Source organism: Scyliorhinus torazame, chromosome 5 (genome assembly GCF_047496885.1).
Source record: "Scyliorhinus torazame isolate Kashiwa2021f chromosome 5, sScyTor2.1, whole genome shotgun sequence".
In the NCBI taxonomy this organism is placed as follows: domain Eukaryota; kingdom Metazoa; phylum Chordata; class Chondrichthyes; order Carcharhiniformes; family Scyliorhinidae; genus Scyliorhinus; species Scyliorhinus torazame.
Genome location: NC_092711.1, coordinates 108,112,361 through 108,256,539, shown reverse-complemented (window position 1 = coordinate 108,256,539; position 144,179 = coordinate 108,112,361). Strand labels below are relative to the sequence as shown.

The window sequence follows — 144,179 nt, the reverse complement described above, 5'->3', positions numbered from 1 at the left end:
TCAGTTTCTTCCACCCTCGAGATCAACGACCTTCCCAAAACAAAAAAATCTATCCGGGAGTACACCTTGTGAACATGGGAGAAGAAGGAGAACTCCTTGGCCTTCGGTCTAACAAATCGCCATGGATCCACTCCCCCCATTTGGTCCATAAACCCCTTAAGCACCTTGGCCGCTGCCGGCCTTCTTCCGGTCTTAGATCTAGATCTATCTAACCCTGGGTCCAGCACGGTGTTGATGTCTCCCCCCATTATCAAGTTTCCTACCTCCAGGTCCGGGATACGTCCCAGCATCCGCTTCATGAATCCCGCATCATCCCAATTCGGGGCATATACGTTAACCAACATGACCTCCGTTCCCTCCAGTCTGCCACTCACCATCACATATCTGCCTCCACTATCTGCTACAATGCTCCTAGCTTCGAATGATACCCGTTTCCCCACCAGTATGGCCACCCCTCTATTCTTTGCATCCAGCCCTGAATGGAACACCTGTCCCACCCATCCTTTCCTTAACCTAACTTGGTCCGCCACCTTCAGCATAGCCACATCTGCCCTCAGTCCTTTCAAGTGTGCGAACACTCGGGCCCTTTTAATCGGTCCATTTAGGCCTCTCACGTTCCACGTGATCAGCCGCACTGGGGGGCTACCTGCCCCCTTCCCGTGTCGACTAGCCATCACCCTCTCTCGGCCGGTCCCACGTCCCGGTTCCGCTCTCCCACCCGTTCCCCAGGTGGCGCATTCCAGCCCCGACCACCCTTTCTTTAACCAGTTCCTCTTTGATTTCTGCAGCAGCAAACCAGTTATTCCACCCCCCCCCTCCCCCCCCCCCCCCGCTAGATCCCCATCTAGCGTGATTGCTCCCCCCATATTCATTCTGGATATGAGCGAAAGTAACAGGGTAGTTATTATGGGAGACTTTAACTTTCCAAATATTGACTGGAAAAGATATAGTTCGAGTACAATAGATGGGTCGTTTTTTGTACAGTGTGTGCAGGAGGGTTTCCTGAAACAATATGTTGACAGGCCAACAAGAGGCGAGGCCACGTTGGATTTGGTTTTGGGTAATGAACCAGGCCAGGTGTTGGATTTGGAGGTAGGAGAGCACTTTGGGGACAGTGACCACAATTCGGTGACGTTCACGTTAATGATGGAAAGGGATAAGTATACACCGCAGGGCAAGAGTTATAGCTGGGGGAAGGGCAATTATGATGCCATTAGACGTGATTTGGGGGGGATAAGGTGGAGAAGTAGGCTGCAAGTGTTGGGCACACTGGATAAGTGGGGCTTGTTCAAGGATCAGCTACTGCGTGTTCTTGATAAGTATGTACCGGTCAGACAGGGAGGAAGGCGTCGAGCGAGGGAACCGTGGTTTACCAAGGAAGTGGAATCTCTTGTTAAGAGGAAGAAGGAGGCCTATGTGAAGATGAAGTGTGAAGTTTCGGTTGGGGCGATGGATAGTTACAAGGTAGCGAGGAAGGATCTAGAGAGAGAGCTAAGACGAGCAAGGAGGGGACATGAGAAGTATTTGGCAGGAAGGATCAAGGAAAACCCAAAAGCTTTCTATAAGTATGTCAGGAATAAGCGAATGACTAGGGAAAGAGTAGGACCAGTCAAGGACAGGGATGGGAAATTGTGTGTGGAGTCTGAAGAGGTAGGCGAGATACTCAATGAATATTTTTCGTCAGTATTCACTCAGGAAAAAGATAATGTTGTGGAGGAGAATGCTGAGCCCCAGGCTAATAGAATAGATGGCATTGAGGTACGTAGGGAAGAGGTGTTGGCAATTCTGGACAGGCTGAAAATAGATAAGTCCCTGGGACCTGATGGGATTTATCCTAGGATTCTCTGGGAGGCCAGGGAAGAGATTGTTGGACCTTTGGCTTTGATTTTTATGTCATCCTTGGCTACAGGAATAGTGCCAGAGGACTAGAGGACAGCAAATGTGGTCCCTTTGTTTAAAAAGGGGAGCAGAGACAACCCCGGCAACTATAGACCGGTGAGCCTCACGTCTGTAGTGGGTAAAGTCTTGGAGGGGATTATAAGAGACAAGATTTATAATCATCTAGATAGGAATAATATGATCAGGGATAGTCAGCATGGCTTTGTGAAGGGCAGGTCATGCCTCACAAACCTTATTGAGTTCTTTGAGAAGGTGACTGAACAGGTAGACGAGGGTAGAGCAGTTGATGTGGTGTATATGGATTTCAGCAAAGCGTTTGATAAGATTCCCCACGATAGGCTATTGCAAAAAATACGGAGGCTGGGGATTGAGGGTGATTTAGAGATGTGGATCAGAAATTGGCTAGCTGAAAGAAGACAGAGGGTGGTGGTTGATGGGAAATGTTCAGAATGGAGTACAGTCACAAGTGGAGTACCACAAGGATCTGTTCTGGGGCCGTTGCTGTTTGTCATTTTTATCAATGACCTAGAGGAAGGCGCAGAAGGGTGGGTGAGTAAATTTGCAGACGATACTATTGTTGTCGATAGTGTGGAAGGATGTAGCAGGTTACAGAGGGATATAGATAAGCTGCAGAGCTGGGCTGAGAGGTGGCAAATGGAGTTTAATGTAGAGAAGTGTGAGGTGATTCACTTTGGAAGGAATAACAGGAATGCGGAATATTTGGCTAATGGTAAAGTTCTTGAAAGTGTGGATGAGCAGAGGGATCTAGGTGTCCATGTACATAGATCCCTGAAAGTTGCCACCCAGGTTGATAGGGTTGTGAAGAAGGCCTATGGAGTGTTGGCCTTTATTGGTAGAGGGATTGAGTTCCAGAGTCGGGAGGTCATGTTGCAGCTGTACAGAACTCTGGTACGGCCGCATTTGGAGTATTGCGTACAGTTCTGGTCACCGCATTATAGGAAGGACGTGGAGGCTTTGGAGCGGGTGCAGAGGAGATTTACCAGGATGTTGCCTGATATGGAGGGAAAATCTCATGAGGAAAGGCTGATGGACTTGAGGTTGTTTTCGTTGGAGAGAAGAAGATTAAGAGGAGACTTAATAGAGGCATACAAAATGATCAGGGCGTTGGATAGGGTGGACAGTGAGAGCCTTCTCCCGCGGATGGAAATGGCTGGCACGAGGGGACATAACTTTAAACTGAGGGGTAATAGATATAGGACAGAGGTCAGAGGTAGGTTCTTTACGCAAAGAGTAGTGAGGCCGTGGAATGCCCTACCTGCTACAGTAGTGAACTCGCCAACATTGAGGGCATTTAAAAGTTTATTGGATAAACATATGGATGATAATGGCATGGTGTAGGTTAGATGGCTTTTGTTTTGGTGCAACATCGTGGGCCGAAGGGCCTGTACTGCGCTGTATTGTTCTATGTTCTATATTACTTCCGAAAGTCAGCTGACTTCAACTGACCCCGGCTTCTCCCGCTCACTCCTTGACCCCCCCGTGTGGGGAACTCCCATATACCTTGCGCCTATCTTCCCGCCATCACCTTTCTGGCGCGGGAACAAGGACAGTAGGCCCCATATTCTCTGTAGTTGTCCCGCCCCTTGTGGCGCAGCTCCCTCTACCGCCCCACTCTCATTCCTCATCCCCCGCCTATGTCTCTTCTTTCCCCCCACCGGCACCCACATTTCTTAGTGTCCCCCCTTCTCAATTTACATCCCTATATACATCGACAGTGTCATTTCCCCTCTAAGATCAGTCCCTCAGTTCCGATCCAGTTTCTCGTCTTTAATAAAGGTCCATGCTTCTTCCGCCGTTTCGAAGTAGTGATGTCTCTCCTGGTACGTGACCCATAGTCGCGCCGGCTGCAGCATCCCGAACTTCACCTTCTTCTTGTGTAGCACCTCCTTGGCTCGATTAAAACTCGCCCTCCTTCTCACCACCTCCGCACTCCAATCCTGGTACACCTGTACCACCGCATTCTCCCATCTACTACTCCGTACCTTTTTGGCCCATCTCAGAACCACTTCTCTATCATTGAAGCGATGAAATCGCACGATTGTCGTCCTAGGTGGTTCTCCCGCCTTTGGTCTCCTCGCAGGGACCCGATAAGCCCCTTCCACTTCCAAGGGGCCCGAAGGGGCCTCAGCTCCCATCAGCGAGCTTAGCATTGTGCTCACGTAAGCCCCGCAGTCCGCTCCTTCCACTCCTCTGGGAGACCCAGAATCCGAAGGTTCTTCCTTCGTGCTCTGTTTTCTAGGGCCTCAATCCTTTCAATGCACTTTTTGTGGAGCGCCTCGTGCGTCTGTGTTTTGACCGCCAGGCCCAGGATCTCGTCTTCATTATCCGTCACTTTCTGCTCCACCACGCGGAGCTCCATCTCCTGGGTCTTTTGTGCCTCCTTAAGCCCCTCAATTGCCTGTAGCATCGGGGTCAGCACCTCCTTCTTAAGTAGCTCCACACACCGTCTTAAAAATTCGTCTTGATCGGGCCTCCATGTCGCCTGGGCTTTCTCCGCCGCCAGCTTGCTTCTTTTTTCCTCCTGTCCCTATCCTCGAGGATTCTTCGCGATGTAGCCGCCGCCGATATTTTTCTCTTGGGTTGGGGGGGACTCCCTGTTAACTCACCCCACACCGGGTTTCGTCCTGAAAAAATTCCCCGTTGGGGCTCTTAAAAGAGCCCGAAGGTCCGTTTGAGCTGGAGTCGCCGAAACGTGCGGTTTAGCTGGGCATCGCTGCAACCGGAACTCAGAAGCTGGCGGAGTTGATGGGGGAGGGTGAGAACCCCTCCCGGTACGAGCTGGACCGAGCTCATCAGTCATTAAGGCCGAAGCCCAAAGTGAATGAGCCGCCAAGAGCAGTAATTATCTGCTTTCATAAGTACTGCATGAAGGAGAAGGTGTTAAGCTGGGCGAAGGAGAAGCGCAAGGTGCAGTGGGATGCTGCTGGAGTTTGGATCTACCAGGACTTGACGGTGGAGTTGGCAAAAAGACGAGGTTCGTTCTGGCGAGTGAAAGCGGCACTGTACAAAAAGGGGGTGCGATTTGGTATGGTATACCCGGCGAAGCTGAGGGTGACGTATGATGCCAAAGACTTTTATTTTGAGACAGAGGAGGCGGCTGATGCGTTCGTGAGGGCAGAAGGCTTGGGACAGACGTGAGGAGTGGAGCTGGAAGAGAGACTGGGCTGTTATTGGGGAGCTGGAAAATGTATAAATGTTATAACTTTCTTTTTACTGACGTGTATTGTAATTTAATTCTCTTTACATTGTTGCAGAGTTCAGGTTATTGGTTGGGTTGATTGGCATTCTGTGTTGCGACGGTTATATCTTAGTTTAGTGAATTGTATGGGTTTAGAACAATACAGCGCAGTACAGGCCCTTCGGCCCACGATGTTGCACCGAAACAAAAGCCATCTAACCTACACTATACCATTATCATCCATATGTTTATCCGATAAACTTTTAAATGCCCCCAATGTTGGCGAGTTCACTACTGTAGCAGGTAGGGCATTCCACGGCCTCACTACTCTTTGCGTAAAGAACCTACCTCTGACCTCTGTCCTATATCTATTTCCCCTCAGTTTAAAGTTATGTCCCCTCGTGCCAGCCATTTCCATCCGCGGGAGAAGGCTCTCACTGTCCACCCTATCCAACCCCCTAGTTTGATTATTGTTTTTTCTTTCTCTGGGACTGTGTGGGAGGGGACGGTATTTCTTGGCGAAGGGAGCTACCCACGCTAGCTAACTAAAGTCGGACAGTGAACGGATGTGAGGTGAGAGGAGGGCTGCGGACATTGGAGCCTGGTTAGCAGGTTTTGATGGGCCTACGAGGCGAACGAGGGGGGATTGATGCTGGAGATGTTTTTTCGAGAGGAAATGTAAGCGGTGGGGGGGGGAAGGGGTTCAATGCTAATAATGGATAGGGGCGGGTCAGGCTCATGGGGTAGGGCCCGGTGGTATGATGATGGTGGATAAGAAGGGTGGGGAGGTGAGAGACCCCCAGTTAGGATAGTCACGTGGAACGTGAGGGGGTTAGGAGGTCTGGTCATGGGTGCATCTTAAAAGTTTGAAAGCTGATGTAGCAATGCTGCACGAGACTCACTTGAGGGTGAAGGATCAGGTGAGACTTAAAAAGAGCTGGGTGAGTCAGGTGTTTTCACTCTGGATTTGACGGAAGGTCTTGAGGGGTAGCGGTGCTGGTCAGCAAAAGAGTACGCTTCCAGATGGAGAAGGTGGTGGCAGATCAGGGGGGTAGATATGTGATTCTGACAGGGCCGCTGGAGGGGAGGTTTGTGGTGCTGTTAAGTGTATGAGGTCCGAATTGGGACGATGTGGGATTCGCAAAGAAGGTGTTTGGGGCCATCCCCGACTTGGACACACACAAACTGTTAGTAGGAGGGGGGGGGGAGGACTGGAACTTGGCGCAGGAGCCAAGGTGGGCAGGTCATGGCCGTGCTCACTGACACCATCAGGGGGGGCGAAGGCGTTGGCTGGGCTAATTGTGGGAATGGGAGGGGTGGACCCTTGGAGGTTCCTGCACCCAAGGGAACGGGAGTACTCGTTTTGCTCAGCAGTCCATAAGGAATACTCGCGGATCGCCTTTTTCGTGGTGGGGAAGGCTTTGCTGGCTGGGGTTAAGGGGTCGGAATACTCGGCAATTGCAGTGTCAGATCATGCTCCGCATTGGGTGGCTATGGTGCTGGAGAAGGGGGCAGCGCAGAGGCCGGGGTGGAAATTAGATGTGGAAATTTTGGGGGACCAAGTGTTCTGTGACAAAATTGAAAAAAGGTAATTGAGGAATATGTAGGTTTCAACTGCACGGATGAGGTGTCGAAGGCAGTTGTCTGGGAGGCTCTAAAGGTGGTGGTGAGAGGGGAGGTGATTTTGTTTAAGGCCAGTGTGGACAAAGAGGAGAGGTTGGAGTGGCAGAGGGTAATAGATGAGATGTTGGAGGTAGATAGGAGTTATGCAGAAGGTGGGGACCCAGTAAAGCTGGAAAAGAGGAAGGAACTCCAGGCAAGCTTTGACCGACTATCCACCAGGAAGGTGGTGCGCCAACTGAGATGAGCATGGGTGCAATTTACGAACATGGAGATAAGGATATGTTAGCAGGTCAGCTCCGGAGGGATGCAGCAGCAAGGGAAATTATTTAGGTGAGGGATAGGGCAGAGAAGTTGGTGGTGGCTCTGGATCTGATTAACAAGGTTTTTGAGGAATTTTATGAGAGGTTGTACAGGTCAGAGCCACCTGGGAGAGACTGTGAGATGCAGGAATTTCTAGATGGGTTGGAGTACCCGAGGTTAGGGGAGGGGGACAGGGCTACATTAGAAGGAGCGATAGTGGAGCAGGAGATAAAGGAAGGTGGCAGCGCCGGATGGGTTTCCGGTGGAATATTATGAAAACTTCAATGATAAGCTGGCACTCCTGATGGTGGGGATGTTTGAAGAGGCGATAGGGAAGGGGGTGTTGCCACAAACTTTGGGGCAGGCGTCGATTTCCCTGTTGCTAAAAAAAGAAAAGCATCCAACGGGGTGTGGGTCGTATAGACCCATATCGCTTCTGAATGTGGACGCAAAAGTATTGGCAAAGTTACTGGCGGGTAGGCTGTAGGAGTGCCTCCCGAAGGTGATAGGTGAAGATCAGACGGGGTTCGTGAGAGGGAGGCAGCTCTTTTCAAACATTAGAAGGGTATTGAACGTTGTTATGGTACCGGCAGAGGGGAAGGAAACAGAGGTGGTTGTGGCATTGGACGCTGAGAAGGCGTTTGACCGGGTAAAATGGGGGTACTTGATGGCAGTTCTGGAGCGGTTTGGGATTGGACCAAGATTTGTGAACTGGGTAAAGCTACTATATAAGGAGCCGAGGGCGAGTGTCCGCACAAACAACTTCAGCTCGAGATACTTTTCTCTCCACCGTGGGACTAGGCAGGGATGTCCTATGTCCCCCCTGCTGTTCACACTTGCGATTCTGCCGTTGGCCATCGCATTAAGAGGTTTGAGGGTATAGAAAGGAATAGTGCGGGGGGGGGTGGATAGAGCATAGGGTGTCCTTATATGCCGATGGCTTGCTGTTATACGTGTCGGATCCGAGTGTGTCGATAGGGAGAATATTGGAGCTGCTTCGAGTGTTTGGGTCTTTCTCGGGGTACAAACTAAATCTAGATAAGAGTGAGTATTTTGTGGTGTCTCAGCCGGGGGTGGGGGAGCTGCCATTCCGTAGGGCAGGGACTCACTTTAGGTACCTGGGGGTGCAGGTTGCCCGGGAGTGGTGGGGAGAGTGAAAGCTGATCTGGCAAGTTGGGATGGTCTCCCTCTGTCGCTGGCGGGTCGGGTACAGGCGGTTAAAATGAACGTGTTGCCACGATTTCTGTTTATTTTTCAATGCCTGCCGATTTTCCTGTTAAAGGCTTTTTTCAGAGAGATTGAGGGAAGGATTACGTCGTTCATATGGGGAGGGAAGGTGGCCAGAGTTAGAAAGGTGCTGCTACAGAGGGGAAGGCAGGCAGGGGGTTTGGGTCTTCCAAACCTGATGTATTACTACTGGGTGGCGAATGTGGAGAAGGTGCAGAGCTGGGTGAGAGGGTTTGATTCCCAGTGGGTCAGAATGGAGGAGAGTTTGTGCAGGGGGTCGGGATTGAAAGCACTGGCAACAGCGCCACTCCCGATGGCCCTGGGGAAATACTCAGGGAGTCCGGTAATAATAGCTTCATTGAGAATTTGGAGACAGTTTCGCCAACACTTCGGGTTGGGGGCAGGGTCAAGGGAGATGCTGATTTGGGGGAACCTGAGATTTGAGCCAGGGAAGTGGGATGGAAATTTTCGGAAATGGGAGGAGAAGGGGATTAAGACACTAAAAGATTTGTTTCTTAGGGGTCGGTTTGCAGGATTGAAGGAGCTGGAAGCGAAGTATGGGCTGCAGCAGGGGGAAATGTTTAAATACATGCAGGTTCGAGATTTTGCCAGAAAGGAGATACAGAGTTTCCCGGTGGAGCCGGCCTCCACATTGCTGGAGGAGGTGCTGACGACAGGGGGACTGGAGAAGGGGGTAGTGTCGGCAGTTTACGGAGCTATTTTGGACGAGGAAAAGGCAGCACTGGAAGGGATCAAAGCAAAGTGGGAGGAAGAGTTGGGAGAGGATATGGAGGAGGGGTTCTGGTGTGAGGTGCTCCGGAGAGTGAATGCCTCCATTTCGTGCGCGAGGTTGGGGCTGATGCAGCTGAAGGTGGTATACAGAGCACACCTCACGAGGCTGAGGATGAGCCGATTCTTTGAAGGAGTAGAAGATGTGTGTGAACGTTGCGGGTGGGTGGGGGGGGGGGGGGGGGGGGTGGCACTAATGACGTTCATATGTTTTGGTCCTGTCCAAAGCTAGAGGATTACTGGAAGGAAGTTTTTAGGATAATTTCTAAAGTGGTGCACGTGAAACTGGACCCGGGCCCCCGGGAGGCCATATTCGGGGTGTTGGACCAGCCAGGGTTGGAAACGGGTGCGGAGGCAGATGCTGTAGCCTTCACCTCGTTGATCGCCTGAAGACGGATCCTGATAGGTTGGAGAGCAACCTCCCCACCCTGTGCCCTGGCATGGCGGGGGGACCTGTTGGAATTCTTGACTCTTCAGAAGGTTACATTTGAACTGAGGGGAAGGATGGAGGGGTTCTACAATTCATGGGCATTATTCATTATGCACTTTCAAGAACTGGATAACATCAAACATTAGTTGGGGAGGGTGGGTGGGAGGGTTGGGGGAGGGGGGCTGTGTGGGATAATGGTGACTATGGGCGATCCCTAATTCCTTTTTGTCATTTGTTTGTGTGAACATGCGGGCTTTGGTGGTTTGGGGTTTGGTGGGAGGATGGGATCCTTGTTATTGATATGGGGATTGACATATTTGTTACTGATTATTGTTTATTGTTGGTGGGTGTAAATTTGGGAGAAAATGTGAAAAAGGAGAATAAAAAATATATATATTTTTTTAAACTGCCAGTTACTGTGAAAAGCCCCTAATTGCCACATTCCGGTGCCTGTTTGGGTACACAGAGGGAGAATTCAGAATGTCCATATTACCTAACAGCACGTTTCAGGAATTGTGGGAGGAAACTGGAGCACCCGGAGGAAACTCACGCAGACACGGGGAGAACGTGCAGACTCCACACTGACAGGGACCCAAGCTGGGAATCAAACCTGGGACGCTGGAGCTGTGAAGCAACAGTGCTACCCACTGTGCTACCGTGCCACCTATCCCACCCAGCTACAATGCACTGTTTTATCCAGACCCAAGAGTAGATTCAAGATGTCACGTTCGGCAGAAGGATACTATAGACTGTAAGATCCACAAACTCTGCCAAACTGATTGCAACTTAACAGGTTATTATGGACATTAAACTGTGGGTAATATTCAATTCTGTGACCAATATTTAGTTAAACACGGATCTGAATAAGGAAACGTTGCAGCCACCTGTGAAGTTTAAATGTCTCGTTGTGTCAGGATGAACCAGCACTTGAGGAATATGAAATCTCTGGACTGTTGATCTCCAAGTGTCATATTGAACACAGGAGAATCACTGGAGAATGAGCTCGAATTGAGGCAGAGTGAGCATCGTAAACTGCTATTGTATCTGGGTGTTCTGGGTCTGAGTTTTAACCCTGCAGTTAATTGTCAGGGATGCAGTATAATAAACCCTGAACAAAGCAAATGTGTGTGTGAGAAGCATCTGGAGCACCAGGAACCAGCTGAACGAGCAAAGCTGAATGTCTCCCAGTGCAGCCACAGTACTGAACGTATTCCAGCTTCCAAGGCCACCTGAGAACCAACCTCCTGGCTATTCATCTACAAGAAGCTTCAGAGCCTCATGAGAATTATCTGTTTCTAAAAACCCTTCACTCCAACTAAAGGATCAGCTCAACAAGAAGACAACAGACCTGCAGAGATATAAAGATTGCAGTCTACATTCCATTTTCATCATTACAGCTTCAACTTGACCTGTACCTAATTTCTGTGTATGTGTCAGTGAGTGTGAAAGAGACGAGAGACTGAGATGTTCAAACATCCAGGGAAATAGTGTGATAATAAATAACCTTTCCTTTAAAAATCACCAGTAAGCCTGATGCTGAAATGTATTTTAAATAAAGAAAGATCACCCAGAGGTTAAGAAAATATCACACAAACATTCTGATAATGGACTGGAAAGGACCACGAATTGTAATCAAAGCTGTCTCACTCTCTTCAGGTTGCTATATAGAGGCTGCAACCTCTCACACTGAATGTCTACGTAATCAAGAGACACCTCCAGGCCACAAACATCAGCTTCAGCCCAGGCGTGGGTGGAACCTTTTAAAAACCTGTTGCCCGCCAAATGTGAAGACCGGCACTAGGACCCGGCTGGGAACAGAAACCTTCAGGTCCCGCCCACTAGCTGTTGCGTCACCAAGACGCCAGCGCATGCGCTCTGCTTTCCCAAGATGGCGGCTGTGAACCAGGGTCTGGTCCCGGGAGAGAGCTGACCGGCGGTGATGTGACCTGAGGATCACCGCACCTCAGGCAAGGGGCCAGGTTGGGAAGGCGGTGTTTTCAGGAATAACTGGGAAGGTGATGTTTGGTCAGTTGCTGCAGTCTGTGTAGTGAAGGTGCTGTCACAGTGGTGTGAGGTGAGGAAGTACAGGATTATCACCCAGCAATGATCAATTAAGGGGAATGTAAATCCAGCTCAGGCTGCTTTCAGATTGGAAAGGGAGCTAAGGTGTGTCCTCAGAGCTGGTGAATGTTGTGGCTTTGGCAGTTTCTCTATAAAGTCCCTCTCATTTATTCCCTCCCTCTGCCACCTCTATCTTTAGAATCATAGAGTTTTACAGCACGGAAAGAGACCCTTCGGCCCATTCATAATAATCTTTATTATTGTCATAAGTACGCTTACATAAACACTGCCAGTTATTGTGAAAATCCTGTAGTCGCCACATTCCGGCGCCTGTTCGGGTACTCGGGGAGAATTTAGAATGTCCAATTCACGAACAAGCTCGTCTTTCGGGACTTGTGGGAGGAAACCGGCGCAGCCAGAAGAAACCCATGCAGACACAGGGAGAACGTGCAGACTCCGCACAGACAGTGACCTAAGCTGGGAATCGAACCTAGGTCCTTGCTGCTGTGAAGCAGCAGTGCTAACCACTGTGCTACCGTGCCGCCCATAAGATTATTAGATTACTAGATCTGGATGAATTGTTTCCCAGAATGCTGTGGGAGGTGAGGGAGGAGATTGCAGGGGCTCTGACCGAAAGTTTTAATTCCTCTCTGGCCACGAGGGGAGTTGCCAGGGGACTCAAGAACAGCTAATGTGGTCCCACTGTTTAAGAAGGTTGTAGAGATAAGCCAGGGAACTGCAGACCAGTGAGTCTCAAGTCACTGGTACGGAAACTATTGGAGAAAATTCTGATGGACTCTATCTCCACTTGGAGAGGTTTGATCAGGAATAGTCAGCATGACTTTGTCAGAGGGAGGTCATGCCTAACAAATTTGATTGACTTTTTTGAGCATGTGACCAGGTGTGTCGATGGGGGTAGTGCAGTTGATATAGTTTCCATGGATTTCAGCAAAGCCTTTGACACAATCCCACATGAGAGACTTGAAATTGATCAGGTGGATTCAAAATTGACTTAGATGTAGGAGACAGAGGGTGATGACTGTTTTAGTGACTGGAAGCCAGTGACCAGTGGCATACCACAGGGATCTGTGCTGGGTCCCCTATTATTCAGCATTGATACAAACAACATGGATGACTATGTGGGGGGTAGGATCATTGCTTTGTGGATGACACAAAGATTAGCCGGGTGGTTAACAGTGAGGTTGAGTGTCTTAGGTTACAGGAAGATGTTGATGGGTTGGTCAAATGGGCGGATAAGTGGCAAATGAAATTTAACCCTAAAAAGTGTGAGGTGACACATTTTGGAACGGATAATGTGAGAACAAAATATTCAATGGACAGCGTGACACTGGGATGTTCTGAGGAACAAAGGGACCTTGATGTGTTTGTCCAAAGATCTGTGAATGTGGAAGGGCAGGTTAATAGGGTGGAGAAAATGATATATGGGGCATTACTGTGAGCAGTTCTGGTCACCACATTAGAGGAAGGATATGATTGAACTGGTGGTGCAGAGGAGATTCACCAGGATGTTGCCTGGGATGGAACATTTTGAGTTATGAAGAGAGGTTGGATAGAACAAACAAAGTACAAAGAAATGTACAGCACAGGAACAGGCCCTTCGGCCTTCCCACACCTGTGCTGAAAATGCAGCCCATCTAACTTAAAACCTTCTACTCTTCCGGGGTCCATATTACTTTATTCCCATCCTATTCATGTATTTATCGAGATGCCCCTTAAACGTTACTATCATACCTGCTTTCACCACCACCTCCGGCAGCGAGTTCCAGGCACCCACTACCCTCTGTGTCAAAAAGCTTCCCTTGCACATCTCCTCTAAACTTTGTCCCTCGCAACTTAAAGGTCTGCTTCCTAGTAATTGACTCTTCCACCCCTGGGAAAAAGCTTCTGACTGTCTATGCCCCTCATAATTTTGTAGACATCTATCAGGTCGCCCCTCAACCTCTGTCGTTCCAGTGAGAACAAACTGAGTTTATCCAACCCCTCCTCATAGTTAATGTACTCCATAAAAGGCTAATAGGCAACATCCTGGTAAACCTCTTCTGTACCCTCTCCAAAGCCTCCACATCCTTCTGAAAGTATGTGTGGCGACCAGAATTGAACACTATATTCCAAGTGTGGCCTAACTAAGGTTCTATGCAGCTGCTACATGACTTGGCAATTTTTATACTCAATGCCCCGGCCGATGAAGGCAAGCATGCCATATGGCTTCTTGACTACCTTCTCCACCTGTGTTGTCACTTTCAATGACCTGTGGACCTGTAGACCCAGATCTCTCTGCCTGTCAATACTCAAAAGGGTTCTGTCATTTGTTGTATATTTCCACCTGCATTAGACCTTCCAAAATGCATTACCTCACATTGTCTGGTTTAAACTCAATCTGCCATCTCTCCGCCCAAGTCTCCAACCAATCTATGTCCTGCAGTATCCTCTGACAGTCCTCATCGCTATCCGCAATTCCACCAACAATTGTGTGATCGCAAACTTACTAATCAGACCGGTTCCATTTATGATACGATGCACCCTTTCTAATTTGAAACACCTAGGCTTCACATCCAGCTTGAGAAAACGTGGCAGTCGGTCCTCGAAGAACCTAGCAGGAGCCTTACCCTCCACACCTTCTGACAGGCCGACGACTCGGATGTTCTTTCTCTGACCCTCGGTTCTCCAGGACCTCCGCCAGCCACTCTGCTGGTTTTCAAAGGATTGAATTTCGACGGAAGCATCTTGCTGAATGTTCAGGATTCTCTCCTCCGGATCATCGAGCCTCTTCATGGAGTTTTGCAGCTGGTCCTCAGGAGCTCACAGATATTGAGTCAGCACACTCCGCCTTTGGTTGATAACACCGATATTGTCGGCATCATTTTCGCTGCCCCCAGGGCCCAGAGAGCGCGGGGTCGAGAGACCTCCTGAGGGTCAGGCCGCCATGTTGAAAAGGCGGCTCAACCCCCGCTGAATCCCCCTGCGCTGTTTTATCGACAGATTTCTTGACTTTTTTCGGCATAATCCTACCAATCCGAATCCTGAAGTCTTCCAGGGACGTGATAACAAATATTAATTCAAGGATTAGGTAGGTGAGTGCCGGGCAATCAGGATAAGTGACAGATTATAGGTGAGTGGCACCAGAACCTACGGAAAAGCAGCTCCCGCACCCGTAACAAATATCAGACAGCTCAGCCACAGGCAGATTTTGATGAGGGTGTCGAGGGTTATGGGGAACTGGCAGGTAAATGGAGAGAAAGGAGGGATTTATTTACTCAAAGATGTGGTGAAGCTTTGGAATTCTCTCTCCTAGAGGATTCTAGAGATTCAGTCATCAAGTAGTTTCAAGACACAGATTGATAGGTTTCTAGAGATTGAAGATATCGAGGGATATGGGGGATAGTGTGGGAAAACGGTGCTGAGGTAGATCAGCCAATGATCCCATTGAATGGTTCAGCCTCAATGGGCCGAATGGCCAATTGCAGCTCATATTTGCTGTGATCTCCTGGACAGGAAGCTGTGAGCATGGATCTGTCAATCAGCCTGAATCAGCACCTTCAGGAGAATAGAGAGGGTGAATATTAGACACAGCAGAGTGAGAATGGAGGGAGAGTATTTACAACTTTTGGGGAATGAGAGAGGAAAAAATGTGCCACCAAAACGAGAATTGTCTGTTCTGAGTTTCTATCCTGTACTGACAGTGATGAATTTTGTAAATTGTTTTTACAGGATATTAGACGAAGAGGAATTACAGACAGAAATCTCGATCAAATCTGACAAAGTCACTCGATTCCTTGGAACCTGAATATAATTGACCTTTGAATCTAGAAGAAGAAACATTTACCCGAACTGTCTTCTTCTTAAGATTTGGAACATCAGTTTCACTGGAAAAGCACCGAGACCCACACAAGCCGAGTGAGTGTGTTCCGGTGAACTGACTGTGGAAAGAGCTTCAACCAGACACACAGCCTGAAAAATATAACAACATTCACAGCGGGTAGAGACTGTACACATGTTGTCTGTGTAGACAAGGGTTCAACTGAGCATCCGACCTGAGAGACAAGAGGAGACCCAAAACATGAAGAAACCGTGGAAATGTGGAGACTGTGCGAAGGGATTCAGAGCCCCATCTGAGCTGGAGACTCATCGACGCATTCACACTGGGGAGAGGCCATTCACCTGCTCTGTGTGTGGGAAGGGATTCACTCAGTTATCTCACCTGCAGACACACCAGCGAGTTCACACTGGGGAGAAACCATTCACCTGCTCTCAGTGTGGTAAAAGATTCAGTGATTCATCCACCCTGCGGAACCACCAGCGAGTTCACACTGGGGAGAGGCCATTCACCTGCTCTCACTGTTGGAAGGGATTCACTCAGTTATCTCACCTACAGTCACACCAGCGAGTTCACACTGGGGAGAAGCCATTCACCTGCCTTCAGTGTGGTAAAAGATTCAATGATTCATCCACCCTGCGGAACCACCAGCGAGTTCACACAGGGGAGAGGCCATTCACCTGCCTTCAGTGTGGTAAAAGATTCAGTGATTCATCCACCCTGCGAAAACACCAACGAGTTCACACTGGGGAGAGGCATTTCACCTGCTCTAAGTGTGGGAAAGGATTCAGTGATTCTTCCCGCTTATTGAGACACGTGCAAATTCACACTGGAGAAAGGCCATTCACCTGCTCTCAGTGTGGGAAGGGATTTACTCAGTTATCTCACCTGCGGACACACCAGCGAGTTCACACTGGGGAGACGCCGTCCACCCCTCAATGTGAGACGGGATTGCATGTTTAATCACACCTGCTGTGACCAACAATTTCACAATTGATTACAGGGGTTGGATTCTGCTGTTATTGTTTCTGCTCTACACCCAGGACTGCGTTTTGTTCATTCTGACAAGTGGTCAGTGGGGATGGTTGGAGGGTTTCTTTCTGCTGGACTGGCAGGTCTCATCATTTTGCCTCCAGTGGGCTGATGCTCTTTGAGCCTTGTTGCTAATCCCTGGCTTCAAATTGCACAAGGATCACAGAGTGAAAGGGTGTTTGGAAGTTTGAAGATATTTAGTTTCTGTTTCTGTTTGAACCCCCCCCCCCCCCACAAAACAAAAATATGCCACATTGCCATGGAGATGGGCCCTGGTGGTTACAAGGTTATTTTGTTTAATTTATCTGGGTGTTCCTCACATTAGAAAACTATGAGGGGCAAGTTGTCTAAGGTGGACTGGGAAACTGATTAGTACAGGGAATACCGAATATTTAAGGAATTATTACATATTTATCAGGGTCGGTTAGCGCAGTTGGCTGGACGACTGGCTTGTGGTGCAGAGCAAAACCAACAGTGAGGATTCAACTCCCGTATAGGCTGAGTTTATTTATGAAGGCCCCGCTTTCTCAACTAGGCCCCTCGCCTGAGGTGTGCTGACCCTCAGGTTAAATCATCACCAGTCAGCTCTCTCTCTGTCAAAGGGCAGAGCAGCCTATGGTCCTCTGGGATTTTAGGACTTTTATTACACATATATACAACAAATATAGATTCCTTTAAGGAACAAAATTCATTCCAACAGGAAAAGTAATGTAACCGTGACTAACAAGAAAAGTTAAAGATCCCATTAGATCAATGGAAGAGGCTCATAACATGTCACAATAGTGGTAAACCTGCTGATTAGGAACTTACATAGATACATAGAAGATAGGAGCAGTAGGAGGCCTATTGGCCCTTCGAGCCTGCTCCGCCATTCATCACGATCATGGCTGATCATCCAATTCAATAGCCTAATCCTGCTTTCTCCCCATAGCCTTTGATCCCATTCTCCCCAAGTGCTGTATCCAGCCGCTTCTTGAATGTATTCAAAGTTTTAGCATCAACTACTTCCTGTGGTAGTGAATTCCACAAGCTCACCACTCTTTGTGTGAAAAAATGTACATAAATGTTTATGTATTTGCTGGTTCACATTCATATTCTGTTCTCCCTCGCTTTCTCAATGTCTTGGTCCTTTGCTGTATTATAAAATCCTCCCAATCAGGCCGATGTCGTGGCCTTTGCGTCCCTCGTAGCCCGGCGCAAGATCCTACTCATGTGGAAGGAGGCGAAACCCCCCGGACTGGAGACCTGGGTAAACGATATGGCGGGGTTTATTAAACTGGAGCAGATAAAGTTTGCCCTGAGAGGATCGGCTCAAGGGTTCACCAGGCGGTGGCAGCCATTTCTCGACTACCTAGGGGAACGTTAGAGGGAAGACGGATGACCAGCAGCAGCAACCCAGGGGGGAGGGGAGGGGGGTGGGGGGAGGCTCAATTGAGTATAGGTCAATAGAGTATGAGGTTTTGTTACTTGTATATTATTATTATTGTTAAAAAGTTTTAAAATTTCTGTTTTGTTACTGTTATCGTTTCGCTTGTTTTGTAAGCGGGAAAAATGTTGCTCGGGGAAAAAAATTTCAATAAAATATATTAAAAAAAAAAAAAAAAAAAAATCCTCCCAATCCTCAGGTTTATTCCTACTTCTGATAACTTTATCGGCCTTTTCTTTCAATCTTATCCAATACTTCACTTCCTCTGGTAGTCACGGTTCTCTGGCCTTTTGGGGTTCTTGTGCCTTGAAGGAATGTAAACTGTGTAATAATGATTGAAAGTCTATCCATTGCCTGTGGACTGTCACACCTTTTAATGTATTTACCCACCAATCCACCTCAGCTAATTTGTCCCTTCTACCATCAAAATTTCCTTCAAACTTAATACCCTGGCTTCAGATTGGAATACCTCATATTCAATATTCTGGTCACTCATCCCTAAAGGTTGTTTTCAGCTGATTATCAATTAGCCCTTTATCGTTGCAAAATATTAGATCTACAAGAGCCTGTTCTCTAGTCGGTTCCTCAACTTACTGCTGTAGATAACTGTCCCTAACACACTCCAGAAACTTGTCCTCCACAGCATCAGTGCCCATTAGGTTTACCCAGTCTATATGCAGATTGAAGTCACCCATTACTGTTTTACCCATGCTACGTGTTTCTCTAAACTCTGATTAATACCATGTCCCACACAACCCCTGCTGTTTGGTGACCTGTAACAGCTCTTACCAAAGTTTCCTGCCCCATGCTGTTTCTTGGCTTCACCCAAACATATTCCATGTTTTGTATTCCTGATCTGAGATCCACTTTTACTAATGTTCTGATGCCGTCCCCTATTATCCGAGCAACACACCTCCTTTTCCGTTTCGCCTGCAACATCAGCAAACTAAGTGACCATATCTTTGGTCCCATCATCAAAGTCATTGATCTGAATTGTGAAATGTTGATGCTCCAGCACTGATCCCTGTGACACACCGCTCATTACATCTTGCCTACCAGAAAATGGCCTGTTTGTGCCTACACTCGGTTTTCTGGCAGCTGGCTAATCTTTCCCTGTGAAAGACAGTTCTGGGATTAAAGGCTGCCAGACGGCGAAATGAAAAGAACGGAAGTAAATCCTCGGGAATGAATCATCACTTTGGACTGGTTCTGAGATAATTCAGTATCGACTTCCAGGGCAGAGTAACTATAATCGTGGAGTGTGACTTTAGATTGTGTAACTTTGGTACGGTAGCACAGTGGTTAGCACTGCTGCTTCACAGCGTCTGGGTCCCAGGTTTTATTCCCATTTGGGTCACTTGTGCAGAGTCTGCACGTTCTCCCCATGTCTGCGTGGGTTTCCTCTGGGTGTTCCGGTTGCCTCCCATAAAGGTGTGCTCGTTAGGTGAATTAGACATCCTGAATTCTCCCTCCGGGTACCCGAAGAGGCGCCGGAGTGTGGCGATTAGGGGATTTTCACAGTAACTTCATTGCAATGTTAATGCCAGCCCAGTTGTGACAATAATAAAGATTATTATTATAAAAGAGCAAAGTTCTATGTGTAGGTTAAAGTAGCTTCTAGTTTGTTTGTTTGTTGCATTCAAAGTCATAAAACTTGGAAGTCCCGCCATGTGATTCTTTCATTTGTTGACTGGGAATTCGATTTTTTTTCCAAGAAGTTGCTGATCTTTATGGAGGTCCTAATCCACAAATTTTGACTTCCCATTTGAGCCTCGGGCACCTTTCTGTCTCTATTGCTCGTGTCAATGACAGCCAGGTGATGGAGCGGAGGGTTGAATTTAGCTGAGAATCAAGGAGCCTGTGCACGAATAGAGACAGGAAGGTGCTGGAGGCCTGCCTGGGAAATGGACCTCCAACTAATCAGGGGTGGGGGGGGTGGGTGACAGGGGCTGATGGTGATGTGACCCCAGGGTTCAGTGCCCCTGTGTCCAAAGCGGGGAGTCACGGCAACAGGGTACAGAGAAGCCAAGGGAAACTATTTGGGACCAGAACATTGTGAACATCCTGTTACTCTGGTTATCTTTGATCCTCAAGTAATTTTCTGTTAGTTTTTTGAACCATGATCTGTTCCGTCAATAAACTTTTAACCAGAATTTTTTTTAATTTGGTGGACTTTTCCTGATTAAATTTGTTCACTTTCCGGAAAGTGGGTGAGAGGGGTTGCCGAGCTCTTTCACAGAAAGTGAGTCCCTCTAAGGTAACTGGTAAAGGAGCCAGAGGGGTAGAGGAGATTTGATTTTTCTTTTGATACATTGTTTAAAAATGAAAATGAGGTTCAGGGAATCAATCATGACTAATTTATCAAGATTCTTTGAGGAAGTAACAAGGGATGTCAATAAAGGGGAACCTGTGGATGTGCTTTATCTGGATTTCCAGAATGTATTTCCCAAGGTGTCACATCAAAGGTTATTACACAAAATAAGAGCTCATGGTGTAGGGGCAACATATCAGCATGGAAAGAGGATTGGTTAGCGAGGAGGAAGCAGCCAGTAGGTATAAATGGGTAATTTCTGGTTTGGTAAGATGTGACAAGTGGAATGTCACCAGGATCAGTGCTGGGCTCTCACCCATTTACAATCTGTATGAATGTGTTGGATGACGGGATTGAATGTATGGCGGCTACATTTTCTGATGCCTCAGATAGGTCGGACAGTAATTTGTGAGGTGGATTTCAGGACTCTGCAAAGGCTACAAATAGGTTAAGTGAGTGGCAAAAACCTGACAGATGGAGCATAGCTTTGGAAAATGTGAATTGTCCACTTTGTCAGGGAGTATTAAATAAAACAATATTTTTTAAATGGAGAGAGATTGCAGAACAGGGATCGGCGTGCCCTGGAATCGCAAGTTAGTCTGCAGGTACAGCAAGTGATTAGGAAGGTCCATGGAATATTGTTGTTTATTGCAAAGGAAATGGAATATAAAATTAGGGATGTTTTGCTGCAGTTTTACAGGGCCTTCGTGAGACCATATATCGAGCACTGTGTACAGCTTGGGTCTCCTTATTTCAGAAATGAGATAAGTGCATTAGCAGCAGTAGAAATGAAAATGAAAATTGCTTATTGTCACAAGTAGGTTTCAATGAAGTTACTGTGAAAAGCCCCTAGTCGCCACATTCCGGCGCCTGTTCGGGGAGGCTGGTATGGTAATTGAACCCGCGCTGCTGGCCTGCCTCGGTCTGCTTTAAAAGCCAGCGATTTAGCCCTGTGCTCAACCAGCCCCTGGTTTGGAAAGAAGGTTGACTGCCCGGATTCCTGGAATGAGGGGGGTTAGCCTTTGAGGAAAGGTTTCACAGGTTGGGCCTGGATCCATTGCAATTTAGAAGAACGAGTGATGATCTTATTTAAACACATGAGACCCTGGAAGGAATTGACAGAGAGAATGCTGAGAGGATGTTTCCCCTTGTGGCAGAGACTAGAACTAGGGGACACCATTTACAAATAAGGGGTCTCCCATTTAAGATGCTGATAATTTTGCCCCCTGATGGCTGTGGGTCTGTGAACCTTTCTTCCCCACAGAGGGCGGGAGGCAGGGCATTGAATCTGCTTTGAGGCTGAATTTGATAGATTTTTGATTGACAAGGGAGTGAAAGGGTGGAGGAAGGAAAGGAGTTGAGACCACAATCCGATTAGCCCTGATTTAATTGAATGGAGGAGCAGGATCGAGGGGCCGAATGGCCGACTCCTGCTCCTAATTTGTATTGACCCTTAACACCCCCACTTTCCCAAACTCTGAAATGATTCACAGTTAGAACCCTTATTGGTGGCAGTGGTCAGATTTTATTCAGTATAAATACGAGCTGACACAGTCTAATGTCTGAGCAGTAGTATCAAAGTGCAGCAGCATTACCATTGCATTCTGGGTAGAAGCACCATCTCCATTGATTGTTTTAAAGTCAGTTTCTCTCTGGAGTGTGTCACTGCCTTGATGATGTCACAATGTTGTCTCAATCCCTTGGACACATTAACCATTTCATCTCCTGCTGTGTCTGAAGTAGCTGTGTGTGTTTGGGACCCGGTCCTCAGTCCGTTTCAACATGAATTTACACTTGCTGTTCTTCACATGTAACAAATCACATCTGCACTCTCACACCGGTATCCCAAAATCATGTCACACATTCTTAACTCTCAGATGTGCTGATGAAAAGACCAAAGTAAGTCTGTCTTTCTGATCTCCCCCTGTTACGGTGCTGATATTTTATGTAGTGGCTGGACTTCTATAAAACAAAGTTCATGGGCAAGGATTTGGGCAGCACGATAGCATTGTGGCTAGCACAACTGCTTCACAGCTCCAGGGTCCCAGGTTCGATTCCAGCTTGGGTCACTGTCTGTGCGGAGTCTGCACATCCTCCCCGTGTGTGCGTGGGTTTACTCCGGATGCTCCGGTTTCCTCCCACAGTCCAAAGATGTGCAGGTTAGGTGGATTGGCCATGATAAATTGCCCTTAGTGTCCAAAATTGCCCTTAGTGTTGGGTGGGGTTACTGGGTTATGGGGATAGGGTGGGGGTGTTGACCTTGGGTAGGCTGCTCTTTCCAAGAGCCGGTGCAGACTCGATGGGCCAAATAGCCTCCTTCTGCACTGTAAATTCTATGATCTATATGTAAATATTTCCAAGAGAAAGTGATCAACTCATTCATCCCATCTACACATTCCAGACTTTCACTGGAATTTAGGTGGATACCAGATTCAAATATTCCATTCAGACACACCCAAGGGAAAGTATTCCAATTCATTTATTGTCCAGGACAATATATTCACAAGATTTTTAAAACAGAAATTAAACATTCCAAATTGATTTCAGATATTAACATATTCTGTTTGTTCTTTATGGTCGATGTCAGACTGGGGTTGTTCACCTTGTAGCAAAGGAGGTTGAGGGGGAGTTGATAGAGGTGGACAAGATTACAACAGGTTTCGATAAGGTGGATAAAGAAAAGCTGTTCCCATTAGCTGAAGGGACGAGGACGAGGGGGGACACAGATTTTAGGTTTTGGGTAAGAGATGCAGGGGGAATGTGAGGGAGAATATTTTGATGCAGCGAATGGTAATGACTTGGAACTCACTGCCTGTGAGGAGGGTGGAAATTAAGACAATGTGAGATTTCAAACAGAAACCGAATGGGCATTTAGGGATCTAAACTTGCAGGGCTACAGGGATAGAACAGGGCAATGGAACTGACTGATTTGCAACAGGGAATCGATGCGCTGAATAGCCTCCTTCTCTGACCTCATGACCATAAGACATAGGAGCAGAATTAGGCTGCTCGGCCCATCGAGTCTGCTCTGCCATTCAATCATGGCTGATATTTTTCTCAACCCCATTTTCCTGCCTTTTCCCCATAACCCTTGATCCCCTTATTAATCAAGAACCTATCTATCTCTGCCTTAAAGGTATTCAGTGACTTGACCTCCACAGCCTTCTGCAGCAGAGTTCCACAGATTCACCACCCTCTGGCTTAGGAAATTCCTCCTCATCTCTGTTTTAAAGGATCGTCCCTTTAGTCTGACGCTGTGCCCTTGGGTTCTAGTTATTCCTCCCAGTGGAACCATCCTCTCCACGTACTCTGATCTAAAAAGTACAATTTCAGCAGCTCCAGTCTCTCCAATTCACTGAAGTCTCATCCCTGCTCCCATTCTCGTAAATCTCCTCTGCATCCTCTCCGAGAACTTCACATCTTTCCTAACATGTGGGGCCCATTTATAGGGTTGCTTTCTCGAGGGATAGAATCGAAAAGCAGGGAGGTTATGTTCAACTTGTTTGGAACCAGGGTTAGACTACACTGGGAGCTCTGTCAACATTCTGATCTCCATTGAGAAAAAGGAAATAGAGACACTGGAGAAGGAGCAACAAAGATTCACAAAAATAATACCAGGCCCAAGATCATTTAACCCTCAGGAAAGGCTGGGATTGCTTTTCTCTATAAAAGAGAAGACTGAAGGGTGACCTGATGGGAGTCTAAGATTATGCAGTGGTTCAATAATCCAATAGGAATTTCAATGGGAAACCTCTTACCCAGCGAGTGGTGAGAACGTGGAACTCACGACCACAGCAAGTGGTTGAGGTGAACAGCATGAATACATTGAAGGGGAAGCTAGATACAGACATGAGGGAGAAAGGAATAGAAGGAAATGCTGATGGCAGAGATGTAGAGGGGCGGGTGGAGGATCATGTGGAGCATAAATACTGACACAGACCAATTGGTCCGACTGGCCTGGCCCTGTGCTGTAGGCTCAATGGAACAGAGACAAATATATTTATGAGAGATTTACCTGCAGTTGTAGAAATAACAGTATTCACTACTCAGGATAAAATAAGTGTCCTTCATCAGTTTGTGGATCATTCCAGTGGAAATGTGCTCTGGAAGCAAAGTCAGGAGACCGGCTAGTCCAGCAGAAAGAAACCCTCCGACCCTCCCACTTCACTAACTGTCAGAATGTCAGTCCTGGATGTGATTAACAGCAGCAACAACAGCAGAATCCAACCCTTGTAATTGCTTGTGAACTCGCTGATGTGTCTGCAGGTTGGCTGACTGTGTGAATCCCTTCCCACAAACAGAACAGGTGAATGGTCTCTCCCCGGTGTGAACTCTCTGATGTGTCAGCAGGCTAGATGACTGAGTGAATCCTTTCCCATACTGAGAGCAGAGGAATGGCCTCTCCCCAATGTGAATTCGCTGGTGAGAGAGCAGGGTGGAGGACTGTGTGAGTGAATCCCTTCCCACATTCGGAGCAAGTGAACGGCCTCTCCCCAGTGTGAAAACGCTGGTGTATCAGCAGCTTGGATAACTGAATGAATCCCCTCCCACATTCAGAGCAGGTGAACGGCCTCTCACCTGTGTGAACCCACTGGTGTTTCTGTAGATTGGATGAATTAGTAAATCCTTTGTCACACTGGAAGCAGGTGAATGGCTTCTCCCCGGTGTGAACTCTCTGCTGTGTCTGCAAATGGGACAACAGAGTGAACGCCTTCCCACATTCAGAGCAGGTGAATGGCTTCTCCCCGGTGTGAACTCGCTGGTGTGACTGCAGGTTGGATGATCGACTGAATCCCTTCCCACAATCACAGCAGGTGTATGGCCTCTCCCCGGTGTGAACTCGCTGGTGCATCAGAAGGTTGGATGAATCACAGTCAAAGCAGGTGAACGGCCTCTCTCCAGTGTGGGTGCATCGATGGATTTCCACCTCAGACGGAGCTTTGAATCCCTTCCCACAGTCCCCACATTTCCACGGTTTCTCCATTGTGCGGGTCACCTTGTGTCTCTCCAGGTTCGTTGATCAGTTGAAGCCTCGTCCACACAGAGCACGGGTGCAGTCTCTCCTTGCTGTGAATGGTGTGATGTTTTTCAGGCTGTGTAACTGGTGAAAGATCTTTCCACAGTCAGTTCACATGGAACATTCTCACTCGAGTGTGTGTTGTGTGGGTCTCGGTGCTTTTCCAGTCACACTGATGTTTCCACAGTCAGTTCACATGGAACACTCTCACTCGGGTGTGTGTTGTGTGGGTCTCGGTGCTTTTCCAGTCACACTGATGTTTCCACAGTCAGTTCACATGGAACACTCTCACTTGGGTGTGCTGTGTGGGTCTCGGTGCTTTTCCAGTCACACTGATGTTTGAAACCTGTAGCTGACAGTTCGGGCAAACATTTCTCCTTCTAGATTCAAAGCCCGATGACATTCAGGTTCCAAGGAATCGAGTGACTGTCAGATCGAGACGTGACGTTTGAGACTTCTGTTTGTAATTCCTCCTCATCTAATATACTGTAAAAACAATTTACAAAATTCATCACTGTCAGTACAGGATAGAAACTCAGAACAGACAATTCTAGTTTCTATGTCACATTTTTTCCTCTCTCTTATTCCCCGAAAGCTGCAAATCTCCATCCCACACACGCTCCCTCCATTCTTACTCTGCTGGATCCCTGTGGTGTGCCACTCGACACTGACTTCCAGTCACTAAAGCAGCCATCTGTCATCACCCTCTGTCCCCTACAGCTGAGCTGATTTTGAATCCACCTTATCATGTTACGTGTATCCCATGTGCTTTTGCCTTCTTTATAAAGTCTCCCCTGTGGGATCTTGTCAAAGGCTTTGCTGAAATCCATGTAAACCACATCAACTGCCCTATCCTCATCTACACAGCTGGTCACATAAAAAATCAATTCAGATTTGTTAGGCATAACCTCCCTCTAACAATGCCATGTGGACTATTCCTGATCAAATATTGCCTCTTCAAGTGAAGGTAAGTCTCGCTCCTTCTGAATTTTCTCCAATATTTTCCCTACCACTGACATGAAATGAATTGAAAATGAGACTCATTAGTCTGTAGTTCTCTAATTTATCTCTACAACCTTTCTGAAATAGTGGGACCACATTAGGTGTTCACCAGTCCTCTGGCGCCTCTCTGTGGGCAGAGAAGAATTAGAAATTTGGTTCAGAGCCCCTGCAATCTCCTCCCTCGTCTCTCAGCATCCTGGGACACAGTTCATTCAGACTTGGAGATTCGTCCACTTTTAAGCCAGCCAATACCTCCAATACCATGTCACTCCCTATCTCAATTTGCTCGTAAACGTCAGTCTCTCTGTCTGAGTTCCATGTCTACCTTCTCATTCTCTTGGGTGAAGACAGATGTGAAGTATTTGTTCAACGTCCAACCAATGCCCTCTGGCTCCACCCACAGATTTCCCCCTTTGTCCCTAATGGGAACACTGTTCTTGATCTGTTGAAAGATCATGCTGACCTGAAACATTAACTCTGTTTCCCTCCCCAGACGCTGCCTGGTATGCTGAAGCTTTCCAGCTTTTGTGTTTTTTTTTTGTGAAATCACAGCAGTCCAGATGGTGTCTAACGAGGATTTTATATATCTCAGTGCTTCTCCAGTCACACAGATATTGGAAATCTTTACCTACAAACAGAACAGACCAGAAGAAACAGGAACACGAGTCAACCGTTCAGCCCTATGAGCTGCTCCACCATTTAATAAGATCATGGCTGATCTAATACTCACTATGTCCTTCCTACCTTCCCTCAGTAACCCTTAATTCCCCTACTGATTAAAAACAGATCGATCTCAGCCTTGCAACTGATCAAGGACTCGGCCTCCACATTTCCTGGGGTAAATAATTCCAAGATTTACCATTTTGGGAGAAGAAATTCTTTCCACATTTGGCAGTCCCTCATCTTTCCTTGAAGAAGGTGATCAAGACTGTACAGTGTTCTAAATGTGGCCTCACTGGCTGCTTGTGCAGTTGCAGCAACACCACTTTGCTATTAGACTCCACCCTCCTTGAAATAAATATAATAATAATCTTTATTAGTGGCAGAAGTAGGTTTTACACTGCAATAATAAAAACTTGGACAGCCAGCACAGGGATCAACCCTGTAACCCTGGCATTATTAGCACCACACTCTAACCATTCTTGATTCACTGAATTGTCCACCCTGCGGAATGGCCACCATCAGTGTTAGAAATCTTTCTATATTCCTGATTACCATCTCATTTTGTCTTACATCCCTTTCGCCATTTAATCTCTCCTGCATTTCATAGACCTCTTATATTCTACTTGTGACAATAATAATGATGATTATTATTATTACACAATCGAGTTCTGGTCAGATTCGTAACTCAGGAGCATTAAAAGACCCCTGGATAGAAAGAACCGCTGACTTATGCACAATAACAGGAATCTTTATTATTGTCACAAGTAGGCTTACTGCTCAAGGCAGTTATGAATAGCAATAAATACTGGCCCAGCCAGCCACTCCAGTATAAAATTAATGAATTTTTAAAAAGCAAAAACATTGCAGATGTTGGAATATCAAAATATGACACACTAATGAGGTTAGACCGCATCTGTAGAGAGAAAGGAACAGAATTATAGGTTGAGGTTTGAGCTGCGGTTAGTCGCCAGTAAAACACTGACTTCCTGCAGCTCATGAATGGTGGCTAAGGTTCCCACAATCCTCCGCGGCCCAGAAACCTCTCATCCAACTCTCTCATTGCGCAGGCGCTGAGTGCGCATGCTCCAGGGCCAGCCGCGGGGCATTCTGGGTGGCTTCCTCTTCCGATTCGGAGGGAACCGGGAAGTGGTGGCGCGGAGAGGCTGCAATAAACTGGTAAGGATATGGAACCCGGGGGGGAGAGATGATGGATGGAGCCAGCTGTGGAGAGGAGAGTGTCTCAACTCCCGAGTGAAGGCCGCAAACCCTCAATAAGACCCTGAGGTAGCGAGATTTTGGCTCTGGGTCCTGTGTCTGGGACCAGGCCCAGGCGAGCGGCCGCCATGTTGGTTCACCGAGGAGAAGAGCGCTGGCGGCTGGCCGAGGTCAGACAATGGGCAGGACTTTAGGGTCTCTTTTCCAACTGGGTCCTAATGCCGGGCGATCGTTTAAATTGTTAATAAGCGGCATTGTGGTTGGCACTGCTGCCTCACAGCGACAGAGACCTGGATTCGAATCCGAGCTTGGGTGGTTGTCGTTGTGAAGTTTGCAGTCTCCCTGTGTCTGTGGATTTCTTCCGGTGCTCTGCTGTCCTCCCTCAACCCAAAGATCTACAGGTTAGGGGGGGGGGGGGGGTTATGGGGATAGGGTGGGGGAGTGGGCTCAGGCAGGATGCTCTTTTAGAAAGTCAGCTTTGCTACACGGAGGGGTCTGGGCTAGTCGGAGCGGAAATTCTGCTCCTAGTCTGCTTAAAATACCAATTTGTACATCTGGATGGGTGAGCCCTATGGGGGATGCTGCTGGCCTCTCTTTTGTGCTCTTGTCCATGTTCAGATGGCCCTGGAGCGGGACCATGAGGTGTCCACGCTTGATACCTTCCACAGCTGTTGTTACCTCGGGTGCAGAGTGCTTCTGAGACACTGAAAGCATCATTCTTGTTCAGTTAAAAAGCTTTCCTTTTTTTCCTAAATTTTTAGTCCCCAATTTTTTTTTCCAATTAAGGGGCAATTTAGCATGGCCAATTCACCTACCCTGCACATCTTTTTTGGGTTGTGGGGATGAGACCCACGCAGACAGGCGGAGAATGTACAACTCCACATGGGCAGTGACCCGGCGCCGTATCGAATCCAGGTCCTCAGCGCCATGAGGCAGCATTGCTAACCACAATGCTACCCTAGCTTACCATTGTTCATGTTGGGATTTTTCCTCCTTTTACTTTAATTGGGCAACATATTTGGGGAAACCAGAGAGGGAAGAATATTCCATAGAAATTAGAATGATTTGTTCTGAATTTCTATCCTGGAATGAAAGTGATACTGACACTGTCAACTCCTTTTACAGGGGATTGGAAGGAGAGGATTTGACACATTCACCAGGATCTGAATATCACCAACTTTTGAATGTGGATGGAGAAATGTTTGTCTGTTCTGTTTGTGGGAAAGGATCGGAAACATCATTGTGACTGGACAAGCACCGAGACCCACACACACCTGAGTGAGAGTGTTCCAGTGAACTGACTGAAAAGCCTGAAAAAACATTGCACCGTTCACAGTGGGGAGAAACCGTACACGTGTTGTGTGTGTGGAAGAGGCTTCAACTGATTATCCAGGCCTGTTTTTTTTTTCATTTGTTCATGGGATGTGGGCATTGCTGGTTGTGGAAGCATTTATTGCCCATCCCTGAGGGCATTTAAGAATCAACCACATTGCTATGGATCTGGAGTCGTATGTAGGCCAGACCTGAAGGACATCAGTGAACGAGATGGGTTTTTACAAAAATTGACAATGGTTTCATGGTCATCATTAGAATTTGAATTCCAGATCTTTATTGAATTCAATTTACCATCTGCCGTGGTGGGATTTGAACCTGGGTCCCGAGAGCTTTACCCTGGGTCTCTAGATTGTTAGTCCAGTGACAATACCACTACGTCACTGCCTTGGTAACACAAGGAGGCCGGCAGCATGGGAAAACCGTGGAAATGTGGGGACTGTGGGAAGGGACTCAGATCCCCATCAGAGCTGGAAAATCATCGATGGAGTCACACCAGGGAGAGGACTTTCAACTGCTCTGACTGTGGGAAAAGCTATAAGAATGCTGGGAGTCTAATTATTCATCAACGTGTTCACACGAGAGAGAAGCTGTTTACCTGCTCCACCTGTGAAAAGGAATTCACTTCAGCATCCAGCCTAACGTCGCACCAGCGAGTTCACACTGGAGAGAAACTGTACGATTGCTGTCAGTGTGGGAAGAGCTTCCGGTCTTCATCCAACCTCACAGAGCATCTACGGGTTCACACTGGGGAGAGACCATTCCACTGCTCTGAGTGTGGGCAGAGATTCACTTGTTCTTCCCACCTCACTGATCACAAGCGTGTCCACACTGGTGAGAGGCCGTTCATCTGCTCCGTGTGTGGGAAGGGATTTATTAAATCAGCACACGTTCTTAGACACCAGCGTATTCACACTGATGAGAGACCATTCACCTGCTCTGAGTGTGGGAAGAGTTACACTAATCCATATAATCTCCGGGATCACCAGCGAGTTCACACTGGGGAGAAACCCTTTTCCTGCGCTGAATGTGGGAAGGGGTTCACTTTGAAATCGCAGCTTAAGAAACATAAACTTGTTCACACTGATGAGAGACCATTTCAATGCTCTGTCTGTGAGAAGAGCTTTAAAAGCGGAAGTGATTTGACAAAACACCAGCGAATCCATTCTGGGGAGAAGCCGTTCACCTGCCCCGTGTGTGGCAGAGGATTCACTCGGCCATCCAATCGTCTGAAACACCAGAGAGTTCACATGTGATTACAGGGATTGGATTCCTACACCCAGAAATGAACCATGTCCATTTTGACAGTTGAGATTTATTTCCCTAATGTTAAACTCGAGCCCTGTTAAAGGGATTAATAGAATGGACATGAATTGCATTAAATGGACAGTGTTGGAATCCTTCATTTCTCTTAGAAAGTGCTTTACACACAAAGAAGTTCTTTTGAAATGTAGTGACTGTTGTAATGTAGGAAATAAAGCAGCCAGATTGTGTACAACAGGCTCCAACAAACACAAATAAGATGCTGGAAATACTCAGCAGGTCAGGCAGCATCTGTGAAGCAAGAAAGTGAGTTCAAAACTATGATTATGACCAGATTATCTGTTCAGTGCTCATCACTGAGGGCTTTATAGTGAGCAGTTCACCCGAGAGAACTTCCTCCTTCGAAATATCATCAGCAGAACCTTTTAAGTCCAGCTGCAAGAGCAGATGGGGTTATATTGGAAGGTTTCCTCTGAAAGACAGTGCTGTATTCCCTCGGTACAGCATCGGAATATCAGCTGGATTTTATGGTCCGGTTCCTGGAGGTGAAGTTGAACCCACATCCTCCTGACTCAGAGATGGGACTGTAACCACTGAACAATAACACCTCATCATGAACTCCAGATTATTTCCACTCTCACATCTTTGTTGTTCTCCTGAACAAATTAGCCCATTGAATCATGCAGGGGGATGAACAAAAGTCTTTACAGACACCTATAAGTGGGACTAGGTAGTAAATTTCAGTAGAAATTATTCATTTTTAGACAAGTTACATTTAATATTTATTGAATAAGCAAACAAGATCAAGGAAACCATTTTGAGACTAATATTTACATGTAAAGGGCATTTTGTATCCAGCTATTAAGCAATGAAGTGTATTCATCATTCACCAGCCAGAAACAAATAGCGTCAATTAAATTTAATTGAAGATTTAATAATCAGTTAGTATGTGTTTAAAGACATACCTAAAACTATATCAGTCTGTTTTAAATTATGTACTACAGCTTCTGTAAGAAGGAATGTATGATCTGATAAGATGGTTAGCAGTGAGGTTTCATACACTTGGTAATCTTATTTGGAACTGGAAGGTCATACAATGAATTGAAGAGTTGTGCAGGATCAGACAGGAGGGATACATTAAACATTCCCATTGTATCCTGATCTGAAACATTTACCCAAATGGTTAAAACCCAATCAAATCGATTCAGTAATGAAACTGACCAACCATTGAGTTCTAATCTGTTTATTCAAACTGAGGGAGGAGCTACTTAGGTATTTAAACCCCGAGGAGAAGGTCTGTTGCCAGCCAAGAACTGGAATCCCCAAAGCAAGATTCCCATCAGAATTGTTGTCAAAGAAGGGGTACAAGAGGGATTATGTTTTTACAGCCATCAACCAAAAGAAATGGTAAAGGTCTGTTTTGTGTTGATAAGTTTCCCCTTTTCCTTCTATATCGATCAGTTTCCCCTTTTCCTTCTATATCGATCAGTTTCCCCTTTTCCTTCTGTATCGATCAGTTTACCCTTTTCCTTCTGTATCGATCAGTTTACCCTTTTCCTTCTGTATCGATCAGTTTACCCGTTTCCTTCAGTATCGATCAGTTTACCCTTTCCCTTCTGTGTCGATCAGTTTACCCTTTTCCTTCTGTGTCGATCAGTTTACCCTTTTCCTTCTGTGTCGATCAGTTTACCCTTTTCCTTCTGTGTCGATCAGTTTCCCCTTTTCCTTCTGTATCGATCAGTTTACCCTTTTCCTTCTGTGTCGATCAGTTTACCCTTTTCCTTCTGTATCGATCAGTTTACCCTTTTCTTTCTGTATCGATCAGTTTACCCTTTTCCTTCTGTATCGATATGCACCTATATTCTCGTTTTTTAAAATAAATTGAGAGTACCCAATTCGTTTTTCCAATTGAGGGGCAATTTAGCATGTCCAATCCACCTACCTTGCACATCTTTGGATTGTGGGGCAAAACCCATGCAGACACAGGGAGAATGCAAACGCCACACTGACAGTGACCCAGAGCCGGGATCGAACCTGGGACCTCGGTGCCGTGAAGCAGCAGTGCTAGCCGCCGTGCTGCCCATGTATCTTTATTTTAACTACATTTCTTTCAATTTACCATCTGAAATTCCTGTCCTTCCTAATCGTTAAAAGTCTTGTTCAGACTTCTGGTTGTGGCGATGCGGAGCTAAGCCGCACATTTCGGCAGCTCCCGCTATAACGGACTTTTAGGCTCTCCGGAGGAGCCACAACGGGAATTTGTTTTGATTGAATCCCGTGTGGGAAGGTGAAGTAAGGTCCCCCTACGTCGTATGGCGGGGATTAGCAGTGGAGCGACGGAAAAAGAGGCTTTGGAGCAGTGGCAGAAACGAGGGGGAAAAAACAAGATGGCGGAGGGCAGAGATCGAGCAGCATGGGGGCCGGACCAGCAGGAGTTCCTTAGGCGCTGCGTGGAGGAGCTTAGAAAGGAGGTGCTGGCGCCAATGCTGATGGCGATCGAGGGGCTGAAGGAGACCCAGAAGGCCCAGGCGGTGGAGCTCCGTGAGGTGAGGGATAAAACTAACGAGGACGGGATCCTGGGCCTGGCGGTAAAGATGGAGGCGCACGAGGCGGTGCACAAGAGGTGGGCCGAGAGATTCGAGGTCCTGGAGAACAGGTCGAGGAGGAAGAATCTCCGGATTCTGGGTCTGCCCGAAGGAGTGGAGGGGGCTGATGCCGGGGCGTATGTGAGCACGATGCTCCATTCGCTGATGGGTGCGGAGGTCTCTCCGAGCCCCCTGGAGCTAGAAGGGGCTCACCGGGTCCTGGCGAGGAGACCCAAGGCTGGCGAGCCGCCAAGAGCGATAGTGGCGAGGTTCCATCGCTTTGCGGACAAAGAGAGTGTTCTGAGATGGGCCAAGAAGGTGCGGAGCAGTAGACGGGAGAATGCGGTGATCCGAGTCTACCAGGACTGGAGTGCGGAGGTGCCAATTTGGGTGGAGGAGCTGGTTAAAGGACTGGGGAGCATGCAGGCAGGGAAGGCCCCGGGACCGGATGGGTTCCCGGTGGAGTTTTATGGGAAGTATGTAGACCTGTTAGCCCTACTGCTGGTAAGGACCTTCAATGAAGCCAGGGAGGGGGGACCCTGCCCCCGACAATGTCGGAGGCGAAGATCTCTTTGATCCTGAAGCGGGATAAGGACCCACTGCAATGCGGGTCGTATAGGCCGATCTCGCTCCTCAATGTAGATGCTAAGTTGCTGGCAGAAATGTTGGCTACGAGGATTGAGGACTGTGTCCCGGGGGTGAGGACCAGACGGGATTCGTAAGGGGTAGGCAGCTAAATAACAATGTGCGAAGGCTCCTAAACGTGATAATGATGCCATCGGTGGAGGGAGAGGCGGAGATAGTGGCAACAATGGACGCGGAGAAGGCCTTTGACCGAGTAGAGTGGGAATATCTCTGGGAAGTGTTGCGGAGGTTTGGAGAGGGGTTTATCAGTTGGGTTAAACTATATAGAGTCCCGGTGGCGAGTGTGGTTACGAATCGGCGGAGGTCGGACTATTTTCGGCTGTATCGAGGGACAAGGCAGGGGTGCCCCCTGTCCCCCTTGTTGTTTGCACTAGCAATTGAACCTTTGGCCATGGCATTAAGAGAGTCTGGGAAATGGAGGGGGTGGTCCGAAGGGGAGAGGAGCATCGAGTGTTGCTGTCTGCAGACGACCTGTTGCTGTATGTGGCGGACCCAGTGGAGGGGGTGGTGGAGGTCATGCAGATCCTAAGGGAGTTTGGGGACTTCTCGGGCTATAAGCTCAATGCAGGGAAGAGCGAGCTCTTTGTGGTGCATCCGGGGGATCAGGGAAGAGGGATAGACGACCTACCATTGAGGAGGGCGGAAAGGAGCTTTCGGTACTTGGGGATCCAGGTAGCTAGGCGCTGGGGGGCCCTGCACAAACTTAACTTGACGAGGCTGGTGGAGCAGATGGAGGAGGACTTTAAACAGTGGGACATGTTGCCACTCTCGCTCGCGGGCAGGGTGCAGTCGATTAAAATGGTGGTCCTCCCGAGGTTTCTTTTTGTATTCCAATGCCTTCCAATTGTGATCACCAAGGCCTTTTTTAAGAGGGCAGGCAGGAGCATTATGGGCTTTGTGTGGGCGAGTAAGACCCCGAGGGTAAGAAGGGGGTTCCTTGAGCGTAGTAGGGATAGAGGAGGGCTGGCGTTGCCGAATCTGGGTGGCTACTATTGGGCAGCCAACATGGTGATGATCCATAAGTGGGTGATGGAGAGAGAGGGGGCAGCATGGAAGAGGTGGAGATGGTGTCCTGCAGAGGAACGAGCCTGGGGGCGCTGGTGACGGCACCGCTGCCGCTCTCGCCGACAAGGTACACCACGAGCCCGATGGTGGCGGCAACGGTAAAGATCTGGGGGCAGTGGAGACGGCACAGGGGTGCGACGGGAGCCTCGGTGTGGTCCCCAATCAGAGACAACCATAGGTTTGTCCCGGGAAGGATGGACGGAGGGTTTCAGAGCTGGCATCGGGCAGGGATTAGAAGAATGGGGGACCTGTTCATTGACGGGACGTTTGCAAGCTTAGGGGCGCTGGAGGAGAGGTTTGGGCTACCCCCGGGAAACGCTTTCAGGTACATGCAAGTGAGGGCGTTTGTGAGGCGGCAGGTGAGGGAATTCCTGCTGCTCCCGGCACAGGGGATTCAAGACAGGGTGATCTCGGGTGTATGGGTCGGAGAGGGCAAGGTGTCGGCGATATACCAGGAGATGAAAGAAGAGGGGGAGGCTTTGGTAGAGGAGCTGAAGGGTAAATGGGAAGAGGAGGGGCTGTGGGCCGATGCCCTAAGTAGGGTTAATTCCTCTTCCTCGTGTGCCAGGCTTAGCCTGATACAGTTTAAGGTAGTTCACAGAGCGCATATGACGGGGGCGAGGTTGAGTAGGTTCTTTGGGGTGGAGGACAGATGTGGGAGGTGCTCAGGAAGCCCAGCGAACCATGTCCAAATGTTTTGGTCATGCCCGGCTCTGGAGGGGAGTTGCGAGAACATCTAAGGTAGTGAAAGTCAGGGTCAAGCCAAGCTGGGGGCTAGCACTATTTGGAGTAGCGGACGAGCCGGGAGTGCAGGAGGCGAAAGAGGCCAGCATTCTGGCCTTTGCGTCCCTAGTAGCCCGGCGAAGGATCTTGTTAATGTGGAAAGAGGCGAAGACCCCCAGCGTGGAAGCCTAGATAAATGATATGGCAGGGTTTATCAAATTGGAGAGGATAAAGTTTGCCTTGAGAGGGTCTGCGCAGGGGCTCTACAGGCGGTGGCAACCGTTCCTAGACTATCTCGCGGAGCGTTAGATGAAGGTCGGACAGCAGCAGCAACCCGGGGGGGGAAAGAGGGGGAAGGTTTTTTTTCCTGGGGGACATTTGAGCAAGAAAATACATGAATGATCCGGAAAACTGATATGTATGGGAGGAATCCAATGTCCAAAGTTCTGTACCATATTGACTTGCCATGTTCATGTCTTGCTATGTGCGCTTTCTTTCTTTTTGTTACGGGGGGCGGGGTTTGTTTGTATGGTTGAAAATTTTGTTAAAAAATTCTTAATAAACATATTTAAAAAAACGTCTTGTTCAAACTATAACAATTGAGTGAACTGTTTACAAACACTAGTGGATTGGTTGAAAATAATTCCAAGTTCTAATATGAGATCACCTGAAAGTCTATGAATTGTCTGCATTGGGTGGAGCCCATGTCGCCTCATGTGAGGATATCGGTGCGAGTGTGCAGATGTGATTTGGCAAATGTAAAATATCAAGAAATGTTTTGTGAAATTCACTTTGTAGGTAATCTGCGACTCCCGAAACCAAATTTAAACAGTCCCAGCTCCCCATACCTTCCATGCTGTCTCCCCTAGCCTTGCCATCCAGGGATGGTTTTGCAAACCTGCCTGTGTATCTGCCCCAGCAGTGTTTGATTATACTAACCCTGTGCTGTACCTGCCCTGAGAATGTTTGATGATATCGTGTAACTGGAGCTTTACACTGTATCTAGCCCTGTGTTGTACTTGCCCGGGAGTGTTTGATGGGGACAGTGTATAAGGGGATTTCTTCTGTATCTAACCCCGTGCTGTACCTGGCCTAGGGGCTTTTGATGGGGATAGTGCAGGGGAAGATTTACGTTGTATCCAACCTTGTGGAGTGTTTGATGGGAACAGAATCGAGGGAGATTTATTCTGTATCTAACACCATTTTGTATCAGCCTTGGGAGTGTTTAATGGGGCAATGTAGAGGGAGCTGTGCTGTAAGTTTGGAGAATGGTTCAAGCTGGCACTTGGTACTCAGATTTTCCAGTACAGACACCCTTCACTTTAAAAATAACATTTCATTCAGAGATAAGAGAAACCATCACCGGTCCCCCCCCCCCCTTACCACACACACACACCCCGCAGGCCCAGAGGGACAGTGAGTCCTGAACATTGTTGTACAGTCCTGCTTGATATTTTATATGAGCCCTTTTTCCATTTCATAAAATCCCTATTGTGCAGATGGAGGCCATTCAACCCATCGAGTCTGCACCGACCCTCCAATACGGCACCCCACTCCTCCACCCTATCCCCAGAACCCCACCTAACCTTTGGACACTCAGGGGAAATCTTTTAGAATGGCCAATCCACCTAACATGTGCGTCTTTGGACTGTGGGAGGAAACCGGAGCACCCGGAAGAAACCCACGCAGACAAGGGGAGAAATTGCAAACTCTACACAGTCACCCAAGGCCAGAATCAAATCCCCTCCCTCTGATCTCCAGTCAGCCTCTGTACGAATGTAAAGAGCCCCAGTTTCTCTAATCTCTCCTGGAAACTGAAGCCTCTCTTCCCTGGGATCATCTCAGTGAATCTCTTCTCCACCCTCTCCATGGCCTTGACATCCTTCCTGGTGTAAGATCCCCAAAACCTGATCTAATATTCTAACTGCAGCCTAACCAATGATTTGTAGAGGTTTACATGACCTCTGTCCTTTTGTGCTCCACACCCAGAATTATAAAACCTTGGATCCCATGTGTTTTTGAAACACTTTATCAACTTGTCCTCCCACATTTCAAAGTTTGTGGTATCTGAACTTGTTTTCGGATTTTGGAGACATTAATATAACATGGCTGAAATACATTGACATCCAATGTCTGATATAATGTGTTCATGATGTGGAGATGCCGGCGTTGTACTGGGGTGAGCACAGTAAGAAGTCCAACAGTGACTTTGTCTACATATATATATATATATATATATATATATATATATAATATATATATATATATGTTTCTGGAACATACCTCTTCATTCACCTGAGGAAGGAGCAGCGCTCCGAAAGCTAGTGTTTGAAACAAACCTGTTGAACTTTAACCTGGTGTTGTAAGGCTTCTTACTGTGATATAATGGGATGTTATGGGAGATAGAAGTTTAGTCTGAGTTAGAAACTCAAGCAGGCGCTTCACTGCAGACAGGTCACCGTGGAAACGCTGATAAGACATACCTTCACTGCAGACAGGTCACCGTGGAAACGCTGATAAGACATTCCTTCACTGCAGAAAGGTCACCATGGAAACACTGATAAGACATTCCATTCCACAGAATCGACTCATTGGAAACTTTAGTGGATCGGGGAGAGGACAGAGTTTGTCTGTTATTAACCTAAACTTAAACCAGAGTGAGCAACAGAATAGATTAAATTCTGATGCATAATGTTTCTAGCTACAATAATGGAACTATCAGAAATAATAGAATTAACAGGCAGGGTAGTTTAGGGAGAATGAGGATGTTACTGAAGAAAAGTAACTGCTGGGAACATACATACATAGAAGATAGGAGGACGCCTTTTGGCCCTTCGAGCCTGCTCCGCCATTCATCATGATCATGGCTGATCATCCAACTCAATAGCCCAATCCTGCTTTCTCCCCATTGCCTTTGATCCCATTCTCCCTGAGTGCTATATCCAGCCGCCTCTTGAACATATTCAAATTTTTATCCTCAACTACTTCCTGTGGTAATGAATTGCACAGGCTCACCACTCTTGTCTCCTTATCTCTGTCCGAAATGGTTTACCCTGAATCTTCAGATTGTGACCCTTGGTTCTGGACACACCCATCATTGGTAACATCTTCCCTTCATCTACCCTGTCTAGTCCTGTTAGAATTTTATAAGTCTCTATGAGATTCCCCCCTCATTCTTCTGAACTCCAGTGAGAACAATCCCAACCTAGTCAATCTCTCCTCATATGACAGTCCCGCCATCCCTGGGATCAGTCTGGTAACACACCCTCGGGAGCAAGAACATGCTTCCTCAGAGAAGGAGACCAAAACTGCACACAATACTCCGTGTGGCCTCACAAAGGCCCTGTACAATTGCAGCAGCACATGCCTGCTTCTATACTCGAAACCTCTTGCAATGAAGTCCAACATACCGTTCGCCTTCTTTACTGCCTGTTGTATCTGCATGCTTACCTTCAGAGAATGGTGCACAAGGACACCCAGGTCCCAAAGCACACTTCCCTCTCCCAATTTACAACCATTCAGGTAGTAATCTGCCTTCCTGTTTTTGCTTCCAAAATGAATAACCTCACACTTATCCAAATTATACTGCATCTGCCATTGATTTGCCCACTCGCCCAACCTGTCCAGATCAGACTGTAGGATCCCTGCATCCTCGTCACAATTCGCCCTCCCATCTAATTTGGTATAATCTGCAAACTTTCAGGATGTTACATTTGTTCCCTCATCCAAATCATTAATATATATTGTGAATAGCTGGGATCCCAGCACCGATCCCTGTGGTTCCCCACTAGTTACTGCCTGATAATTTGAAAAGGACCCATTAATCCCTACTCTTTGTTTCCTCTCTGCCAACCAGTTTTCTATCCACCTCAATACATTTCCCCCAATCCCATGCGCTTTAATTTTGCGCAATAATCTCTTATGCAGGACTTTGTCAAACGCCCTCTGAAAGTCCAAATATATCATATCGACTCGCTCCCCCTTATTGCCTGTACTGGTTACCTCTTCAAAGAATTCCAACAATAATAAATCAAATCATCGTTCAGAAAAGCACAGACGATAAATGAGGAACTGATCTTAAAGACAATCTCTTGTAGTTTGTCTGGAGGGGGATGTAATGAGTCAGTTTTAATTGGGTTTTTACATTTGTTCATGGGATGTGCACATTACTGGATAGACCAGCATTCATTGGCCACCCCAAATTGTCCTTGAGATGGGGGCTGCCTTCTTGAAGTGAAAATTTGAGGTTACTATCAGATCAGTTGTGATCTTATTGAATGACGGGCAGGGTTGAGGGGCTGAATGACCTACTTCTGCTCCTATGTTTGTATGTTCATTGCAGTCCATGTAGCAGGGGGACACCCAAAGTGCTGTTAGGAAGGGAGCTCCAGGACTTTTATCCAATGGTCTAATTCCAAATCAGGATTGTTTGTGACTAGGAGAACTTGCAGGCGGACGTGGTCCCATGTACCTGCTGCCCTTGTCCTTTAGGTGGTAGAGTTTATGCTAAATTGCCCCTTACTGTCCAAAGATGTGCTGGTTAGGTGGGGTAATGGGAGTTACAAGTATGGGATGGGGCAGTGGGAGGAGGGTGCTCTTCAGAATGTTGGTGCACACACGATGGGCTGAATGGCCTCCTCCTGCACTGTAGGAATTCTATGGTTCTGTGGAAGTTAGAGGTCGTGGGGTTGGAAGATGCTGTTGAAGGTTAAATGATATACGTTTTCTATGTGAACAAATAATCATATTAAACAGTGGAACTCACGTGAGGATATGGATTACTGACATCTAGATCAATGTATTGCTTGCAGAATCCTTAAAATCAGAGAGGTAGTATTTTAGAAACAATCCCGGTGATAGCAGATATCCCATTGCTGTTGGCAAGACCAATGTAAATATTTAAAATGGAGGCCATAGGTGGCTGGAGGATGATGCACATGTGGAATTTGTTAGCTATCTGAGATAATAGTGAGGGGAAAGGAAGAGGCCTGGAAAGCAGCAGACATGTTGTTCCAGGAAAAGTGGGGTCTGGTTGTGCAGATGTCAGGTTTGACACAGTACACGGTCACCCTGTGGATGGATTTGTTTATTGTCACGTGTACCGAGTTACAGTGAAAAGTATTTTCCTCCAAACAGATCATTTCGAACATGAAAATAAAATAAAATACATAATAGGGTGACACAAGGTACACTATGTAAATACATAGACACCGGCATCGGGTGAAGCATACAGGAGTGTTGTACTAATCAGGTCAGTCCATAAGAGGGTCATTTAGGAGTCTGGTGACAGTGGGGAAGAAGCTGTTTTTGAATCTGTTGGTGCGTGTTCTCAGACTTCTGTATCTCCTGCCCGATGGAAGAAGTTGGAAGAGTGAGTAAGCCGGGTGGCAGGGGTCTTTGATTATACTGCCCACTTTCCCCAGGCAGAGGGAGGTGTAGATGGAGTCAATGGATGGGAGGCAGGTTCGTGTAATGGACTGGGCTGTGTTCACGACTCTCTGACGTTCCTTGCGGTCTTGGGCTGAGCAACGCCCTGTACAATTGTGGCAAGACATCCCTGTCCCTGTACATAAATCCTCTCACTAAGAGGTCCAACAGACCATTTGCTACTTTACTGCCTGCTGTATCTGCAATGCTTACCGTCAGTGACTGGTGTATGAGGATACCCAGGTCTCATTGCACATTCTTCTCTCTTAATTTATAGCCACACAGATAATATTCTACCTTACTGTTTTTCCTACCAAACCTCACAATTATCCAAATTATACGAACCTGCCATTCATTTACCCACTCATCCAAATCACATTGAAGGATCTCTGCTTCCTCCTGATCACTCATCCTCCCACCCAGCTTTGTGTCATCTGCAAATTTGGAGATATTACATTTTGTTCCCTCATCTAAATCATTAAATGTACATTGTGAATAGCTGGTGTCCTAGCACCGATCCCTGCGGTATCCCACTGGGCACTGCCTGCCACTCAGTAAAAGACCTTTTTAGACATAGAATTTACAGGGCAGAAGGAGGCCATTTGGCCCATCGAGTCCTCATCGGAAAGACCAACCCACCTAAGCCCATACCATCCACACCTAACCTTTTTTGAACACTATGGGCAATTTAGTATGGCCAATCCACCTAACCTGTACATCTTTGGACTGTGGGGGGAAACCGGAGCACCCGGAGGAAACCCACGCAGACACGGGGAGAACGTGCAGACTCCGCACAGCTAGTGACCCAAGCCAGGAATCGAACCTGGGACCCTGGAGCTGTGAAGCAACTATGCTAACCACTGTGTTATTTCCTGACTGCCAACCAGTTTTCTATCCATCTCAATACACTACCCAATCCAATGCGTTTTAATCTTGCACGCTAATCTCTTATATGAACTTTGTTGAAAGCCTTCTGAAAGTCCAAATAAGCAACATATACTGGCTCCCCCTTAATCAGCTCTACTAGTTGCATCCTCCAAGAATTCCAGATTTCTCAAGCATGAATTCCCTTTTGTAAACCCATGCTGACTGTCTGATGCTGTCACAGACTGTGAATCACTTTGGGATGTTCAGAGGGTGTGAAAGCTGTGAAATAAATACAAGAACTTTCACCTCCACATATATCCACAGGGGAGTTCTCCTGGTGCAGTATGACCAACATTTGTGTTTCAACTAACACCCAAAGAAACACTGGATTAATCAGTCACTGGTCTGCTTGCTGTTTGTGGAATCTTAGTTTGCACAAACTGGCTGTGGTGAAACAATAACAACCTGTATTTATATAACACAATTAATGTAATAAAACATCCCAGGGTGTTTCAGCTAACTTGGAGAAAGTAGGCGGTCAGCAGTTTAGTCAGAGTGGGATCGAGGGAGAAGGCAGGTCTCATGGACAAGAGAATATAGAAGGAGCTAAAAGAGAGGAGAGAAACTGGACGATGATGCGAGTTCAGGGCTTGCACAAGCCGGACCTTTAGGATGCAATTTGGCCCTGTGGGAAGGGAGAGAATCAGCAGAGGCAGCTGATTGACTGTCTCAATCTTAGTGACAAAGAAGCTCTCGGAGCGCCTCCCACTTGTTGGAGGTGAGCATGGAGGAGACAGGGCAGAGGGAGAGCACCTATTTCACAAGTTCATAAGATATAGGAGCAGAATTGAGCCATTTGGCCCATTGGGTCTGCTCCGCCATTCGATCATGGCCGATCTTATCCTGGCCGTAACTCCACCGTGCTGCCCATTCTCCAAAACCCATCACCAATTAAAAATCTGTCTAACTCCTCCTTCAATTTCCTCACTGTCCCAGCATCCACCACACTCTGAGGTAACGGATTCCAATTCACCACCCTTTGAGAAAAGTAGTTTCTCCTCAAATCTGTTTTAAATTTGCTACCTCTTATCCTAAGAGTCTGACCTCCCATTCTAGAATGCCCCACAAGTGGAAGCATCAGCTAAAAAAGGAACAAACTTGTATGAGAGTTATTAAAATATTCAGCACACTGTGTATTGAAAATAAAACTGATCTATTCTTCATAGAGAAATATTATTTTAATATAAATTTAGTGTACCCAATTATTTTTTCCAATTAAGAGGCAATTTAGCATGACCAATTCACCTACCCTGCACAGCTTTGGGTTGTGGTGGGGGGAGATGCACACAGACATGGGGAGAATGTGCAAACTCCACACGGACAGTGACCCAGAGCCAGGATCTAACCTGGGACCTCAGCGCCGTGAGGCAGCAGTGCTAACCGCTGCACCACAGTGTTGCCCCTTTATACAGAAAATTAATCATTCTAACCGGGTTGGCCTTTAACATTAGCAGAAACAGATTCAATGAACATGGTTCAATCCTGGATGTGATTAACAACAAAATCCAGTCACTGCGGCTACTTGTGAATTTGCTGGTGACTCAGCAGGGTGGACGGCTGGGTGAATCCCTTCCCACCCTGGGAGCAGGTGAATGGCCTCTCCCCAGTGTGGACTCTCCTATGTTTCTGCAGGGTGGATGAATCAATAAATCCCTTCCCCCACACAGTGCAGGTGAATGGCCTCTCCCCAGTGTGAATACGCTGGTGAACAGTAAGTTGAGAAGCTCGTCTGAACTCAGTTCCACAGTCAGAGCACCTGAATGGCCTCTCGTCGGTGTGAGAACGCTGATGGAGCATCAGGTTCCCAGCACTTTTATAGCATTTGCTGCAGTCTGGACATTTAAAAGGTCTCTCGCCTGTGAACTCGTTGGTGTGTCAGCAGCATGAATGAGTGTTTGAATTTCTTCCCACACTTGGAGCAGGTGAACGGCTTCTCCCCAGTGTGAACGCACTGGTGTGCAGTGAGTTCAGAAGATCGCCTGAACCCAGTCCCACTGTCAGAGCACCTGAACGGTCTCTCGTCAGTGTGTACACGTTGATGGGATATCAGTTCCCAGGAACTTTTAAAGCACTTCCCACAGTCTGAACATTTAAAAGGTCTCTCCCCAGTATGAACACGTTGATGGCGTATTAGCTCCAGGGAACCTTTATAACACTTCTCACAGTCTGGGCATTTGAATGATTTTGTGTCTGTGTGAACCTGCTGGTGTCTCTGCAGGTGCTGAGACCGAGTAAATCCTTTCCCACATTCAGAGCAGGCGAATGGCCTCTCCCCTGTGTGAACTCGCCGGTGTCGCAGCAGTCCTGATGATTCAGTGAATTCCTTCCCACACTCTGAGCAGGAGAAAGGCCTCTCCCCAGTGTGAACTCGCTGGTGTGTCTGCAGACTGGATAACCGAGTGAATCTCTTCCCACATTTTGAGCAATTGAACGGTCTCTCTCCAGTGTGAACTCGCTGATGTACAGTGAGGTCAGACGATCGCCTGAACCCAGTCCCGCAGTGAGAGCACCTGAACGGTCTCTCGTCAGTGTGAACACGTTGATGGGACATCAGTTCCCAGGAACTTTTGACACAGTTTTATGGTTTCTCCACTGTGTGAACTTGCTGGTGTGCAGTGAGATCTGGTGATGAATTGAACCTCTTTCCACAGGATTTGCAGTTGGGGCATCTGAAAAGTCTCTCTCCAGTGTGAACTCGCAGGGTGAATGACCGAGTGAATTCCTTCCCACAGGATGAGAAGTGGCCTCTCCCTTCTGTTACTGCACCGATGAGTTTCCAGCAGAGACAGGGACCCGAATCCCTCCACACAGTCCCCACATTTCTCAAAACATCTGATGATATTCAGATCCTGATGTGATGTTTGGTTTGAGTTTTCCACCCACAAATCCTCTTCTTCTAATCCTCTGTGAAATTGACTTAAAACAGAAAATAGGGAGTGAGAGAGAGCCCACAAAAATTCAAAGGCAGGTTGTGAAATTGAGTTGAATCAATCTGGTCATTTGTGGGGCCAGCACTACCTAAAAATGACCATGAAAATGGCTGGATTATTGTAAAAACCGAACTGGTTCATTAAGATCCTTCAGGGAAGGGAACCTGCCTCCCAGTCTGGACCTACACAAAACTCGGACCCCTATTGGATCATAAGAAATAGGAACAGCAGTAACATATTCGGCCCATCGGGTCTGCTCTGTTAATTACTCTGATCGTAGATGGCTTTGGTCTATTAACTCCACTTTTCTGCATCTCCCCAACTCCCCTTACCCCCTGAGAGATCAAAACTCTCCATCTCAGCCTGAAGTATATTCAATGATGGAGCATCCACAAACCTCTGGGATAGACAATTCTACGTGACGAGAGAGAAAAAATGTGAGAGAAGTGGGAGAGAAAAAGATTGAGAGGTGGGAGAGAGACAAGTGGTTGGGAAAGACAGGGTATAATGGAGAGATATTTTATAGATGTTAAACTGAACCACCATTTGACAATCTCCCAACCCCTCAACATCCACCACATAGAAGGGTCAGTCTAGCAAGCGAATATGAACAACATCATCTCCAAGATCCCGATCAGGTCAAACACCATCCGATCTGTCTGATGTCCAATACTGCATGAGCACACATTTCCTCCAGTTTAATATTGGGAAGACCAAAGCTGTTGTCTTTAGTTCCCAGTATAAACCACACTCCCGAGCCAATGACCCCATTATTCTCCCTGGGAACTTTCTAAGGCCAAACTAAACTATTCACAACAATTCCCAAACTGAGATTCTGACCAGATATTCAAATCATCACCAAGACCAACTATTTCTGCTTCAGTTAAATCGCTCAATTCCACTCTGCTGCTGAAACCATCACACATTCTTTTATTACCTCTAGATTTAACAATCCTAAAGCACTCCCAGTCGGCCTCCCACATTCAACCTCCCTGTATTCTGGAGGTCATCAAAATCTTTGCTGCCTATGTGCTTAGTCACACCAAGTCGTGTTCCGCCCCTGTGCTCGCTGACCTACAAAGGCTCCAGTTTAAGAAATCACTCCATCCTTGGTGTCCATTCCCCAGTTTCCAAGCCTATAAATGCTGGAATTTCCTCCCTAATCCTCTCCCCTCTATCTTCCTTTCCTACTTTAAAATATTCCGTAAATTCTATATCCTTGGCCAAACCTTTGACAATCAGTCCTCAAGTGTCCCTACATACTTCTGTGCCAAATGTTGCTTTATAAAATTCCCATGAAACACCTTGGAATGTTCCATGACATGAATGATACGATATAAACACACATTGTATGAGACAAATATTGCTGTTCCTTCAACATTGTTGCATGAATAACCTGCAACTACCTATCGAACAACACTGTGGGAGCAACTTCTGCAGCAGTTCAAGAAGATCAGTCATCAACTTCTCCACAGGTAACGGGATGGGGAATATTTGCAGCTGGTCCTGTGAGTGAAAGCACAGGGGAGTGGGACTAACTGCTTTGTTCTGGCAGAGAACTGGCACTAACAGGAAGGCTAAGCAGTCTTCTTCTGTAATAGTAAGAAGTCTTACAACACCAGGTTAAAGTCTAACAGGTTTGTTTCGATATCACTAGATTTCGGAGCGCTGCACCTTCCTCAGGTGAATCTTCTGTAATGTAATCATTCAATGATTCTACGACTTAACGAACAAGAGACAAACATTGGAAGCCAGGTACTAACTTCTGGAATTCATGCCAAATGCCCCAAATAAAGATGGCGCAGCACATGCGCCATGCTGCCCATTGCCCCCTACAAAGATGGCGGCCGCACTGCTCGCTGTTATCTAAAGATGGCGGCTGCAACATCGGTCCCAACAAAGGGCCTCGATGTTTTTATTTGCGGATGAGGCCTTCGTCCGGTGTTTATGAAACCTTCTATTCCTGCACCAGGTATTCATGAAGCCTCCCTCCTCACACGCCGGCTGCATTTAACCTCACTCGCCCGCTATCTTAATTAGTTCATCTCTGCCTGCAGCTCCTGCACATCCCATCCGAACACTTCCAACACCCGCACTGCGCATACTCCAGTAAGAGAGACACTGCGCATACGCCAGTAAGAGAGACACTGCGCCTGCGCAATGGTCTTCTGGACTGAAGCTGGGGCATAGCCACCCTCTCGGTGAATGCTGGGTAACCGCATCGCCATGGGCAAGCCCCATTGTCCAATATAAAATCATCCATCGCCGATTACGATTTCAGAGATAGATATAAAACAATTAAGTCAGCTGATACAGCATCCGAGCGAATGGGATCTGCTCCATAGTTCTAGCCTAGATTTGATTAAAAGCAGAGTTGGTCAGATGCCAACTCATTTGAACCTCAGCAGACAATGTGAACAGGTGTCTCTTTTCTCACAAAGAGAATATTAAAACATCACCTTCGCACTAAGAAGCAGTGACTGTATATTAATTGCTTTGGACTTTCAAAGCTCAAGTGTTAACAGGTAGAAAAATTGAATAAATCTATTTGCATATATGAAGTTCCATGGTTAAAGAAAAGCAAAATACTGCGGATACAATAAATATGAAATAAAAATAGAAAATGATGCCAATACTCAGAATTTGTACAACTTCCAGGTCAAACCTTAAATTGAAGTGATGTGTCACAGCTTTGAAGAAACTGGTGGGCATCAATATGATTCACAGCAATGGCATCTGCAGTAAATGCAGCACCAGGAATATCAGCTCAGAGTTGTTGAGCTGTCGCCTGAACTATAGAAATTAGACTGGGGAAGGAGAAAGTTTCCTGGATAATTTGATCCAGAAAGTCGTAAATTACATAATTTATGATTTAATCTATGGTCAGGGTTAGGAGGATCATAGAATCCTACAGGAGGCCATTCGGCCCATCGAGTCTACACCACCCCTCTGAAAGAGAATCACACCTCGACCCAAATCCCACACTATCCCCGTAATCCCACCTAGGGCCAATTTAGCATAGCCAATCCACCTAACATGCACATCTGGGACTGGTTTAGTACAGTGGGCAACCCGCTGGCTTGTAATGCAGAACAAGGCAGCAGCATGGATAAAACAGAAATCAAACATTCCCATTTGGTTCCAGGCATTCGCAGATTTTATTAGTTTCTTCTCCATTTTGACCCATTATAAAGTGCCTGATGTTTTCTCATTTCAAAATGATCCCAAATCCAAATAACAGTGTTTGCTCCTTAGTTTTATAGAACAGTACAGCACAGAACAGGCCCTTCGGCCCTCGATGTTGTGCTCAGCAATGAAAACTAAAAATCCCTACAATTGGTTTGTCCAGTCCTTGAAGATGCACTGAAAACCTTCAAGGACCAAGGTTCATTAAATTGCCGTCTAAACAGTTTTTGGCGACGTCTCGCAACACCACACACACGACCACTCAGAGTTCCCCAGCTTTACTACTACTGAAGAGGAAGCTGAGAACGACATGTGATCAACATTTGCCCCGAGACGTCTGAGATAGTGGAACACAATCAGCAGTCACAAACCTGAAGAGAAGGTAATCCCAAAAAGCACTCGATTGTACAAGGAGAGCAAGTATTTGTGCACAGCTGTACTACCAGCGAGAAGTGGGTTCCTGCAATTGTATTGGCAATACCATAATAATCATGGGGGACTTCAACATGCAGGTGGACTGGGAAAATCAGGTTGTTAGCAGATCCCAAGAAAGGGAATTTTTGGAGCAACTTGTGGTAGAGCCCACTGGGGAACAAGCAATTCTGGATTTGGTGATGTGTAATGAGGCAGACCTGATTAGGGAACTTAAGGTGAAGGAACCCTTAGGGGGCAGTGACCACAATATGATAGAATTTACCCTGCAGTTTGAGAGGGAGAAGCTGGAATCAGGTGTAACGGTACTACAATTGAATAAAGGTAACTACAAAGACATGAGAGAGGAGCTGGCCAGAGTTGATTGGAAGGGTAGCCTAGCACGGAAGACAGTGGAACAGTAATGGCAAGAGTTTGGGGGGATTATTCGGGAGGCACAACTGAAATTTTGTTCATGTTTAGTTTATTTCTCGACAGCTCGTGTGGTCGAAACCCAGGGACCACCCTGACTGTTTTATAGCTCGCTTTTTAAAATGAACATTTGATTATCCTCCAAAGCTTCAAATACATTTGCTTGAAATTTCCCAAAACATGACCATGGGCCTGTGGATTACTGGTCTAGTTGGAGGACAATATCACTACGCTATCACCTCCCCATATAAAACCTTTCGTCCATGTTGTCACCAGAGTGTTGTTGGGTTGAAATTAGAATCAATCACTTCAAAATCACTTTCCTGTCTAAAATTATTATTTCTCTCTCAAAGGCCTGGTGCAACATTTACTCAGACAAACCAACGACAATTGGTTTACGTATCCAACTGAATCAGGGTTATAAATGTTTTGTTTTAAAACCCGTGCTGGAGTCTTGTTCTGAGCAGAGATCACAGGCCTGTCCTATAATTGTCAGCCAGCAAGCTGTTGTGAAAGCTTTATTCAAGATAGATTGAGTGTGAGCTTTTGCCATAACATATAATGACTTTCTTGAGATTTAAAAGATTAATACATGGTTATTTCTTGAGGTCGATTCCATTCCCGTGCTGAGGAGATTTCTGTACGAAGTCTTACAACACCAGGTTAAAGTCCAACAGGTTTGTTTCGATGTCACTAGCTTTCGGAGCGCTGCTCCTTCCTCAGGTGAATGAAGAGGTCTGTTCCAGAAACACATATATAGACAAATTCAAAGATGCCAAACAATGCTAGGAATGCAAGCATTAGCAGGTGATTAAATCTTTACAGATCCAGAGATGGGGTAACCCCAGGTTAAAGAGGTGTGAATTGTCTCAAGCCAGGACAGTTGGTAGGATTTCGCAGGCCAGATGGTGGGGGGTGAATGTAATGTGACATGAATCCCAGGTCCCGGTTGAGGCCGCACTCATGTGTGCGGAACTTGGCTATATGTTTCTGCTCGGCGATTCTGCGTTGTCGCGGGTCCTGAAGGCCGCCTTGGAGAATGCTTACCCGGAGATCAGAGGCTGAATGCCCTTGACTGCTGAAGTGTTCCCCGACTGGAAGGGAACATTCCTGCCTGGTGATTGTTGCGCGATGTCCGTTCATTCGTTGTCGCAGCGTCTGCATGGTCTCGCCAATGTACCACGCTTCGGGACATCCTTTCCTGCAGCATATGAGGTAGACCACGTTGGCTGAGTCGCACGAGTATGTACCGCGTACCTGGTGGGTGGTGTTCTCACGTGTAATAGTGGTATCCATGTCGATGATCTGGCACGTCTTGCAGAGTTTGCCATGACAGGGTTGTGTGGTGTCGTGGTCACTGTTCTGAAGACTATTTGTCTATATATGTGTTTCTGGAACAGACCTCTTCATTCACCTGAGGAAGGAGCAGCGCTCCGAAAGCTAGTGACGTCGAAACAAACCTGTTGGACTTTAACCTGGTGTTGTAAAACTTCTTACTGTGCTCACCCCAGTCCAACGCCGGCTTCTCCACATCAGGAGATTTCTGTACCTGACAGGAGGGATAGCATTTGGAGACTCTCGATTCTCGACCAATTCCCATTCACTGTTGGATAATGGAGGTGTCACTGTGTGTAATGTACAACTTAGTAAGAATTGTCAGCAAGGTTAATCAGCACTTTCTAATTGAAGATGCTAATCAGTGGCACATTTCAGTGGCACATTTCAGACACTGAAATGTAGAGTTCTTACCAAAAGTCAATTCAGGAATTACCTGATCAGCGTTTCTGAATTCTGGGGAAAGATCAGACAGCAGTTGTGAAAGGGGCACCACAGCCCCGTGTACGCAATCGGCTGTAGATCCCCAATATTAAACTCTGGTCCAGTTATTAACTTTTATTTCTTTATTCTTTAAGGGGATGTGGGCATCACTGGCAAGGCCAGCATTTGTTGCCCATTCCTAATTCCCCTTGAACTGAGTGACCTCGAGGCCCATTTCAGAGGGAAGTTAAGTGGCAACCACATTGCTGTTGATCTGGAGTTGCATGTTGGCCAGATCAGATAAGGATGGCAGCTTTCCTGAAAGGACATTAGCGAACCAAATTTGTTTTAAAAAAAAATCGATGCTGGGTTCATTGTCATCATTAACTGAGACTAGCTTTCCAGATTTTGTAACTGAATTTATATTATCTCAGCTACTGCTGAATTCAGTCTTAGAATCAGTCTTAGAGATTCAGTCTTAGAATCAGAATGGTGACGCCACAGAAGGGGGCCATTTGGCCCATCGAGTCCATGCAAGAGCATGTGTGGGAATTTGAACCTATGTCCTCAGAGAATTAACCTGGGCCTCTGGATTACTAATCTAGTGACATTACAACAACACCACCATCTCCCCTGAATAACCTTGAACATCAGCAGAAACAAACTCGAACTGTCGGAATGAACATTGTTCAGTGTGATTAACAGCAGCATTAACAACAGAATCCAACTTCACTTGTGAACTCGCTCATGTGTCAGCAGGTTGGATAACTGAGTGAACCCCTTCCCACACTCAAGGCAACCAAATGCCCTCTTCCCAGTGTGAACCCTCTGGTGTGTCAGCAGGGCAGATGACTGAGCAAATCTCTTCTCGCACACAGAACAGGTGAATGGCCTTCCGCCAGTGTGGATTCGCTGGTGTATCAGCAGCTGAGATGACTGAGTGAATCCATTCCCACACAGGGAGCAGATGAATGGTTTCTCCCTGGTGTGACCTCGCTGGTGCAGTGAGGGCGAATGACTGCCTGAAATTCGTTCCACAGAATGAGCAGCTGAACCGCTTTTCCAGTGTGTGAATTCTCTGGTGTGACTGGAAGATGAATAATGCAGTGAATCCCCCCACCCCCCAACACACACTGAGCAGGTGAATGGCCTCTCTCCAGTGTGACTGTGGCGATGAGTTTCCAGCTCCGATGGGTAATTGAATTCCTTCTCACAGTCCCCACATTTCCACGGTTTCCCCATGGTGTGGCTGCGCTTGTGTCTCGACAGGCCGGATGAATGGCTGAAGCCTCGTCCACGCACTGAACATGTGTAGGGTTTCTCACTCTGGTGAACGGTGCATTTTCGCTCCATGTTCAAATTCCGATGATAGGTGTCAATAAATGGAGCAGCTGTCAGATCTTGAAATGATGTTTCTGATGTCTGACTGCAAATCCTCTCCTAATATCCTGTGGAATTGATTTTATAAAGAAAACAAGGATGATAGAACTGTAAAGAGGCCTGTAAATCCCCGTCCCACACACTCTCCCTCCTCCTTGGGCTGAAATCCAAACCCATCTCACCATCTGCACTCTTTCCTCCACTCCCAGTTTTCTCCCTCCCTCTCCTCTGCCTGGGTTCAGTTCTCCAGCTCCTGTCCGCAAACTGACAATAAAATCAGTGGGTCTTATTGGGGGTTTGGGGCCTCCAGCGGGTGTTTCTGAATCTTCCCCGCCCACCTGCCAAGGTTTCCGTCCTTACCAGAGATCAGAGTCCTCATTGATTTGAGTGCAAGGTGTAAGCTCTTATTTATTGTCCCCCCTCCCCCATCCTCTGATGTGAACCATCCTCCAGTGGCTGAAGCAGGATGGTGACCGTTAACCGCTTCCACTGGGCAGAAGATACGAAACTCTGAGAACACACACCAACAGATTCAAAAACAGCTTCTTCCCCATTGTTACCAGCCTCCTGAATGGCCCTCTTATGGACTGAACTAATCTCTCTATGCATCTTCTCTATTCTTGTAGCACTGTACTCCATGTGCTTCACCCATTGTCCAGGTTTATGTATATACGTTGTGTATTTATTGTATGCCCTATGTTTTCCATGTATAGAAAGATCTGCCTGGACTATACGCATGACAATACTTTTCACTGTACCTCGGTACATGTGACAATAAATCTAAATCTACACAGTGTCAAAGACTGTTTTCCAAAGTCACCGATTTACTTTGGCAAAACTTGAACTTTCTTCTTTTATTGCACAGAAATTATTGCAGTGTTTTGGGGAAGATGTTGAAGGCACAAGCATGATATGTTGGAATGATTCCCTTAATATGGAGAGTATTAATGCTTCTGTGAATTGCTTCAAATTTTTATAAACATAGTGAATGTGCTCTATAAATGCAAGTAGTTACTGTTGATTATGGATGATCCTTGTTTGCCATTCCAGGCAGAAAACGCAAGGATACACTCACTCTGCAAAAAGACTATTCGCCAGCTAATTGTGGATTCACGGGGTCGTCCATTTACTGACACAATAACACAGAAACATTGGAGAGGGACCATTCAGATATTACACATGTCCAAAGGGGTTCACTCACCATTTCCAATTGTTAACACTCCAATTTTCAAAGACGAAAGGATTTGATTCATGATTCGCTGTGCAAATATTTTGCACAGGGAAAAGCTTCATTCGTTAACCCCCGTTTACTGACCATTAATGAGTTTACATCTGTTCATCGTCGTTGGTTCTGATATTGTTGCTGTTACAATAACCAGGATGGAATTATGGTGTAGATCCCTTGAGATTCTGTACTAATTCATTCATTTTATATCCTGGCCCACTGGCTCTCAGTAAGATCATTAACTTGTTTTTTAATCTCTCCATTCAGCATAAAAAATCACTATAAACTAATGGAGACATTCAATGACGGGACTATTACACAGCATTCCCCGCTGTGGCGAATATCCCCGATCCACAGCACAGGACACCAGAGCGCAGGAGGAGAGAATATTCTGAATTATACTGGAATTTGAGGAACATAAAGACCAGGATTGAACGGCGGAGCAGACTCGATGGGCCGAATGGCCCAATTCTGCTCCTATTTCTTATGTTCTTTTGATCTCTATTCTTCACTGATCCTCAATCCCCTTCTTTCCTGTAAATATGATGTGGAGATGCCGGCGTTGGACTGGGGTGAGCACAGTACGAAGTCTTACAACACCAGGTTAAAGTCCAACAGGTTTGTTTCGATGTCACTATTTTTTTTCTCAAGCTTTCTGTTCTTGGTCCTCTTGGTCTGTTCTCTCCTGTAAATAATGGAAGGAACGTGCACTTCGTTTTATCTACAGTTTTGGTTATTGACACTCATGCCCACGTCTCCATCTCAATACAATAAAATATCAGTGTAAACGAATGGAGACTGCCAATGGCGATATATATACCCAACATGCCCCGCGATGGAGAATATCCCCCATCCATACAGAAGAGACCAATGCGCAGGCGCAGTGCCAGTGATGGCGATGACCAGAATCTTGTTTGTTTCGGCCTGCGCCAGGTCAGAGGCGGCGAAAGTGCGGAGGGAGCGACGGAGCCGGTGGGTAGAGGAGGACTACATTGTAAATACTTTGCGAATTACCTAATACCCGAATAGGAAGCTCCTGGTGCTGCCTTTGTACCGGCCTGTTCAACCTCTCAGTGACCGGCCCGGGTTACCAAGGACAATGTGCAACAGAGCGCATGCGCGGTGATCTCTGTCCTGTCAGCGGGAGGAGAGGATGTTGTGAATTTCTCTCCTGGACTGACAGGGATGGATTCTGGAAACTTCTTTTACAGGGGTTTAGAAAGGGAGGATTTACACACAGAAATCTCAAACCAAGAGACATGTTTGTCTCATTTGAATTTCTATCCTGGACCAACAGTGACGGTTTGCTTAAGCATAGAGATTGAAACGATTAGAGAAGATTGGCTAGTTGGGGTTTTTCATTTAGAAAAAGGAAAATTTGCAATCCCCTGATGAAGGTCTTCAAAATTTATGAATGAATTGCAGGAATAGATGTGGGGAGACTGTTTCAATTTGTGGGAGGTTCCTAAACTAGAGACATGAATACAAGATAGGTACTGACAAATCCACAGGGAAATAAGCAGAAATGTGTTTCCTCAGAGTGGTTAGAATGTGGAACTGTGTCAAAAAGCTGAAGATTCTTTCAAATGGAAACTACATGAGAAAATTAGAGCGATGAAGATAAACGGATAAACTGATGAGATTGGATGAGGCAGGTGGAATTGGATGAAGATAGGAGAAGCTTAATCACTAGGAGAAGCTCATTGAGCCAAATAACCTATTTATGTTTCATTTTCCAGGGTATTTGAACGGGAGGATTTGTAGACAGGAAATCTTATCATAGAATCATAGAATTTACAGTGCAGAAGGAGGCCATTCAGCCCATCGAGTCTGCACCGGCCCTTGGAAAGAGCACCCCACTTAAGCCCACACATCGAACCTATCCCCGTTACCCAGTAACACCACCTAACTTTTTTTGGACACCAAGGGCTATTTAGCATAGCCAATCCACCTAACCTGCACATCTTTGTACTGTGGGAGGAAACCGGAGCACCCAGAGGAAATCCACGCAGACATGGGGAGAACGTGCAGACTCCACACAGGCAGTGACCCAAGCCGGGAATCGAACCTGGGACCCTGGAGCTGTGAAGCAACTGTGCTAACCACTGTGCTACCGTGCTGCCTGAGGACCAGAATATCATCAGCCTTTGAATGTGGAAGGAGAATGTTATTTCTGTCTGTGGGAAAGGATTTGAAAGAATGGAGTGACTGCAAAAGCACTGAGATACACTCACACTGAGCGAGAGTGTCCCAGTGAGCTGACTGTGGAAAGAGCTTTAACCAGTTATACAGCCTGAAACAAACATCACACCATTTACAGTGGGGGTAAACTATACAAGTGATCTGTGTGTAAACAAGACACAAAGTGATCATCCAACCTGGAGAGACAACGGCAGCATGGATAAACCGTGGAAATGTAGGGACTGTGGGAAGGGATTCACTTATCCATCCACACTGCAAATTCATCAATGCAATCACACTGGAGAAAGACTCTTCATCTGCTCTGTGTGTGGGAAGGGATTCATTAATTCATCTGACTTTCTGACACACCAGTGGGGTTACACAGGGGAGAGACCATTTATCTGATCCGAATGTTGTAACGGATATGCTCGCTCATCCCACCTTCTGATACACAAGCGATTTCACATTGGGGAAAGACCGTACACTTGCTCTGTTTGTGAGAAAGGTTTCACAAATTCATCTGATCTTCGAACACACAAGCAAGCTCATGCTGGGGAGAGGCCATTCACCTGTTCCATCTGTGGTAAGAAATTCACTCGGTCATCACTCCTCACTGCGCACCAACGTGTTCATACTAACAATAGACCATTTAAATGTTCTGACTGTGAGAAGAGCTTTAAAAGCAGATGTGAAATGCTGACACACCAATGTGCACACACTGGTGAGAGACCGTTCACCTGCTCTGAATGTGGGAAGGGATTCGCCTGTTCATCCAACTTTCTGAGACACCAGCGAGTTCACACTGGTGAGAGGTTGTTTACCTGCTGTAAGTGTGGGAAGGGATTTGCTCAGTTAAACAACCTGGTTAGACACCAGCGAGTTCACGAGTGACTGCAGGAGTTGAATTCTGCTGTTATTGCTGCTGTTAACCACGTCCCGGACTAAACCATGTTCATTTTGACTTTTGGTGTTTCTGCTGATGTTAATAATTATAAGTGCTTAGTACTCTTGTTATTCCTCAAATAAATCAGCTTTGTGTTAAACCCATTGTTGTAGATTTTTGTCTTTGCTACCTTAGTGTTTAACATCACCTGGCAGGAACTCAGAAAGGACGATCTGGGGGAGGTTTGTACAGCAGGAAGAGAATTTAAGTCTGGGCACAATCCAGGAGATGATGGTCATCTACAACTTGTTTCTAATGGAAAAACCTAACACAGTATTTATATGAGCAGCACAGTAGCACAGTGGTTAGCACTGTGGCTTCACAACTCCAGGGTCCCAGGTTCGATTCTGGCTTGGGTATCTGTGCGGAGTCTGCATGTTCTCCCTGTGTCTGTGTGGGTTTCGGCCGGTGCTCCGGTTTACTCCCACAAGTCCCGAAAGATGTGCTGTAAGGTAATTTGGACATTCTCAATTCTCCCTCTGTGTACCCAAACAACGCCCGAATATGGCGACTAGGGGCTTTCCACAGTAACTTTTTGCAGTGTTATTGTAAGCCTACCTGTGACAATAATAAAGATTATTATTATATTCAATCTAGTTTTTGGATTTTTCATTTTGTACAGTTTACACGGTCTCCGTGATAGCACTTAGCTCCTCGGGGGCCTCTGCATATCTCCTGCCTACCCTTAGGATCTCCCCCACTAACCTCTCCCTTTCCCTGCCCTCTCTCTTCTCCCTGTCAGCCCTGATGGAGATTAACTTTCCCCTGACCACCACCTTCAGCGCCTCCCATACTACCCCCACCTGCACCTCCCCATTGTCGTTGGCCTCCAAATACCTTTCAATGCACCCCCGCACCCCTCCTAATCCGCCAGTAATCCCACATCCAGACGCCACAGCGGGCGTTGGTCCCTCTCCTCTCCCAACTCCAGCTCCACCCAGTGTGGGGTGTGGTCTGAGATAGCTATGGCTGAGTACTCCGTTCCCTCCACTTTCGGGATCAGCGCCTTGCTCAAAACAAAAAAATCTATCTGGGAGTAGGCTCTGTGTACGTGGGAGAAAAAAGAAAATTCCCTGGACAGGGGCCTAGCAAATCTCCACGGGTCTACTCCCCCCATCTGGTCCATAAACCCCCTAAGCACCTTGGCCGCAGCCGGCCTCTTCCCCGTCCTAGATCTGGAGCGATCTAATGTTGGGTCCAACGCCGTGTTGAAATCCCCCCCCCCCATTATAGAACATCGAACATAGAACAATACAGCGCAGTACAGGCCCTTCGGCCCACGATGTTGCACCGAAACAAAAGCCATCTAACCTACACTATGCCATTATCATCCATATGTTTATCCAATAAACTTTTAAATGCCCTCAATGTTGGCGAGTTCACTACTGTAGCAGGTAGGGCATTCCATGGCCTCACTACTCTTTGCGTAAAGAACCTAACTCTGACCCCTGTCCTATATCTATTACCCCTCAGTTTAAAGCTATGTCCCCTCGTGCCAGCCATTTCCATCCGCGGAAGAAGGCTCTCACTGTCCACCCTATCTAACCCCCTGATCATTTTGTATGCCTCTATTAAGTCTCCTCTTAACCTTCTTCTCTCCAACGAAAACAACCTCAAGTCCATCAGCCTTTCCTCATAAGATTTTCCCTCCATACCAGGCAACATCCTGGTAAATCTCCTCTGCACCCGCTTCAAAGCCTCCACGTCCTTCCTATAATGCGGTGACCAGAACTGTACGCAATACTCCAAATGCGGCCGAACCAGAGTTCTGTACAGCTGCAACATGACCTCCCGACTCCGGAACTCAATCCCTCTACCAATAAAGGCCAACACTCCATAGGCCTTCTTCACAACCCTATCAACCTGGGTGGCAACTTTCAGGGATCTATGTACATGGACACCTAGATCCCTCTGCTCATCCACACTTTCAAGAACTTTACCATTAGCCAAATATTCCGCATTCCTGTTACTCCTTCCAAAGTGAATCACCTCACACTTCTCTACATTAAACTCCATTTGCCACCTCTCAGCCCAGCTCTGCAGCTTATCTATATCCCTCTGTAACCTGCTACATCCTTATCAAGCTTCCTGCCTCCCGATCCGGAATCCGCCCCAACATGCGCTTCATAAATCCAGCATCATCCCACTTCGGGGCGTATACGTTTACCAATACCACCCACGCCCCCTGCAACTTACCGCTCACCATCACGTATCGACCTCCATTGTCCACTACAATATTCTTGGCTTCAAACGACACCCGCCTCCCCACCAGTATTGCCACCCCTCTGTTCTTCGCATCCAGCCTCGAATGGAATACCTGTCCTACCCATCCCTTTCTTAACCTGACCTGGTCTGCCACCTTCAAATGTGTCTCCTGAAGCATGACTGTGTCTGCTTTCAGTCCCTTTAAGTGCGCGAACACTCGGGCCCTCTTAACCAGCCCATTCAGGCCCCTCACATTCCAAGTTATCAGCTGGATCCCCCCCCCCCCCCCCCCCCCCCGCCGACTAGCCATCTTCTTTTCTAGGCCAGTCCCGTGCCCGCGCCTCCCGCACTCTCCAGTCTCCCAGCCGGGGGCCCCCGCCCCGACCACCTCTTCTGTTTCCAGTTCCCCATCGGCCAATGCAGCAGCAACCCTTTTTCCTCCCCCCTCCCCCGCTAGATCTGTATCTAGCTCTTTTGCTCCCCCCATAACACTCCCGTAAGTCAGCTGACTCCTGCTGACCCCGGCCTCCCCCGCTGTCCCATTGACCCCTCCCGTGTGGGAATCCCTCCTCCCCAGCAATCAGTGTGCGCTCCTCCACCCCCTTCCGTCCTTCACTAGCGCGGGAAAAAGCCAGCGCTTTCCTGAGCCGGCCCCGCCCCCTCTGGCGCCGCTCCTGTTGTGGCCTTATCTCAATTCCCCCATCCCCGTGCCTCCTCTCCCTCCAGCACCGGCGCCCACATTCTCTCACAGTCTCCCCATCAGATCTCTTCCCCCATCCCCATCCATCACCCAACTCGTGGAACATTCCTTGCGCATAGTTAAAACCCTGTATACAACTGACATCCCCCCCACAACCACAAACCCTCAGTTTGAGTCCAACTTTTCAGTTTGTATAAAGGTCCAAGCCTCCTCAGGCATTTCGAAGTAGTGGTGTCGATCCTGAAACGTGACCCACAATCGCGCTGGCTGCAGCATTCCGAACCTCACCTTCTTCCGATGGAGCACCGCCTTGGCCCGATTAAAACCAGCTCTCTTCTTTGCCACCTCTACACTCCAGTCCTGATAGATTCGGATCTCCATATTCTCCCACCTGCTGCTCCGCTCTTTCTTGGCCCATCTCAAGACACATTCTCTATCCACGAAATGGTGAAATCTCACCACTACTGCCCTTGGCGGCTCGTTGGCCTTGGGTCTCCTCGCCAGGACCCGATGAGCCCCTTCTAGCTCCAGGGGACTCGTAAAGGCCCCCGTACCCATCAGCGAGTTGAGCATCGTGCTCACATATGCCCCAGCATCAGCCACGTCCACTCCTTCAGGGAGACCCAGAATCCGAAGATTCTTCCTCCTTGACCTGTTCTCCAGGTCCTCAAATCTTTCCGCCCACCTCTTGTGCAGCGCCTCGTGTGCCTCCATCTTCACCGCCAGGCCCAAGATCTCATCCTCGTTCTCCGTGTTTTTTCCCGCACCTCCCTGATCGCCGCCTTCTGGGTCTCCGCTAACCCCTCTTTCGCCGTCAGCATTGGCGCCAGCACCTCTTTCTTCAGCTCCTCAAATCAGCGCTTGAGAAACTCCTGCTGCTCCTGCACCCATGCCGCTTGATCTCTGCCCGCCGCCATCTTGTTTTTTCTCCCTTGCATTTTTCGCTGCTCCAAAAACGCTTTTTTGACTGCTCCGCTCCTGGTCCAATCCATATACTATGGGGGTGAACCTTGCTATCACCTTTCCACACTGGAAGTCGTCGAAAAATTTCCGTTGGGGCTCCTCTGGAGAGCCCAAAAGTCCGTTTTAGCGGGAACCGCCGAATGTGCGGCTTAGCTCCGCATAGCCACAACCGGAAGTCAGCACTGCTTCTCACGGTTCCGAGAACCTGTGTTCAATCCGGCCGCGGGTCACACCCATGTCTGCATGGGTTTTACCCCCTACATCCCGGGCAGCACGGTAGCATTGTGGATAGCCCAATTGCTTCACAGCTCCAGGGTCCCAGGTTCGATTCTGGCTTGGGTCACTGTCTGTGCGGAGTCTGCACATCTTCCTCGTGTGTGCATGGGTTTCCTCCGGGTGCTCCGGTTTCCTCCCACAGTCCAAAGATGTGCAGGTTAGGTGGATTGGCCATGATAAAATTGCCCTTAGTGTCCAAAATTGCCCTTAGTGTTGGGTGGAGTTACTGGGTTATAGGGATAGGGTGGAGGTGTTGACCTTGGTTAGGGTGCTCTTTCCAAGAGCCGGTGCAGACTCGATGGGCCGAATGGCCACCTTCTGCACTGTAAATTCTATGATAATCCCAAGAAAATGTGTAGGGTAGGTGAATTGGACACTCTAAATTGCCCCTTAATTAGAAACATTCAAAAATATATCTAAGCGATCATCTATTCACAACAATGAGTCTGAAATTTTTGAAAAGCAATTCATCTCAGTTGGGTAAAAATTTATTTTCTCTGCAGTTTCACGGTTCAATGGCGCTGACATACCCAGCATTCACTTCGGGTGTGCAAGTACTCTATTCACTCCACAGGAGCGAACTGCCCAGGCGCAATGCTGGGCTGTATGTGGAGCATGCGCAGTGTCACTTTGCTCGGGGCCCTGTGCGTGCGGGAGACGGTTTTCTGAACGGGTGAGAGTCGGTGGGCCGGAGGGAGGAATGGAGCCGGGAGTGGGGTTGGAGAGGGAGCGGAGGCTTCATAAACACCCAGTGCAGGTCTCACAACCTCAATAAGAACCGGAGGCCCCGGGTTTGGAACGCCGAGGCTTTTCCCCATGAACAGGCCCAGGTAACTGGCCGCCACTAATCAGTCGGGAGTGAAGCGCATGCGCCGTATGTGACGCAATAGTGTGGGCGGGGCCTCGATCCCGGTGGCCAGGGGAGAGTCTCCTTTGGGACCTTTCTGTTCTCAAGAGCTGGATTCATGTGGACGCAGAGGCGACACTGGTTCAGGTGGCGATGGACATCCTGGTGCACCCTCAGCCACCAAGAGTAATTATGCAACATGTCGAGGATTTGAAAGAGAGAAACATGCTTCAATTTGATCCATTTTTTTTTCTAAGGCATCGAGGTGTCGCCCAATTCAAAGCAACATTTGACACTGAGCCACACAGGGAGATATCAGAGCAGGTGGACAAAGCTTGTACAAGGTAGGTTTTAAAATAGGCAAGTAAAGGAGTGAGCAGCGGAGGTTGAAGGAAGAATTTCCAGAGCTTGGCTATCAGGCAACTGAAAGAACAGCCACCATTCATAGAGTGATTAATATTGCAAATGCTCATGACCATAAGATGTAAGATGCAGAGCAGAAGTAGGCCATTCGGCCCATCGAGTCTGCCCTGCCATTCCATGAAATCGTGGCTGATCTGATCTCCTCAACTCCACTTTCCCGTCTTATCCCCATAACCTTGATTCCCTTCCTGATTAACAATTGTCTATCTCAGTCTGCGTCCAGAATTAGATGAGAGCAAACATCTCGGCGGCTGCATGGGATGACAGAGATAGGGAGACACAACCCTGGAGGAAAAGGTGCTTCTTTAACGGGAAATTTTATAGGTCAGTGAGCCAGGGGTGATGGGTGACCACGTCTTGGTGTGAATAAGCAAGAGTTTTGGATTCACTCAATATTACAGGGAGGTTGAATGTGGGAGGTCATCCGAGGGTGCGTTAGGTTAGTTGGGTCTAGAGGAAATAAAAGAATGGATTGGGCAACACAGCAGCACCAAGTGGCCAGCACTGTGGCTTCACAGCGCCAGGGTCCCAGGTTCGATTCCCCGCTGGGTCACTGTGTGTACGGAGTCTGCACATCCTCCCCGTGTTACTGGGTTATGGGGATAGGGTGTAGGTGTTGACCTTGGGTAGGGTGCTCTTTCTAAGAGCCGGTGCAGACTCGACGGGCCGAATGGCCTCCTTCTGCACTGTAAATTCTATGATAATCTATGCTAAATTGCCCTTAGTGTCCAAAAAGGTTAGGAGGGGTTATTGGGTTACGGGGATAGGGTAGAAGTGAGGGCTTAAGTGGGTCGGTGCAGACCCGATGGGCCGAATGGCCTCCTTCTGCACTCTATGTTCATGTCGGCCAGACCAGGTAAGGATGGCAGATTTTCTTTTCTATTCATTCACGGGATGTGGGTGTCGCTGGCTGGGCCAGCATTCACTGCCCAACACTAATTGCCCTTGAACTGAGTGCATCTCAGAGAGCATTTTAAGAGTCAGCCAGTTAACTGTGGATCTGGAATCACACGTAGGCCAGACCAGGTAAGGATAGAAGATTTCCTTCACTGAAGGACATGAGTGAACCAGATGGGTCTTTATAACAATCGACAATTGGCCGAGCAAGCCACTCATTTCTAGGGAAATTAGGGATGGGCAATAAATGTTGGCCCAGCCAGTGACTCCCACAAATGAATAAAATCAAATCCTGGAGACTCCAGTCAGTCAATCCGGGAGAGTTGGCATCCTGTCCAGGCTCGCAGTGCCATCATGGTCAGCAGTAGACTTTCAATTAATTAAAATTTTACCTTCAGCCTTGCTGAGATTCATGCCTGGATCTCTGGAAAATCATTAGGACAGTAAAAACAATTTTTGGGTCTCTGAAAAAAATAGTTGGCCCCTCGAGCCTGCTCCTTACATACAAACTAGGAGTCGGCGCCTCGAGATTGCTCGTTACATACATACTAGGAGTCGGCTGCTCGAGCCTGCTCCTTACACACAACCCAGGAGTCAGCCCCTCAAGCCTGCTCCTTACACACAAACTAGGAGTCGGCCCCTCGAGCCTGCTCCTTACACACAAACTAGGAGTCGGCCCTCGAGCCTGCTCCTTACACACAAACTAGGAGTCGGCCCCTCGAGATTGCTCGTTACATACAAACCAGGAGTCGGCCGCTCGAGCCTGCTCCTTACACACAAACCAGGAGTCGGCCCCTCGAGATTGCTCGTTACATACAAACCAGGAGTCGGCCCCTCGAGCCCACACACAAACTAGGAGCCGGCCCCTCACGTCTGCTCCTTACATACAAACTAGGAGTCGGCCCCTCGGGCCTGCTCCTTGCACACAAACTAGGAGTCGGCCGCTCGAGCCTGCTCCTTACACACAACTAGGAGCCGGCCCCTCGAGCCTGCTCCTTACACACAACCTAGGAGTCGGACCCTCGAGCCTGCTCCTTACACACAAACTAGGAGTCGGCCCCTTGAGCCTGCTCCTTACACACAAACTGGGAGTCGGCCCCTCGAGCCTGCTCCTTACACACAAATTAGGAGTCGGCTGCTCGAGCCTGCTCCTTACATACAAACCCGGAGTCGGCCCCTTGAGCCTGCTCCATCATTCAAAAATGTTAACCTCCCTCCACATTCCTGCCGACCCCGATACCTTTCACCCTCTTGCTTATCAAGAATCTATCCATCTCTGCCTTAAAAATATTCAAAGACCGAGCAGCACGGTGGTGCAGTGGTTAGCACTGCTGCCTCACGGCGCCGAGGTCCAAGGTTCGATCAAGGCTCTGGGTCTCTGTCTGTGTGGAGTTTGCACATTCTCCCCTTGTTTGAATGGGTTTCACCCCCACAACCCAAAGATGTGCAGGTTGGGTGGATTGGTCACGCCAAATTGCCCAATAATTGGAAAAAATGAATTGGGCACTTCAATTTATTTTTAAAAAAATGTTCAAGGACACTACTTCCACTGCATTTGAAGGACGGAAGTTCCAAAGTCATAGAATCCCTACAGTGCAGAAGGAGCCCATTCGGCCCATCAGGTCTGCACCAACCCTCTGAAAGAGCACTCCACCCAGGCCACCCCCCATCCCACCCACTCCATCCTCATAACCCCACCCAACGTGCACATCCTTGGAGACGAAGGGGCAATTTAGCATGGCCGATCCACCGAGCTTGCACATCTTTGAACTGTGTGAGGAAACTGGAGCACCCAGAGGAAACCCACACAGACATGGGGAGAACGTGCAAACTCCACACAGTCACCCAGGGTCGGTATTGAATCTGAGTCCCTGGTGCTGTGAGGCAGCAGTGCTAACCACTGTGCCAATCCCTGTCTTGCAACCCTCAAGAGAAAAAAAAATCCTTATCCCCATCTGAAATAGGTGACCCCTTATTTTGCAACAGTGACCCCCTTGTTCCAGATTCTACATCCTCTACTCTCCACATCCACCCTGTCAAGACCCCTCAGGATCTTATATTGTTCAATCCAGGCTTTACCCAAAACTTTAAATCTGTGTCCCGACTGCTTGTACGATCAGTGACTGGAAACAGAGTTTCTTAGTCCACCTGATGGAAACCTGGCATAATGTTGTGGACCTGAATCAAATCTCCCCTCAACCTCCTTTATTGGAACCATTCTGGTGAATCTCCTCTGCACCTTCTCAAGAACCTTCACATTCTTCCTGAAGATGAACACGCTTGAACATTGTCGAAAACAGCTTCTTCCCCGCCGTTACCAGACTCCTAAACGACCCTCTTATGAACTGACCTGATTAACGCTACACCCCCGTGTGCTTCACCCGATGCCGGTGTCGATGTAGTTACATTGTATACCTTGAGTTGCCTGTTATGTATTTTGTTTTCTTTTCCTGTACTTAATGATCTGTAGAGCTGCTCGCAGAAAAATACTTTTCACCTTGGTACACGTTACAATAAACAAATCCAATCCAATGAAGAGTGGTGACCAGAGCTTTATAAAGATTCATAATATATAATTAGAACCATAACATTCCTACAGTGCAGAAGGGGGCCATTCGGCCCATCGACCCTGCACCTATCCTCTGAAAGGGCACCCTGCCTAGGCCCACACCCCTGCACTGTCCCTGTAACCCCATAGCCCCACCTTATCTGCACATCCCTGGACACTAAGGGACAATTTATCAAGGCCAATCCACCTACCTTCTCTTCTTTGGACTGTTGGAGGAAACCTGAGCACTGGGTGGAAACCCACGCAGACACAGGGAGAAAGTGCAAACTCCACACAGACAGTCACCAAGGCCGGAATCGAACCCGCGTCCCTGGTGCTGTGAGGCAGCAGTGCTAATCACTGTGCCACCAGAAGCTTAGTTTTGGTATCAATATTACTGATTATGAAACTCAAGATCGAATTTGCTTTGCCAACTACTCTCTTAATATGTCTTGTAGATATACAAAATCCCTCTTCACCTCTTTCTCGCTCCTCCCAAAGAGGCCAGTTGTGTTTTTACAACAATCCAGCAGTTTTCATGGTCACTTTTTCCCAGCGCCGGCCCCACAAATGACCAGATTCATTCAGCTCAATTTTACAACCTGCCTTTGTGTTTCTGTGGGTTCTCTCTCACTCCCTATTTATTGTTTTCAATCAGTTTCACAGGGTGTTCGAAGGGGAGGCTTCAAAGTCCGGAAACTCAAACCAAGCATCACATCAGGATCTGACAGAATCCTGAATTTATCATATCCTGAATATCATCGTACTTTGAACATGGAAGGAAAAAGCATCATCCACAGTGGGGAGAAACCGTACACGTGTTGTGTGTGTGGACGAGGATTTGCTCGATCATCAGGCCTCACAAGCCACAAATGCAGTCACACTGACAAGAAACCGTGGAAATGTGCAGACTGTGGGAAAGGATTCACTTCCCCATCCAAGTTGGAAACTCATCGACGCAGTCACAGTGGGGAGAGACCATTCGCCTGCTCCAAGTGTGGGAAGGGATTCACTGAGTCATCCGCCCTGCGGAAACACCAACGTATTCACACTGGGGAGAGGCCATTCACCTGCTCCAAGTGTGGGAAGGGATTTACTTTTTCAGCCAACCTGCGGAGACACCAGCGAGTTCACACTGGGAAGAGGTCATTCAGCTGCTCTATGTGTGGGAAGGGATTCAGTGATTCATCCACCCTGCAGAAACATCAACGTATTCACGCTGGAGAGAGACCATTCACGTGCTCTCAGTGTGGGAAGGGATTCAGTCACTCATCCGCCCTGCAGACACACCAGCGAGTTCACACTGATGAGAGACCGTTCCAATGTTCAGACTGCGGGAAGTTCTATAAAGGTTCTGGGGAATTGATGCGCCATCAACATGTTCACACTGACGAGAGACCGTTTAGGTGCTCTCACTGCGGGACTGGGTTCAGGCGATCAACTCAGCTCACTGAACATCAGCGAATTCACACTGGGGAGAGACCATTCACCTGCTCCAAGTGTGGGAAGGGATTCACTCAGTCATCTGCCCTGCTGAGTCACCAGCGAATTCACACTGGGGAGAGGCCATTCACCTGCTCCAAGTGTGGGAAGGGATTCACTCAGTCATCTGCCCTGCTGAGTCACCAGCGAATTCATACTGGGGAGAGGCCATTCACCTGCTCTCAGTGTGGGAAGGGATTCACTCAGTCATCCAACCTGCTGAGACACCAACGTGGCCATAAGGAACCACAGTGATTGGATTTTGCTGTTCCTCACATTCAGGACTGAACCATGTTCATTTGGGTCTCTTTCTGCTGATAACAAACTCCAGCCCATTTACAGGGGCTAAAAGTCAAATAAAGTTGATTTGTGTTAAATACCTCTCTGACAAAAGTTAGATCCTTTTGAAGTACTCTCGCTCTTCCCTGTCTCTTCCATCCTCACCTCCAACAAGAAGTGTGAGGCGCTTGTGGAGCATCTTTGTGACTGAGATTGAGTAAATCCGATCAGCTGCCTCTGCTGCTTCCCTCCCTCCCACGAGCCCACCGGACCAAACTGTCTCTAAATTTAATCCTTTCCCGAGCCCTGAACCCACATCTTTCTCTAGTTTCTCTCCCCTCATGCCCTCTCAGAGCTCATCTTGTCCATGCGACCCAGCTCCCGCTCCATCGACCTTATTCCCACTGAGCTACTGATCAGCCAACTACCCTGTGTCCATGGATATTGTCAACATTTCTCTCTCTTCTGGTACTGTCCCTCTGTCTTTCAAATCTGTCATCATCAACCCCTCCTCAATAAAACAAACCCTTGGCCTGCCATACTTATAAATTACTGCCCCATCTTCAACTTCCCTCTCCTCTCCAAACACTTTGAACATGTTGTCACCTCCCAAATCCTTGCCCATCTTTCCCAGAACTCCCATGTTTGAATCCCTTCAATCAGGTCTCTGCCCTGTCACAGTGAAATACAAGAGACAAACAGAATCTTACCCGGAGAGAAAGACAGACAATCCGGGAGCTTGGATCCAACACCGATATGTTCAGAAGACTAGAAGCAAGGGTAGCAGCACAGTCATTATCGAGAGACAACAATACCTGCTGGAGACAGACAGACAGACAACTAAACAACACAAATCGCAACACCAAGCTACCTAGACCAATATACCCGAGACAGGAAGGAGAATTGGAGACGGACTGGAAGAACTCAGACTTCAGACACATTAACCAAAAACAGATGGAATATCTGAGGGGACAACAGGGAGAACCAAGGAGGTTCCACCTGTTGCCTAAAATACACAAACATATAATGTTTATTATTGTCACAAGTAGGCTTGCATTAACACTGCAATGAAGTTACTGTGAAAAGCCCCTAGTTACCACACTCCGGTGCCTGTTCGGGTACACAGAGGGAGAATTCAGAATGTCCAATTCACCTAACAAGCACGTCTTTTGGGACTTGTGGGAGGAAACCGGAGCAGCCGGAGGTAACCCATGCAGACACTGAGAGAACGTGCAGACTCCGCACAGACAGTGACCCAAGTGGGAATTGAACTCGGAACCCTGACACTGTGAAGCAACTGTGCGACCCATTGTGCTACCGTCAGGAAAATGCCACCAGACACACCCAGCGGATCAGATTGAGAGAGAAAATCCTACAGAATCATAGAATTTACAGTGCATAAGGAGGCCATTCGACCCATCGAGTTTGCACCGGCCTTCGGAACCGGCCCCCTACCTAAGCCCATGCCTCCACCCTATCCCCGTAACCCCGCCTAACCTTTGGACACGAAGGGGCAATTTAGTGTGGCCAATCCACCGAACCTGCACATCTTTGGACTGTGGGAGAAAACTGCAACACCCGGAGGGGACCCACACAGACACGGGGAGAATGTGCAAACTCCACAGTCACCCAAGGCCAGAATAACTGAAACATCAACACACTGCTCCTGGGAGTTGATGGTATAGTGGTTCAATAAATATAATTAATGAATTAAAAATGTGTGTAATTTAGAATTAAAACTGAAAATGCCAGATTAACTCAACAAGTCTGCAGCATCATAGAATCCCTCCAGTGCAGAAGGAGGCCATTCGGCCCATTGAGTTTGCACCAACCCAACAAAAGAACACCCCACCCAGGCACACTTTCCCTTCTCTCTCCCCGTAACCCCACTTCACCTTTGGAACTAAAGGGCTATTTCTAGCGTGGTCACACTTGGGAGAGACCATTCACCTACCTTGTGTGTGGGAAGGGATTCACTCAGTCTACCCACCTCACTTCACACCAACGTGTTCACTCTGACACAAGACCTTTTAAATGTTCCGCCTGTGAGAAGAGCTTCAAAGGCAAAATGGATCTGCTGATTCACCAGCAGTCACACTGGAGAGAGGCCGTTCAACTGCTCTGTGTGTGGGAAGGGATTCACTCAGCACTTAAGCAAGGAGTCAGGAGGGCTAGAAGGGGTCACGAAAAGTCATTGGAAAATAGGGTTAAGGAAAATCCCAAGGCTTTTTCCACGTACATAAACAGCAGGGTAGCCAGGGAAAGGGTTGGCCCACTGAAGGATTGGCAAGGGAGTCTATGTGTGGAGCCAGAGGAAATGGGCGAGGTACTAAATGAATACTTTGCATCAGTATTCACCAAAGAGAAGGAATTGGTGGATGTTGAGTCTGGAAGGGTGAGTAGATAGCCTGGGTCACATTGAGATCCAAAAAGATGATGTGTCGGGTGTCTTGAAAAATATTACGGTAGATAAGTCCCCAGGGCCTGATGGGATCTACACCAGAATACTGAAGGAGGCTAGAGAGGAAATTGCTGAGGCCTTGACAGAGATCTTTGGATCCTCACTGTCTTCAGGTGATATCCCGGAGGTCTGGAGAATAGCCAATGATGTTCCTCTGTTTAAGAAGGGTAGCAAGGATAATCCAGGGAACGACAGGCCGGTGAGCCTTACGTCAGTGGTAGGGAAATTACTGGAGAGAATTCTTCGAGGCAGGATCTACTCCCATTTGGAAGCAAATGGACGTATTAGTGAGAGGCAGCATGGTTTTGTGAAGGGGATGTCGTGTCTCACTAACTTGTTGAGTTTTTCGAAGAGGTCACAAAGATGACCTACCCTGCAGGTAGGGCAGTGGATGTTGTCTATATGGACTTCAGTAAGGCCTTTGACAAGGTCCCTCGTGGTAGACTCGTACAGAAGGTGAAGTCACACGGGATCAGGGGTGAGCTGGCAAGGTGGATACAGAACTGGCTAGGTCATAGAAGGCAGAGAGTAGCAATGGAAGGATGCTTTTCTAATTTGAGGGGTGTGACTAGTGGTGTTCCGCAGGGATCAATGCTGGGACCTTTGCTGTTTGTAGTATATATAAATGATTTGGAGGAAAATGTAACTGGTCTGATTAGTAAGTTTGCAGACGACACAAAGGTTGGTGGAATTGCGGATAGCGATGAGGACTGTCAGAGGCTACAGCAGGATTTAGATTGTTTGGAGACTTGGGCGGAGAGATGGCAGATGGAGTTTAATCCAGACAAATATGAGGCAATGTATTTTGGAAGGTCTAATGCAGGTAGGGAATATACAGTGAATGGTAGAACCCTCAAGAGTATTGAAAGTCAGCGAGATCTAGGTGTACAAGTCCACAGGTCACTGAAAGGGGCAACACAGGTGGAGAAGGTAGTCAAGAAGGCCGGGGCATTGAGTATAAGAATTAGCAAGTCATGTTGCAGCTGTATAGAACCTTAGTTAGGTCACACTTGGAGTATAGTGTTCAATTCTGGTCGCCACACTACCAGAAGGATGTGGAGGCTTTAGAGAGGGTGCAGAAGAGATTTACCAGAATGTTGCCTGGTATGGAGGGCATTAGCTATGAGGAGCGGTTGAATAAACTCGGTTTGTTCTCACTGGAATGACGGGGGTTGAGGGGCGACCTGATAGAGATCTACAAAATTATGAGGGGCATAGACAGAGTGGATAGTCAGAGGCTTTTCCCCAGGGTAGAGGGGTCAATTTCTAAGGGGCATAGGTTTAAGGTGCAAGGGGTAAGGATTAGAGTTGATGTTCGAGGCAAGTTTTTTACACAGAGGGTAGTGGGTGCCTTGAACTCACTGCCGGAGGAGGTGGTGGAAGCATGGACGATAGTAACATTGAAGGGGCATCTTGACAAATACATGAATAGGATGGGAATAGAGGGATACCGACCCAGGAAGTGTAGAAGATTGTAGTTTAAAAAGTGCAGAGGGAAAGGTACAAACATCACCAGATATTGACTATTTTCATGTACTGGAATGTACCTGGATGTCAGATTATTTTTTAAAGTATTTTTTTCATGAGATGTGGCCATTCCTAATTGCCTGAAGACCATTTCAGAGTCCAGCACCTCACTGAGGGTTCGGCCAGACCAGGTAAGGACACCAGAATCATTACTGAACCAGATGGTAACTCAGACCAGCTTCCATTAACTGAATTTAAATTCCTCCAGTGACTATGATGGGGTTTGAACCCATGTCCCCAGAGCATTGTCCTGGCCGACTAGCCCAGTGACTTTACCCCAGCCCATCATCTCCCCCTGATAGATTGATCTGTTCTATTGAACTATACCCAGGCTGAGTTATTCCAATTCCCGTTTGATGGTGTGACTTTTCTCTTTTATTCCAAGTGGGACATTCAGGAACACAGGTCCAGGTATTTCCAATCAGCTCGGAGATAACTCCCTCATTTCCCATTCCCAAGAATTTTATTTTGAAAGATAACAGGTGGGATTTTCCGGTCGCACTCCTCCACCTTACCAAACTCCCCAAGCCCATACCGGAAAGTCCCGCCCAAGGTAAAGGACCTTTAAAGGGGCGGCCCGGTAGCACAGTGGTTAGCACTGTTGCTTCACAGTACCAGGGTCCAAGTTCGATTCCCGGCTTGCGTCATTGTCTGTGCGGAGTCTGCATGTTCTCACCGTGTCTGTATGGGTTTCCTCCGGGTGCTCCGGTTTCCTCCCACAAGTCCCGAAAAACGTGCTGTTCGGTAATTTGGACATTCTGAATTCTCCCTCTGTGTACCCGGACAGGCGCTGGAATGTGGCGACTAGGGGATTTTCACAGTAACTTCATTGCTGTGTTAATGTAAGCCTACTTGTGACTAAAGATTATTATTTTCAAAATGTTCCAGCAAATTTTCATCCCGCCCGCGATGATTCCCGCAGCCGGAAATATGACCCCAACAAATGGGATGAAGCCAAATCTTTAAAAGGCAAAGTCGTTATTTCAAATCATTGCCGTGCTGTCAGGGGAAAGGGTTAACTTCTCTACTTGTTTACAAAAGGGAAGAGGAAACAGTCACAAAGCTTTCCACAGCTTGTGAGCTCCGAAACATGACTTCAAGGCTGAAGTTTATATTCAGAGATTGAAACATTTTAGTGCCTTTTCCATTTGTACCAGTAAATTGTGATTCGCACTGAAAGGTTTACTTTCACTCAGTAATTAGAACATTTCACTTTCTCAGCACAAATGCTTTAGGTCAAATCCCAATTGTTTTCTTCCCTTGTAGCTGGTGTGTGGAGAAGATCATGTTCACTGTAGATCTGTCAGCACAGAAACCGCACTGTGCTTCTGGATAAACTCAGTCTGCAAGTAGATGAATCTTTTAAACATCACCCAAGTGAAGGTCTTCCCCTGACTCGAAGGAGTGAGATGTCCCTGTAGTTGATGCTGTCTCCTCTGTCACTGCAGTTTTTATTGCATCTCGTGGACCAGTCTCACAGCCCAAAAGGGGAGGGCAGGAAGGTGTGACAGTCGATGGGACTTTCCGTGTGTGGGCAGTTCAGCTGGAATTCCATCCTTGCTGGGCACCTTGCTGTTTGGTCAGCAATCAATGGCCTTTTCCAGCTCAAATGACGAGAGTTCCTTGTCCAACTCAACCATGATAGGAAGCTGTAGGAGAGTCAAACAGAGACTGGGAGATGCCCTTCTCACAGGGATACAGCTCACTGTTGTGTTCAACCCAGCTCCTCCTCACTCTCTCACCATGACTGACACTGAGCATGCTCAGAGCACACACCCACACTGCACCTGCGCACTGGCCTCGTACACTCACTGATCGGGAACTTTCTGCAGCGCGGGGGATTCTGGGTAACACAGCCGCCATAGAGCAATTAGTAAACAGGAAGATTCTATTTCCCAGTTAGCAAAACAGAAGATCCACAGTTAGGCAAGATGCTGGGCATGAAGCACAATGAGAGTTTTGGATACTTTATTTAATACAGAAGCACATTATTCTGATATCACTTAGACATGGGCAGCAAGCAGACTGATCTACAGTATGTACAGTATTTACAACACCTGGGACACGTTAAATCAAAGAATTTAGAATTTACATTGCAGAAGGAGGCCACTCGGCCCATCGACTCATCTCATCAAACCAGTGATAGATTTAGTTTACTGTTCATAATTGTGACTGGATCACTCACGATTCATACAAAATGCAACTCTCCAGGTTTTTTGACCCACTCCCTCCAGACTTGTTTTCACTCCAAGGGTCTTGACATCTGCCTTAATCTTTATCCAGCCATGTATGTTCAGCTCACACTGCCCAACAACCAGCCTCTCCTGCACTGGGGCACAGGGTTTCCATCACCAAAAATCTGTCCTGGTCCACGCACATCGACACTACCACCAAGAAAGCACAACAGCGCCTATACTTCTTCAGGAAACTAAGGAAATTTGGCATGTCCACACTGACTCTTACCAACTTTTACAGATGCACCATAGAAAGCATCCTATCTGGCTGCATCACAGCCTGGTATGGCAACTGCTCGGCCCAAGATCGCAAGAAACGTCAGAGAGTAGTGAACACAGCCCAGTCCATCACACAAACCTGCCTCCCATCCACTGGCTCTATCCACACCTCCCGCTGCCTGGGGAAAGCGGGCAGCATAATTAAAGACCCCTCTCACCCGGCTTATTCACTCTTCCAACTTCTTCGATCGGGCAGGAGATACAAAAGTCTGAGAACACGCACAAACAGATTGAAAACAGCTTCTTCCCCGCTATTACCAGACTCCTAAATGACCCTTTTCTGGACTGACCTGATTAATACTACACTCCTGTATGCTTCACTCAATGCCTTTGTCTATATATTTACATTGTGCACCTTGTGTTGCCATATTATGTATTTTCTTTTTAGTTTACTTTCTTTTCATTTACAAAATGATCTGTTTGAGCTGCTCGCAGAATAATACTTTTCACTGTACCTCGGTACACGTGACAATAAACAAGTCCAATCCATATCGAGGGAGTAATCTGCCTCTCTTGCATTGGTGTTCTGCATTTCCCTCATAACACAGAGGCATAGAAAGGTGACAGCACAAAACAAAGGCACTCAACAAATTGTACCTGTGCCAACTTTCTGCAACAGTCACAATCCCCTGTCATTGGCCCTGAACTCTGCAGATATTTTTCTCCTCAAAAGATACGAATAGATGAGCAAGGAGCTGGAGTTGGCTATTCAGCCCAGTCTGCTCCACCATTTAATAAGCTCATGGCTGATCTGATAGTAACAGATAGTTGTCCAATTCTCTTTTCAAGGCATCAATTGAATCTGCCTCCACCACATTTTCGAGCAGTGCATTCATGATCCCACACGCAGCACAGAATGTTTTTCTTCACATCATATGACATAGGAACAGAATTAGGCCACTCGGATCGGCTCCGCCATTCAATCATGGCTGATATTTTTCTCATCTCCATTCTCCTGCCTTCTCCCCATAACCGCTGATCCGCTTATTAATCAAGAATCTATCTATCTCCATCTTAAAGACTCTCAGTGATTTGGCCTCCACGGCATTCTGTGGCAAAGAGTTCCACAGATTCACCACCCTCTGGCTGAAGAAATTCCTCCTCATCTGTTTTAATTCCTCATCATCATCTGAGGAAGGAACTGTGCCCTTAAAGCTAGTGAGTCGAAACAAACCTGCTGGACTTTAACCTGGTGTTGTAAGACTTCTTACTCTGTTTTAAAGGATCGCCCTTTAGTGTGAGATTGTGTCCACTGCTTCTACTTTTTCCAACTAGTGGAAACATCTTCTCCATGTCCACTCTACCCAGGCCTTGCAGTATCCCATAAGTTTTAATAAGATCCCCCATATCCTTCTAAACTCCAACAAGTACAGACCCAGAGTCCTCAACCGTTCCTCATACAAATTCTTCATTCCAGGGATCATTCTTGTAAACCTCCTCTGGACCTTTTCCAAGGCCAACACGTCCTTCTTAGATACGGGGCCCAAAACTGCTCATAATATTCCAAATGGGGTCTGATCAGATCCTTATACAGCCTCAGAATTACATCCCTGGACTTGTATTCTCGCCCTCTTGACATGAATACATTGCATTTGCCTTCCTAACTGCCGACTGAACCTGCACGTTAACCTGAAGAGAATCTTGAACAAGGACTTCCAATTCCCTTTGTGCTTGTGATTTCCTCAGCATTTCCCCATTTAGAAAATAGTTTATGCCTGCTTCGAAAGTCCATAACCTCACACTTTTCCACATTGTATTCCATCTGCCACTTCTTTGCCCACTCTCCTAGCTTTGCTCAGCATTGCTTCTTTTTATAATCACTTTAAATGAATGCCGTCTGTTTATAATCTTGCCCTAAATATGACTTGCTTGATCAAAGGTCAATTGCAGATCCTTAGTTTTAATGTGGGCAAGTGCCTTTCCATTTGAGAACTGTTCAATAAAGTTATTTGAATTATTTGTAGCTAGGACAGCACGTGGAGCAGTGGGACTACAGCGCTGAGGAGCCTGGTTTGAATCCTGGCCCTTGGTCACTGTCCGTGTGGAGTTTGCACATTCTCCACGTGTCTGCATGGGTTTCACCCCCACCACCTAAAGATGTGCAGGTTAGGTGGATTGGCCACGCTAAATTGCCCCTTAATTGGGAAAAAAATAAGAATAACTGGGTACTCTGAATTTATTATTTTTTTTAAAAAGGATTATTTGTAGCTTCCCCACCAATCAGTGACCTTATTTTTATCGGGAATTAACTGTCGTGTGTTTCGAACCTCTCCGTATCTAAATTTCCATTCACCATTTTTCTGTCCACCTGACCCAGTCCATGGCTTTCTCCCTCATTGTCTAAAACATATCTGCACCTTTTGTGTAATCCTGGTGCATACATTTAAGTCTAAATCATTGATATATACTGGAAACTGTGGAGTCCCACTGGAAACAGACATCCAGGCATCATTCAGTCCTGGATGTGACTAACAGTAGCAACAACAGCTGAATCTAAACCCTGCTGTTGCCTGTGAACTTGCTGATGTCTGTTCAGGTTGTTTGACTGAGTGAATCTCCTCCCACACACGGAGCGGTTGAACAGCCTCTCCCAAGTACCGCTCCCACGTTTGGGTGACACAGTAGCACAGTGGTTATGACGAATGTGATATAAAATAGTTACTTTAGGGATATTAGTTACTGTAATGTAGAGATAGGCCAGTCTCATTCTGGTGAGTTCACAGACAAAGGATTTCAGACCGCATGGCAAAGCAAGGAGGAGGTGTGTCCACCATAGGGGGAGAAAAGGATGCTGGGTAATAGGGGCCAGAGGAAGGGATTGGAAGTGAGCCAATCAGAATGTCTGACTAGGTCAGGAGTGGTATAGGATGACCTATGGGAATCGTGTATGTGAAACTTGATACCATTTGAATTGATTTGCAGAGATCCCTTTGTCTCTTTGTTCATTCGCTTTCCGGGGTGTAGGAGACTAGATGTGTGTGTCTTATGCCTCTGTGAAATGAATCAAGCTTGCAAGCTAAATAAAATAACTAATGCTGTACCTGCAAATCCATCTCGACTTTTATTGAGGCCAGACTGACGGGTAAAGAAATTTGGGATTTAACAGTTAGCACATTTGCTTCACAGCTCCAGGGTCCCGGGTTTGATTCCCGGCTTGGGTCACTGTCTGTGCGGTGTCTGCGCGTTGTCCCAGTGTCTTCGTGGGTTTCCTCCAGGTGCTCCGGTTTCCCCCCACAGTTCAAAGATGTGCAGGTTAGATGAATTGGCCATGATAAATTGACCTTAGTATCCAAAAAGGTTAGGTGGGGTTATGGGTTAGGTTGGAGGTAACTTGGCTTAAGTAAGGTGCTCTTTGCAAGGGCCGGTGCACTCGATGGGCCAAATGCCCTCCTTCTGCACTGTAAATTCTATGATTCTGTTTCAGTGTGAACTCGCTGGTGTTTCCGCAGACTTGTTTTTCTTTTAAATCTCTTTTCACATTCAGAACATTTAAAAGGTTTCTGATCAGTGTGAACAAGTTGGTGTGAAGTCAGGTCGGATGACCGAGTGAATTTCTTCTCACACATGGGGCAAGTGTACGGTCTCTCCCCAGTGTGAACTCGCTGGTGTTTCAGAAGGTCGGATGAACATGTGAATCTCTTCCCACACATGGAGCAGGTGAACGGCCTCTCCCCAGTGTGAGTCCGTTGATGTGACATTAAATGCTTTTTACTTTTAAAACTCTTCTCACAGTCAGCACATTTAAAAGGTCTCTGATCAGTGTGAACAAATTGGTGTATCACAAGGTCGGATGAACATGTGAATCTCTTCCCACACACGGAGCAGGTGAATGGCCTCTCCCCAGTGTGAGTGCGTTGATGTATCAGTAAATTATTTCTGCTTTTATAGCTCTTCTCACAGTCAGCACATTTAAACGGTCTCTGGTCAGAGTGAACCTGATGGTGAGTCCGGAGGTTTGACAAATCATTAAATCCCTTCCCACATTCCAGACAGGTGAATGGCCTCTCCCCAGTGTGAGTGCGTTGATGTGTCAGTAAATTATTTCTGCTTCTAAAGCTCTTCTCACAGTCAGCACATTTAAAAGGTCTCTGATCAGTATGAACAAGTTGGTGTGTCTGGAGGTGAGATGCACAAATGAATCCCTTCCCACACACGGAGCAGGTGAACGGCCTCTCCCCAGTGTGAGTGCGTTGGTGTGTCAGTAAATAATTTCTGCTTTTAAAGCTCTTCTCACAGTCAGCACATTTAAACGGTCTCTCATCAGTATGAACAAGTTGGTGTGTCAGGAGGTGGGATGACAGAGTGAATCCCTTCCCACACACAGAGCAGATGAACGGCCTTTCCCCAGTGTGAATACGTCGATGAGTTTGCATTTCAGACGGAGAATAGCATCCCATCCCACAGTCCCCACATTTCCACGGTTTCTCCATGGTTATTGACAGGTTACCAGGTGTAGGTGGGATGCAGATTTGCAGTCACTGTCAGATCAGCCGTGAAGTTATTAAATGGTGGAACAGGCTCACGGGGCTGAATGTCCAATTGCTGCTTCTTGATTCCTTTGGTGCGAATGTCCTTATGTCTCTCCAACTTGGATCATCAGTTGAAGCCTGAGTACGGTGTCTCCCTGATGTAAATGCTGCAATTTAATTTCATGCTGTGTGATTGGTTAAAGCTCAGTTCCAGCTAACTGTGGAAAATTACTTTGATGTCTGTGTCTCGGTGCTTTTCCAATCACAGTGATTTTTGAATTTTTTCCCGAAAGACAAAACAGACAAACATTTCTCCTTCCACGTTGAAAGGCCGGTCCTGATGAATCAAGTGACTGTCAGATCTCGACATGATGTTTACATCTGCAAATATTCTGTAAAAGGAGATTACATTGAATTACTGTGAATATATAAGACACAAACAGGCCATTCTGTCACAGATTCTGCTGCTGTCCTTACTCGGGCCCCACACCTCAGGAAGGACATACTGGCACTGGAGCGGGTTCAGCGGAGATTCACACGGATGATCCCAGGAATGGTAGGCCTAACATACGATGAACGTCTGAGGATCCTGGGATTATATTCATTGGAGTTTAAGAGATTGAGGGGAGATCTAATAGACACTTACAAGATAATGAATGGCTTAGATAGGGTGGATGTAGAGAAGTTGTTTCCATTAGCAGGGGAGACTAGGACCCGGGGGCACAGCCTTAGAATAAAAGGGAGTCACTTTAGAACAGAGATGAGGAGAAATTTCTTCAGCCAGAGAGTGGTGGGTCTGTGGAATTCATTGCCACAGAGGGCGGTGGAGGCCGGGACGTTAGTGTCTTTAAGACAGAAGTTGATAAATTCTTGATTTCTCGAGGAATTAAGGGCTATGGAGAGAGAGCGGGTAAATGGAGTTGAAATCAGCCATGATTGAATGATGGAGTGGACTCGATGGGCCGAATGCCCTTACTGCCACTCCTATGTCTTATGGTCTTATACATCTCCGACTGTCACACCTATCAAATCTCAGCCTTTCAGCTGATTTTCGATTCCATTTTCTCTCATGTGCTTGTCCCGTTTCCTTTTGAAAACATCTCAGCAGTTTCCTCAACTCCTTCCCATGGTAATGAGTTGCACATTCTGAACATGTGATAAAAAATTTGTCCAAATTGCCCCCTTGGATTTATTCGTAACTATCTTGTAATTATGACTTGTTGTTTATTAATGGTCACTGATTTTGGACTCTCTCACATCGACCCCTCTCAAAAGTACTGATAATTTTAAAGAACTGATAATTTTAAAGATTTCTATCAGGCCACCGCTTAATTGGTTGTTTTCAATAGAAAAAAGGCCCCTCTCCATTTAATCTTTCCTGAGAGCTGTAATCTCATGTTACAAAAGTCATCACTGTCAATGCAGGATAGAAATCAACCTTTCTGTTGGATTGAGTTTTGTGGTAGTATGTATTAGGGGTCATGTGGGACTGGAAGCCCTAATGTCATTGGCTGACGGATCCCGGGTCCTGGTTGGCCGTTGAGCTCTAGCTCCGCCCTGAAGGCGGAGTATAAGAAGCCGGAGTCCTCACCCGCAGGCCATTCTACTATCGAGCTGCGGGGGAACAGACATGCTTAATAAAGCCTCATCGACTTCACTCTATTCGTCTCACGAAGTCTTTGTGCGCTACAATTTATTAAGCGTGCCTAAAAAAAAAAAGGACTATGGAGCTCAGGATCATTCCGGAATGCCTGAGGATCAGCCCCCACGCAGTGAACGTGGCAGCAGCCTTCAAGCACTGGCAGACTTGTTTCGAGGCCTACCTCAGAACGGCCACCGGCCGGGTCACAGAAGACCAAAAACTACAGGTCCTGCACTCGAGGGTGAGCACGGAGATCTTCTCCCTCATCGAAGACTCGGAGGATTTCCAGACGGCGTTTGCAGCACTGAAAAGTCTCTATGTCCGCCCAGTTAACCAAATCTACGCTCGCTACCAGCTCGCGACGAGACGGCAAGGTCCCGGAGAATCGATGGACGAATTCTACGCCGCGCTGCTGATTTTGGGACGAACCTGCAGCTGCCCTTCGGTGAACGCAAATGAACACACGGACATGTTAATGCGCAATGCTTTTGTGGCAGGTATGAATTCCTCCCAAATCCGCCAAAGACTTCTAGAAAGAGAGTCGCTAGGACTCTCAGAGGCCCGGGCCCTAGCAGCCTCCCTAGACGTGGCCGCGCGTAATACCCGCGCCTACGGCCCCGACCGCGCGGCAGCCCATTGGGCTCCGTACGTACCCGTCGCGACAAACCCACCCCCCACCCTCCCCGGACACCCCACAGGCTTGCGCGGTCCAAACGCCAAGTCGCACCGGGGGCGCCCGCTGCTATTTCTGCGGCCAGGCGAAACACCCCCGGCAGCGCTGCCCGGCCCGCGCAGCGATCTGCAAGAGCTGCGGGAAAAAGGGCCATTTCGCGGTTGTGTGCCGGTCCCGTGAGGTCGCCGCTGTCCCGGGAGAACAGGGAGCCCTGCAAGCCGTTTACGCTCCCCACCCGCAGGCGCAGCCGCTCTGGGTCCCGACCACCGCGGTCCCGGGAGAACAGGGAGCCCTGCACGCCGCTTACGATCCCCAACCCCCCCCCCGCGCACCCCATGTATGACCAGCCGGCGCTACCACTTTGGGTCCCGACCACCACTCCCCACGGAGAAGAGGGAGTTCTGGCCGTCTCTAACGCCCCCCTAACACCCCCCCGCGCCCCACGTCTGACCCGCCGGCGCTACCAACTTGGGTCCCGACCACCGCTGTCCCCGGAGATGAGGGAGCCCCGTGCGGTCCTAACGCTCCCCAACCCCCCCAGCGCCCCATGTGCGACCTGCAGACGCCGCCATTTTGGGTCCCGGCCACCACGAGGGGAGGAAGGGCGCCGCCATCTTGGACCACCCCAAACCTCTACGACGCGTGGGGGTGGCCATTTTGTCCACCCCCGCCACCATCTGCGATGTATGGGGCGGCCATTTTGTCCACCCCCGCCGCCATCTGCGATGTATGGGGGCGGCCATTTTGATCATCCCCGACGCCATCTTGGACGGCAACAACGGACCCCACTCCACTACTACAACCACGTCTCGCTTCAATTACGCTCGATCAAGCTCGGCCCCGGACACTCCAGACGACGACGACAACGGTGCTAATAAACGGCCACGAGACACCATGCCTAGTCGACTCCGGGAGCACGAAGAGCTTTATCCACCCCGACACGGTAAGACGCTGTTCCTTGACCACCTATACCAGCGCACAAAAGATTTCCCTAGCTGCAGGATCCCACTCCGTACAGATCCAAGGATTCTGCATAGTTACCCTAACGGTGCAGGGGAGGGAGTTCAAAAACTACAAACTAAACGTCCTTCCCCAACTCTGCGCCCCCACCTTACTGGGATTAGATTTCCAATGCAATCTACAGAGCCTTACGTTCAAATTCGGCGGCCCAATACCCCCACTCACTATCTGCGGCCTCGCAACCCTCAAGGTGCAACCCCCGTCCTTGTTTGCGAACCTCACCCCGGATTGCAAACCCGTCGCCACTAGGAGCAGACGGTACAGCGCCCAGGACCGGACCTTCATTCGGTCCGAAGTCCAGCGGCTACCAAAGGAGGGCATAATCCAGGCCAGCAATAGTCCCTGGAGAGCGCAGGTGGTAGTAGTGAAGACAGGGGAGAAACAAAGGATGGTCATAGACTATAGCCAGACCATCAACAGGTACACGCAACTAGACGCGTACCCTCGCCCCCGCATATCCGACATGGTCAATCGGATTGCCCAATATAAAGTCTTCTCCACCGTGGACCTCAAGTCCGCCTACCATCAGCTCCCCATCCGCCCAAGTGACCGCAAGTACACAGCCTTCGAGGCAGACGGGCAATTATACCATTTCCTAAGGGTCCCATTTGGCGTCACAAACGGGGTCTCGGTCTTCCAACGGGAGATGGACCGAATGGTTGATCAACATGGGTTGCGGGCCACGTTCCCGTATCTCGACAATGTAACCATCTGCGGCCACGACCAGCAGGACCACGACGCCAACCTCCAAAAATTCCTCCAGACTGCCAAAGCCTTGAACCTCACGTACAACGAGGACAAGTGCGTTTTTAGCACCAATCGGCTAGCCATTCTGGGCTACGTAGTGCGCAATGGGATAATAGGCCCCGACCCCGAACGTATGCGCGCCCTCATGGAATTTCCCCTCGCGCACTGCTCCAAAGCCCTGGGTTTTTTTTCATACTACGCCCAGTGGGTCCCCCAGTACGCAGACAAGGCCCGCCCCCTAATACAGACCACTACCTTCCCTCTGTCGACAGAGGCTTGCCAGGCCTTCAGCCGCATCAAAGCGGATATCGCAAAGGCCACGATGCGCGCCATCGACGAGTCCCTCCCCTTCCAGGTCGAGAGCGACGCCTCAGACGTAGCTCTAGCAGCCACCCTTAACCAAGCGGGCAGACCCGTGGCCTTTTTCTCCCGGACCCTCCACGCCTCAGAAATCCGCCACTCCTCAGTGGAAAAGGAAGCCCAAGCCATAGTGGAAGCTGTGCGACATTGGAGGCATTACCTGGCCGGCAGGAGATTCACTCTCCTCACTGACCAACGGTCGGTAGCCTTCATGTTCGATAATGCACTGCGGGGCAAAATCAAAAACGACAAGATCTTAAGGTGGAGGATCGAGCTCTCCACCTTCAACTACGAGATTTTGTATCGTCCCGGAAAGCTGAACGAGGCGTCCGATGCCCTATCCTGCGGCACATGTGCCAACGCACAAATTAACCGCCTCCAAACCCTCCACGAGGACCTCTGCCACCCGGGGGTCACTCGGTTTTTCCACTTTATCAAGTCCCGCAACCTCCCATACTCTTTAGAGGATGTCCGTACAGTCACAAGGGACTGCCACATCTGCGCGGAATGCAAACCGCAATTTTTCAGTCCGGATGGTGCGCACCTGATTAAGGCTTCCCGCCCCTTTGAACGCCTTAGTCTCGATTTCAAAGGGCCCCTCCCCTCCACCGACCGCAACACATACTTTCTTAATGTGGTGGACGAATACTCCCGCTTCCCATTCGCCATTCCCTGCTCTGACATGACCGCGGCCACAGTCATTAAAGCCCTGAACACCATCTTCACACTGTTCGGTTGCCCCGCATATATCCACAGCGACAGGGGGTCCTCTTTCATGAGTGACGAGCTGCGCCAGTTCCTGCTCAGCAAGGGCATAGCCTCGAGCAGGACGACCAGCTACAACCCCGGGGGAACGGGCAAGTAGAGAGGGAGAACGACACGGTCTGGAAGACCGTCCTACTGGCCCTACGGTCCAGGGACCTCCCAGTTTCACGGTGGCAGGAGGTCCTCCCGGACGCTCTCCACTCCATCCGGTCGCTATTATGTGCGAGCACTAATCAAACGCCTCATGAGCGTCTCCTTGTCTTCCCTAGGAGGTCCTCCTCTGGAACGTCGCTGCCGACCTGGCTGGCGGCCCCAGGACCCATCTTGCTCCAAAAGCATGTGCGGGCACATAAGGCGGACCCGTTGGTCGAAAGGGTTCACCTCCTCCACGCGAACCCGCAGTACGCTTACGTGGAGTACCCCGACAGCCGACAGGACACGGTCTCCCTGCGAGATCTGGCGCCCGCCGGCAACACACACCCCCCCGACACCATTCACCCAACCCCCCCCCTTCCTGCCACCGCCGCACCCCGCGACCTCCCACTTCCCAGGACGATCGGTTCCCCTCCCCTCAGGCCCGACCAAGAATAAAGCCCAAGCGGAAACCGTAAGGATCCCGGAGACGACAACACCGGTACAAGCACCACCACCACCACCGGGGCCGCGGCGATCGACACGGACGACCAGACCGCCCGACCGACTCGTGGCGTCGATCTAAATCAATGTATGGACTTTTCACAAGAACATTTTGCTTTTCTCCCGATACCTTCTGTAAATAGTTGAAACAGGACAAAATTGTACAATACTGTATTGCCATGTGACTGTTTTTTCCTCCCAGGACCAGCCCTGTAAACCCTTACCACCATACGAAGCATCACCCCGCCGGGTTCATTTTTGACAAGGATTGAGTTTTGTGATAGTATGTATTAGGGGTCATGTGGGACTGGAAGCCCTAATGTCATTGGCTGACAGATCCCGGGTCCTGGTTGGCCGTTGACCTCTAGCTCCGTCCTGAAAGCGGAGTATAAGAAGCCGGAGTCCTCCCCCGCAGGCCATTCTACTATTGAGCTGCGGGGGAACAGACACGCTTAATAAAGCCTCATCGACTTCACTCTATTTGTCTCACGGAGTCTTTGTGCGCTACAAGTTTATGATGCGTAACTTCTCCAATTCTAACCCCCTGTAAAAGGAGTTTACAATAGTGTACAACAGGCAATTCTAGTTTCTCTGGAACATTTTTTCCTCTCTTGTTCCCCCAAAGCTGTAAATCCCCATCCCACACAGTCTCCCTCCTCCCTGGGCTGAAATCCAAACCCATCTCACCATTGGCACCATTTCTTTCCTCCACTCCCAGTTTTCTCCCTCCCTCTCCTCTGCCTGGGTTCAGTTCTCCAGCTCCTGTCTGCAGACTGACAATAAAACCAATGGGTCCTATTGGGGGCTTGGGGCCTCCAGCGGGTGTTTGTGAATCCTCCCCGCCCACCTGCCAGGGTTTCCTTCCTTGCCAGAGATCAGAGTCCTCATTGATTTGAGTAAAAAGTGGAAGCTCTTATTTCTTTTCCCCCTCCCCCATCCTCTGATGTGAACCATCCTCCAGTGTCTGCAGGATGGTGCCCGATAACCTGGGCCTGTTCCCGGGAGGGAGGGAGAAGCTCCGCAGCTGCAAACCAGGGAGCTGACAATGATGGTGAAGGGTTTGCTCCAGCTCACAATGCCCGGGGACTGATTGACGGCAGGTTCGGACCAATAGGGAGAGGAGGCGTGGCTGAGGGACCGAAAGAGAGCGGCTGGTCCTCCAACCAACCAGAATGAATGGGAGGCGGGGCAACGCAGGGGCGCTCGATCCGTGCGCATGCGCACTGCCCCACACTTCGTCCACCCGGGCCTGTGTTGGGGAAAATCCCGAGCAGCTTTCGCCGGTTCAGCTGCTGTATCCGAGCTTCGTATTCGGGGCTTGGAGCCTGAACGGAGTTTTTATGAAGCCGCCGGACACATCCGCCGCCTCAATCCCTCCCTCATGACTTACCCGGCGGTAGCAGATCGGACTGAGAATTTCCGCACAACCGTCTCAACCGGAGCTACTCCAGGCACTGCGCATGCTCCAGCCCACCATGCCCTGGGAGTGATTGACGGCAGCTCCGGGCCATTTGGAGTAGGGGGCGGGACTGGAGAACAGAGCGGGAGCAGCTGGTCCCCCAACCAATCGGAGTGAATGAGGGGCGGGGCTCAGCCCGGATCTCCCTCATTGGCTGAAAGTCTGCATCATTTTGAAAGTTGATTTGTCTCAACTCCAGGAGAAAACTGGAGCTTTGTATTTGTGGATTTAAACAGATTCTTCATGTTGTTCCAGGAAAGTGGGGCCTGTGGAATGTCAGGTTTTACACAGCACACCGTCAGCCTGCAGTTTCGCGCTGGGTAAAGAATCTGCAAACAAGGCAAGAGAATAAACAATTAATGGTCGGACCCTAGAGGATCAGAGGGACCTTGGTGGGCATATCCATCGGTCCTTGAAGACAGGAGGACAGGTAGATAGGGGGATTAAAAAGCAATATGGAATACTTGCCTTTATTAACTGAGGCATAGACTATAAGAGCAGGGAGGTTATGATGGGGCTGTAAAAAATGCTGGTTAAACCACAGCTGGAGTAGTGTGTGCAGTTCTGGAAGGAAGTGATTGCAATTGAGAGGATGCAGAGTAGATTCACCAGGATGGCCTGGGCTGGAGTATTTCAGCAAGCAAGAGAGACTGGATCGGCTGGGATTGTTTTCCTTGGAGCAGAGAAGGCTGAGGGGAACCTGATTGAGGTATATAAAATTATTGAGTGAATTAGTGGTGAATAGATGGGATGAATAGGAAGGAATCTTTCCTCTGAGTGGAAGGGTCAATAACCAGTGGGCATAGAAGGGAACTTTCCCCTTACCGGAGGGGTCAATAAGCAGGTGCATAGATTTCAGGTAATGGCAGGAGGTTTATAGGAGATGCGAAGAAAAACTTCTTCACCCAGAGGGTGGTGGGAATCTGGAACTCACTGTCTGAAAGTGTGGTAGAGAATGTAAACTTCACAACATTTAAGAAGTATTTAGATGAGCATTTGAAATGCCATTGCATGGAAGGCTACGGACTAAGTGCTGGAAAATGGGATTAGAGTAAATAGGTGCTTGATGGCTGATGGAGACCCGATGGGTCAAAGTGCCTCTTTCACTCCTGGAAAAACTCTCTGACTCAAATCGTACCATTCAAATCAATGGAATTCTCAGGAACCACATTGGGGAGGAAGGTTGCTTACACCTAATGATAAGCAGCACACGCACAAGCAGCAAGACACATAACTTTGGTCAGACAAAGTTGGTCAGACAAGATTTTCCCATTTGAAATCCATATTGACTATTCATTGTTATGTTTATCTTTTCCAGATTTTAAAAGTTCCCTCCTTTACTCAGGATTCGATTATTTACCAATGTGCAGCTAATTGTTTCATAATTTCCTGGGCATGTTCTGGCCACCATTTTAATTATAGGAATTACATTACTGAGCTGCCAGTCTTTTAGAACTGAACCTTTTTAATTAATTATTAAATTTGAGCAGTAATGTCCCTCCCTGCAAATCTTTTAAAATACATGGATGTAATCCATTCAGATCAGGGGCTTTATCCCCTTTGAGTTTGATTAGTGCAATCAATAATCACCTTATCATTCAATGTCCTGTTGACCTGTTCTATCTCCCTGGGAAACAATGATGCAAAGTAATTATTTAATATTTCTGTTATTTCTCCATCGTTCCTGGTGATCTTCTCCTGTCTGAACCTTAATGCTCCCTCAATGCTCCTTCATGCTTCACAGCACCAGGGTCCCAGTTCGATTCCCGGCTTGGGTCGCTGTCTGTGCGGAGTCTGCATGTTCTCCCTGTGTCTGTGTGGGTTCCCTCCGGGTGCTCCGGTTTCCTTCCATAAGTCCCGAAAGACGTGCTGTTAGGCAATTTGGACATTCTGAATTCTCCCTCAGTGTACCCGAACAGGCACCAAAATGTGGTGATGAGGGGCATTTCACAGTAACTTCATTGCAGTGTTAATGTAAGTCCCTATGTGACAATAAAGATTATTATTATTTACTTTCCTCCTAATGTTAACTGGCTGGAGTTTAATCTTCAAGATATATGTTGGTTTTTGTGATGGCAGGGTCCCTTTTTAAAAGCATCATCTGTGATCTTATCCTTCGATTTAAGACCTCCCAAAGAAACTGATGAACAATAAAATTATGAATTTTTACTTCAGTCCTAAGTTGTTTTTGTAAAAAACTCTGCAATTCAGTGCCTGAACGCTTCCTCTGATTAACATCTCCAATTAGAAAATGCTGATCAATCCTCACTGACAATCCTTACTGACTGACACATTCTTCACGGTGCCACCTCCATTATGAAAGTAAATTATCAAAGAAAATATAACAGGTCAATATTTTACAAGAACATCAATAAAACAAAAAATAATAATCTTTATTGACAAAAGTAGGCTTACATTAACACTGCAATGAAGTTACTGTGAAAATCTCCAAGTCGCCACACTCCGGCACCTGTTCAGGTGAAAGCTCAATTCTCCTAACAAGCACGTCTTTTGGGGAGAACGTTCAGACTGCATAGGCAGTGACCCAAGCGGGAATCGAACCCGGGACCCTGGTGCTGTGAAGCAACAGTGCTAATCACTGTGCTACCGTGCCACCCTAATGATGATGTTTGATGCACACGTTGTCACGATAGTGACCGATTGGCAGCAACCTCTTCCCAGTCATTATGATCAATGCTTATTACATAAGTGGAGAATGAACAGGAGTGGAGTAAATTCAGAGACAGGCAAGGCAGCACCCAGTTATTAGCCTTGACCAGAACATCAGCTTTCTCAGCATTGGTTCTCCAGCGTTATTAAAGCTCTCGAATGTCTCACAGGAAGATCCTGGTGCATCCTCAACCACCAATAGTAATTATATATAAAATCTAGGATTTGAAATACGTGAAGATTGGAGGTATGATCAATAAGTCTGCAGATGGAAAATTGTTGGTGTGGGAACTAGCGAGGACAAAAGCCTTAAATCACAGGATGATACAGATGGGCTGGTCATATGGGGGCAGAACAGTCGCAAATGGAACTTAACCAGGAAACCAAGGCTCTTGTACAAAGTCAGTACAGACATGACAAGACCATAAGACATAGGAGCGGAAGTAAGGCCATTCGGCCCATCGAGTCCACTCCACCATTCAATCATGGCTGATTTCAACTCCATTTACCCGCTCTCCATAGCCCTTAATTCCTCGAGAAATCAAGAATTTATCAACTTCTGTCTTAAAGACACTCAACGTCCCGGCCTCCACCGCCCTCTGTGGCAATGAATTCCACAGACCCACCACTCTCTAGCTGAAGAAGTTTCTCCTCATCTCTGTTCTAAAGTGACTCCCTTTTATTCTAAGGCTGTGCCCCCGGGTCCTAGTCTCCCCTGCTAATGGAAACAACTTCCCTACTTCCACCCTATCTAAGCCATTCATTATCTTGTAAGTTTCTATTAGATCTCCCCTCAACCTCCTAAACTCCAATGAATATAATCCCAGGATCCTCAGACGTTCATCGTATGTGAGGCCTACCATTCCTGGGATCATCCATGTGAATCTCCGCTGGACCCGCTCCAGTGCCAGTATGTCCTTCCTGAGGTGTGGGGCCCAAAATTGCTCACAGTATTCTAAATGGGGCCTAACTAATGCTTTATAAAGCTTCAGAAGTACATCCCTGCTTTTATATTTCAAGCCTCTTGAGATGAAAGACAACATTGCATTTACTTTCTTAATTACGGACTCAACCTGCAAGTTTACCTTTAGAGAATCCTGGACTAGGACTCCCAAGTCCATTTGCACTTCAGCATTATGAACTTTGTCACCGTTTAGAAAATAGTCCATGCCTCTATACTTTTTTCCAAAGTGCAAGACCTCGCACTTGCCCACGTTGAATTTCATCAGCCATTTCTTGGACCACTCTCCTAAACTGTCCAAATTTTTCTGCAGCCTCCCCACCTCCTCCATACTACCTGCCCCTCCACCTATCTTTGTATCATCGGCAAACTTAGCCAGAATGCCCCCAGTCCCGTCATCTAGATTGTTAATATATAAAGAGAACAGCTGTGGCCCCAACACTGAACCCTGCGGGACACCACTCATCACCGGTTGCCATTCCGAAAAAGAACCTTTTATCCCAACTCTCTGCCTCCTGCCTGACAGCCAATCGTCAATCCATGTTAGTACCTTGCCTCGAATCCCATGGGCCCTTCTTTTACTCAGCAGTCTCCCGTGAGGCACCTTATCAAAGGCATTTTGGAAGTCAAGATAGATAACATCCATTGGCTCTCCTTGGTCTAACCTATTTGTTATCTCTTCAAAGAACTCTAACATGTTTGTCAGGCACCACCTCCCCTTACTAAATCCATGCTGACTTGTCCTAATCCGACCCTGCACTTCCAAGAATTTAGAAATCTCATCCTTAACAATGGATTCTAGAATCTTGCCAACAACCAAGGTTAGGCTAATTGGCCTATAATTTTCCATCTTTTTCCTTGTTCCCTTCTTGAGCAGGGGGGTTACAACAGCGATTTTCCAATCCTCTGGGACTTTCCCTGACTCCAGTGACTTTTGAAAGATCATAACTAACGCCTCCACTATTTCTTCAGCTATCTCCTTTAGAACTGTAGGATGTAGCCCATCTGGGCCCGGAGATTTATCAATTTTTAGACCTCTTAGTTTCTCTCGCACTTTCTCCTTTGTGATGGCTACCATATTCAACTCTGCCCCCTGACTCTCCGGAATTGTTGGGATATTACTCATGTCTTCTACTGTGAAGACTGACGCAAAGTACTTATTCAGTTCCTCAGCTATTTCCTTGTCTCCCATCACAAAATTACCAGCGTCATTTTGGAGCGGCCCAATGTCAACTTTTGCCTCCCGTTTGTTTTTAATGTATTTAAAGAAACTTTTACTATCATTCCTAATGTTACTGGCTAGCCTACCTTCATATTTGATCCTCTCTTTCCTTATTTCTCTCTTTGTTATCCGCTGTTTGTTTTTGTAGCCTTCCCAATCTTCTGACTTCCCACTACTCTTTGCCACATTATAGGCTTTCTCTTTTGCTTTGATGCATTCCCTAACTTCCTTTGTCAGCCATGGCTGCCTAATCCCCCCTCTGATAACCTTTCTTTTCTTTGGGATGAACCTCTGTACTGTGTCCTCAATTACTCCCAGAAACTGCTGCCATTGCTGTTCTACTGTCTTTCCCACTAGGCTCTGCTCCCAGTTGATTTTCGTCAGTTCCTCCCTCATGCCCCTGTAGTTACCTTTATTTAACTGTAACACCTTTACATCTGATTCTACCTTCTTTCTTTCAAATTGGAGACTGAATTCTACCATATTATAATCACTGCCTCCTAAGTGCTCCCTTACTTTAAGATCTTTAATCAAGTCTGGCTCATTACATAACACTAAGTCCAGAATGGCCTGTTCCCTCGTGGGCTCCATCACAAGCTGTTCCAAAAAGCCCTCCTGTAAACATTCAATGAATTCCCTTTCCTTGGGTCCACTGGCAGCATTATTTACCCAGTCCACCTCCATATTGAAGTCCCCCATGATCACTGTGACCTTGCCTTTCTGACATGCACTTTCTATTTTGTAGTGCATTTTGTGCCCCCGGTCGTGACCACTGTTAGGAGGCCTGTACATAACTCCCATTATGGCTTTTTTGCCTTTGTAGTTCCTCAACTCTACCCACACAGACTCCACATCATCTGACCCTATATCGTTTAGTGCTATTGATTTAATATCATTCCTAATTAACAAGGCAACCCCGCCCCCTCTGCCCACCTCCCTGTCTTTTCGATTGTGAATCCCTGGATGTTTAAATGCCAGTCCTGAACCCCCTGCAACCATGTCTCTGTGATGCCTACCACATCACACCTGCCAGTCACAATCTGGGCCACAAGCTCATCTACCTTGTTCCGTACACTGCGCGCATTTAAATATAGCACCTTTAATTCTCTATTGACCGTCCCGTTTTGTTTTCTTAGTGTGGTGGACCTTGGTTTACTGAGCCTTTCCATACACTGTGTTATATTTTGTGGGATGGGGACTATCATAACCTCTCCTGAGTTTTGTCTTTTCGTGCTTTTTTGTATTCCTAAGCAGCTACGCTTCCCACTGATTACTTCACCTCTTGGTTCCCTGGCTTTCCCTCCCCCCCCCCCAATCTTTAGTTTAAAGTCGTATTGACCACCCTATTTACTCTTTTCGCCAGAACACTGGTCATGATCAAGATGATGTGCCGAGTGACTTCCATCTGTGCTGGATAATTCTAGAAAACACTGAACATTCAGTATGACGAGCAAGAGGGAAGAAGGTGGAGGAATTACTGATTCTCGAATTGAACCCAGGAAGAGTTTGCATCTTCTGGGGAAGAGAAAGGAAGAAACCATCGGGGATAAAAACCTTTCAGTTCTGCATTATTCCACAGGAGAGCAGCATTTAATCATTTTGAGAAATGAAGAATAGCAGAATATCCATTGACAATAATTTGTTTGATTATTTTCGCAATTGGTAACCCAAGTTATTTTGCATTAACTGTTTCAATGGTGCGGCTATTACCCAACATTCCCTGCGTCTGTGAATGTACCCGATTCATTCCACGGAGCCCAGTGCGCAGACGCAATGATGGGCTGTATCTGGAGCATGCGCAATGTCACTGTTCGGAGGTCTGCGAGTGCGGCAGCGGCTGTTTGGGGCGGGGAGAGTCGGTGAGGCGGAGGGAGGAACGGAGTCAGGGTGGGGAGGGAGTGAAAGCTTCATAAACACCCCCTGCTGGTCACAAACCCGGAATAAGACGCTGCAAATCCCACGTTTGCAGGTGCGGAGCCTTTATCCGGTATCAGGCCCAGTTCCACGGCCGCCATCTTTGTTTAGCGGCGCGGCTAAGGGGCCATCTTGATGACGTAACAAAGGCGGTGCTTCAGGATCCCGGTGACCAGGAGAGAAAATCATTGCCTCGATGATTGACAGGCCTCTCCAGAGGGGGGGAGGTGTTAGTTCCATGTGTAGCAATCCGAAGAACAGAAGAAGAATAACATCAGAATTAGCAGCAGGGGTAGGCCATTCGGCCTATTGACACTGCTCTGCCATTCAATAAACGCTGATCCGAATGTGCCATTAATTACATTTTCCTGTCTGCCCCCAAAACCTTTGACCCCCCAGTAGATTAAAAAAAGACGAACTCAGCTTTGAGTATATTCAGTGACCCAGCGCTACTGCTCTCTGCAAAAGACAATTCCACAAACTCAGCCTTGACAAAGAATCATCCAGGCTCAAAACGTTAGCTGCCTTTTCTCTCCACAGATACTGTCAAACCTGCTGAGATTGTCCAGTATTTACTGTTTTTGTTTCAGATTCCAGCATCCGCAGTAATTTGCTTTTATCCACAGACTGATGAGCCTCTGAGGGAAGACATTTCTCCTTATCTCAGTGTCAAATTGAAGAACTCTTATCTTTAAACTGTCCCCCTTAGTTCCTGAATCCCCATGTGGGAAATATTCTTTCATCAAAACACCTCAGAATCTTAGATGTTTCAATAAGATCACCTCTCATTCTTCTAAACTCCATCAGGTACAGACCAATCAGGTTCAATCTTGCTCCATAAAACAAATTCTCCTATCCCAGAAATCAGACTAGTGAAACTTCACTGAACTGCCTCCAAAGCAACTTCAAAAACAAGGTGGGAGTAAAGCCCTTTGGACTGCTTGTTTGCTGGCCCCTCCCGGGTTGAGGGCCTGGCCCAGTCTTACCAACTGATAACATCTGCCTTCAGCAAGGACACAACCCTCCTTATTCTATCCGGTGTGCTTGTTCCGGGGCACGGGGATTGAGTGGGCAGTGTGTTTGCTGAGCCTCCTCCCGGCCTGAAGACTCCACACAGGAGCAGGGAGGAGGTGGATTCTATTGGGTGTTGTTCCAGGGTGGGAGCACGGACTGTGTTTTTGCTGAGTCCTACTTTGGCCGAAGACCTCGCGAACCAGTGCCACTTATCTCCTTGTGAACCTGCTTCGGGGCTTGGCGAAGCGCGTCATTTCTTGCTCCAGGCAACGGGCAACCGAGGGGGTCATCTGATCAGACTGGTTTCCTCTTTTCCGTGGCTACATTCGCAGCTGGGTGTCCCTAGAAAGGGAGCTGCAGTGTCCATGGGCACCATCAAAGCCTTCCATGCCCGGTGGGCACCGCAGGGGTTGGGGTGCTTTATTGACCCCTTTAAATGCACTCTCATTAGATGTTTTTAAGTTTCTGCTGATCTTTGTTACATTCGGGGAGTGCCCCTAACTGGAGCGGCCCTTTTTGCTTTGTCCCTAAGTTTGTTTCCTTTGTTCTATTTTGTTGGTGGACCTCAAAAGAGTGGCCAATCCACCTGGCCTGCACATCTTTGGGTTGTGGATGTGAGACCCACGGAGACATGGGGAGAATGTGCAAACTCCACACGGCAGTGACCCGGGGCCGGGATCGAACCTTGGTCCTCAGCACCGTGAGGCAGCAGTGCTAACCACTGCCACTCTTTGTCATGATGGTTCCATTCCTATTTTATCACACACCTCCCAGTGACATCCATTGCAACACAGAAACTTCAAAATATCAATGCTATCTTGCCCTCCTATTATTGTCTGGTGATAACAGTAACAGAGTAACACACACCAGAATTGGAATATCAGATAGGTTGTTGTCTAATAATAATAGTGACAGAGTAACAGACATCAGAATTGGAATAACAGGCAGGTTATTGTCTAATCATGACAGAGTTACGGGGGTGGCTCGGTAGTTAGCACTGTTGCCTCAAGCACCAGGTACCTGGGTTTGATTCCGACCTTGGGTCACTTTCTGTGTGGAGTTTGCACATTCTTCCCGTGGCTGCAAAGATTTCCTCCCACAGTCCAAAGATGTGCAGGTTAGGTGGATTGTCAGTGCTAAATTGTCCCTGGGTGGGGTTACGGGGTGGGGGTTTGGCCAAGGTAGGGTGATCTTTCAGAGGGTCGGTGTAGATTCACTGGGCCGAATGATCCCCTTCAGCAATGTAGGGATTCTATGATTCTACACTGGATCCAAAGATGTGTTCATTCACACACTGCAGCCTGACTTGTTGGAACATACACTGTGTTTGTTCCTCTCAAAGTGAGTGAATCCTTTTGCTGTTTCTCCTCTGGGCCCCATCTCCACTATTATTGTCTGATTGCCCCCCAGACAGGCTGAAAATAGATAAGTCCCTGGGACCTGATAGGATTTATCCTAGGATTCTCTGGGAGGCCAGGGAAGAGATTGCTGGACCTTTGACTTTGATTTTTATGTCATCATTGGCTACAGGAATAGTGCCAGAGGACTGGAGGACAGCAAATGTGGTCCCTTTGTTCAAAAAGGGGAGCAGAGACAACCCCGGCAACTATAGACCGGTGAGCCTCACGTCTGTAGTGGGTAAAGTCTTGGAGGGGATTATAAGAGACAAGATTTATAATCATCTAGATAGGAATAATATGATCAGGGATAGTCAGCATGGCTTTGTGAAGGGTAGGTCATGCCTCACAAACCTTATTGAGTTCTTTGAGAAGGTGACTGAACAGGTAGATGAGGGTAGAGCAGTTGATGTGGTGTATATGGATTTCAGCAAAGCGTTTGATAAGGTTCCCCATGGTAGGCTCTTGTAGAAAATACGGAGGCTGGGGATTGAGGGTGATTTAGAGATGTGGATCAGAAATTGGCTAGCTGAAAGAAGACAGAGGGTGGTGGTTGATGGGAAATGTTCAGAATGGAGTACAGTCACAAGTGGAGTACCACAAGGATCTGTTCTGGGGCCGTTGCTGTTTGTCATTTTTATCAATGACCTAGAGGAAGGCGCAGAAGGGTGGGTGAGTAAATTTGCAGACGATACTAAAGTCGGTGGTGTTGTCGATAGTGTGGAAGGATGTAGCAGGTTACAGAGGGATGTAGATAAGCTGCAGAGCGGGGCTGAGAGGTGGCAAATGGAGTTTAATGAAGAGAAGTGTGAGGTGATTCACTTTGGAAGGAATAACAGGAATGCGGAATATTTGGCTAATGGTAAAGTTCTTGAAAGTGTGGATGAGCAGAGGGATCTAGGTGTCCATGTACATAGATCCCTGAAAGTTGCCACCCAGGTTGATAGGGTTGTGAAGAAGGCCTATGGAGTGTTGGCCTTTATTGGTAGAGGGATTGAGTTCCGGAGTCGGGAGGTCATGTTGCAGCTGTACAGAACTCTGGTACGGCCGCATTTGGAGTATTGCATACAGTTTTGGTCACCGCATTATAGGAAGGACGTGGAGGCTTTGGAGCGGGTGCAGAGGAGATTTACCAGGATGTTGCCTGGTATGGAGGGAAAATCTTATGAGGAAAGGCTGATGGACTTGAGGTTGTTTTCGTTGGAGAGAAGAAGGTTAAGAGGAGACTTAATAGAGGCATACAAAATGATCAGGGGGTTAGATAGGGTGGACAGTGAGAGCCTTCTCCCGCGGATGGATATGGCTGGCACGAGGGGACATAACTTTAAACTGAGGGGTAATAGATATAGGACAGAGGTCAGAGGTAGGTTCTTTACGCAAAGAGTAGTGAGGCCGTGGAATGCCCTACCTGCTACAGTAGTGAACTCGCCAACATTGAGGGCATTTAAAAGTTTATTGGATAAACATATGGATGATAATGGCATAGTGTAGGTTAGATGGCTTTTGTTTCGGTGCAACATCGTGGGCCGAAGGGCCTGTACTGCGCTGTATTGTTCTATGGTCTATGACACTCTCACAGTTATTATTGGACAATCAGCGAGTCAGCCTGAGCCTGTGGCCGCTCTCAGGTAGGAAGAGGAGGGGCGGGTCTGAATGATCAAACGGGAGCAGCTGGTCCTCCAACCAATCGGAGTGAATAAGGGGCGGGGTCCCCTGTGATTGAAGCATGCGCAGTGTGGGTAATGGCGAAGTGGAAGGGCGTCTTTTTCAGATCGGAAATTGGTACGAGGCGTTCAACAATATGGAGGGAGCGAGGATCGCGGCGCTGGGCGGAAACGTTGTATAAAGCTGTTGTAAGCTGGAAACCGCGAAAATATTGACGGGACCCAGTTTGTACCGAGCGGAGCTGCAGCTCCTCATGTTCGGCTCGGGTTAACGGCCGCCATCTTTGTTGGATGTGCATCAGGGCGCATGCGCGTTTGTCATTTTTGTCGGGGCGATGTTTCATTGAGTGGGAGGAGCTTGTTCCCCATTGTTCAGAATGGAGACAACTTGTCCATTAAACTGGATGAGTCCTTGAGTCTCAATGTCTTATTGATGGGGCAGAGTGGTGGCAGAGATGGAAAGAAAAGGAAGCCAATCCTGCTCTCCAGATTTCACTGTCTGCGTGGGTTTCCTCCGGGTGCTCCGGTTTCCTCCCACAGTCCAAAATGTGCAGGTTCGGTGGAGTGGTCATGCTAAATTGCCCTTTTCGTGTCAAAAGGGTTTGGGTGGGGTTACTGGGTTGAGGGGATAGATTGGAAGTGTGGCTTGAAATGGGGTGCTCTTTCCAAGGGCCGGTGCAGACTCGATGGGCTGAATGGCCTCCTTCTGCACTGTAAATACAAGATTCATTGGACATCCTGTCCCATGTGTCCAAAGCTCTGTGGCTCTGTTCAGCCACATGGAGACCCAGGGCAGAAACTCCCAACCCTGAGTAGACAACACCCTCAAATCAAGGGACTGCTGATGACGAGAGGGACTGTGTGCAGAGGGGGCGCATCAGTGGTCATCCTGGACCAGGGAACAGGAGGAGAGAATGTTGTGAATTTCTGTCCTGGACTGACAGTGATTAATTTTGGAAACTCCTTTAAAGGGGGCTAGGTGGGGAGGATTTACACACAGCAAATACAAACCGGGAGAAATATTTATCTTTCCTGAATTGTATTTCTGGACTGACAGTGATGCCTTTGTAAACTTCTTTCACAGGGACTTAGAAAGGGATTCGCAGACCAGAAACTCACAACCAAGCCTCACATCAAATTCTGACAGCAACATTCGAGTTATCAGGACCTGGAGATTATCGACCTTTGTGTGTAAGCATTGAATTCGGATCGTTATCACTCACTGTGTAACATCTCCCCTGTAGATCTTGTACCCAATCTTAAATCTGTGCCCCATAATCCTTTTACAATCTGCTAATGAACAGCTTTTCTTTATCTTTTGCTGGGTTCGCCGTTGTCATTTCCGGTGCCCGGGTCACTGCCGTGTGATCTGTCCAGTTTCATTCCTTTTTGTTTTTGTAGCAGTTGAATGGGCTTGGACCAGTCCATTTTAGGATCCAGTATGCAATTGATGTTTGCTCTGTAGCGCACAAAGACTCCGTGAGACGAATAGAGTGAAGTCGATGAGGCTCTATTAAGCGTGTCTGTTCCCCCGCAGCTCGATAGTAGAATGGCCTGCAGGGGAGGACTCTGGCTTCTTATACTCCGCCTTCAGGGCGGAGATAGAGGTCAACGGCCAACCAGGACCCGGGATCTGTCAGCCAATGACATTAGGGCTTCCAGTCCCACATGACCCCTAATACATACTACCACATTCACCCCTTGTCAAAATGAACCCGGCGGGGTGATGCTTCGTATGGTGGTAAGGGTTTACAGGGCTGGTCCTGGGAGGAAAAAACATTCACATGTCAATACAGTATTGTACAATTTTATCCTGTTTCAACTATTTACAGAAGGTATCGGGAGAAAAGCAAAATGTTCTTCTGAAAAGTCCATATATTGATTTAGATCGACGCCACGAGTCGGTCGGGCGATCTGGTCGTCCGTGTCGATCGCCGCGGCCCCGGTGGTGGTGGTGGTGCTTGTACCGGTGTTGTCGTCTCCGGGAGCCTTACGGTTTCCGCTTGGGCTTTATTCTTGGTCGGGCCTGAGGGGAGGGGAACCGATCCTCCTGGAAGGGGGCGTTCGCGGGGTGCGGCGGTGGCAGGAAGGGGGGGGGGGTTGGGTGAATGGTGTCGGGGGGGTGTGTGTGTTGCCGGCGGGCGCCAGATCCCGCAGGGAGACCGTGTCCTGTCGGCCGTCGGGGTACTCCACGTAAGCGTACTGCGGGTTCGCGTGGAGGAGGTGAACCCTTTAGACCAACGGGTCCGCCTTATGTGCCCGCACATGCTTTCGGAGCAAGATGGGTCCTGGGGCCGCCAGCCAGGTCGGCAGCGACGTTCCAGAGGAGGACCTCCTAGGGAAGACAAGGAGACGCTCATGAGGCGTTTGATTAGTGCTCGTACATAATAGCAACCGGATGGAGTGGAGAGCATCCGGGAGGACCTCCTGCCACCGTGAAACTGGGAGGTCCCTGGACCGTAGGGCCAGTAGGACGGTCTTCCAGACCGTGCCGTTCTCCCTCTCTACTTGCCCGTTCCCCCGGGGGTTGTAGCTGGTCGTCCTGCTCGAGGCTATGCCCTTGCTGAGCAGGAACTGGCGCAGCTCGTCACTCATGAAAGAGGACCCCCTGTCGCTGTGGACGTATGCGGGGCAACCGAACAGTGTGAAGATGGTGTTCAGGGCTTTAATGACTGTGACCGCGATCATGTCAGAGCAGGGAATGGCGAATGGGAAGCGGGAGTATTCGTCCACCACATTAAGAAAGTATGTGTTGCGGTCGGTGGAGGGGAGGGGCCCTTTGAAATCGAGACTAAGGCGTTCAAAGGGGCGGGAAGCCTTAATCAGGTGCGCATCATCCGGCCTGAAAAAATGCGGTTTGCATTCCGCGCAGATGTGGCAGTCCCTTGTGACTGTACGGACCTCCTCTAAAGAGTATGGGAGGTTGCGGGACTTGATAAAGTGGAAAAACCGAGTGACCCCCGGGTGGCAGAGGTCCTCGTGGAGGGTTTGGAGGCGGTTAATTTGTGCGTTGGCACATGAGCCGCGGGATAGGGCATCGGACGGCTCGTTCAGCTTTCCGGAACGATACAAAATCTCGTAGTTGAAGGTGGAGAGCTCGATCCTCCACCTTAAGATCTTGTCGTTTTTGATTTTGCCCCGCAGTGCATTATCGAACATGAAGGCTACCGACCGTTGGTCAGTGAGGAGAGTGAATCTCCTGCCGGCCAGGTAATGCCTCCAATGTCGCACAGCTTCCACTATGGCTTGGGCTTCCTTTTCCACTGAGGAGTGGCGGATTTCTGAGGCGTGGAGGGTCCGGGAGAAAAAGGCCACGGGTCTGCCCGCTTGGTTAAGGGTAGCCGCTAGAGCTACGTCTGAGGCGTCGCTCTCGACCTGGAAGGGTAGGGACTCATCGATGGCGCGCATCGTGGCCGTTGCGATATCCGCTTTGATGCGGCTGAAGGCCTGGCACGCCTCTGTCGACAGAGGGAAGGTCGTGGTCTGTATTAGGGGGCGGGCCTTGTCTGCGTACTGGGGGACCCACTGGGCGTAGTATGAAAAAAACCCCAGGCAGCGTTTCAGGGCTTTGGAGCAGTGCGGGAGGGGAAATTCCATGAGGGCGCGCATACGTTCGGGGTCGGGGCCTATTATCCCATTGCGCACTACGTCGCCCAGAATGGCTAGCCGATTGGTGCTAAAAACGCACTTGTCCTCGTTGTACGTGAGGTTCAAGGCTTTAGTGGTCTGGAGGAATTTTTGGAGGTTGGCGTCGTGGTCCTGCTGGTCGTGGCCGCAGATGGTTACATTGTCGAGATACGGGAACGTGGCCCGCAACCCATGTTGATCAACCATTCGGTCCATCTCCCGTTGGAAGACCGAGACCCCGTTTGTGACGCCAAATGGGACCCTTAGGAAGTGGTATAATCGCCCGTCTGCCTCGAAGGCTGTGTACTTGCGGTCACTTGGGCGGATGGGGAGCTGATGGTAGGCGGACTTGAGGTCCACGGTGGAGAAGACTTTATATTGGGCGATCCGATTGACCATGTCGGATATGCGGGGGAGAGGGTACGCGTCTAGTTGTGTGTACCTGTTGATGGTCTGGCTATAGTCTATGACCATCCTTTTGTTTCTCCCCTGTCTTCACTACTACCACCTGCGCTCTCCAGGGACTATTGCTGGCCTGGATTATGCCTTCCTTTAGTAGCCGCTGGACTTCGGACCGAATGAAGGTCCGGTCCTGGGCGCTGTACCGTCTGCTCCTAGTGGCGACGGGTTTGCAATCCGGGGTGAGGTTCGCAAACAAGGACGGGGGTTGCACCTTGAGGGTTGCGAGGCCGCAGATAGTGAGTGGGGGTATTGGGCCGCCGAATTTGAACGTAAGGCTCTGTAGATTGCATTGGAAATCTAATCCCAGTAAGGTGGGGGCGCAGAGTTGGGGAAGGACGTTTAGTTTGTAGTTTTTGAACTCCCTCCCCTGCACCGTTAGGGTAACTATGCAGATTCCTTGGATCTGTACGGAGTGGGATCCTGCAGCTAGGGAAATCTTTTGTGCGCTGGGATAGGTGGTCAAGGAACAGCGTCTTACCGTGTCGGGGTGGATAAAGCTCTCCGTGCTCCCGGAGTCGACTAGGCATGGTGTCTCGTGGGCGTTTATTAGCACCGTTGTCGTCGTCGTCTGGAGTGTCCGGGGCCGAGCTTGATCGAGCGTAATTGAAGCGAGACGTGGTTGTAGTAGCGGAGTGGGGTCCGTTGTTGCCGTCCAAGATGGCGTCAGGGATGAACAAAATGGCCGCCCCCATACATCGCACATGGCTGGGGGGTCACAAGATGGCGGCGGTGGTGGACAAAATGGCCGCCCCCACGCGTCGTACAGGTTTGGGGTGGTCCAAGATGGCGGCGCCCTTCCTCCCTTCGTGGTGGCCGGGACCCAAAATGGCGGCGTCTGCAGGTCGCACATGGGGCGCTGGGGGGGTTGGGGAGCATTAGGACCGCGCGGGGCTCCCTCATCTCCGGGGACAGCGGTGGTCGGGACCCAAGTTGGTAGCGCCGGCGGGTCAGACGTGGGGCCGGGGGGGTTAGGGGGGCATTAGAGACGCCCAGAACTCCCTCTTCTCCGTGGGGAGTGGTGGTCGGGACCCAAAGTGGTAGCGCCGGCGGGTCATACATGGGCTGCGGGGGGGGGGTTTGGGGAGCGTAAGCGGCGTGCAGGGCTCCCTGTTCTCCCGGGACCGCGGTGGTCGGGACCCAGAGCGGCTGCGCCTGCGGGTCGTACATGATGCGCTGGGGGGGTTGGGGAGCGTAAACGGCTTGCAGGGCTCCCTGTTCTCCCGGGACAGCGGCGACCTCGTGGGACCGGCACACAACCGCGAAATGGCCCTTTTTCCCGCAGCTCTTGCAGATCGCTGCGCGGGCCGGGCAGCGCTGTCGGGGGTGTTTTGCCTGGCCGCAGAAATAGCAGCGGGCGCCCCCGGTGCGACTTGGCGTTTGGACCGCGCAAGCCTGTGGGGTGTCCGGGGGGGGGGGGTGGGTTTGTCGCGACGGGTACGTACGGAGCCCAATGGGCTGCCGCGCGGTCGGGGCCGTAGGCGCGGGTATTACGCGCGGCCACGTCTAGGGAGGCTGCTAGGGCCCGGGCCTTGGAGAGTCCTAGCGACTCTCTTTCTAGAAGTCTTTGGCGGATTTGGGAGGAATTCATACCTGCCACAAAAGCATCGCGCATTAAAATGTCTATGTGTTCATTTGCGTTCACCGAAGGGCAGCTGCAGGCTCGTCCCAAAATCAGCAGCGCGGCGTAGAATTCGTCCATCGATACTCCGGGACCTTGCCGTCTCGTTGCGAGCTGGTAGCGAGCGTAGATTTGGTTAACTGGGCGGACATAGAGACTTTTCAGTGCTGCGAACGCCGTCTGGAAATCCTCCGAGTCTTCGATGAGGGAGAAGATCTCCGTACTTACCCTCGAGTGCAGGACCTGTAGTTTTTGGTCTTCTGTGACCTGGCCGGTGGCCGTTCTGAGGTAGGCCTCGAAACAAGTCTGCCAGTGCTTGAAGGCTGCTGCCGCGTTCACTGCGTGGGGGCTGATCCTCAGGCATTCCGGAATGGTCCTGAGCTCCATAGTCCTTTTTAGGCACGCTTAATAAATTGTAGCGCACAAAGACTCCGTGAGACGAATAGAGTGAAGTCGATGAGGCTTTATTAAGCGTGTCTGTTCCCCCGCAGCTCGATAGTAGAATGGCCTGCGGGGGAGGACTCCAGCTTCTTATACTCTGCCTTCAGGGCGGAGCTAGAGGTCAACAGCCAACCAGGACCCTGGATCTGTCAGCCAATGACATTAGGACTTCCAGTCCCACATGACCCCTAATACATACTACCACATGCTCCCAGAATCAATTGTTGTGTATCCAGGTCTGGGATGGATACCAACAATTCTTTTTGCAAATGACACATCGTCCCAGTTAGGGGCTTGCCATTCACCAGCACCCAACGACATAGTGACCACCACATATCTCCCATTAGTGTCCACAATGATCTTAGTGACCGAAAGAGGGACCTGTTTATCGATTAGAATTGCAGTACCTGACAGGAAGCACAGTGGTGCCCTGGGTACCGCTGCTGCATCACGGCGCCGAGGTCCCAGGTTCGATCCCGGCCCTGGGTCAATGCCTGTGTGGAGTTTGCACATTCTCCCCGTGTTTGCGTGAGTTTCACCCCCACAACCCAAAGATGTGCAGGGTAGGTGAATTGGTCACGCTAAATTGCCCCTTAATTTGAAAAAATGAATTGGGTATTCTAAATTTATTTGAAATGAATTGCAGCACCTCGAGCCCTTTGTCAAAGCCCGAGTGAAACACTTGGCTCACCCCTCCACAGTCTGGTCTGATCTCTAACCCGCAAGTGAGTCTCCTGCAAGAACACCCCCCCCCCCCCCACCCCCCATCACACAATCAGCCATGAGGGACTATCCAGTAAATCTTCAAAATGTGCAGGCCAAGAGTCCCCCAAGGTGGCCGCCATATACGCACCCATACACTTAGAGTAAAACAAAAACAGTTCTTTAGCCATCAGGTAGCTAACCCGTCTCCCTCCCCACCCCCTAATATGTCTACATTGTGCTTCATAAAGAAAATCTCCCTTCACACCAAACAGAAAAACAGATTTTATCAGAAAATATCAAAACTATATAGAGGATATCACAACACCCATCCCACCCCACAGGGAACATAGATCTTGTCCAACAGAGATAATTGGACCCCAGTCCATGCTTTACCATGTTCGCCTCCTCTGGTGTCTCGAAAAGGAAGTCTTTGGACTAATTTGTAACCCGCAGCTTTGCCGGGTAAACCATCCCGAATCAAACTCCTTTCTTACATGGAGCAGCCTGAACCTTATTAAAGGCCGCTCGCTTCCTCACCAGCTCGGCTCCCAAATCCTGGAAAATCCTCACTCGGATAACTGAGTGAATCCCTTCCCACACTCAGAACAGGTGAGTGCTCTGTCGGCGGTGTGTCTACGGTGATGAATCTCCAGCTCACATGGGGATCTGAATCCCTTCCTACAGTCCCCACATTTCCATGGTTTCAGGATGCTGCTGGTGTCCTGGTCCCTCTTCAAATTTGACAATCAGTTTATGTCTGTCCCCACAGAGAGCATGTGTATGGTCTCTCCCCACTGTGAATGGTGTGATGTATTTTCAGACTGGAACTGGTTAAAGCTCTTTCCACAGTCAGTTCACTGGAACACTCACTCGAGTCGCGTGTGTATCGGTTTTTTTTCAGTCACACTAATCTTGAAAACCTTTTCCTTCAGCCGGAGCAGACAAAAATTTCTTCTTCCACATTCACAGGCCAATGATATTCAGGTCCTGATGAATGGAGTGACTCTGTTAAATCTTTACAAAAGCAATTTTTTAAAATTTAGAGTGCCCAATTTATTTTTTCCAATTAAGGGCCATTCCACCGACTCTGCACATTTTTGGGTTGTGGGGGCGAAACTCACGCAGACACGGGGAGAATGTGCAAACTCCACACGGACAGTGACCCAGAGCCGGGATCGAACCGGGTACCTGCCCCGTGAGGTAGCTGTGCGAACCACTAGGTCACCGTGCTACCCAACTCTGTTAAATCTTGAAGTGAAGTTCGATTTGAGTTTCCATCTGTAAATCCTCCCCTTGTAATACCCTGTAAAAGGAGTTTATAAAAGTCATCATTCGGGGCAGGCACGGTGGCTCAGTGGTTAGCCGAGGTTAGATTGACACTTAATTGGGAAAAAAAAAATACATGAAGGTTCACGGCTCCACAAAGTGTATCCAACTCCTCCCACCCATCTCCTTAACAGGTTGGCACATTTATTTGTCTGACTAAAAGAATGGTTTCTGGTGGCACAGTGGTTAGCACTGCTGCCTCACAGCACCGAGGACCTGGGTTTGATCTAGGCCTCGGGTCACTGTCCTTGTGGAGTTCGCACATTCTCCCCATGTCTGCGTGGGTCTCACCCCCACAACCCAAAGATGTGCAGGGTAGGTAGATTGGCCACGCTAAATTGCACCATAATTGGAAAAACAATAATTGGTTACTCTAAATTTATTTCAAAAAAGGATTGTCTCTTTCCTAATGTTCACAATTAAAGGGGTGGATTCCCCAGGAGATGACTGACATTTCAGGGCAATTAAATGAATAATGGACAGAGATATGTCTAGTGTTGTTACATGGTACAAATTAGATATATTATTTACGGTTCTGTAATACAGTAAATGTTTAATTATTTCTCATGTTGTAATATCAGACTGTAGCTACGTTATAGATTTCCAGTCATCTCTTCCTTCAGAGGGTTGTTAGTCTTTGGATTTCTCTTCCACAGGGACCAGTTTTATCTGGGGGTCATTGAATATATTGAAGCACAAGTTTGACAGATATTCTATTGACAATGGAGTTAAGGGTTATGGGGAACAGGTAGGAAAATAGAGAGAAAGCTGAGATGAGAGATCTCTTCACTCAAGGATGTGGTGAAGCTTTGGAATTCTCTACCCCACAGGAATGTGGAGCCTCAGTCATCTGGTATGTTCAAGACAAATATTGACAGGTTTCTAGATACTGAAGATATCGAGGGATATGGGGATCGTGTGGGAAAATGGTGCTGAAGTAGATCGGCCAAGGATCGCATTGAATGGTTGAGCAGATTCGGTGGGCCGAATGGCCTACTCTTGCTCCCATTCTAATCTCTGTGTCCTGGTGAGGAAGCAGTGAGCTGAGCTTGGATCTGTCAGTCAACATGAATCAGCACCTTCAGGAGAATTGGGAGGGTGAATATTAGATACAGCAGAGTCAGAATGGAGGGACAGTGTGTGGGATGGAGATTTACAGCTTTTGGAGAACGAGAGAGAAAATCAAGTTCCATAGGAACGAGAATTGTCTGTTCTGAATTTCTATCCTGTGCTCACTGATGACTTTTGTAAATCATTTTTAAAGGTTATTGGAAGAGGAAGAATTATAGACAGAAATCTCAAACATCACATCTCGATGTGACAAACTCACTCGATTCCTTCTGACCTGAATATCATCGGGCTCTGAATATCATCGGCGACAAGGAGAAATGTTCGTCCAATCTGTCGGCTTCAAAAGATTTTAAACGTGAGCGTGACTGGAAAAGCACCGAGACGCACACAACAGACACCCGAGTGAGAGTGTTCCAGTGAACTGATTGTGGAAAGAGCTTCAACTAGATACACAGCCTGAAACAACATCACACCATTCACAGTGAGGAGAGACCGTGCACAAAGTTCTGTGTGGAGACAAGGCTTCCACTGATTGTCCAATCTGGAGAGACACGAGGAGACCCAAAACATGGAGAAACCGTGGAAATGTGGGGACTGTGGGAAAGAATACAGATTCCCATCTGAGCTGGAGATTCATCAACGCAATCACACTGGGGAGAGGCCATTCATCTGCTCTGAGTGTGAGAAGGGATTCACTCAGTTATCCACCCTACGGAAGCACGAGCGAATTCACACTGGGGAGACACCATTCACCTGCTCTCAGTGTGAGAAGGGATTCACTTGGTTATCCAGTCTGCAGAGACACCAGCAAGCTCATACTGGGGAGAGGCCATTCACCTGCCCTCAGTGTGGGAAGGGATTCACAGGGTTATCCAATCTGCAGTCACATCAGCGAGTTCACACTGGGGAGAGGCCGTTCACCTGCCCTCAATGTGGGAAGGGATTCACAGGGTTATTCAATCTGCAGACACATCAGCGAATTCACACCGGGGAGAGACCATTCACCTGCTCTCAGTGTGGGAAGGGGTTCAGTGATTCATCCGCCCTGCGGAAACATCAGCGGATTCACACTGGGGAGAGACCATTCACCTGCTCTCAGTGTGGCAAGGGATTCATTTGGTTATCCAGCCTGCAGACACACCAGCGAGTTCACACTGGGGAGAGGCCATTCACCTGCTCTCAGTGTGGGAAGGGATTCATTGATGCATCCACCCTGCGGAAACATCAGCGAGTTCACACTGGGGAGAGGCCATTCACCTGCTCCCTCTGTGGGAAAGGATTCACTCGGTTATCCAGACTGCAGACACACCAGCGAGTTCACACTGGGGAGAGGCCACTCACCTGCTCTTAGTGTGAGAAGGGATTACATAGAAACATAGAAAGTAGGAGCAGGAAGAGACCATTTTGCCCTTAGCACCTGCTCTGCCAGTCATTAAGATCATGGCTTATCATCTAACTCAATAGCCTAATCCCGCTTTCTCCTCCATATCCTTTGATCCCCTACACCCTAAATGCTATATCTAACTGCTTCTTGAAAACATAGAATGTATTGGCCTCAACTATTTCCTGTGGTAAGAAATTCCACAGGCTCACCACTCTCTGGTTGAAGAAATTACTCCTTATCTCTGTCTAAATGATCGACACCGTATCCTCAGACTGCGACCTCTGGTTCCGTACATTCCCACCATCGGGAAAGTCTTTCCCACATCTACCCTGTCAAGTCCTATTAGAATTTTATAGGTTTCTATGAGATCCCCCCCTCATTCTTCTGAACTCCAATGAATATAATAAACCTAACTGATTCAGCTCTCATATGTCAGTCCCACCATCCCAGGAATCGGCTTGGAAAACCTTTGCTGCACTCCCTCTCGAGCAATAACAACCTTCCTCAGATACAGAAATCAAAACTGCACACAATATTCCAGGTAGGGCCTCGCCAAGGCCCTGTATAATGACAGCAAGATATCCCCGCTTCTGTACTCTAATCCGCTCGCAATGAAGGCTAGCATACCATTTGCCTCCTTTACCGCCTGCTGTAGCTGCCTGCTTACCTTCAGTTACTGGTGTACGAGGATACCCAGGTTTCGTTGCACATTCCCTTCTCCTAATTCATTTTTTGTTTTAATTTAGAGTACCCAATTCATTTTTTTCTGAATTAAGAGGCAGTTTAGCGTGGCCAATCCACCTACCATGCACATAGAACAAAGAACAAAGAAATGTACAGCCCAGGAACAGGCCCTTCGGCCCTCCAAGCCCATGCCGACCATGCTGCCCGACTAAACTACAATCTTCTACACTTCCTGGGTCCGTATCCTTCTATTCCCATCCTATTCATATATTTGTCAAGATGCCCCTTAAATGTCCCTATCGTCCCTGCTTCCACTACCTCCTCCGGTAGCGAGTTCCAGGCACCCACTACCCTCTGCGTAAAAAACTTGCCTCGTACATCTACTCTAAACCTTGCCCCTCTCACCTTAAACCTATGACCCCTAGTAATTGACCCCTCTACCCTGGGGAAAAGCCTCTGACTATCCACTCTGTCTATGCCCCTCATAATTTTGTAAACCTCTATCAGGTCGCCCCTCAACCTCCTTCGTTCCAGTGAGAACAAACCGAGTTTATTCAATCGCTCCTCATAGCTAATGCCCTCCATACCGGGCAACATTCTGGTAAATCTCTTCTGCACCCTCTCTAAAGCCTCCACATCCTTCTGGTAGTGTGGCGACCAGAATTGAACACTATACTCCAAGTGTGACCTAACTAAGGTTCTATACAGCTGCAACATGACTTGCCAATTCTTATACTCAATGCCCCGGCCAATGAAGGCAAGCATGCCGTATGCCTTTTTGACTACCTTCTCCACCTGTGTTGCCCCTTTCAATGACCTGTGGACCTGTACTCCTAGATCTCTTTGACTTTCAATACTCTTGAGCGTTCTACCATTCACTGTATATTCCCTACCTGCATTAGATCTTCCAAAATGCATTACCTCACATTTGTCCGGATTAAACTCCATCTGCCATCTCTCCGCCCAAGTCTCCAGACAATCTAAATCCTGCTGTATCCTCAGACAGTCCTCATCGCTATCCGCAATTCCACCAACCTTTTTGTCGTCTGCAAACTTACTAATCAGACCAGTTACATTTACCTCCAAATCATTTATATATACTACAAAGAGCAAAGGTCCCAGCACTGATCCCTGTGGAACACCACTGGTCACAACCCTCCAATTAGAAAAGCATCCCTCCATTGCTACTCTCTGCCTTCTATGGCCTAGCCAGTTCTGTATCCACCTTGCCAGCTCACCCCTGATCCCGTGTGACTTCACCTTTTGTACTAGTCTACCATGAGGGACCTTGTCAAAGGCCTTACTGAAGTCCATATAGACAACATCTACTGCCCTACCTGCATCAGTCATCTTAGTGACCTCCTCGAAAAACTCTATCAAGTTAGTGAGACGCGACCTCCCCTTCACAAAACCGTGCTGCCTCTCACTAATACGTCCATTTGCTTCCAAATGGGAGTAGATCCTGTCTCGAAGAATTCTCTCCAGTAATTTCCCTACCACTGAAGTAAGGCTCACCGGCATGTAGTTCCCGGGATTATCCTTGCTACCCTTCTTAAACAGAGGAACAACATTGGCTATTCTCTAGTCCTCCGGGACATCCCCTGAAGACAGCGAGGATCCAAAGATTTCTGTCAAGGCCTCAGCAATTTCCTCTCCAGCCTCCTTCAGTATTCTGGGGTAGATCCCATCAGGCCCTGGGGACTTATCTACCTTGATATTTTTTAAGACACCCAACACCTCGTCTTTTTGGATCACAATGTGACCCAGGCTATCTACACCCCCTTCTCCAGACTCAACATCTACCAATTCCTTCTCTTTGGTGAATACTGATGCAAAGTATTCATTTAGTACCTCGCCCATTTCTTCTGGCTCCACACATAGATTCCCTTGCCTATCCTTCAGTGGGCCAACCCTTTCCCTGGCTACCCTCTTGCTTTTTATGCACGTGTAAAAAGCCTTGTGATTTTCCTTAACCCTATTTGCCAATGACTTTTCGTGACCCCTTCTAGCCCTCCTGACTCCTTGCTTAAGTTCCTTCCTACTTTCCTTATATGCCACACAGGCTTCGTCTGTTTCCAGCCTTTTAGCCCTGACAAATGCCTCCTTTTTCTTTTTGACGAGGCCTACAATATCACTCGTCATCCAAGGTTCCCGAAAATTGCCGTATTTATCTTTCTTCCTCACAGGAACATGCCGGTCCTGTATTCCTTTCAACTGACACTTGAAAGACTCCCACATGTCAGATGTTGATTTGCCCTCAAACATCCGCCCCCAATCTATGTTCTTCAGTTCCCGCCTAATATTGTTATAATTAGCCTTCCCCCAATTTAGCACATTCATCATCGGACCACTCTTATCCTTGTCCACCAGTACTTTAAAACTTACTGAATTGTGGTCACTGTTCCCGAAATGCTCCCCTACTGAAACATCTACCACCTGGCCGGGCTCATTCCCCAATACCAGGTCCAGTACCGCCCCTTCCCTAGTTGGACTGTTTACATATTGTTTTAAGAAGCCCTCCTGGATGCTCCTTACAAACTCCGCCCCGTCTAAGCCCCTGGCACTAAGTGAGTCCCAGTCAATATTGGGGAAGTTGAAGTCTCCCATCACCACAACCCTGTTGTTTTTACTCTTTTCCAAAATCTGTCTACCTATCTGCTCCTCTATCTCCCGCTGGCTGTTGGGAGGCCTGTAGTATACCCCCAACATTGTGACTGCACCCTTCTTATTCCTGATCTCTACCCATATAGCCTCACTGCCCTCTGAGGTGTCCTCTCGCAGTATAGCTGTGATATTCTCCCGAACAAGTAGCGCAACTCCGCCTCCCCTTTTACATCCCCCTCTATCCCGCCTGAAACATCTAAATCCTGGAACGTTTAGCTGCCAATCCTGCCCTTCCCTCAACCAGGTCTCTGTAATGGCAACAACATCATAGTTCCAAGTACTAATCCAAGCTCTAAGTTCATCTGCCTTACCCGTAATGCTCCTTGCATTAAAACATATGCACTTCAGGCCACCAGACCCGCTGTGTTCAGCAACTTCTCCCCGTCTGCTCTGCCTCAGAGCCACACTGTCCCTATTCCCTAGTTCTCCCTCAATGCTCTCACCTTCTGACCTCTTGCTCCCGTGCCCACCCCCCTGCCATACTAGTTTAAACCCTCCCGTGTGACACTAGCAAACCTCGCGGCCAGGATATTTATGCCTCTCCGGTTTAGATGCAACCCGTCCTTCTTATACAGGTCACACCTGCCCCGGAAGAGCTCCCAGTGGTCCAGATATCGGAAACCCTCCCTCCTACACCAGCTGTTTAGCCACGTGTTTATCTGCTCTATCTTCCTATTTCTAGCCTCACTGGCACGTGGCACAGGGAGTAATCCCGAGATTACAACCCTCGAGGTCCTGTCTTTTAACTTTCTGAACCACCTTCATCTTTCTGAACCACAACATCTTTGGGTTGTGGGGGCGAAGCCCACGCAAACATGGGGAGGATGTGCAAACTCCACACGGACAGTGACCCAGAGCTGGGATCGAACCTGGGACCTTAGCGCCATGATTAATTTCCTCTTGAACCAGCACTGCCACTCCACTGCTTTTCCTTTTTGTCTGTCCTTCCTAAATACTGAATATATTAAGTTCCCATCCCTGGTCACCCTGCAGCCATGTCTCCATAATCCCAATTATCTCACACCCGTTTATGTTGATTTGTGCGATTCACTCGGGTATGCCGTCTGCAGTCACACCAGGGAGTTCATACTGGGGAGAGGCCGTTCACCTGCCCTCAATGTGCAAAGGGATTTTGTAATTCATCGCACTTTCTGAGACACAACAAGTTCACAACTGATTACAGGGATTGGATTCTGCTGTTATTGTTTCTGTTCTCAATTACACCCAGGGCAGGCAGCACAGCGACGCAGTGGTTAGCACTGGGACTACGGCGCTGAGGACCCGGGTTCGAATCCCGGCCCTGGGTCTCTGTCATTCTCCCCGTGTCTGCGTGGGTTTCACCCCCAAAACTATTGGTGTCTCCTTCCAGCCCAGATTAGCCTCAACATTTGAAACTGTATGAAAAAGGAATTGTACAGAATCAGATAAAGGAACTGTATGAAACAGTTCAATTGTATTCCTGTCTCAGGTGGTGTCAGGAATTGGAGATTCAAGTAAATTAAACTAGTGCCCAATTGACCAATGGTCATGTTACAACAGGCCCAACTCTGACATGGGGTAATGGTCACTTTGGGGATAAAGGTCGATGTTCCGAAGGTCTTCCTTGCTGGCCAAGTACTGAAGACTCGAGGCCGAGTTCCAAGGAAATTACTGTCAAAGATGAACCCAGGGAGAGTTACGCTTCTACAGACTGATCACCGCCTTGAAGTTGCGAACGTTACTGTCTTCACGTTGTTCAGTAAACTTTTTCTTTTAATAAACTTTTTTAATTGACTATCCAGAGAATTCTGCCTTTTCTTTAATTGGTTAAAATTCTTCTCCAAAGGCGGCACAGTGGTTAGCACTGCCTCACGGTGCTGAGGTCCTAGGTTCGATCCCGGCTCTGGGTCACTGTCCATGTGGAGTTTGCACATTCACCCCGTGTTTGCGTGGGTTTCACCCCCACAACCCAAAGTTGTGCAGCGTAGGTGGATTGGCCACGCTAAATTGCCCCTTAATTGGAAAAAATGAATTGGGTACTCTAAATTTAAAAAAACAATTCTTGTCCAAACCAAAGCAAATTTATTAAATGGGAAGTTGGGGATCGCTGAAATAAATTTAGGATCAGAAAGCATTAATCTTCAATTTAAAACTTTCAGTCCTGTAGTGCCTTTCATTACCACAACATGTCCCAAAGAGCTTCTGAAGTGTGATCACTGCTGTCGGAAATGCAGCAGCCAATTTCAACAAAGCAAGTTGCCACACACAGCAATGTGGCAATGAGCAGATGATCGGATTTTGGCAATGTTGATTGAGGAATAAATATTTGCCAGGACACCAGGGTTTATGGGCTGGTCTAGCTCAGTGGACTAGACAGCAGGTTTGTAATGCAGAACAAGGCCAGCAGCGTGGGTTCAATTCCCGTACCGACTTACCCGAAAAGGTGCTGGACTCTGGCGACGAGGGGCTTTTCACAATAACATCATACTTGTGACAATAAAAGATTAGGGCCGGTTTAGCTCAGTGGGCTAGACAGCTGGTTTGTAATGTAGAACAAGGCCAGCAGCACGGGTTCAATTGCTGTACCGGCCATTTCTGTATCCATCTTGTCAGCTCAACTCTGATCCTGCGCGACTTCATCTTCTGTACCAGTCTGCCATGAGGGACCTAACTTGTCAAAGCCCTTACTGAGGTCCATGTAGACAACATCCACTGCCCTACCCACATCAATCATCTTTATCACTTCCTCGAAAACCCGATAAGTTCGTGAGACACGACCTCCGCTTCACAAAACCATGTTGCCTCTCACTAATATGTCCACTTATTTCCAAGTGGGAGTAAATTGTGTCTCAAATAATCCCCTCCAATAATTTCCCTACCACTGATGTAAGGCTCACCGGCCTGTAATTACATGGATTATCTTTGCTACCCTTCTTAAACAAAGGAACAACATTGGCTATTCTCCAACCCTCTGGGACCTCCCCTGTAGCCAGTAAGGATACAAATATTTATCTCAAGGCCCCAGCAATTTCCTCCCTTGCCTCTCACAGTATTCTGGGATATATCCCATCAGGCCCTGGGGATGTGTCGACCATCATATTTTTCAAGACCCCCAGTACCTCCTTTTTAATTTTAGCATGACGCAAACTATTTACACACCCTTCCCCAGACTCATCATCCACCAAGTTCTTCTCTTTGGTGAGCACTGATGCAAAGTACTCATTTAATACCTTGTCCATTTCCTCTGGCTCCACACATAGATTCCCTCCCCTGTCCTGGAGTGGGTCAACCTTCTCCCTGGCTAACCCCTTGCTCTTTATATATGGGCAGCACGGTAGCATAGTGGTTAGCACTATGGCTTCACAGCGCCAGATTCCCAGGTTCGATTCCGGGCTTGGGATACTCTGGAGAGTCTGCAATTTCTCCCTGTGTCTGCGTGGGTTTCCTCCGGATGCTCCGGTTTCCTCCCACAAGTCCCTAAAGGCATGCTGTTATGTAATTTGGACATTCTGAATTCTCCCTCAGGCACTGGAATGTGGCGGCTAGAGGCTTTTCACAGTAACTTCATTGCAGTGTTAATATAAGCCTACTTGTGACAATGAAGATTATTAAAATTAAGAAGACTTGGGATTTTCCTTAATCCTGCTGGCCAATGACTTTTTGTGACCCCTTTTAGCCCTCCAGACTCCTTGCTTAAGTTTCTTTCTATTTTCCTTGTACTCCACACTTGCTTTGTGTGTTCCCAGCAGTAGAGTGAGGGATTATGCCGGCCTATAGCAAATGTTGTCCTCTTGTTCAAGAAGGGGTGTAGAGACAACCCTGGTAACTATTGACCAGTGAGCCTTACTTCTGTTGTGGGTGAAGTCTTGGAAAGGTTTATAAGAGATAGGATGTATAATCATCTGGAAAGGAATAATTTGATTAGAGATAGTCAACACGATTTTGTGAAGGGTAGGTTGTGCCTCACAAACCTTATTGAGTTCTTTGAGAAGGTGATCAAACAGGTGGATGAGGGTAAAGCAGTTGATGTGGTGTATATGGATTTCAGTAAAGCGTTTGATAAGGTTCCCCACGGTAGGCTACTGCAGAAAATACGGAGGCATGGGATTCAGGGTGATTTAGCAGTTTGGATCAGAAATTGGCTAGCTGGAAGACAAGGTTGATGGGAAATGTTCAGACTGGAGTCCAGTTACTAGTAGTGTACCACAAGGATCTGTTTTGGGGCCACTGCTGTTTGTCATTTTTATAAATGACCTGGAGGAGGGCGTAGAAGGATGGGTGAGTAAATTTGCAGATGACACTAAAGTCAGTGGAGTTGTGGACAGTGCGGAAGGATGTTAGAAGTTACAGAGAGACATAGATAAGCTGCAGCGCTGGCTGAGAGGTGGCAAATGGAGTTTAATGCAGAAAAGTGTGAAGTGATTCATTTTGGAAGGAATAACAGGAAGACAGAGTACTGGGCTAATGGTAAGATTCTTGGTAGGGTGGATGAGCAGAGAGATCTCGGTGTCCATGTACATAGATCCCTGAAAGTTTCCACCCAGGTTGAGAGGGTTGTTAAGAAGGCGTACGGTGTGTTAGCTTTTATTAGTCGAGGGATTGAGTTTCGGAGCCATGAGGTCATGTTGCAGCTGTACAAAACTCTGGTGCGGCCGCATTTGGAGTATTACGTACAATTCTGGTCGCCGCATTATAGGAAGGATGTGGAAGCATTGGTAAGGGTGCAGAGGAGATTTACCAAAATGTTGCCTGGTATGGAGGGAAGATCTTATAAGGGAAGGCTGAGGAACTTGATGTTGTTTTCGTTAGAGAGAAGGTTAAGAGGTGACTTAATTGAGGCATACAAGATGATCAGAGGATTAGTTAGGGTGGACAGTGAGAGCCTTTTTCCTCAGATGGTGATGTCTAGCACAAGGGGACATAGCTTTAAATTGAGGGGAGATAGATATCGGACAGATGTCAGAGATAAGATTCTTTACTCAGAGAGTAGTAAGGGTGTGGAATGCCCTGCCTGCAACAGTAGTGGACTCTCCAACACTAAGGGCATTCAAGTGGTCATTGGATCGACATATGGACGATAAGGGAATAGTGTAGATGGGCTTTAGAGTGGTCGGCAGCAATATCGAGGGCCAAAGGGCCTGTACTGCGCTGTAATGTTCTATGTTCTATGAGGTTTGATTGTAATTGAATATTAGGCTGCTGATGGCCACAGCACCTCTTGGATACCCTATTTTTATCGAGATGTGTTCTGAATCTACCCCATTTAGCACAGTGATAGTGTCACACGGGACAATGGAGGGTATCCTCAGTGTGAAGATGGGATTTTGTCTCATAAGATCACAAGAATATTGTTTTTTCTATTCTTCCTGCCAAACTGGACAAGTGAAATACATCCCATGGCCCGAGGCCAGGACAAAGTTACACTTTAATGGTTTAATTACAGGGCAACTGCTGTGAATCCCATGAAGGTTGGATGAGCAAAGGTCTGGAACCGTTAACTCTCCTGCCATTGAAAATTAACAGTTATACATCAGTTTGAGTGAAGAAAACTGTGAGATTTCAAACCTTCAGCCTTGTGTCTTAAATTTGTTTAACCTTTAACTTGCAGTTTCTGGAAAGAAGCAGTCACTTTCTGTCACACTATGTAACCACCTTTGGTTTGTGAACTTAAAGAATTTAAGTTCTCCAATCAGTTTTCATAGTTCTTTCGTCAGTTTAACTCATATTACTTACAAATATGTTTTATTTGAATATGTCATGCTGTATTTTATAATATATTTTGCTCTCTCAACATTTACACACTGACACCTTTATGCACTGATTTTATGCACACTTGTTATAAATTGTATGTGAGATAACTTTGTAATTTCTGTATTAGTTTAAAGCTGTGTGTCACTTTGGATCCTTTTCATTAACTTGTGCTGGCGGACACTGAGTCCACATGATCACCTGAACCCACAGTGAGATCCTGAATGGTCAGTGTGAACATGCTGATAGGACATCAGCTCCAGAGAAATTTTAAAACACATTTAAAATAGTTTCCGACGGTATGAACCCACTGGTGTGTTAACAGGTTGAATGACTCAGTGAATCCCTCCCCACACATGGAGCAGGTCATAGAATCATAGAATTTACAGTGCTAAGGAGGCCATTCGGCCAATTGAGTCTGCACCGGCCCTTGGAAAGAGCACCCTACCCAAGCCCACACCTCCATCCTATCCCCGTAACCCACTAACCCCACTTAACCCAGTAACCCCACTTAACCTTTTTGGACACTAAGGCAATTTAGCATGTCCAATCCACCTCACCCACACATCTTTGGACTGAATGACCTCTCCCCGGTGTGAACTCACTGGTGCTGCTGCAGGATGGACAATCGGCTGAACCTCTCCCTGCACTGAGAGCAGATGAATAGAGTGGAACCAGAGTGACTGCACTGGTGAACCATCAGTGAATGTGGGTTTTACAGCTCTGTCACAGTCTCAGCATTTAAACCCTCTCTCTGCAGTATGAACTCACTGCTGTGTGTGTGGGGGCTGGATGGAGGAAGATGGGAGTTCAGGACTCAGACAAGGGGGAAATTAAGAGTCAGTTTGTCCCGGTGGGCTAGTGGGAGGGAGGGAAGCAGCAGAGGCAGCAGATCGGATTGTCACAATTTTAGTTACAAAGAAGCTCCAAGAGCCCCTCACACTTGTTGTTAGTGATGAAGATGGAGGAGACTGGGGAGGAGGAGAGCATTCAAAAGGAATTAATTTGTGTTAAAGACAGTAAAAACATTCACCAAACTGCTCAACACAAAGTTGTTTTTTTAAACTTTTATCGATAACATGTCCTACAACTGTGCTGGGGTCTATTAACCTCAGCAGAAACAGATGCCAATAAAAAGATTTGGTCCTGGATGTGATTAACAGCAAAATCCAATCACTGCAGTCACTGGTGAACCCGCTGGTGTTTCAGCAGGTGAGATGACGGAGTGAATCCCATCCCACATTTGGAGCAAGTGAATGGCCTCTCCCCAGTGTGAACTCTCTGGTGTTTCTGCAGGTTGGATGACTGTGTGAATCTTTTCCCACACTTGGAGCAAGTGAATGGCCTTTCCCCAGTGTGAACTCGCTGATGTCTCAGCAGGGTGGAAGAATCAGTAAATCCCTTCCCACAACTGGAGCAGATGAATGGCCTCTCCCCAGTGTGAACACGCTGGTGTTTCAACAAGATGAATGACTGAGTGAATCCTTGCCCACACTCAGAGCAGGTGAACGGTCTCTCCCCGGTGTGACCTCGCTGGTGTTTTTGCAGGGTCTTTGACTGAGTAAATCCCTTCCCACACACAGAGCAGATGAATGGCCTCTCCCCGTTATGAATTCGCTGGTGTTTCAGCAGGTCGGATGAATCAGTGAATCCCTTTCCACAATCCGAACAGGTGAATGGCCTCTCCCCTGTGTGAACTCGCTGGTGTTTCAGCAGGATAGACGAGGTAGGGAATCCCTTCCCACACTCGGAGCATGTGAATGGTTTCTCTCCAGTGTGAACCCATTGGTGTGTCAGCAGGATGGATGAGGTAGTAAATCCTTTCCCACACTCCTGGCAGCTAAACGGTCTCTCCCCAGTGTGAACCCATTGGTGTTTCAATAGGTGGGATGAACAGATGAACCCCTTCCCACACTTGGTGCAGGTGAATGGTCTCTCCCCAGTGTGAACTCGCTGATGTCTCAGCAGGGTGGAAGAATCAGTAAATCCCTTCCCACAACTGGAGCAGATGAATGGCCTCTCCCCAGTGTGAACACGCTGGTGTTTCAACAAGATGAATGACTGAGTGAATCCTTGCCCACACTCAGAGCAGGTGAACGGTCTCTCCCCGGTGTGACCTCGCTGGTGTTTTTGCAGGGTCTTTGACTGAGTAAATCCCTTCCCACACACAGAGCAGATGAATGGCCTCTCCCCATTATGAATTCGCTGGTGTTTCAGCAGGTCGGATGAATCAGTGAATCCCTTTCCACAATCCGAACAGGTGAATGGCCTCTCCCCTGTGTGAACTCGCTGGTGTTTCAGCAGGATAGACGAGGTAGGGAATCCCTTCCCACACTCGGAGCATGTGAATGGTTTCTCTCCAGTGTGAACCCGTTGGTGTGTCAGCAGGATGGATGAGGTAGTAAATCCTTTCTCACACTCCTGGCAGCTAAACGGTCTCTCCCCAGTGTGAACCCATTGGTGTTTCAATAGGTGGGATGAACAGATGAACCCCTTCCCACACTTGGTGCAGGTGAATGGTCTCTCCCCAGTGTGAACTCGCTGGTGTGTCAGCAAGATGGATGAGGTGGTGAATCCCTTCCCACAGTCGGAGTAGGTGAACGGTCTCTCTCCATTGTGATTGTGTTGATGAGTTTTCAGCTCAGACGGGTATCTGAACCTCTTCCCACAGTCCCCACATTTCCATGGTTTCTCCCCAGCATGTTTGCATTTATGTCTCAAGAGGCCAGATGATCGGCTGAATCCTCGTCCACACACAGAACACGTGGACGGTTTCTCTCCATTGCTTTCTCCTTCCATGTTCAAGATTAAATGATATTCAGATTACAAAAATTTAGGCAATCGCATCAGATCCTGATGTGATGTTTGGTTTGAGTTTCCTGCCTTCATCTCCTGCTTGTCCAACATCCTGTGAACACAATGTCGAAGGTTAAAAATTCAACAGAGACAAATATTTTTTTTGGTTTGAGTTTGCGGTGTTACACCCTATAAAAGGAGTTCCAAAATCCATTGCTGTCAGTCCAGGATAGCAATTCAGAACATTTACATATATATTTCATAGAATCCCTACAGTGCAGGAGGCCATTCAGCCCAGAGTCTGTATTGACCCTCCGAAAGAACACCCGACAGTACCCACTCCCTCACGCTATTCCCATAACACCACCGGACCTTTAGACATGAAGGGGCAACTGAGGGATGCCAATCCACCGAACCTGCACACCTTTGGACTGTGGGACTAAACCAGAGCACCAGGAGGCAAGCCTGACACACAGACAAGGGGAGAATGTGCAAACTCCCGCAGTCACCCAAAGTCGGAATCAAACCCGTGTTCCCAGTGCTGTGAGACTGCGGCGCTAACCACTGTGCCACCGCACAGGGTCAGTGATGACCCTGCACATGTCCTGCCCCCCGAGGAAGATGACTGTCATTAACCCAAGTCCATCAATTTTTCCTTTGTTATTTTATGGGATGTGGGTTTCATTGGATTTGTTTCTGACCCCTTATTACCCTTGTCAGAGGGCTGTTGAGAGTCTGAATCTCCTGTAGGCCAGACTAGGGAACGACAGCAGGTTTCCATCAGTTTACAATTGATGATAGCTGTAATGGTCATTCCTACTGAAAGTGGATTTATGTTCCAGATTCCTCCCCCTTTATTAATTTAATTTAAACTTCCCCAACTCCAGGGTGGGATTTGAGCCCCTGTCCCCAGACCATTGGCCTGGGTCTCTGATCCACTGGAATTACCCCCATCTCCCCAGTTACAGAGGTTCTGCAATTACCACCGGGGTCGGTGCAAATTGGGGACGGGGAGCTTCTTGTTCTGGGTTTGAGGCCTCCTCCACTGGGTGTTTCTGAAGCCTGTGCATCCACTCCGCCGCGTCCCTGCAGCTCCAGCACCCAAACTGCGCATGATCAGGCTGAACACGCACGGCGCATGCTTTATTCACCAACATCCGCTGCGCATGTGCACACATCTGCTATTGTGATGATAGGACATATTCTCTTTCGCCAGGAATGCTGGGTACCACCCCGGCCATTGAAAGGTGATATTGTTTGACGAAAATTGTATTTCATGTCTGATTATGATCGCAGTTATAGGGTTAACATGTAAAATTATTGAACTAATTGATGCATCAACCAATTTCTCAGGAAGCATAGTCCTGTCCTCAGTGTAATTAACTGCAGAATAAACCCCAATAGTTCGATATGTACTCACTGGCGCCTCAGCAGGTGGGGTGAACAAGTGAATTTTCCCCATACACCGAATATTTAAACTCTGTCTTGCCAATAAGAATTCAGCAATTGTGGATCAGAGCCTTTCGAACCTTTAAAGCTGGAGTGTTAATGAGTAGGGAAACTGAGTAAATCCCTCTCATACACATTATGTATCTGAATGGTCTCTCTCCAGTGTGACTGTGTGGCCAAGTCAGTAAATGACTTGACCGAGTGAACTCTTTTCCACTTTCAACTGGTGAACAATCTTTTTACAGTGAGATTTACACATGAGTTTCCAGCCCAGAGAGGGATTTCAAATCCCAAAATACACTTTCCAGATGACGCGGGACATACTTGTAATTCTTGCAATTTAGTTATGTTCACTTGCTGCTCACTATGTGATCTCCACACAGTTTAGGACAGTGGAATTACGGCCAGGATAAGATCAGACATGATTGAATGGCGGAGCAGATTCGATTGGCCAAATGGCCTAATTCTGCTCCTATATCTTATGAACTTATCGACACAACCAGACCTCATTTCCCTTGGAACAACATGAAGTGTCTACTGCTTTCCAGATCCCTTCCTTTCAACTCACTTTTCAATTCGACTGCTTTGCATTATTCTGAAACTAAATTCAGATTTTGTGACTGCTTTGTGGAACATCACCATTCAGTCCATGAATGTGATTCTGAGCATTCATTTGAATTCTCTGCTCCACTCCTAGTCTGACCTCTGTACCCTGGATGTCCTGCACTGTTCCAATGAAGCTGAATGGTAGGTCCGAGAACTCATCTGTTGATCTGGCACATTCATTTCAACAATTTCAGATCGTGACCATCATTCAATCTTTCAGACATTAGATGTTGATAGTGGTTCGTCTCTTATAATTTTTAATCGGACCTTTCTTTTGTTTCTTTTCTTGGTCTATTAGTAATTTTTACTTCTCTCTTTATTACAATATTGCCCGGTACCATCATCCTCTTTGTCATTTAATCACTCCATTTATCAATCCCATCATAAGATCATTTGTTCTTTCTTCCCCAGTGTTGCTCTTTTTAGCCTTAGTTTATTAGCTCTGATTACGTCACCTTTGCTCACGAGTCGCCAGGTATCTTTCTGATACCACCACGTGGTTCAATTTCAAGTTATGATTAATAAGTCAGCACACCGCTTAGTACGATTGAAATCAACGGTCATTTATTATATACAACAAGTAATGTTTACACAATAATACTACTATCTATATAATAAACCTATCACTACTGGCCAATACTTAACTTTAGGACGAGCCCACCAGGTCAGGGAAACGAATGGCTTATCCAATCGGATCTGGCCCGCGGGATTCAAAAGGCTGCTACAGGTCGATGGCTAGGAGTCTTTACCGGATAGCGATCGCTGGATTCAAACTTACGGTTGCCGGTTGCTGTTCTTGCTAAGGTCTCGAGCAGGCGTAGAAGGGAGAGAGAGAGAGATCTGAACTTGGCCCCTTACCTTATAGGGCCCAGGGGCTTCCCGCCTCCCGGGGCGGCCCTTGACCCTGAGTCCCAAGTGATTGGACCTGTTCCCAATCACTGGGGTCGATACGTCCAATTGCGAGGCGATTCCCTGATCGGTGGGTGGTCGTTGACCTGCCTTTGTTTCGGCCACTGCAGGCGCCGACAGGACTGGCCCGGTATTCAATTGCTAATATGTTGCAATTGTTCCTGGGGATAGGTGATTACACTGCAGATGTCTGGGTGGATGGGCTGTTAATAGCCCTGAGTATCGATCTTGGCCAACTTCCCCAGAGCCGAATATGCTATTCTGTCTGCAGCTGTCCGTTTCTGTCTTGTTACCTGCTTTTCCCAGCAGCCTTTCCGGTTAGCCATTTTAAGTCGGGTTTTGGCCAAATTAATCGGGACGCAGCCATTTTACGTGGCTACACCAGCCCCTCTCTTTTTCCAGACTCTCTGCTGGCACTGTTTAAATCTAAGTATTTTTTCCTTCTTTCTGTCTGTTAATCTAAGTTAGCAATCATATGGAATGGTGAAATGTATCTGCTGCTTTTAATGTCTACCCCATTCTGTCTCTCTTTGTTTCTATATTTGGCTCAGTCTCCTTCACTCTTATATTCTGCCTATCTGTGTCTCTATCGCTTTTCCCCTTTCTGCTCTTTCTTCTCTCTGTTCGCTCACTGCCAGTGAGGAGCTACGTTTCACTGGATTGATTCCTGAGATCAGGCAGTTGTCCTTGGAGGAGAGGTTCTGTGGGATGAGTCTGTTCTCTCTGGAGTTGAGAATAATGCAAAGCAGTCGAATTGAAATGTGAGTTGAAAGGAAGGGATCTGGAAAGCAGTAGACACTTCATGTTGTTCCAAGGGAAGTGAGGTGTGGTTGTGTCGATAAGTTCATAAGATATAGGAGCAGAATTAGGCCATTTGGCCAATTGAATCTGCTCCGCCATTCAATCATGTCTGATCTTATCCTGGCCGTAATTCCACTGTCCTTCCCATTCGCCATAACCCTTCAACGCATTACCAATTAAAAATCTGTCTAACTCCTCTTGAAATTTACTCACTGTCCCAGAATTCACCGCACTCTGGGGCAATGAAGTCCACAGATTCAGCCCTTTGGGAGAAATAGTTTCTCCTTAACTTTGCTACCTTCACTCAGTCATCCAGCCTGTTAAGACACCAATGAAGTCACACTAAGGAGAAGGTTCACAAAGGGCCGAGATCAACATCGACTCTGTGGGAAGGGATTCACTCAGTCATGATATGAGCTGAGACATCAGCAAGTTGTCAAGTGCCTGCAGGGATTGGATTTTGCTGTTTGTGCTGCTGTTAATCAAATCCAGGATTGATGGTCTGACAATATCTGCTGATGTTAACAAATGCTATAATTGGCTACAGTTAAATACTTTCAGATGTCACTGATTTTCAGCGTTACAACGTCCCATTTTAAAAGCACCATCTGTGATATTCTCCTTGAGTCATGAACTCTTTTTTTTAGGTTCATGAGTTTTATTTGTTGATGCTTTAAATCGGGTGGAGTATTGATCTCCCAACAAGTTTACAGATGTTACATTACACACCATGAACATCATCCTACTGCATTGGTTTAAAATAAAGATTATGATTTTACCAGTGACTTTGGTATCTTTTATAATTACACTTTGCAAAAAATTTTACAACTGCATAAATATAAAATCTTCCATGAAAATGGTTTAAAACATTCCTGGACACCACCATGTGATGGTTCCAGCAAACAACTTTAATAACTAATCACAATAGCTTGATAGCCAGACGCAGATCTCAACATGGATTGAAGATTAAACAGATCTAAAAGGAAGCGTAATAAAACCCATCACCATACACTTAACATTGCCAAAAAAAAAGCAACTTTTCCCCCCTCTCCGCCACAAACTTCAGAGTGAAGGATGTTCATACACATGGGCATAACAGAAACAAAATCAAATACCATGGCAATTTTCAGAATATTTACAACTTGGAAAGCAAAGTGTGCTTAAAAACTGCAACATAATTTGAAGGACCTGTGAATGTACACTCAAACTCACATGAGGCACAAGGCAGCAATACCCAAGAACACAAACACTGCTACACATTAGGGGAATTATAGTTTACAGTAATGGGCATTCCCATAGCTCAAGTATTATCATTTACAGTGGAACAAATATGTACTACTATTGTTTTTATGTTACATACCGAGGTAAATGCAGAAAGCTAGTGTAAAGCATATAAATTAAGTGTAGGTCCTATATATACGACAGTTTGTTCAAGACTAATTTGAAATAATGGGGAAAATTGTATTATGCAGTTATCACCATACACTTTACACTCAATGCGCACTTCCGTGTTCTGTTTGACGTTCATAAACTGAATAGCAACAAAGAACCGAAGGTATTTTTCCTGCAGACACTTGCCATGTATGGGTAGTACTGCAAAGGAAAGCCGCTGAATCCTCCCAGTCCAAAGATGTGCAGGTTAGGTGGATTGGCCATGATAAATTGCCCTTCGTGTCCAAAATTGCCCTTAGTGTTGGGTGGGCTTACTGGGTTATGGGGATAGGGTGGAGCTGTGAACCTTGGGTAGGGTGCTCTTTCCAAGAGCCGGTGCAGACTCGATGGGCCGAATGGCCTCCTTCTGCACTGTAAATTCTATGAAAACTATTTCACAGGTCCAATTTTATCTCGGTCTTCTTTCTTTGCTGCACAATGAATGGGAATAATAAACGGATTATAATTGATTTGCAAATCTTCTGCAAGTTCGGTGGAATTCTTTGGAGGCCCGGGATAAAAGTTAAGAATCCTGTTGAGCTTCGGAACAATGCGGGGTCTTCAGCATAACCGTAAATAGGATCATTTAATCCAGAGCAAGTCTTCAACCACGTCCTGTAAAATCTGCATGCTCTCTTCTGTCCTGAATCGTCCAGTGGGCCTGCATGAATGTAGGCTGGAGGAATCTCTTCACAGTTCTCAAAAGGAGTGTTGCCACCCTGACTGGAGTCATTGTAAAGATCCAAGAACGTGTTCAAACTTTTCGCAAAACTTTCGTAGGAGTTTGGGTCTGACATACTAAAGGAACTTTCTGTTTTGAACAAATACAGCGTTTGTGATAGTCCTGGGGGTGCAACTCTGTCTTGGTGTTTGGGTTCAAATTGACTAATCGTGAGCAGCAGCGCTTGAATGGTTCCAATGAAGATCCCAGCGAGGCAGCCATAGAAGATCAAGAAGAACCAGAATATCTTGAGCCAACGACTGCCGGTCCTGCCTAAAAAGTGCTTTTTTATTTCGGAATCCCAGAGGAATTTCTTCCAGTCTCCACCTGCCTCCTTGCCCTTGGCCCGGGCCCGGGCCATGCTGTCTCGAGGAGGCTGAGCGGGGGATTGTGGGAGAGTTTGAGGAAAGCTTGGCCTCGCTGTTGAGCTGATGCTGGCCGGCGGCGCGCGCACTCCCTCGCGCGGCGGCCGTTGCTTTTCAAACAAGAAAGGGGCGGGGGGGGGGGGGGGCGGGGGGGGGGGCGGAGGAAGGGAGGGGGAGGGGGAGGGGCGCGGGCTGATGGGTGGGGGGTGGGGGGGGGGGGCGGAGGAAGGGAGGGGGAGGGGCGCGGGCATCGGTGGGGGCGGGGCGGGCGGGAAGTGGAGTTGAGAAGCTCCAGGTGTCAGGAGTCCCGCGGAAGGCGAAGCTTCATTCAGGAACTCTGAACAGGAACAAGACAATTCTGAACTTTTACTTCAATCCGAAATTGATGTTTGATCCAAAATCTACAATTCAGAGTTTGAAAGGTTCCACTGATTGACATCTCCAATTAGAAAGTGCTGATTAATCCTTGCTGACAATTGTTACTCACACATTCCTCACAGCAACATGTCCATTGTGAAATTACATTATCAAGGAGCATTAAACTAAACTGTGAAATATTTCACAGGCACATCAATAAAAACTTCATCAATCAACATTGATATTGATGAAACTTGGAAGTCACTGAGTTCAATGATTTCTGACACAGCAGCAGCAGCCAGGGTTAGGGGGACAGAGCGGGGGAGTGGGCCGAGGTTGAGTGCTCTTTCACAGGGTCATTGCAGACTCGATGGGCCAAATGGCCTCCGTCTGCACTGGAAAGATCCAACAGGATTCTACGGTAAAGGTGGAACCCACAACACAGACTGGTTTGAGAGCCACTCAGCAGAGATGACATCTGTCATTGAAGCAAAAAGCAAAGCCGACCTGATGTACAACATAAACCCAACACCGAGAACACGGCATCACTTGAAAGTAGTCAAGACAGTTGTGTAAAACACGGAGAGATTGTGCAAATAAACACTGGATCAGCCACCGTCAATAACTCCAAACGGCCTGTGATAACAGAAATCTATGTGCTGTGTGTGAAGGGAAGAAGAGGGCTCTGGGTCTGACCATCACCAATGACGTTCGCTGAAATCCCAGATGGTGACATCCTGACAGATGTAAACAGATGTCCTGCTGGGTTGAACATGACTGTCAGCTGTGCTCCATCAGACGGACATCTCCCAGTCGCTGTCTGACTCTCCTGCAGCTTCCTGTCATGGTTCAGTTGGACAAGGCCATTGATTGCTCAACAAGCAGAAAGGTGCCTGGCAAGGATGGAATTCCAGCTGAACTGCTCAAACACAAAGTCCCATCGACTGTCACACCTTCACGACCTCCTCCTCTGTTGGGAGGTCGGAACCATTCCATGTGCATGTTGCTAAAATCATTACAACTGATAAAAACAGCAGGGACAGAGGAGGTTGCAGCAACTACAGGAATGTCTCACTCCTTAGCAGCACCGGGAAGACCTTCACTCGGGTCATGTTTAAAAGATTCATCTACTTGCAGACTGAGTGGATACAAAAGCACAGTGCGGTTTCTGTGCTGACAGATCTACAGGAACATGATCTTCTCCACACACCAGCTGATAATAATAATAATCTGCATTGTCACAAGTAGGCTTATATTAACACTGCAATGAAGTTACTGTGAAAGCCTCTTATCGCCACATTCCAGCGCCTGTTCTGGTACACAGAGGGAGAATTGAGAATGTCCAAATTACCCAACAGCACCTCTTTCGGGACTAGTGGGACGAAACCCACGCAGACATGAATAGAACGTACTGACTCTGCACATTCAGTCACCCAAGCCGGGAATCAAACCTGAGACCCTGGCGCTGTGAAGCAACAGTGCAACCTGCCCACTGTGTTACCGTGCCACCCAAAGTGAACAATTGGTGTTTAATCTAAAGAGTCTGTGCTGAGAAAAGTGAAGTACTAATTACTGAGTGAAAGTAAATCTTTAAGTATGAATTGCAATTTACTTGTACAATTGTAAAAGGCAGAGAAAAGTTGGATTCACTGAAGTTAATCTTCAGCCTTAATGTTGTGCATTGGATTTCACAATCTTTTGGAAGCTCCACCTCTTTAAGTCTTTTTGGTCTAAGAACGTTGAAGCTTTGGTTACCTCTGAAAGCTGATCGTTTTACTTTTATTTTTCTTTTGTTTTATTTGAGTCACTTGGAAAAGTGCCTGAAGAAAGAGGGGAAAAAACAATTTGGGCAAAGCTGAAAAAGTTGACAAATGAATTGAGAATACAAAGTTTAAAATGGTGTTTGATTCATTTCATATCTGAAAATAAAGTTACGTAAAGTCAACACAGTTGTGCGCATTTGAGCACGTTTGCTCCAACACCTTTGAGAGCAGAGAAGTTAACCCTTTCCACTGACAGCACGGTGATGATTTAAACTAGAGACTTTGCCTTTTCAAGATTTGGCTTCATCCCATTTGGTATCTGTCAAGACAAAATGTTTAAGAATGGGAAATATCAGAGTTATCTCCAAACTGATTGCAAATTCCTGTTGTTCTGTCTCTGATCTACAAATATATTATGTGAATATTAAATTGGACAGTAAAGTTCCTCAGTTGTTGCTTGAAAGTCTGTGTTGTTCTGAATGATGACAGTATTAACCTTCTCCCTAACCTGTCCTAACCCACCAACTGAAACCAGAGACTCCTTGACCTCAGGGTGACATTCCCTGTCTGCCTAGTTATTCCTTTAAATCAACCCCTGAATTGTTGGTGGATTGTTTCATCCTGCTGCCATATTTCAACAACAAATGTTGAAATGTTTGCTCCACACCCACAGGGTTTCATCTGTTTAAAGCCACAAACAGAAAGGTCCATTTTTCTCCTGGCGTTTGAGACATGATGCAGAGTTTCAGCCAATGTGGAGAGGCCGTTCATCTGCTCTGCGTGTGGGAAGGGATTCACTCAGTCATCGCACCTCCTGACACACCAACTTGTTCATACTGATCAGAGACCTTTTAAATGTGAGAAGAACTAGAAAAGCAGAAAGGATTTGCTGATACATCAAGGCACTCACACTAGGGAGAGGCCATTCACCTGCTCCAAGTGTGGGAAGAGATTCACTTGTCCCTCCCACCTTCTGACTCACCAATTTGTTCACACTGATCAGAGACCAATTAATTGTTCTGATTGTGAGAAAACATTTAAAAGCAAAAAGGATCTTCTGAAACACCAGCGCACTCAAACTGGGGACAGGCCATTCACCTGCTCCAAGTTCGGGAAGGAATTCACCCGATCACCTCACCTTCTGAGACACCATTGAATTCACACTGGGGAGAGACCGTTCATCTGCCCTGTGTGTGGGCAGGAATTCATTGATTCATCCGACCTTCTGATACACCAGCGGGTTCACACTGGGGAGAGACTATACACTTGCCCCGTGTGTAACAAGAAATTCACTCAGTCATCCCACCTTACAACACACCAACTTACTCACACTGATCAGAGGTCTTTCAATTCTCTGATTGCGAGAAAGGATTTAAAAGTAAATGGAATCTGCTGACACATGGTTCACAGTGGGGCGAGGCCGTACACCTGCTGTGTGTGTGGGAGGGGATTCGCTCAGTCAAACAACCTGCTGAGACATCAGCAAGTTCACAGGCAACAGCAGGGGATGGATTCTGCTGTTATTGCTGCTGTGAATCACATCCAGGACTGAATGATGTCTGGATGCCTGTTCCCAGTGGGGTTCCACAGTTCTCTGGTACATATGAATGATTATGACATTTGCAGATGATACAACAATTCTGCGTATGGTTGACATTGCGGGAGAAAGCCATGGACTGCAGGAAGATATCAGTGGACTGGTCAGATGGGGAGAACAATTGCAAATGGAATTCAATCTTTTTTAAACTCCAGCGCCTTTTCAGGTACACAGGGAGAATTCAGAATGTCCGATTCACCAAACAAGCAAATCTTTCAGGACTTGAGGGAGGAAACTGGAGCACGCAGAGGAAATCCAGGCAGACACGGAGAGAACGTGCAGACTCCACACAGACATAATAATGTTTTATTGCCACAAGTATGAGGTTACTGTGAAAAGCCCCAAATCGTCACCTGTTGGGGTAAGCTGGTACGGGAATTGAACCCCCGCTGCTGGCCTTGTTCTGCATTACAACCCAGTGACCGAAGCTGGGAATCGACCCTGGCGCTGTGAAGTAACAGTGTTAACCACTGTGCTACAAATAGTGAGAGATAATGAATTTCAGAGTGAAAACAAGACAAGTGAATGAACTATAAATAGGATGAGACTTAGAATTGGTGAGCAACAGAGAGACATTGGAGTGCCTATCCACAGGTAGCTGGATAGATCGATCAGGCAGCCAAGAATCCTTTCTTGGACGAGGCCTGGAATATAAGAGCAAGGAGATTATGCTAGAACTTTATAAAAGGCGAAGAGTACAGCGAGAGGATGGAGAAGCATTATGGTCACTGTATTAATGAACTATAAGTCATGATTCATTAATTAGTATAAACCTGAAGTCAATTTGATTATTTATATAATTGCAGTCAGTGTTCTGTTGATCAAATCGTGAGGATAAAGTTGAAGCTGAATGACAAGCGATTGTAACAGTGAAAAAGTCTGAATTCTTCAGGAAGTTAAAATCCGAGCTGTTTCGGTAACAAGAATGAAGAAAATCATTTCAGTTAATTCCTGATAAAAATAACGTGACTTCAGGCAAATGGAACGAGCTGATTGGTGAGTGGCTGATGAATCTTTATTTATTTTAACCTGAAGTTTATTGTTGCTTCAGTCAGTTAATAATGGAATAAATAAAGGCAATGACAGGGTATCCCAGTCCTGTGGCGAGCACATCCTGGTCACTGCATTCATCAATGATAAAGTGAGATGATTCATTAATTATCACAAAGCTAAAATCAATCTCATCATCGTTCATAGAATTACAGTACGTGGTCCATTCATCAAACCTAGGGGATAAAGATGAAGTTGCGATTGTCAGAGTGAAGACATTTGAATTTTTCAGTCAATTAATAATTTCAGAGGTTTAGATATTAACAATCAACAAAAAAGGGTGGCATGGTGGCACACTGGTTAGCACTGCTGCCTGAAGGCGCTGAGGACCTGGTTTCGATCCTGGCCCCGGGTCACTGTCCGTGTGGAGTTTGCACATTCTCCCCGTGTCTGCCTGTGTTTTACCCCCACAACCAAAGATGTGCAGGGTAGGTGAATTGGCCACACTATATTGTCCCTTAATTGGGAAAAAAAAGAATTGGGTACTCTAAATTAATTTTAAAAAACAATTCACAAAAACATTTCAGTGAATTCCTGATAGAAGTACGGTGACTTCAGCTCAATGGAAGAAACTGATTAGTGAGAAGCTGATGAATCTTTATTTATTTTAATCTTAAATTTATTTTGTTTAAGTCAACTAATCAAATAACTAAAGACCTGGCCGGGGATTCCAGTCCTGCTCCACGTGGGAAAACCAGGATACTTCTCATGTCCAGAACAATCACAAGTGCAGGAAGTGAATCAGCTGGAGCAGCAAGAAGGGCAGTGGTCGAGGGGTATGTTTGTGATTGGTGGAGTATTTCCAGTGGGATTCTAGATTTCGCAGGACATGATTCCGTGCTTCTTGAGTTCTATATCAATGCTTTAGACTTTAACATGGGGACATGATTAAGTCATTTGCGGTCCTCTTTTTGACAGTGAGCAAGAAAGCTGCAGACTTTTATTATTCATTTATGGGATGTGGGCTTCACTGGTTAGGTCAGCATTTATTGTGCATCCCACGATGCCCTTCAGAACGTGGTGGGGAGTTTCCTTCTTGAACCGCTGCAGTCCTCCAGGTGTAGGTACACCCACTGTGCTGTTAGGGAGAGAATTCCAGGATTTTCTCCTAGCGACAGCGAAGGAACGGTGATATATTTCCCAGTCAGGGTAGTGAATGACTTGGAGGGGAGCCTCCAGGTGGCAGGATTCCCAGTGATCTGCTGCTCTTGGCTTTCCAGATCGTAATGGTCATGGGTTTGGAAGGTGCTGACTAAGGAACATTGGTGATGGTACACACGGCTGTCACTGTTCGTCGGTGATGGATGGTTTGAATGTTTGTGGAGGAGCAATCAAGCGGGCTGCTTTGTCCTGGATGCTGTTGAACTTCTTGAGTGTTGTTGGAGCTGAACTCATCCAGGCAAGTGGAGAGTATTCTATTACACTCCTGACTTGTGCCTTGCAGATGGTGGACAGGCTTTGGGAGGGGGGGGGGGGGGGGGGTCAGGACATGAGTTACCCTTTATAGAATTCCTGGTCTTTGACCTGCCCTGGTAGCCGCAATGCGAATATGGCTCGTCCAGTTCAGTTTTTGATCAATGGCACCCCCCAGGATGTTCATTGTGGGGGATTCAGTGATGGTAATGTCATTGAATGTCAAGGGGAGATGGTTAGACCCTCTCTTGGAGGAGGTGACCATTGCCTGACACTTGTGTGGCACGAATGTAACTTGCCACTTATCAGCCCAAGCCTGGATATTGTCCAGGTCTTGCTGCATTTGGACAAGGGCTGCTTCATTATTTGAGGAGTCACGAATGGTGCTGAACATTGTGCAGTCACCCACAAACATCCCCACTCCTGACCTTATGATGAAGGCAGATCATTAATGAAGCAGCTAAAGATGGTTGGGCCGAGGACACTGCCCTGAGGAGCTCCTGCAGTGATGTCCTGGAGCTGAAATGGTTGGCCTCCAACCACCACTACCATCTTCCTTTATACCAGGTACGACTCCAACCAGCGGAGAGTGTTCCCCCTGATTCCCATTGACTCCAGATGAGCTGGGGCTCCTTGATGCCATAGTCGGTCAAGTGCTGCCTTGATTCCAAGGGCAGACACTCTCACCTCACCTCTGGCATTCAGCGCTTTTGTGCATGTTTGAACCAAGGCTGTAATGACTGCAGGAAGACATCATTAGACTGATCAGCGGGCCAGAAAAGTAGTAAACTGAGGTCAATCCAGAGAAGCGCGGGGTAATAAATACATTTGGGGAGGAAAAACACGACAAAGGGAAAGAATATGAATGGTATGATAGTGAGGTGTAGAGGGACAGAGAGGCATAAGAGTGCATGTCACAGATCCCCGAAGGTGACAGGAGAGGTAGATACAGTGATTGTAAAGGCAGAGAGGATAATTTGTTATTCACAAGGACACAGAGTACTAGAGCAGGGAATATTCCCAGCAATGTCCATTGGAGTAAAGGCCTGAAACCCCTCTCTCCACAGATGCTGCCAGAGCTGCTGAGTATTTCCAGCATTTTCTGTTTTTATATAAGATCAGGGAGGTTATACTGGAGCTATGCAAAACACTAGTTAAACCACAGCTGCATTACTGAGTACTGTTCTGGTCACCACATTACAGGAAGGATGTGTTCATACCAGAGAGGATGCAGAGGAGATTGACGAGGATGTTGACACAAATGGAGAATTTTACCAGTGAGGAAAGATTGGAGAGGCTGAGGTGGTTTTCTGTGGAACAGAGAACGCTGAGGAGAGATTAACTGAGGTGTTTAACATTATGAGGGGCCCGGATAGAATGGATAAGAAGGATATATTTCATTAACAGATCAATAACCAAGGGGTTTAGATTTAAAGTAATTAGCAGAGGATTGGGAGTGGAAGGGGGATAATGGATCTCTGTGCCTATTTGGAACCCTAGACATGCGTTATCCCTTCTCAGTTCCCGAATAACAGAGGTCAAGTCTGTGCTTTTTGGCAAAATCCAGTTGAACTTCATTTGTCAGCTGTGCCACTGGAAAACCTGTTTTTGATACAAAATTTAGAAAGAACTAGCCCTGCAGCAAGCTAGTCAGATTAATTGTCTTTCATGAATATAGAAGTTGAGTTTTCATTCAAATCATAATACACCAGATAAAATAACTGGGCAATTGCGATTAGCACGGTAGCATTGTGGATAGCACAATTGCTTCACAGCTCCAGGGTCCCAGGTTCGATTCCCGGCTTGGGTCACTGTCTGTGCGGAGTCTGCACATCCTCCCCGTGTGTGCGTGGGTTTCCTCCGGGTGCTCCGGTTTCCTCCCACAGTCCAAAGATGTGCAGGTTAGGTGCATTGGCCATGCCACATTGCCCTTAGTGTCCAAAATTGCCCTTAGTGTTGGGTGAGGTTACTGGGTTATGGGAATAGGGCGGAGGTGTTGACCTTGGGTAGGGTGCTCTTTCCAAGAGCCGGTGCAGACTCGATGGGCCGAATGGCCTCCTTCTGCACTGTAAATTCTATGATAATCTAAGCACAGCAAGCAGCAAAGGTTTCAGAAATATAGGTGGAGTGAGCAAGAGGAGAAACAGAACAGAGCAACAGAAGCACTTTTCCATTCCGGTAAGTGATTCTTAAGAGAATTGTTACCTCAAAGTCTGGCCTTCTTTTTACTGCTGATTGGCTTTAACTAATTTATAATTAATCAATTCGACCAAAGTGTCTGTCCATCAATTTAAGAGATGTAGGTATGTGAATATGTTGGTGTAATTTTCCCATTCCATCGCTTGCCACTTTTCCAAGTTATCGACAACTGCATCTCAACATTTATTGAAAAAACACAGCCTTCAGGGCATTATGACCTCAGACTGTCCATTACCATGGAAACGGGACTGCTGTGCTGGAAAAGCAGCAGCATACAATGGGGTCTTTTAGCTAGTTGGCATCACTGACCTTGCTTGTCTCAAGCAATTTGCAAATGTTAAAATCTAGGTTTAATGAAAGAAAATTAAAGTGTATGATCTGTATTAATCCTTAATGGGTTTCCAGCTACTGTTGCACTCAAATAATGCTTAATATGCTTAATGAGTTCTCACTTCACCCTTTTACCTTTATCATCAGTAGGTAACTAGAAAAGCCAATTTCTCTCAGTCCCCTCCCTTTTGATTCTTCTAAAGATTAATAAGATGAATCAAAATAACGCATAGAAATTAAGGAAGAAATGCGACAGGATAGAAGTAAGCACGGGGAGGAACTCACTCACATTGTCGTGAATGGTTCACTTGTTTGAGAACAACCTTCAACACTGGAGCGGGCAAAGCTTTGCAAGCATTCCAAAAGTATTTTATTCAAAAAAGTAATTATACAGTGCAATAACAATTCAGTAATAATGGAAATTGATTATATGATTGCAGTAATAATTGGGTAATAATGCTGTAATAAAAGTTCAATAGTAGGAGCCTTGTTCAATGTCAGGAGCCTTGTTCAATGTCTTGGGCTGGTGGTGCAGTTGGACCACTATGAACCACTTTGATTGTTGGGGTATTATGGGTAGCCATACATTGGCCAATGCATCTGATCAGCAAGACCCACTATGTAAATGACAAGTCCAAAAATGAACAATAAGAGAAATCCCTGAATGATGGAAATTCCTGTGCCACCCACCCATCCAGAGAGCCATCCCCAAAGAGAGGTGTCAGAGGGTTGGTAAAGTTTCCCAACTTCCTCTTGAATATGTGCTGACAAGCTTTTGATTTCTTCTGAATTACTGGGGTGTAGGTGCACCATTGCACCAATCAGGGCACAGGTTCCACCTTTTTCGGATAGCAAATAGTCAAGTGCCACCCGATTCTGTAAAGCCACAGTTCAAATGGCTAGCATCTCGGCTGAAATGCTGCTTAAGGCTCGGGCAGTGTCATTGGCTATTTTCTCTAAGGCTGCGGCCAATTTAATGTATTCTCTGGTCAATACAATGACGCCATAGGCAGGGATGAGAGCAGAAAATAATTTCTCAGCCCCTGTGATCTCGCGTTTAGATCTCATGATGATAGTGGTAGGTTGATATTTCTCAAACTGTGGGATGAGAGGTCCATGTTTTGAGTCTGCATTATAGCATCGGCTAGGGAAAGGGAATGGCAGATGAAGGGGACAATGAATCATAAATAGCACGCTCCTCTCCAGCTCATTGGGAGCCAAGGGTATGCAGTATTACCGCAGATGTAATAGGTGCCATGATAGGTAGAATATTGGGCAACCACCTGTGGGGACCAACGTTCTGTACAATTTGTCCCATCGGTGTGATTAGATAGCCCTTTAAAGTCGATGGGATTCCTTTCATGTCCATAGACCTTTCTTGTGTCATGAGTGCACTGTGTACTGGCACTCACATCCAAATAATATTCCCATTTACTGTGTCCCGCATTCCAAGCTCTATGATTCTAGCCGATTAAACATATGGTCCCAGTTGGGAAGGTTACTTGGGGTGGTTTCTGTTTCCGATCATAGACATGTTGATACCATCGCCTGAAAGTGTTTAATGGGCGGCCTGTAGGTCGCCATCTCTGAACCTCATCGTTTATCGTTTCTTTGGTTCTGGTGTCTCCACATTGGGGAAGGGGAGAGTCGGGATTTTGGAAAATGTACCCTTCTGCCATTTGGGATAAAGTAAGAGGAACAGGCTGCAGTGGGATACCTGCTTGGGAATTGGTAGGGATAGAAGAACATACCCAGTACTTAGAGACATTAAAGTCTCTGGCATAGGTATAGGACATGTAAAGGAACGTGTTAACATTGAACTCCTGGGTAAGGCCTGCTGGGCCAAACATGTAACTGAAAATCATTATTATGGCAAACAATTTTACAGATTCTGATTTTGGTACATGCGCTTCACATGTGACGCGTGAAGCCATGATTTATTTCCTTGGAGTTTCACGGCTGACTGGGTTGAGAGTAATGTCTGGTAGGGGCTTTCCCACTTTCCTCCTAACGGTTCGCGCTGAATTTGTTTTCTGTAAACGGATTCGCCGGGCACCAAGTTGTGGCCCCCCTCAGGAGGCTCGCCCCACGCCGCCAACACCTGACAGCATTTGTTAAGTTTTGACAATAACTAAGTAAAGCATCAACTCATCAGATGGCAGTCTACCTTTCTTAAGTCAATAGTTCCTGGCAGGGACATGGGTCTGCCAGTGATGACCTCAAATGGGCTTAGGCCTGTGGTTCTGTTTGCACAAAACTAGTGGCAAGGCTTGAATCCAATTCCTGCCTTCTTGGTTGTATCTGGACAGCCGTTCTTTTAAAGTCCGGTTCATGCGTTCCACTTGTCCTGATGATTCTGGACGATCAGGGCAGTGTCGGTTCCAATCGATGTTCAGTAACCTGCACACCTCCTGGCAAACAGCACCTGTAAAGTGGGTTCCGTTGTCTGAGTCAATGCTAGCTGGTACTCCCTATCTGCGAATATAGTCTTTGCACAGAACTTTGGCTGTATGGGTGGCTGTAGCCCTCCTGGCTGGAGCAGCCTCGACCCATGGAGAGAACGTATCCACTATTACAAGGATGTCAGTGTATCTTTGACATGTAGGAAGGGTGATGTAATCGACCTGTATGTTCTGGAATGGTCCTGCAGGGGTAGGAGCTTTTAGCTGAGGTATTGATGTTATAGGTCGTAAGTTCTTTTGACAGGTTACACAGCGGTTTGATACCAATTGTGCATGTTTTTTGAATCTTTGCCACACCAACAATTGAGCCATCATCTGTCCTGGGGCTAAATGTCCCCATGAATGGATCTGTTGGGCCAGAAATGGCATCAGTGCCTGTGGTGCAACTGGTTTATCAGTCTGAACTTGTCTCCAAACATCATCATCATACAACTGGATGCCTGAGTCTAATCATGACCATTTCTCTTCTCGTGTAGTCATGTTGCATTTCACATAGATCTTGTAATAAATCGGTCACTCCCAATTTTCAGATGTGTCTTGGTTCTGCTGAAAAATCCCACTGGGAGGCAGCTTCCTTTGCTACTCGGTCTGCAAGGGAGTTCCCTTGTGCTTCTATAGCGTTGTCTTGAATATGGACCTTACACTTTAGAATGTATACTTCTTTTGGCAAAGCTATGGCTTCTAGGAGGTCATCATTTCAGCGGTGGGAGTCTGTAACTCGCTGACTGATAGGGTCATAGAAGCAGAAATCCTGATCACTTTAAAATAAATGTCTTGGATATCCAATTGAAGGACTGGGACATATAGGGCAATCGACTGAGATCTGCAAAATGGGATTAAGTGGAATAGCTCCCAGCCAGCATACATACAGTGGGCCAAATGGCCTCTCTCTTGACCAGAACTTGGAGGTTTTTACTCTGATAGTTGGAGTTTGTTTCTGATGATAATAACCTCTAAGGGACTGGAGTTTAACAGTCTAGATATTGGTGAAATAAATCAGCTGTTTTAAACACGTTGTAGATTTTTGTCTTTCCCGCCTGAGTGTTTAACATCACCTGGCTGGAGCTCAGAAAGGACAATCTCACCTCATAGAATCAGAGAATTTACAGTGCAGAAGGAGGCCATTCGGCCCATCAAGTCTGTACCAGCCCTGGGAAAGAGCATCCTACTTAAGCCCACCCCTCCACCATATCCCAGTAATCCAGTAACCCCACCTAACCTTTTGGACATGAAGGGCAATTTAGCATAGTCAATCCACCTAACCTGCACATCTTTGGAGTGTGGGAGGAAACCGGAGCACCCGGAGGAAACCCATGCAGACACGGGGAGAACTTACAGACTCCGCACAGACAGTGACCCAAGCAGGGAATCGAACCCGGGTCCCTGGTGCTGTGAATCAACAGTGCTACCCACTGTGCTACCTTGCCGCCCTTGCATCCAAGCTCCCGGATTGTCTGTCTTTCTCTCCGGGTAAGATTCTGTTTGTCTCTTGTATTTCACTGTGACAGGGCAGCGACCTGCTTGAAGGGAGTCAAACATGGGAATTCTGGGAAAGATGGGCAAGGATTTGGGAGGTGACAACAAGTTCAAAGAGTTTGGAGAGGAGAGGGAGGTTGAAGATGGAGCAGTAATTTGTAAGGATGGCAGGGTCAAGGGTTTGTTTTATTGAGGGGGTGATGATGGCAGATTTGAAGGACAGAGGGACAGTACCTGAAGAGAGAGAAATGTTGACAATATCCATGGACACAGGGTAGTTGGTTGATCAGTAGCTCAGTGGGAATAGATTCGATGGAGCAGGAGCTGGACCTCATGGACAAGATGAGCTCTGAGAGGGCATGAGGGGAGATGAGCGAGAAACTAGAGAAAGATGTAGGTTCAGGGCTCGGGAAAGGATGACATTTAGAGACAGTTTGGTCCGGTGGGCTCGTGGAAGGGAGGGAAGCAGCAGAGGCAGCTGATCGGATTTACTCAATCTCAGTCACAAAGAAGCTCCACAAGCTCCTCACACTTCTTGTTGGAGGTGAGGATGGAAGAGACAGGGGAGAGCGAGAGTACTTCAAAAGGAACTAACTTGTGACAGAGATATTAAAAAGTTTCAACACACTGCGCATTTAACACAAATCTCATTTATTTGACTTTTAGCCAGAATATTAGCCACTGTAAATGGGTTGGAGTTTGTTATCAGCAGAAAGAGACCCAAATGAACATGGTTCAGTCCTGAATGTGAGCAACAGCAAAATCCAATCACTGTAGTTACTTATGGCCTCGTTGGTGTGTCAGCAGGGCCGATGACTGAGTGAATCTCTTCCCACACTCGGAGCAGGCGAATGGTCTCTCCCCAGTATGAATTCGATAGTGGTTCTGCAGGGTGGATGACTGAGCGAATCCCTTCCCACACTTGGAGCAGATGAATGGCCTCTCCCCAGTGTGAACTCGCTGATGTGCAATGAAGTGAGATGATCGCCTGAACCCAGTCCCGCAGTGAGAGCACCTGAACGGTCTCTCGTCAGTGTGAACACTTTGATGGTGCATCAGTTCGCCAGAACTTTTATAGCACTTCCCGCAGTCTGGACATTGAAACGGTCTCTCATCAGTGTGAACTCGCTGGTGGATCTGCAGAGCGGATGGCTGAGTGAATCTCTTCCCACACTTGGCGCAGACGAATGGCCTCTCCCCAGTGTGAACTCGCTGATGTACAGTTAGGTGAGATGATAGTCTGAACCCAGTCCCGCAGTGAGAGCACCTGAACGGTCTCTCGTCAGTGTGAACACGTTGATGGCACATCAGATCCCCAGATCTTTTATAGCACTTCCCGCAGACTGGACATTGAAACGTTTTCTCATCAGTGTGAACTCGCTGGTGTCTATACAGAGTGGATGGCTGAGTGAATCCCTTCCCACACTTGGAGCAGGTGAATGGTCTATCCCCAGTGTGACTGCGTCGATGAGTTTCCAGCTGGGATGGGTAAGTGAATCCTTTCCCACAGTCCGCACATTTCCACGGTTTCTCCTCAGTGTGACTGCATTTGTGGCTTGTGAGGCCTGATGACTGAGTGAATCCTCGTCCACACACACAACACGTGTACGGTTTCTCCCCACTGTGAACGATGCTTTTTCCTTCCATGTTCAAAATCCGCTGATATTCAGGATATGATAAATTGAGGATTCTGTCAGATCCTGATGTGATGCTTGGTTTGAGTTTCCAAACTTTTAAGCCTCCCCTTCGAACACCCTGTGAAACTGATTTAAAACAGAAAATAGGGATTGAGAGAGAATCCACAAAAACACAAAGGCAGGTTGTGAAATTGAGCCGAATGAATCTGGTCATTTGTGGTGCTGGCAGTAGGAAAAAGTGACCATGAAAACGGCTGGATTGTTAAAAGAACATAAGAACTAGGAGCAGGAATAGGCCATCTGGCCCCTCGAGCCTGCTCCACCATTCAATGAGATCATGGCTGATCTTTTGTGGACTCAGCTCCACTTTCCATCCCGAACACCATAAGAAATAGAAAATCGCTTATTGTCACAAGTAGGCTTCAAATGAAGTTACTGTGAAAAGCCCCTCGTCACCACATTCCAGCGCCTGCTCGGGGAGGCTGGTACGGGAATTGAACCGTGCTGCTGGCCTGCCTTGGTCTGCTTTCAAAGCCAGCGATTTAGCCCTGTACTAAACCCTTAATCCCTTTATTCTTCAAAAAATTATCTATCTTTATCTTAAAAACATTTAATGAAGGAGCCTCTACTGCTTCACTGGGCAAGGAATTCCATAGATTCACAACCCTTTGGGTGAAGAAGTTCCTCCTAAACTCAGTCCTAAATCTGCTTCCCCTTATTTTGAGGCTATGCCCCCTAGTTCTGCTTTCACCTGCCAGTGGAAACAACCTGCCCACATCTATCCTATCTATTCCCTTCATAATTTTATATGTTTCTATAAGATCCCTCCTCATCCTTCTAAATTCCAATGAGTACAGTCCCAATCTACTCAACCTCTCCTCGTAATCCAACCCCTTCAGCTCTGGGATTAACCTAGTGAATCTCCGCTGCACACCCTCCAGTGCCAGTACGTCCTTTCTCAGATAAGGAGACCAAAACTGAACACAATACTCCAGGTGTGGCCTCACTAACACCTTATACAATTGCAGCATAACCTCCCTAGTCTTAAACTCCATCCCTCTCACAATGATGGACAAAATTCCATTTGCCTTCTTAATCACCTGTTGCACCTGTAAACCAACTTTTTGCGACTCATGCACTAGCACACCCAGGTCTCGCTGCACAGCAGCATGTTTTAATATTTTATCATTTAAATAATAATCCTTTTTGCTGAATATTCCTACAAAAATGGATAACCTTACATTGGTCAACATTGTATTCCATCTGCCAGATCCTAGCCCATTCACTTAACCTATCCAAATCCCTCTGGAGACTTCCAGTATCCTCTGCACTTTTTGCTTTACCACTCATCTTAGTGTCATCTGCAAACTTGGACACATTGCCCTTCGTCCCCAAGTCCAAATCATCTATGTAAATTGTGAACAATTGTGGGCCCAACACTGATCCCTGAGGGACACCACTAGCTACAGATTGCCAACCAGAGAAACACCCATTAATCCCCACTCTTTGCTTTCTATTAATTAACCAATCCTCTATCCATGCTCCTACTTTACCCTTAATGCCATGCATCTTTATCTTATGCAGCAACCGTTTGTGTGGCACCTTGTCAAAGACTTTCTGGAAATCCAGATATACCACATCCATTGGCTCCCCGTTATCTACCGCACTGGTAATGTCCTCAAAAGATTCCACTAAATTAGTTAGGCACGGCCTGCCCTTTATGAACCCATGCTGCGTCTGCCCAATGGGACAATTTCCATCCAGATGCCTTGTTATTTCTTCCTTGATGGTAGATTCCAGCATCTTCTCTGCTACCGAAGTTAAGCTCACTGGCCTATAATTACCCGCTTTCTGCCTACCTCCTATTTAAAACAGTGGTGTCACGTTTGCTAATTTCCAATGTGCCGGGTCCATCTCAGAGTCTAGTGAATTTTGGTAACTTATCACTAGTGCATTTGCAATTTCCCTAGCTGTCTCTTTTAGCACTCTGGGATGCATCCCATCAGGGCCAGGAGACTAGTCTACCTTTAGCCCCATTAGCTTGCCCATCACTACCTCCTGAGTGATAACAATCATCTCATGGTCCTCACCTGTCATAACTTCATTTCTATCAGTCACTGGCATGTTATTTGTGTCTTCCACTGTGAAGACCGACCTAAAAAAACCTGTTCAGTTCCTCAGCCTTTTCCTCATCTCCCATTATTAAATCTCCCTTCTCATCCTCTAAAGGACCAGTATTTATCTTAGCCACTCTTTTTTGATTTATATATTTGTAGAAACTTTTACTATCTGTTTTTATATTCTGAGCAAGTTTACTCTCATAATCTATCTTACTCTTCTTTCTAGCTTTTTTAGTAGCTTTCTGTTGCCCTGTAAAGATTTCCCAGTCCTCTAGACTTCCACTAATCTTTGCCGCTTTGTATGCTTTTTCCTTCAATTTCATACTCTCCCTTATTTCCTTAGAACTCAACGGTCAATGTTCCCTCTTTCTACCATCCTTGCTTTTTGTAGGTATATACCTTTGCTGGGCATTGTGAAAAATTGCTTGGAAGGTTCTCCACTATTCCTCAACTGTTTCACCATAAAGTCTTTGCTCCCAGTCTACCTTAGCTCTCATCCCATTGTAATCTCCTTTGTTTAAGCACAAAACACTAGTGTTTGATTTTACCTTCTCACCCTCCATCTATATTTTAAATTCCACCATATTGTGATCGCTCCTTCCGAGAGGATCCCTAACTATGAGATCCTGAATCAATCTTGTCTCATTACACAGGACCAGATCTAGGATCGCTTGTTCCCTCGCAGGTTCCATTACATACTGTTCTAGGAAACTATCGCGGATACATTCTATAAACTCCTCCTCAAGGCTGCCTTGACCAACCTGGTTAAACCAATCGACATGTAGATTAAAATCTCCCAAGATAACTGCTGTACCATGTCTACATGCATCAGTTATTTCTTTGTTTATTGCCTGCCCCACCATAATGTTACTATTTGGTGGCCGAAAGACTACTCCTATCAGTGACTTTTTCGCCTTACTATTCCTGATTTCCACCCAAACGGATTTAACCTTATCCTCCATAGCACCGATATCATCCCTTACTATTGCCCGGATGTCATCCTTAAATAACAGAGCTACACCACCTCCTTTACCATCCACTCTGTCCTTCCGAATAGTTTGATACCCTCAGATATTTAACTCCCAGTCAAGACCATCCTTTAACCATGTTTCAGTAATGGCCACTAAATCATAGTCATTCACGATGATTTGTGCTATTTACCTTCTTCCGAATACTACGAGCATTCAGGTAAAGTACACTTATGTTGCCTTTAATACCTGTTTTGAATCTTAACACCTCGATCAGTAACCTCTCCCAAGTTATATTTCCTCTTAACTTTTCTCCTAATTTTCCTTGTCGTTGAACCCATATCTTCATGTAACAACCTGCCGCGTCGCTTACCATTTACGTTTTTACTTCCCGTTTTATTCCTTTTAGTATTACTGGGCCTATTCACTGAGCTCCCCTCAGTCACTGTACCTTCTGTCGCCCTTTTTGATTTTTGACTATGGCTTCTCTGCCTTACACTTTCCCCCTTACTGTATTTTGTTTCTGTCCCTGTTTTACTACCTTCCGATTTCCTGCATCGGTTCCCATCCCCCTGCCGCATTAGTTTAAACCCTCCCCAACAGCTCTAACAATGGTGTCCCCCTAGGACATCAGTTCCAGTCCTGTCCAGGAGCGGACCGTCTGGTTTGTACCGGGTCCCCCCCCCCCCCCCCAGAACCGGTACCAATACCCCAGGAATTTGAATTCCTCCCTCGTGCACCATCTCTCGAGCCACGCATTCATCCTATCTATCCTGACATTCCTACTCTGACTATCTTGTGGGACTGGTAGCAATCCTGAGATTACTACCTTTGAGGTCCTACTTTTTAGTTTAACTCCTAACTCCCTTAATTCAGCTTGTAGGACCCCGTCCCATTTTTTACCTATATCGTTGGTGCCTATGTGCACCATGACAACTTGCTGTTCACCTCTCCACCGCCCCCCCCCCCCCCCACCCAAGAATGTCCTGCAGCCGCTCCGAGACATCCTTGACCCTTGCACCAGGGAGGCAACATAGCATCCTGGCGTCTCGATTGCGTCCGCAGAACCGCCTGTTCCCCTTACGATTGAGTCCCCTATCACTATAGCCCTGCCATTTTTCTTCCTGCCCCGCTGCACAGCAGAGCCAGCCACGGTGCCATGAACCTGGCTGCTGATGCCTTCCCCTGGTGAGCCATCCCCCTCAACAGTATCCAAAGCGGTATATCTGTTTTGCAGGGAAATGACCACGGGGGACACCTGCACTGTCTTCCTACTCTTGCTGTCTTTTGGTCACCCATTTTCTATCTCCCTCAGTACGAACTCACTAAACGTGCTATCCACGACATCCTCAGCATCGCGGATGCTCCAAAATGAGTACATCTGCAGCTCCAGAGCTGTCATGCGGTCTAACAGGAGCTCTTTGGGAGGAGAGAGAACGAGGTGAAGAGGGATTTTATATATTGACAAGACATATTAAGAGAGTAGTTGGCAAAGTAACTTCGATCTTGAGCTTCATAAACAGTAATATTGATACCGCAACAGAAAAGCTATACTTCTGGTGGTACGGAGGTTAGCACTGCTACCTCAGAGCGCGAGGGACCCGGGTTCAATTCCGGCCTTGGTGACTGTGTGTGTGGAGTTTGCACTTTCTCACCGTGTCTGCGTGGGTTTCCACCTGGTGCCCAGGTTTCCTCCAACAGTCCAAAGAAGAGCAAGTTAGGTGGATTGGCCTTGATAAATTGCCCCTTAGTGTCCAGGGATGTGTAGGTTAGGTGGGGCTATGGGGTTACAGGGACAGGGTAGGGGTGTGGGCTTAGGCAGGGTGCCCTTTCAGAGAATCAGT

General features: G+C 47.4%; 3 protein-coding genes, 2 long non-coding RNA genes and 2 pseudogenes across 9 annotated transcripts in view; 3 read left to right on the top strand and 4 right to left on the bottom strand.

Annotated features, from left to right (window-relative positions):
* The first annotated feature begins 27,921 nt into the window (after window positions 1-27,921).
* Window positions 27,922-31,562, top strand: LOC140419362 (uncharacterized). The gene is made up of 2 exons (XR_011945728.1): window positions 27,922-27,990; window positions 29,155-31,562. It is a non-coding gene; the product is annotated as an uncharacterized lncRNA (long non-coding RNA).
* Window positions 31,563-51,196: 19,634 nt separating this feature from the next.
* On the bottom strand, window positions 51,197-85,656 carry LOC140419357 (uncharacterized; annotated as a pseudogene).
* LOC140419346 (uncharacterized) lies at window positions 61,230-67,160 on the top strand. Of its 5 annotated transcripts, none has more exons than XM_072503215.1 (3): window positions 61,230-61,259; window positions 61,691-62,712; window positions 65,960-67,160. In XM_072503215.1, exons 2-3 carry the CDS (start codon window positions 62,691-62,693, stop codon window positions 67,036-67,038), a joined length of 1,101 nt encoding a protein of 366 aa, XP_072359316.1. In that variant the 5' UTR covers window positions 61,230-61,259; window positions 61,691-62,690; the 3' UTR covers window positions 67,039-67,160. The 5 variants fall into 5 exon arrangements, with proteins under 5 accessions (XP_072359316.1, XP_072359318.1, XP_072359314.1 ...); XM_072503217.1 differs by having other exon boundaries at window positions 61,232-61,259; window positions 61,691-61,777; XM_072503214.1 differs by lacking the exon at window positions 61,230-61,259 and adding an exon at window positions 61,276-61,416.
* Window positions 85,657-96,239: 10,583 nt separating the features above from the next.
* On the top strand, window positions 96,240-110,112 carry LOC140419363 (uncharacterized). The gene is made up of 3 exons (XR_011945729.1): window positions 96,240-96,294; window positions 97,261-97,367; window positions 105,620-110,112. It is a non-coding gene; the product is annotated as an uncharacterized lncRNA (long non-coding RNA).
* A 6,825-nt stretch (window positions 110,113-116,937) lies between these two features.
* On the bottom strand, window positions 116,938-119,817 carry LOC140419337 (uncharacterized). Its single transcript, XM_072503193.1, has 2 exons — window positions 119,665-119,817; window positions 116,938-118,793 (listed from the first exon to the last, which is right to left on the bottom strand). The coding sequence occupies exon 2, from the start codon at window positions 118,682-118,684 to the stop codon at window positions 117,068-117,070; it is 1,617 nt and encodes a 538-aa protein (XP_072359294.1). The 5' UTR covers window positions 118,685-118,793; window positions 119,665-119,817; the 3' UTR covers window positions 116,938-117,067.
* A 3,266-nt stretch (window positions 119,818-123,083) lies between these two features.
* On the bottom strand, window positions 123,084-125,027 carry LOC140419355 (sodium/potassium-transporting ATPase subunit beta-1-like; annotated as a pseudogene).
* Window positions 125,028-134,019: 8,992 nt separating this feature from the next.
* Window positions 134,020-144,179, bottom strand: part of LOC140419359 (uncharacterized) — a 12,072-nt gene continuing 1,912 nt past the window's right edge. The window contains exon 2 of the mRNA XM_072503238.1: window positions 134,020-139,373. Within this exon, the coding sequence (XP_072359339.1) occupies window positions 138,388-139,257 (870 nt within the window). The 5' untranslated portion in view covers window positions 139,258-139,373 and the 3' untranslated portion in view covers window positions 134,020-138,387. The remainder of the gene's footprint in view (window positions 139,374-144,179) is intronic.

Coding starts and splice junctions, on each gene's coding strand:
- LOC140419337 (XM_072503193.1), bottom strand. CDS start 118,684: ATGGAAGGAGAAAGCAATGGAGAGAAACCGTCCACGTGTTCTGTGTGT.
- LOC140419346 (XM_072503215.1), top strand. CDS start 62,691: ATGTTCATGTCGGCCAGACCAG. Junction 62,713..65,959: donor GTTCATGTCGGCCAGACCAG/GTAAGGATGGCA, acceptor GTTTTCAATCAG/TTTCACAGGGTGTTCGAAGG.